Raw genomic sequence first — 144,179 nt, 5'->3', positions numbered from 1 at the left:
TTGACAATTATACCTATATGACCCCAGAAAGAGTTAACTAAGGGCAGCTACCATTTCCACACAAACTGTGCTCTATGAATCTCTTTTCTTTCAAACAGTTTGGCATAGTCTGACTGTTTCAATATGGGGGAGTCATGACATGATCCAGGAAGTTTATTAAAACGTTTGCAATGTTTTGTTTAGCAGGGTATAATTCAAGCATTATAGCAGCCTACACACAGAAGTTCTCTAAAACATTGAAGTGCACTGGACATTAGGGAAAAAAGCTTCAAGAATGTATTTTTAAAAAACAAACAGAAATCCAAACAAAACAAACAAATCTATGAGAAATCACACCATTCCTTCGGATGTGGTTGTAAAGTCACAGCAATTGATCACCATATTTCAAAATATAGCCTGAATGTTATTCCTCATTTAAGAGAGATGCTGTGAGTCGGTAGAATGCTTCAGCAACAAGACCAGTCTTAGTCAGCAAAAATTCTTCTAGATTACTTGGGAAGGTTAAAAAATGCTGTTTACAACAGGAGATCATCACAGTTCAACATAACTAGAAAATAAACAGACTCCCCAGCTTCAGCCCTGGCCTTTGACCCCTGGGCATAGAGAGCCTGGCCTTCCCCAAGGTTTACACTCTCTTCCATCTCCAGGGGAGAGAATGAAGATGTCTCTGCTCACCACAGAATACTCCTGCACCCTGGCAGAGATGGAAGTATTCTATGCAGAGCGCTGACCTTACTAAGTGATACCAGTACTTGCCAGGGATGAAGAAGCCACACTCTTATTGTGGAAAACTATTGTCTTTTAACAAGCGCTCCATGGTCAATCACCTTGACAGCAAGTTATAATACCTCATGTTGGAGATTTATAGTAGATGGCATGTGTCACAGAATAAGCTCTATGTTTTGTGCTACTTTATTACAAAGCTTATTTAGAAACTACATAACACAATGTGAGCCAAAAGAACTGTGGTTCAAATCAGAACAAAGAGTACATATTTTTGTATATAGTGGCATGGTTACGCTGTTCTAGGATGCACACAAAACAAGAAGTGCCAAATATGAATGACCTATCATTTTTACCACTGGAGACCTGGTTGAAATTCCCACTAGGGGATACATTTATAGATCTCATTTAAGCATATTGTAATCCTGCCATTAGAAAGCTATCAAATGCAATTTGATGCACAGCATGATACTTGAATGGTGGCCTGAAATTAACAGACTGAATTACCCTCTCCAGGCAGCTAAAGTTATTTATAAATTGGAATTCAGATAAGTAGAAGTGCTTTACTGAACTCACTACTATTATAACCTCAGCCTTCCATTCTGTAGGTCAGACTGTTATTAGAACACTCATAACAATGAGCCATTTAAAGTGGGAATGCAACTGAAAGTAAGGAACTATACAGTATACTTATGAGAGACAGTACTTCTGGCATTTGGAAAGTATCTTGTAAAAATTTTAATTAAAAGCAACATCTTGGCACCTGTGAAGTTTAACACAATTAAATACTTTAAACTCAGCTTTCTATTCTGTTTGCCAATTAAGCAAACTTGTTAGTGAAATCACTGGTAAGAATGCTGGTTGACTCAGTGACAAAATAAGAACATGCTAAATAATGTGATTAAAGTTGTTAAAAGCCAAAATAAACACTTATAATTATCTCAAGAAAAACTGTGCAATGCAAGTGAGAGCTCTATAAAGCGAAACTCTGCATCCATAATTTCAGACTTTCCTGCACAATAGATCATAGTTAAAGATCTGTTAACAGACCTCTGACTGCTGAGCTGGGCAGCTTGTGGTTTTCTTCGAAACCTATTGGCATAATGTAGATTTATGTGAGAGGTGCAAATTGGAAGTTGTCTGCTATTGGAGCCATTGGCAGAACAGAAATCATACTGTAGGGTTAGCAGCATGAAGTACATTGCTTTGAAATTACACAGCGGGGTTTCTGCTTGTTGGTCTAGTTGCCTTTAAGACCATGCTCTTATATTGTCTGGCCATGATTAAAATCAAAGTGTAGGCTTCTATGCTGGATGCCAGTAAACCGAGGTGAAAAACAGAAACAATCTGGATTCTTAATTATTTTAAAATTCAACAGACAAAATGTAAAGATGAAAGCATTTCTTACTAAACTGTCCTACTTATTTTAAATAAAATGATTTCCTATAATGGTGCATATCATGAGATGGTATGCAATATCTCTTCCCCATATAAGTCAATCTAGATACCACACAGTGAATTTACTTAAAAATTAAATGAAGATGACTGATAGCCATTTAGTATTCCATCAATGCAAGCTATCCATTCTGGAAAGTTGTCTCTGGATTGCCATAGTATGGATATAGACTGTTGATGTCAGAATGGCCTTTGGAAGCGTAAGGTGCTAAATTGGTTGGGGTGAAAAAGAACAAAGGACTATTAAATTAGGGCGTAAGTCTGTACCACTGGTTTGTACATTCTAATCTGTACTAGCATGTTGTGCCCTAATTGGACCATGTGCAGACCTTGTTGTCGTGCACTAAAAGTTCCTTAGTGCACATTTATATATTACTGTTTGAAACAGGACTACACTAATGTGCAGTAGCGAACTTTTAGTGCACACCACCAAGGTTCACATGGGGCAGTAAGTACACAACACACTGGTGTGGATTAAAATTTGGAGCCCACTAGTGGGGACTAACACACCCTGTAGACTAACACTTAGAAAATAAAGGAGATGGGCTACAGGGCTGTTGTCAGCACACTGTTCTACTATTCCCATAGCAAAAGAAGGTTTTAAAGTGGTGTATGGTGTGCCGGCCTTCTGTATGTAGGGATGCCAAATAATGTAATACAGTGGTCCCCAACCTTTTGGGGCTGCCGGGTGCCCAGGGGCAGGGTTGCTCACATGCCGGGCACCTGGGGGTGGGGCCGCCCATGTGCCCGGGGGTGAGGCCACCCATACGCTGTGTTCCCGGAGCTGGCGCCACCCATGGGCTGCACTCCCAGGGCTGGCACTGCAACTGTGCTGCATGCCCAGGGGTAGGGCCGCCCATACTCTGCACGCCTGGGGCCGGAACATCCCATGTCCCGCATGCCTGGGGGCGGGGCCACCACCGCCCATGCGCTGCGTACCTGGAGCCGGTGCCTGTGCCACGTGCCCAGGAGCCGGCAGCGCCCATGCGCCGCACGCCCGGTGGCAGGGCTGCCCATGTGCTGCGCGCCACCCCTATGCTGCGCGCCTGGGTTGGCGCCACCCATACGCTGGAAGCCCGGGGCCGGCACAGGCTTTGCGCCGTTCACCCAGGGGCAGGGCCTCCCATGTGCTGCGCACCCGGCGCCGCATGCCCGGGGCCGGCACAGACCTTGTGCCGTCTTACCGCCGTGTGCCTGGGGCTGGCACCGCCAATGCGCCCAGGGGCTGGCACCACCCATGCGTTGCGCGTCTGGGGGCAGGGCCAGCCCCGATCACTCAGCGGGTGCATAGAAATTGCCCGGCGAGCACCATGGCGCCCATGGGCATCGCATTGGGAACCACTGATGTAATGTTTAAAAACTGGACACTCCTGCAGGAGAGCCAGAACCTCCCTTACCCCACGTCTGCCCTACCTCTTCCCCTTATGCCCCTCCACTCTTTGCTCCTCTTCCCTACTAACCCCATTGCTAGTTAATTTTGCCCTCGCCTCTCTTGCCCTGTGCCTGGGTTGGAAGAAACTTGCCTGCAGAGCCACATCTAGGAGCTCTGACTCAGGTAGGAGGCAGCCCTGGCTGGGTAAGGGCTTGTGCAGGTGATGAGGTGGCACCTTCCCTCTTCCTCTGCCTGTAAGTCCTGGACTTTGGGTTTCCGCTCTGATTTTGTACAGGATGTCCCGGTTAAAAACTGGGCACTTGGCCATTCTGTCTACCTGGGGTAAATATCACTGTCAGAGAACTATGGTCTCTTTCATGGCTTTATTGTCAGCTTGATCCAAAGCACTTGCTTTGGTGACTTAGTAGGCTATATTCTGAAATTCCTCCTCATCAGTGCTTGAAGGTTTAAGTGGTGCATAGGGTTTGTAAGTAGGGTAGGAGACAAAACTACAAAGATATCTGGGAATCCAGGCATATCCTCTGCCAGGGGAGAGGGGATATTTTTACAAGACATGCATTTTGGTACAACCAGGTTCATTTCAAAGAAAAAACATTTGCTAATCAGAAAAAAAGTTCATGAAACTCAGGAATGATATGAATTCCAGAGGAAGACAAATCATCCCAATCTTCCCTGACATTTCATGGAGAAATTATAATGAGTAACTCATGTAAGATCCCAAGAAGCTCTGGAGAACATTACTACTTTTCATCGGTACATAGTACTAACAATCCGCCTAAAATGCTGTTCTCAACATGCACTGAGATCTGTATAACACCCATATGATCTGAAATTTTCTTGGTTGCTACAAAAATCTAGTCAGATTCTAGAGGCAATCGACTATTAACTTGGTTCAGTGTAGTTTTGTTTACATTTCGTCTCATAATTTGAGTTATTGCTAAATAATATGAGACACTGATGAAAAATATTTATTCAGTTGAATTTACCCTTGCAGAGAACCTCTCTCCACACACAAAGAAAAACAATTAGAATACAAAATATTCAATCTGTTTAATTTTAGGCCTGTTTCATGTTCCGCTATTGCCATTCAGAAATCCAGAACATAAACAAATTCCACATAATGCAACAGAGCAGACTTTAGAATTACAGGTAAGCACAGTTATAATTATGTAAATTAATCTTGCCAGCAGCTAGCCTTCTATTTTCTTTTATGGAGAAAGGCAAAGAGTTCAGTCTCTGTGAGCTTTCCAGATTGGCACTAGAAGGATTACAAAAGACAAAAATTATTTTATTTTATTTTTTCAAAAATTTCCAGCATTGCTACAACTGGTACAACTCCATCAGTGGTAACCTTAGGAAACTCTAGTGCACTTGCCGCTACAGGATTTTAATTGCTATATGGTCTCAATCATCTTCCATGATTGCTATAATTGAAGGAGCTACACCAGCGATAACAAAAGTGAGAAACAATAGGCTGGTGGGGATGGAAAGAGATTTCAATCTTCCAACACAAAGAGGATAAGTGGAAAGAAATGATCTGCTAATAAGAAAGGAAAAGGAAAAACATATATAGGATCATTCATCTTAGGCTGCACTAAAGCTATCTTAAATACTGAAGCTAAAATTCATTTTGCTCTCCTGTCCATCTCCTTCTTCAAGTCACTTGCTGGCTCCTCTCCCCTCAAAGAAAGAAGACTCCTTCTTCACCTGCCCCACACTATCCATCTTTAAAACATATTTTTCTCCTATTCTTCCAATGCTAGTGGTTTAGGACTGTCTAGAGAGTTTTGTTATATCCATATTATAACTGCAATGTAGGCCCTGATTCTATAATAAGGGAACCATTTGGGCAGATCCTTATATCCCACTTCTTTGTGCAGGCATGGGGATTTTGAGTCAGATGTTTTAAATGGTAAGCACTTGGACGCAAACACTATGTCTAATTTTTGTATATAAAGTTCTATTAAGGAAAGGTATATTTGTAAGTAATAGAGGCAAGATTTTGTAAAAAAAAGAACAACAAACTCCAGGATCTTAAATTCATATTTCGGTTCCTATACAAGCATAATTTGATTTTCAGAAGTACCAAGCTCTCATTTAAGTCCAAATTCTCCACTATCTAGTCTCTGACAGTATAGCCAGAACCATATACTTCAGAGGAAGGTGCAAAAAATGTCCAGAGTTGAAATTTATGGAATAACCCACCCAAATAAAATGTTTTTCTTATCCATCAATAGTTGGTTCATGTCTTGAATCACAAGAACTTACATCCCCTTTAAAACTTTACCTTCTCGGGCAATAATTGTTGATGTTCTCTAGTAGTGATTGACAATTATTTTTTAAATAGGGAGAAATGGTAAGTTATCAGAGGATGGGGTCAGGGAAAGGGAGGAAATGCAACATTGATATGTACAAAAGGGGAAGAAAGGACAATTCCTGGCAATTAGCTTCAAAAAAAGAGAAAAATAATGGAACAGCTATTAAGTTTTGTTGTATCCATATTGTAACCGCAACATAAGCCCTCATTCTGTAGAGGGAACCTTTCACTGTAAAAAAACAACATTTTTTTTACATCTTTTACATAAGGCTGGGACCCAGAACTTGGGAGTTTTGATCTCTTCTCTATTGCTATCTTAGCAAGTGGCCTTAGCTGAGTCACTTAAGCCTAGTCTACACTAAAAAATTAGGTCAACTCAGCTATATCACTTAGGAGTGTAGTTAAGCAGATTTCATCCCTGGTGCAGAAAGTGCTAGATTGCTGGAGGAATTATTCCTTTTAGGAAGGTGGATTATCTAAGATGTCAGGATAGGGAGTGAAGATAGCCATGCCACTGTAGCATTTAACATGTAGATAAGCCCTCAAGTTCTCTGTCTCATTGTTACAATCTGTAAAACAGAGATAATAGGCATATTTCAGTAGGTGTCTTACAAGGATAAACTAATGTTTTTCTAATTTAAATCATTATTTAAAATGGAAATTAGAAAATACTATACCTAGAGCCATGAGCAATAGACAATAATGGGGTTTAAAAGACTTATGGCAGATAAACTATAGAATAGAAAAATTGATGGATGTGGACCTTTTTACACAGTATTTCAGCTTATGTAAATTATTTAGCACAATATAGCCTAAAACTATATAATATAGCTTAAAACTAATTCAACTTTTTTTATACAAGTACAGACAGCCTGAAAAAATAGGCAAAAAATTGCAAAATATCTCTTTTTCCAAAATACTGCAGGGATCAGTGTTAGACCTGCTTTTAATTAACATCTTTGTTAGTGGTTTAGAAGAAAGAGTAAAGGTCACATTAAATAAATTTGTGGATGATGTTGTATTGCAAGATCTTGCCAACTCCAGGGAGGATGGAGCAAAAATACAAAGGAATTAGAGTTTAAATATATGGACAGGAAATTAAAAAAAAAAAAAGATTAAACCTGGAAAAATGCAGCTAACGTGTTTGGGAAAAAAATACCAAAAATACTGGGAGAGGGCCTTAAGAAAGCAGTCATGCAGCAAAATTTGCAGGGATGTTGCCATACGGCAAGTTTTATATGTAACTGCAGCGTGACACGGCAACAGAGCATTTGTTATATATGTGGGTTGCATACATATAGCCATAACATCAGGATTTTTTCTCTGATCCTCCACCATTAAAATCAATGGGAGCTTTGCCATTAACTTCAGAGACATAGGGTCAAGCCTACATGGTACTGGAAATATTGCAAGATCCAAGTGTTAATAATTATGAGTAAGGTGCCCTAAAACCATGAGATTGTCTTAACATTCATGAACTTTTAAAAATAGCTTCAGAGGGTAGCCAAGTAAGTCTGTACAGGATAAACTTAAAAAACAACAAATAGTCTGGTATCACCTTAGGGTACGTCTACACTAGCCCCCTACTTCGAACTAGGGAGGCTAATGAGGGTGATCAAAGTTGCTAATGAAGCGCGGGATTTAAATATCCCGTGCTTGATTAGCATAATACTGGCCGGTCGCCATTTTGGAAACTGACTAGCCTGAAGTAACTGCCCACGTCTATATGCAGCAGAGAAGCGGGATTCTGAGATAAACCCCTTAGTTCGAATTAACTGTTAAACCTCACTCCATAGGAGTTGGGGGAGACAAAAAGAGGCAGTGGGTATATAAATATCAAAGGGAAAACCAAGCTGATATGTAATAGGCAAAACTGATAGGTGCTTATAGACTATCAGTTTTACCTATTACATATCAGCTTGGTTTTCCCTTTGATATTTATATACCCACTGCCTCCTTTTGTCTCCCCCTCTCATTTTTTCCTCTCCCACCTTCCTCCTTTCTCACCTATTTATTTTGATTATGGACATACAACACTCTGGTCATCTGAAGAAGTGGGCTGTGCCCACAAAACCTCATGATACCTTCTACATGTTTTGTTAGTCTTTAAAGTGCTACCAGACTATTCGTTGTTTTTTAAAATAGTGTTAGTCTACTGGCTTTTAAGCCTTTAGGGTTTGCATTTTCAAGCTTTCCTCTGGAACTATGGGAGCTAGGAACTTACTCTTTCAACAAATGAAAATAGAGAGCCTCACATAATCACATGATTCCTATAGCTAAGAAGTGTGGACCAAATACTAGGAGAATCATGATAAAACCATAAGAGCTGGCAACTTATAGATGGGAACCCAGGTGAGGCTGGACTAATTATATGACAGTCATTACTGGGAGCGCTAATAAAAAGGTGTTGCTATAACTGAGGGAATTCAGAAGACAACAAAAATTAAGATGAATGGTGGATTCATTGAGAAAAAATAACTGCGTGTGGAAAGTACACTCTTACAATTGTGGAAACTGTGTAAGCAAGCCCTTATATCAGTGGTTGCTAACCAGTAGATCAGGATCTACCGGTAGATCTTGGAGCCTCCGACAGGTGATCCTGACTAGTTTTGCCAAGAAGCTTTCAAGCGTTGGCACTTCAGTTGTCCCTCCACCCACTGTCATACTGCTCCTGTCCTTTGCCTTGGAGCTGACCTTCTGGGAATCTTCTGCTTGCTGTGCAGTGTGTGAGAGACAAAAGAGGGCTGGCGCTTATGTCAGGGTGTCCCTCCCCCCTCACGTGTGAACACTATCTCCACACAGAGAGAGGGGGATGGAGGGAGCTTGGCAATGCATATCTGTCAGTCTCACACACTGTGTGTCTATGTCATTCTCACAAACACACACTATTCTTCACACTCATCTCCCAACCCAACACATACGTGAGGGGTTGTTGTTACTACTTTTGCTGCTTGCAAAGTGGGCTATATTTGGTTTTTGACTGGTCTGTGCATTTCATAATTTTCATTTCTCTTTTATGCTTATGTTTAATTCTTTGAGTAGTGAGTTCTAAAATGCCTAACCTGTCATGCCTAGAGTAATTATCCCTATGTAATTGCTGCTCCTGGAAGTGAGTGGCATGTCCCCGCAGACCCTGAGAAAGGCAGAGCGGGGGGGGGGGGGGTCTCCACATGCTGTCCTTGCCTACAGGCACCACTCCTGCTGCACCCATTTATCGATAACAGGGAACCGTGGCCAACAGAAGCTCTGGGCTCAGTGCCTGTAGATAAGGGGCAGCACATGGTGCCATGGAGCCATTACTGTACATGCCAGCTGCTTTCAGGAGTAGCGCAGGACCAGATAGGAGAAAACCTGCCTTAACACCACTGTTCCACCACCCAGAAGCCATCTCAGTTAAACAGTGCCTAGCCAGAACCTGCTTCCTGAACCTCTGTCCCAGCCCTGAACCTCCTCCTACACCCAAGCTCTTGCCCCAAACGTAAGTCCCCCTGCACCCAAACTCCTTCCCAGAGCTTGCACCCTGAAACCCTCCTGGACTCCAATCCCCTGCCTTGGGCTAAGCCCAGAGCCCCTCCATCACTCCTTGGCCCAAGACCAGAGCCTGCACCCCAGTCCTCCACCCAAGCCTGGTGAAAGTGAGTGAGGAGGGAGAAGGAGAGGAGATGGAGTGAGCAGAGTGAGGCTTCGGGGAAGGTGTTGGAGCAGGGGTGGGAACTCAAAGAAGCCGCTGGAAAGAAGCAGGGCAAGGGTATTCGGGTTTGAGGTAGATCTTACATTACTCTTAAATTGAAAAAGTGATTGTGATTAAAAAGGTTGGAGATCACTTCCTTATATACTATTATACAGAGTGGCAATGTGCATTAAAAAGGCATGACTTCTAAAACACACCGATTTATTACACACTAATTGGCTTGAGTTCTGCCATGGACAAGTTTTGCAGTGTGTAAAATGTGTGCCATAGGATTTTGTACACTAGAGGGGTGCTATTGCTGGGAGATTTTAATGCATGCCAGCAAGGTACACGTAGGCCAGTTTTCATGCACCTCATTGGTGCACATTAGGAATCAGACCCCTCTAGTACACAATTGAGTGTAAATCTGAGACAGAATTAACTAGCAAGCTTCGAATGCTGGGAAAGATATGCTAATAGCAGATATGCTATTTGAAGGACATTCACAGAAGGCAGATTTATTTTGTGTGCCCAAGGAAATGTAAGCTGCACTTGTCTACCATGCTACTACTTATCACACCAGTTAGAATTTATAAAGCACATCTGGTTTTCAAAGATTCTGCAAACAATAATTGATTCATCCATATAATATTCCTCACATGTTGGTTTTTAAGTATCATTAATTAATTCCATTTTACAGAGAGGAAAACTGAGGTAGATACACAGTGGTATGGCGATAAAGGAGGGATTAGAATTTTGAGCTTTCTAACTTCCAGTCCTGAGATAATGTCTCTTGATGCTCTAATTAAGTATGAGTTTTGAGCATAATGTTTTGAAAATTTCATAGAATCATAGAGCTGGAAGGCTGGAATCAGGATGTCATCAAGTCCAGCCCCCTACCCAAGCAGGACCAATCCCAACTAGGACTCTCTTTCTCTAAAAGGCAAGGCTTGAAAATGTGCCCTTTTCTTTGTTTGCAAATAGTCTAAAATCCATGTTGCTGCCTCCCTAAACAACCAAAGCCACCAATCAAATATAAAAATATCTATGCATGCCCAGCTCTGTCTAGCTCGTTAGATATTTGAAAGTCCCTACACAAATAAAACACATTAAATGTTGTGTTTAAATAAAACAGTGCCTCTTGCTTCCGAGTGAAAGAGAAATGCTACAAAGATGTTACACAAAGCCATATATTTATAACAGGATGCAGAACCAATGGTGTAATTTGTATATATTAAGGATTAGCAAACAAACATAGATCTACTCAATAGCAATCAAAGTTTTAAAAGCTCTCGCTCCCCCTCAATTTGCTATAACATTAACTTTAACAGATATGAAAGAAGTACAAAGGACAGGGCTTAAGGCAAGTTATATATCAGACTTGAATCTTTAAATACTTAAACATAACACAGCGGATAACCTGTCCCATCTTTTAACTGTATTTAGAACTTTCTGGATAAAATCATTAGAAGAGATTGGCAACATTTTAATAGGAAAATCCTAGTTATCCTTTCCCTCTGCCCCTAAAAGGCTACTGTTGGACAACTTTAAGAAGATCTGGAGGCACTACAGAATGCTATACAAGTAATAACTGCCTTCCCAGTTCTAGTCTTATTATTGTTGTATCTTTATTTAAGTGATGCAGTAGATATATGTTTATGTATAAAATATTTATATGTACTTGAGTTATTAATAATCACAGATTATATTTAATTAATAATTAAATTATGTTTAGAGGAATGTATAATATCTATCCTACAGCGAACAGTATCTTATTATAGAATTAATATGATAAAACAGTATTTTCATAAAATATAATTAATAAAATAGTCACAGAATTTGACCAATACATATTAACTAAAAGAGTTGCATACATTTGAATGATTATATATTTTTTAGACATCAGTTTTCTTTATTAACTATGTTACTGTGTTTTGTAAAGGACAAAAATTGTTTCAATAGCTGCGTGAGCACTAAAGTAAAAAACAAAAGGTAGAGCCTAGTTTGTGTTTAAAAATTAGGATCTGTAGCAATAATATTCAGATTTCTGTAATTCAGGAGCCAAATTAGTGATCAATATTAGCCAAAAGAGCCACAGATAATGCTAGTGGCACAAATTCATTGTTTCATTTACTACTGTACCATAGATTCGTATTTAAACAATATCATAGGGGAAATATACTATTCTCACAGCAAAATGACTGACCAAGTATTATTATGTTAACTACAATTGGTTAATAACATAGAAAAAGAAACCTGACTGGTTAATAACACAGATTGGCTAATAGTTAAATCACAGTGTTTTAATATAATGTGTTGCAAACAGCCCCAGGAGACACATTAAAGAATCTCTTATGACTTAAAAAACAACAGATAGTCTAGTAGTACCTTAAAGACTAACAAAACATGTAGATGGCACCATGAGCTTTCGTGGGCAAAACCCACTTCATTCTGTTGTTTTTTAAGTTTTTCCTGTTACAGACTAACTCAGCTAGCTCTCTGCCACTTATGACTTGTGAGTCTCAGGCTACGTCTAGACTGCTTTATTCTGCTGAAAGAAGATATGCAAATTCAGAGCTAATTTGCATATCTTCTTCTGATTGTGTTATCAGAAGAGGTTTTGTCGAAAAAGAAAGTCTTTCTAAAAAATGAGGTGTGCAGGATTCTTTCGAAAAAGAATTTTAAAAAAACAAACCACCATGTCTAAACTGCTTTTTTTTTTTTCAAAAAACCTCTTCTGATAATGTGATCGGAAGAAGATATGCAAATTAGCTCCAAATTTGCATATCTTCTTTCGGCAGAAGAAAGCAGTCTAGACATAGCCTCAGTCCAAGTATTACTGATCTATAGTTTTTTTTTTTTTTTAAGAAAAACTCATTGTGTTTCAGAAAATTATTTCTGTTATAGGTCCAGTTGTATCTCTGCCTTTTTTGGCTTTAGCAGGATTTATAGAACAGGATGAAAATATTATGAATACATCATGAAATTGTGTATATAATATAATTCACAGACACAGATCATTTTGCTAAAATTCATAGTAAGTGAATCAATGACCTGAAGGAGGCCATATTTTCTTGCAAAAAGGAGAGTGCAAACCCAGAAGAATTGGAAGTTTTATAATAAAATGTCTAAAATATTTTGCTAACATGGAATGTGAGTTTAAGTTTTCTGATTTTTCCCCCCTCTTTATATAAAACCCATATTTAAGGAAGATTTGATTTTTAAAACATTTTTCCAATAACAAATTTTGTGTTGTGAAAACCATGAAAGGTTATTTGGAATTCTCTTATTCACCTCCCATCTGAATGCTCTCACTACTGGTCTATGTAATGCTCTTATGTGACCATCTCTCAGTCTTACCTGTTTATAGGACTTACATTGTGAATGAATACTTAAGAGTCATTGGGGCAGGGAGGGAAAAAGTGAAAATGACTCTATACCTTGCTGGTTATGGCACCCAGTTGGGAAATGGGAGACCAAAGGTCCAGCCCTCTGTTCCAATAGCTGTTTAAGTGTTTATTTAAAGTGGAACAGCTTCAGCAAGAAAGACTGAAAACTCTTAAATCAGAATATTTCATAGCTCAGGGGTTAAAATGGTCTTCTTTTGGGAGAGGCTTAATTACAATGTTTAAGTCCTTTCTCCAAATCAGGAAGTGGTGAGTATTTTAACCATAGGCCTAAAAGTTATAAGGTGGGAACCTGCCCTATAGCATATCCTGGAGTTTGAATGGGGCTATGAGCACATCTATCACATCAGGCCTCACAGGCAAGACAGGCAGAAAAAAAGTTCTGTCTTCACTCAATTTGTGGATTGCAGAGAGGAGTATGCAGGAGAAGAATACCTACCCTAAGGTAGAAATTTAGGTGCCTAGGAAACTTTTACAGTGGAAATCATGCTGAGAAAGTTAAATTCCTACCAGGATAGTGGCAAATTGAGTAGTAGTTTAGTGGCTCACCACGATGCCAAACTGTGGACTTTATATTCTAAATCTGGGAATTAAACATCCAAATCTCTCTTTTTTTCTATTGCCATTTCTTCCAGCATCTCAGTTTCACCTGGATGCAATCCAAACTCTGGAGAAAGGGAAGGCCCTTCCACTATTGCTGTAAGCACTAATTACTGTTAATGCTTAGGACTTCAGACCAAATTATTGAAAGGAAAGCCTCCCTTTGGGGTGCTAATTGTAACCACAAATGTTTGTTTTCACACAAACTATGCAGTTAAAGTGCAAGATTTGTTACTACTATGCGGATGCAAGTAGTGTGGCTTCCATCCTATTGCAAAATGTGCTCGGTTCTCTCTTCACGTGCCAACACCTCAGTGATTAACAGGACTCTCTAAAGAAGCTCATTAAGCTGGAATGCACTATATTTAATCTTCTCCATAGTTTCCTTGTGAACCTTTTTGGCATTTTAATCCCATGTGGCAAAAATTAAATACATTTCAACTATCTCAGATCTAGCTAAATGTTTTTGAGGACTTCACAGTGCATTGGGTAAGATGTGAAGTTCATTGACTTCCGTCAAAGTTAAGCCATTGTTAAGAACATAATGTTAATTATAATTACAATAATTGTGGGTCACAATTAAGAGCATTGTGGGAGTAAAGATATCTCGGTGAGAAGCTTTCTGGGACAGTACAATGTCTACACAGTACATTGCAAGTTTTGAGCCTTCAAAAACTTAACTTTTTAGCAATCATTTATGGCACCACTAATGTTTTAGCTGAAGTCATATAAAGCAATAAACTGTTTTTCATTGGAAAGTTCTCCTTTATTAAACCTTGCGCCCAAGCAAAGAGGGGTAGCAGCTTTTTGTAAAAGTTTTCTTTTGTGAAAGAGGTTTGAGAGATGGAAGGAGAAAGGCTTAGGAAAATCCCCTCGAGGTGAAAAGAGGGAAAAGACTTTTCTGCCCATGTTTTTACATGAAGGATGGTTCAGATTATTGGGGCCTTATTCAAATATAAACGACTCTTAAAGCCTTTTGGAGCTTGGCCATCATTTATTCAGATTTAAACCTCTCCAAATCACGTGAGTGTAAGCTGACTAGAAAGCCTTGTGTGAAAGGAAAACTGCCTGAATTGGAGAAAAATACATACTTAGGAGAAGGATAATACAGATGTTAAGATACTTGCCTGAAACTTAGGCAACCTAAAATGAATTTGCAGTTCCACCATAGGTTTTCTGTATGTCTTTGGGACTATCATCTAGGGCCAAATTTTTATAGGCAGTTAGGTACCTAATACCTTTTCTAATCTGGCTGTCTCAGCTCCCCATATGCAAACAGAGATAATTTTGGAGGACTTTCCTACCTTATAGGAGTGTTATCACAGTAACAACATTAAACACTGTGAGATGTTCAAATGCTACAGGGGGCATACAGGTACCTCAGATAGATAGTCTTTACAGAAGATTTAGAAGTAACACCAGATTTGGGCAGTTGTAGAAATTTTGTATGGCATCACCTTTATGCTTGCTATTGCAAGTAATTATAATCTTTAGCCCCTGCCCAGAGCTCTAATTGTCCTACAGCTGTTTGTATCGTTGATAATACTATTTTATGTAGACTGTTATCTGCCATCATCATATCACTCATTAGCTCTATGTTGACCTAGCTAATCAGCCTGCTGTTTTTTTGACTTTGCGACTTTTGCTGGCACATAATTTACACATTAAGATTTTTTTAAAGAAATCACTGCTAAAATTTGCAAATAATTTTATTCTCATCTCTAGCTGGGATTTATGCAGCTACAAATAAATAGTTGCGTTTTTATGGCTACTGCCATTGTAGAAATAGGGTAAAAATACACAGTTGGTCTGGTAAACTTCATGCTAATGTCTGTCCTCAGATTCAGACGTGTATAGCTCCCACTAAAATTAACGGGAGTGGTGTACTTGCATCAGAGGGCATAAATGGTCCCTAATTGCTTATTACTGGCCATTTGATATTAAGTCATATGCAGAGACAGTAGGAGAATAGACGCATTATATCAACATGATCAACTAGATAACATATCCTGTAGTTAACTCTGACAGTTAAAAAATGGTTGTAAGAGTGCAGCCCACAAAAGCAATTGTTAGTCAAAAATGTAATAATTGTATGTAGCTTGTTGATGATAAATTATTCAACTTCAAAAGTGGCTTATATCCTATGTTTTTATGGGCTATGAGCCAGAAATCAGGTAGCCAAAGCTAAAAGCTCCTATGAAAGCTCTAAATTGCTTTATCCTTTCAGATGACCATGAATTATTTGTTGCTTTGTTTTCATATATCTTCTTTTTGCTTGACTTTCTTTTTAGTTCTGGAATTAATGATATAACTATTAGTGTCAACACATAGCTAGTTAAAACTAACAGACACCTTATCTGTAAGACAGCACCGTGTTATAATTAACTAGAAAAGTTTTATGAGATGACTTCTGTAAAGGCTCATAGATCATTGGAGGAAAATGTCAGAAAAAGGCACACTTCTAAAATACACTGAAAACGTTCTGCACAAAATGTAGTGCACTTTAAAAGAAAAATCTAAAACAAAAGGACTGCTTGAGCTACTGTAAATGATCAATATAAACATAAGAAACACTAGGGGCAGCTCAGAACTCAGTATGGCACAAATTGTCATGAGCTGGTAATTAATCAGAGGGAGACTTTGAAAGATAATATGATGTGTACAAAATTCTCAAAGGTAATGCAATAAATGAAGATTGTACAATCCCTCCAATAACAGAGAAGAAAGACCAGTGCAGCACCCAGGAAGGAATATAAACCTGTATTATTCATTATCATTTAAGTTATCCAAAACAAAATACAACAGGACCCAAAGCAAAGAAATAATCGTGAAAAGTAATTTCTCTTAGCTTGGGGAGACCTGGGTGTCAGAATTCCAGCCAACTGGTTTGTAGGATTGGGTATTTTTCCAGCTTTTCCAGAGGATAGCTTTCAAGTTTTTAGTTCTTAAAATATCTCCTTAATAGAAAAGTCAAGTCTGCTTTTTCCTGTAGTCTACTCGCCGGGGAAGGGGGATTGGGAAGGTAGGTGGGAGATCAGGGCAGAGGAGGTTGACCTGATTTACTGCAGAATATGATCAATCTGCAGATTTATTTATTTTTTAAGAGCCGGGCTCTGACTTCACTAGGGCTGTGTCCAGACTCCATGCCTCCGTCGACGGAGGCATGTAGATTAGCCAGATCGGAAGAGGGAAATGAAGCCGCGATTAAAATAATCGCGGCTTCATTTAAATTTAAATGGCTGCCCCGATCTGCCGATCAGCTGTTTGTCGGCAGATCGGGAGAGTCTGGACGCGATGCCCCGACAAAGAAGCCTTTCTTCATCGACACAGGTAAACCTGGTTTCATGAGGCTTACCTGTGTCGATGAAGAAAGGCTTCTTTGTCGGGGCATCGCGTCCAGACTCTCCCGATCTGCCGACAAACAGCTGATCGGCAGATCGGGGCAGCCATTTAAATTTAAATGAAGCCGCGATTATTTTAATCGCGGCTTCATTTCCCTCTTCCGATCTGGCTAATCTACATGCCTCCGTCGACGGAGGCATGGAGTCTGGACACAGCCTAGGGGATACCATCAGAAAGTGATCTGTGACTTTTGAGCAATTGCTCTGACATTAAAATCACCTTCTCTTCCTCCGGTATATTCAGCCATATTGTTCAACTCTCACATGGCATTTTCTTCATCATTTGTTTTTAATATTTTGCTTTTTTATTTGAATGTCCATGTTTCTCAGATTTCTGACTTTGTCCCATTCCAAGGAATGGAAATTTTCTGTGAATCCAGTGGCCTCATCTTTGCCTGCTCCTCAGCTCATCACTGAAGTCCCATCCCTTTATGCTGGGCTAGCCATGCTGGGGATAAAGTCTACCCTGCATCCCCAGTCTGCAGCTGCTTCTCCCCCTCTGTATCAGAGACATAGTGGATCTGAGTGACTGGCACGTGTGGTATCCTGTCTTCCTCTTGATGAATTTCTGGTATTCCTTTCTTTTAAAACTGACTGGTTGTCAGCAATGGGTGGCAAGAAGCCTGCATATGTGCCTGTAATTTCCTGATCTTTGGTCTGCCACGCAGTGGCTTGATCCTGAGCCATATCTTCACAGGAGATTTAGTGCTGAACTGGAAATCGTGATTTACCAGGTCATGAGAGCTCTCTAGCCATACTGGTGGCTATAAACACTGGTGAGGCAGTCTATACAAGGCAACTAGGTGTCAATGGGGGAGTCCTCTTTAGAATCATGTTTCTTAAAATAATGTATATATATTTTTAGAAAAAAATCCAAAGATTATTTCATTGTTTATAAATGGTTAGGTCTTGGCCTTGCAAACCTTTATGCGTGTGAACAGTTCCACTGAGGTTAAGGGGATTGGTCATTTGAATCAGTTAAGGTCATGTAGCTTGTAGAAAATATGACATTTCCTATTAAATTCTGTAAGATTTTCCCACAAGGGAAATTCAGTCACCCCAGTAGAGCCTTACTCCCTTGAAGCCAAAGGTAGCATGGCATCAATATTAGTGGGAGCAATTCTGAGCTTTTCATGTGGGTCTCCTCTGGAAAGGAAACCATAGGGCAGGGCTACTCAACACATGGCCCATAGGCTGCATGTGGCAGTTTGAGTTTACAGAGGGCTGTCAACACACGGCCCATGGGTGGGATCCTTTGAATATGGCTTCCACTGGGAAAATGCTCCACAACAGCGAGGCGTCTCCCAGGTAGGGTGAGCACTGAAAGATGCAAGCAGATAGGCTGGCTAGAATAGTCCGGGTACAGTGTGTCGGCATTTCTAGCCCCCAGGGAGGTACTGGCAATGCTGGGGCATTGTGAGAAGTGCTTTGTATTTATGCCGCCTATCAGTGTGAAATAAGCTATTTGCATATATATTTGCATGTATATGCAACCACACTTAAGTTGCGGCCCTCAGCATGTGCTGTGAGTATCACTGTGTCCTCCCAGGGCTTTAAAAGTTGAGTAACACTGCCAAAGGGCCTAACTCTGAAGTTCTCAGTTCTCAGCAAATTGCATAGCTTATTTTGAGATAATTTCAAAATAAAGTGCTGTTCCAAAATGTCCCTTAGCCCTTGTGGAATGAGGTTTACAGGGTGGTTGTAATAGTGAGCCTGTTATATTTCATAATAATGGGCATGGTCAAAAGATGCGGAATAGCTATTTCAGGATACTGAAATAGTGCCGCAGAGTAGACGTAAGCTAAGAAACAACTGCCACTAGAGTTAAAGGGCAAATTCTCCGATGTTACTCTTTTGATTTCCATTTACACCAACAGAAAATTTGGCCCAAAATAAAAAGATTACAAAATTCTCTCTCTCTCTCTCTCTATATATATATATTTGCAAAATGTGCTTAGCAGAATTAGTATTAGCAGAGCTTAGTATTTCAACATGGGATCATCTTAACGATAAAAAGGAGCATGGCTTACACAAATCAGAGGATAGCAAGGATACTGAGTGGCCATTTTATTGTTTTTAAAGAGAAGCAGATGGTTACCTTAGCCCATTTATTTGATTTTGAGCTTATACAACATAAAAGAATAGGGAATTGCAATTAAGGTTCAAGCTGACTTTTAAAAGTGTTACACAAATCTAATGAATCCTTTGTATAAATTACTTCCAGATGCTGACCTGCATGAAATAGTATGGGATATTATAACCTAATATTTAACCAGCACCTGTAACACGTAAGATACGTCAGAACTGTAGTTAAAACATTTCCATTTACATTTTTCTAACATAATATTGGGGGGCGGGGACAGGAGTGGAAAGAGATAAGATAAGATAAGATAAGATAAGATAAGATGCATATCTTGCCCAATTACTCCATTAAGTAATTTCCCAAAGTTAATAGGAGCATTTACATGCTGAGTACATAGTCAAATATAAACACATTTGTTTTTTTTCTATTAAATGCTAATCTTAAAGCCACATTTTCTGTCCTGAATGTTGCAATTTTCTTTGTTTCATTTTCCAGTTAATTTTGCTCGATATATTGTGGCAGCATTTCAAAGCACAAATGTCATTGTGTTGAATTAATTTTGCCTGTGTTCTATTGATTTTGAAAAAGATTATCTGCATGTAACAAAAAGAAAAAAAATCAGAACAATTTCTTCAGAGGTCAGGAATTAGTGGTTAACATCTCACTCTGTCAGAAATATAGGACATGCAATTACTTTATGTATAAAAGGCTAATACCTGATTTTGGAGCGCACGCCTGCAGTAAGGCACATTTTCCCCATAAGCCAACAGTACTAAGGATGCTAGAGAAAAAAAGGCTCATTATTTTCGAGGGGGCTTATTTCTCATTTTTCACTTCTGTTTGTAATCATTGTCATCTTTGTTTCTTATACTTCGGTAAAAAAAGGTGATTCTTATATTTATTAGAACTGGATTTCAATAAACATTATGCAATATAGTAGACCCAGGAATGATTTATTGATAATTTGTCACTTATATTTATGGAAGTGCAGACCCTGGAGCCCTAGAGCTGGTAAATCATATTATACAGCTACAATTTAGTTTTTATTCTTTGCTGCCAAAAGGGCACTATGTAAACTGTGTCCCCAACCCTCAGAGTCTGATAATGATGCACTTGCTAATACTAAAGAAGGTGGGGGAAGGCTGGGGAGAAGACAGCTAATTATAAGTTTGTTTTTGTTTGAATGGGTTTGTAGTTTAAAATGGAGTTTTCATAAACAATAGATTGATAAAATATAATTAGAAGCAGGAGTACAGTTTAACGAGGGGAAAGAATGTAAATGGATCAGTAGGCTGTGCAGAATTTTTAGCTGTTTATTTTTGTACAGCTGTATGACACTTTCACATAGCTCCCAGATGGAAGCAGCTGTTTGAACTTTATTTTTCCTAATAGCAAAGGCCTTAGTTCATTTTTATTCACTTGTTCCAGACTAGTTATGTTCAAGATGACACTTCACTAAGTAACAACCAGCAACCACATACGAGATTGTCAAGATGGGCATCCTGTGTTCATTTGCCACTTTGCCGCTCACTTATCTCATCTGGCAACCTCTCAAACAACAAGCTGTTCCACTCCTTGTAATACATTTATCTCCCATAGTGATGTCAGCAGAACTCAGCAAATCTAATATTCATGCTCAAAGAGATTTGTTGGTGCTCTTTGTTTATGAGAAAAGACTATATCAACCTTGCAGCTGTTTCCTCTTGATCAAGCTTTGTTTTTGTATGCTGCTCTTCTGATAGGACTTGGGAGATGTACAAAGCATATGCCCATCTGACTTTACCGTATTTTTGTTTTTCATAAAAAACAACTCATATCTATTTTTCCACAGGCATTGTACATAACCTACATTTTCCTCCCATTTGTCAAGAGATCCTATGCAAGAGAGAATATAAATCAAATAGAATACTTCCTTCTTTAACCAGTAATATCTGAGAAAGAAAAAAATGTGTCATCTTTCAAGAATAAATTGTACAGATGTAGAACATTTATCTTGTAGGACATATAGTTTAGCATTGTAGTTTAGATTATATGCAAGGATCTCCATCCTCTCCTGGGCCCTGAACCTGGGGTAAGTATGTACATAAGTGCGAAATGGTAAACTGTTACTATACCATTTGGATAGACACTCTGCACTGGTGTAAACAATTTAATAAGGTGCAAGGCACCATAGAATCTGACCCTGTATCTGCAATATTTATGCATTTTTAGCCTTTCATTTTATGACACATTCGAGTTTTTCAGCTATTTATAAAGGAGCTTCCACGGTATGTTATTTGTAATAAATCACTTAACGAAGCTGAGGGCACAATGTTCCATTTATTTATGACAAATCCTAGCGATAATTCTGAACACAGTCTTTCAGGCCATTAAGAGATATGCTGATTGTTTTTCCTATTTTGATCAGATTTATGCTATTGCTATATAAGTTTTTTGTTTTTGTACTCACATGCTCAAATATAAGCCTGCAATTTGTTTTCCCTATATGGAACAAGTTACAGGATTGGATTTTAACTAGGTGGCAAGTATGGCACTCATTACCTTCTCTTATCTCCCCCATTGACATTTCTAAAAGTCTGGTTCCAAATCTCTTTGATAACGGCATCTTTAAAAAATATTGGTTGTCATTCTGGCCCCATTAAAGTCAATGGGCTGACTTCAGTGGGCTCTTGTTTTCACCATGATTTCCAAAATTCCCATCAAATGTCAGTATTTAATTTAATTTAGAGTTTATGAAATCCCTAGAAAAGAATTCTTCTGTGCATCCCTAAAAAAGATATAGCATTAGAAACAGCAGTAAAAACCCACTCTCAAACTTCCCTATCAATGGGCCACCCACAATCCTGATCTGGATTGGAACCACCTCTAGGCCATGAGAGGGGCTGTTCAGTCTCCATTTCTATACAGTCGTTGGCTATTCTGCTGACAGGGGTGCCAATTAGTGCCAATTATGGTGGGGAGTTTTATGATCTGGACACCTGTTCAGCTGGGATTGAACTGAGACCACCAGGTCATTTCTCATGTATCTCAAACAGGCATCCAAGGGATAAATACAAGAAATGCTATGCCCATATCTTTATGAATAAAAGCAGTTAGCTGTGGGGTCTTATTGACTGCTCACATATGGCTGGATGACTGCTGTGTATTTGAGAAAATGTTTGTGAAAGATTCATAACATTTGAAATCTGAAGCTGAAGTGCAGTCTATTAGGCAAACAAACGAAGGAAAGCTGTGTGGTACTGTGGAGAAACATGAAAAGTATCCTTGACAAGGTTTTAGACCAAAACAAACAAACAAAACCCATAACCATTAGGAATCCTACTTGATATTTATAGACACGCTTTGGTCTGATTTTTTTAAACCTACCTTTGTCAAAACACTTCAAAGTTCTATTACCAAGAGACATTAAGGAAAATGTGTCTTTTTTCTTGTTTGATTGCTTTGTGTACATGACAGTATTTTGGGTAGAGTATTTTCTATATTTCCCTTTTAATCATTCTCTAAAGGCCTCTTTCATCCTTTTGGGTGGCTAAGGTTTTTTATACAGCAAAGAGGAGACAAAAAAAATTTAGGGCAGGTTTCTTCAGAAATGCTTTTCAATTATCTAAATCTAATCCCATTGAGTTCAATGCTTCTGAAATTACCAACTTTAAAAATAAATATAAGAAAATATGGCTATAAAAATTATTAAAACTGGCAGGAGAATTAAGAGATACAGGTTGGGCCTCCCCAGTCCAGAACCTAGGGACTTGAACCAGGGAGTTTGTCCTGAACCAGGGAGTTTTCTGGATCAGGGGAGGTCAGTGCTTCCCTTTTGGTTGCCTCGCTCCTGGGCTCCTATCCCTGGGGCTCCCTGCCCTGCTGCTGGCCCCACTAATGCTGGCCCAACACAGCTCCCCGCCTTGCTGCCTGCCTGCTGCCCCATGGGTCCAAGTGGGAACTGCGTGGCTGCTGCCAGTCTTGCTGCTGCAGGGTGTTCCCAGGGGTTCTCGGCTGGGTCCACCCAGTTACTGCTGGCCCTACTGCCTTCTGGTCACCCACCTCTGCCAGCCCCACTTCAGCTGCCCGGTCATCCCAGCTCTGCTGCCATGGGGGTTTCCCAGACAACCAGTTGTAACCAGAGGTTCCCCAGCTAGTGCTTGGACTCCCCCGACACATGGCTCCGCTGACGCTGGGGGTTCCTGTGGGGCTGAGGCTCCCCAGCCACTGCCTGGCCCCATTAATGCTGGGAGTTCTGGGCCAGAACGGGGGGTTCCCAGATGCTGCCTGGTCCTCCTGGGGCTTCCCAGCCCTGAGTTGCTCTAAGGCTCTTTGGTCTAGCGACATCCCTGGCCCTGCCAGACCACAGATGTTGCTGGACCAGAGAGTCCTGGATTTGGGAAATTCAACCTGTATTTGAAGTACCTGACATTAATTTTAAATCTCTTTTATTAATGGATAAAGTTACTGGTATCCCTTTAAACACCCCAACATGAATGCACCCCTAAAACCCAGATGCACTCATGTATTTTCCATCAGACAAAATATTATAATACAGTTTGAACCTTTCTAATTTGGCAACTTTGGGCTTTGGCCAGTTCTGAACTAGGGATATAAAAGAGCAATCAAGTCAACTACTTGCATTCCCCGCCCCCTTGCTGCCTCTATATCAGAGGCAGCAAGGGGATGGAGAAGCAGAAGCCGGTGCTGGGGGTGAACCAGCTTTTAAGTGTTGCAGCTCTGCCTTTTAAATATAGTAAGAGCCACCCATCTCTTATTACATTTAAAAGGCAGAGGTGCAGAGGTCTGTGAACCAGTCCTGGCTTGTGCTGGGTCCCAGACCTACTCCCGCTGCAGCTTACATGTAATAGGAGTCAGGCTGCCTGCATACCCGGCTCCTACTACATTTGAATTTCAGAGCCTCAGCGGCCCCTTATCAACCAATCATATACTCCAGGGGTGGACAACCTTTTCTAATCAAAGAGCCAAACTACATCAAAATTCAGAACAATGCTTAACAAAGAGCCAGTATAAAATGCCCATTTGCATGCCTGATAATATATAATATATAATGGACATAATGATTAATAATAGCATAAATGAAACATTGGACACAGAGACTTTATGTAATGGGAATTCTGGTGCTGCAGAAGACCCATATCTGGCTCCCAAAAGAGCCCTATTTGGCTCGCGAGCCATAGGTTGCTGATCCCTAGTATACTCAGCACAAACTCAGTCGAGTACATGATAAGTAATTTACTCAGCACTTAACATCCTTATTCCAAACAAGATAAATTTCTGGATGAGGAGAGGTCAATATTGTCTAGCAGCATAACCAAAACTTCCATTGCTTAATGGGCTGTTAGGTAAATTAGAGCCAAATAACATCAAAGAATATCGAGAGCTGGGACTAGTGGCTATCTTTATGGGACCACAGGAAACTTAAGCACACCAATGAAAAGTGGACATCTGGCTAACTAAAAACATTCTGGATTATGGATGTTCTGGACGGGGGAATTCTGGATTAGAGAGGTTCAACCTGGAATCCATTCTAAAAGTGTCAACATTGGGATTATATGTATTTTTTAAATGACAAAGGCAAGTTAGAGGTATTTTCCACTTATAGTAGGAAAACTAATTGTCCATGCTTTTCTCCCAGATAGTTTATCCAACACCCTTTTATGCCAGACCAAAAAGTACCATATATACAAAATTGGATTTGATGTCTTATTTTGGAATCAGTTCTCTCTTGCATAAGAAAACATTGAAAGTTAATAGTGATAGAAATGTAGCCGTGTTAGTCTGGGGTAGCTGAAGCAAAATGCAGGACAATGTAGCACTTTAAAGACTAACAAGATGTTTTATTAGATGATGAGCTTTCGTGGGCCAGACCCACTTCCTCAGATCAAATAGTGGAAGAAAATAGTCACAACCATATATATCAAAGGATACAATTAAAAAAAAATGAACACATATGAAAAGGACAAATCACATTTCAGAACAGGAGGGAGATGCGGGGGGGGGGGGGAGGAAGGAAAGAGTATCCTCTTTGTTGTTGTTCTGTTATTCCTCATAGAGCATCTCTACTTCTTTTTCTGCCCTAGCTGCCCATGTTCTTCATGCGTGTCTTTTCCCCTGTTCCGTGTCTCTTTCAGTCACTAATGTTATGTCATGCTGGTCCCTATTCTGTTATCTTTATAAAAGATTTTCTGAATTATTTAGCATGTCTGTCTTGCCATCTGTCTAGTCTACTTCCAATTCTTATGCCCTTTCCATCCATTTCTTTCTCATTTTCCACTCACTTTCATCCTGTACTCTGAACCTACTCTATGAATGTCTATCCTGTGCCTACCCCAACCTGCTCCAATCTATCCTCTGCCAATATTCATCTTGTTTATTCCAATGTATTCTCCCATCCTAAATAAATTCAGTTCCCCGGTGTCCTCTTTTCAACCCCTGTCCTTACTACACATGAGGACCATGTAGATCTAACCCAGGATTTGGAAACCTTGTTTGGGTCTGGGGCTGCAGACCCACAGAAAAATCATTGAGAAGAAAAAAAAAACCCACCTCACTGATGTGGTAGCCCCCAACTGAGAAGGAGAAAGACACTTCCCACATTTCCTCATACAGCAGAGCCTAGGGGGAAGGGCTGGGGCTAATAGATTTGGTTCACACTGCAGTGAGTGGGACAGGGCTGCCAGGAAGTGGGCTTTAGGGCATGGGGTCTGGGCGGGAGGAAGGTGCAGAAGTGGGTTGGGGATGAGTCTGGGAGAGCGGCATGGTGCAGGAATGGATGGGGGTGGGCTGAGCAGGAGGTAAAGTGTATGAGCAGAATGGGTGTGAGAGATTTGGACAGGGGGTGCAGGAACAGAGTGGGGATTCAGGGTGGCAGGGTCTAGATGGGAGGTAGGGTGCAGGAGTGAAATGGAGGTGGGGAGTCTGGACTGAAGGAGATTCAGGAACAAAGTGGGAGTACGGGAACAGAGGTGCAGGAGACAGGAGAAGGTCTGGGCAGGAGTGGGTGCAGGAGGAGGCTGTGGGTGGGAGGGATGGGTGGAAGTTAGGGTGCAAGAATGGGCTGGGTGGTGCCAGAGCAGGGGGGGGAGTGTGGGGTCTGTGCGGTGGAGGGGCATTCACCTGGCACAGTTGTCTAGGGATATACTTCACTCTGGGTCCCCCACTACTCCCAGGCATTGCTCCTTGCTGCTCGTATTGACCATGATTATGGCCAGAGTGGCTGGGCAAAAACTTCCAGGCAGTGCTTTGTTATGCTGCCATTTTTCAGGCCAAAAAGTGAGGGGAGAGGAGGACTGTGGGGGGAGTGGTGGGAGGGCACAGGGCTGGAAAGCCAGCACTGGCTCCTGGATATTGGGAGGGGAACCCCAAGACTCAGGGGCCAGACTAGGCAAGCTGGGGACCAGATGTGACCCCAGGGCCTTAGGTTCCCCACCTCTGAAGCACAAGCTTGTGTGGGGCAAACTGATTCTACATATTTAATAAGATTTATATTTATGTATATTTTTAATTCAGCTTTTGTGTGCATTTGGATAATACTGTAGCTAGAAATAGGCTGGTTTCACATTTATGTCAACTAAAATGATGTAAACATGATGACAGAACACTAATGAATCAGCTATTAATATATTGTGTTGAAGCAGGCTGTGGGCCTTATGAAATGTTCTGGTGGGTAAAACATGAAATGTGGGTGTAGGCTGGTGCTGACCTTGCTCCTCAGTACAGCACAGTCCTCTTCATGCCACAAGGTGACTGCTGAAATGTAAAAAACTGGTAAGGAGGTATCTGAAAATATTGCTTCTGGTTAAGACAGCAGCTAATGCACATTTTCATAGTGAGGAATGGTATTATATGAAGCCATAGTTAGAGCATCAGATTAGCCCTGAGCTCTGGGCTGTACTCAGTCAGTGAAGATGACCCATTTTTAATGGGTGGAGTCTTGCCAACACTGTGATCTTGGACTCAACTTCTGCTTACCTCTGTTTCCTCATGTGTAAAATTTCTGGTAACTTGCATGGAGTGCTGGGCTGGGACAATGCAAAATTTGCCCTTTGAAATGAATGAAAGGCATTACAGAAATCAAATGTATTATTAGAAATAGATGGTATCCAGTTGCATCTGGAGAGACCCCCTCTTCACTTTTCATGGTGCCATTTTTTCACTGATACTTACACAAACTCAAGTTGCTAGATTATCTGGGATTCTAGTTAAAGTATTATATGAAACTTGTAATTGCTAGATTGCTTTCCCTTCTTACTCATGCATGAAGAGTTGTGAGATGAAACACAGGAAACATTAAGTCTTTAGGAATCACTTTTGTTCTCAGTTACATGCTTGCAACATGAGGTTGGTTGCAGGAATGAGGGGAAAATTTGCCCCATAACATTTCAGATTAAGTAGCATGAACAGCAAAATGCATCTTTTTCAGTGGTTTTCAGCCAGGGTATATATACTCCTGAGTATGCACTGGTCTTTTATGAGGTACATAAACTCATCTAGATATTTGTCTAGTTTTAAAACTGCTTACATAACAAACCACTAACAAATTCAGCACAGACTAAAATTTCATACAAACAATTATTTCTTCATCTTGCTCTATGTGCTGTATACTGAAATAGAAGTATAATATTTATATTCTAATATTTATTTTATGATTATATAGTAAAAAGAAGAAAATAAGAAATATTTCAGTAGTAATATACTGTGACATTTGTTTTTTTATGTCTGATTTTGTAAGCCAGTAGTTTTAAAGTGAGGTGACATTCTAGGTATGCAAGACAAATCAAGACTCCCGAAAGGGGTATAATAGTCTAAAAAGGTTGAGAACTACAGATGTAACCATCTTGCATACTCTGATGCAGAAATGTTGAAAGACTATGGGGTTGCTTTCTTGCATTAATTTAATACTATTGAAGTCAAAGACTCATACATAAGTCTAGAAAAGATCATTATGATAATCTAGTCTATCCACCAGCATAATAGAATCTAAAGAAATTAGCCCAAAATTTTCTGCATTGACCCTATAATTTCTGTTTGGCCAACAGCATATCTTTCAGGAAGATTTCCAGTCCTGACTTAAAGATATCCGACAATGAAGAATTCATCATGGCCAAACAGAAGTTAGGGTATGTCTACACTACCACCCTAGTTCGAACTAGGGTGGTTAATGTAGTCATTCGAAGTTGCAAATGAAGCCCAGGATTTAAATATCCCGGGCTTCATTTGCAACTTGCCGGGCGCTGCCATTTTTAAATCCCCGTTAGTGTGGACTCCGTGCCCACGGCTACACGTGGCACAGGAGTAGGTAGTTCGAATTAGGCTAATTAGCTGCGCACTAACGGGGATTTAAAAATGGCGGCACCCGGCAAGATGCAAATGAAGCCCGGGATATTTAAATCCCGGGCTTCATTTGCAACTTCGAATGACTACATTAACCACCCTAGATCGAACTAGGGTGGTAGTGTAGACATACCCTTATAGGTTCAATTGAGTTACTCTTAGTTTGTCCATAAGGTAAGCTTCAGTTTAGGTAGGTTTAGTCATAAAATGAGAAAGTCTAAGAAATATGTAGGTTTACAGCAAGCCAGAAAGTCTGATAGCCATGTTAATATGTAACTTTTGCTTTTGTGGGCAAAACCCATTTCTTGCTCACCTGAGGAAGTTTTTTCCCCCCATGAAAGCTTGTGATATGTTTGTTAGTCTAAGGTGCTACAGGACTATTTGTTTTTTAACATGCCAGAAAGAGTCCTAAAAAAGGCTTGTTATTGCCTTTCTAAACATCTCACTAGAATCTTAGGCTTTGTGAACTTGAGCAAATACAGACAGATAATGAGCATCAGCAGTAAGGCAGACAGCTGGATATGCCTTTGATACATGAAAAATAAAGGAGAAAATGGGGAAAGGATGCTAGAAAATACTCTGGAAAATTAGCCTCCTTCTAAATCAGAAGTCAAGTAGGTCTGAATTTTTTAATATATGAAAACACTTACATATTAGGTTTTATTTATGTAAATTCATTTGTACATAGAAGAACTTCAGTCTAACACAACCATAGTCACCTGTTAGTAATTTTAAATGCTTCTATACTAAGCTAAACAAAAACAAACCTCCATCATGCAACCATTTTAGAAAGTCATAATGGTCTCAAAACCTCACCAGAAATTAAGATTTTCACTATGTTTTCTTCCAAAGAGCCTGTATATCTGCCACTTGGCCTCAAGGCCATTTAGAACCCTGAAGTAAGCTGATATTTACCACCTCATAAAAATGCTTGTGTACACCTGAGTAGAGGGAAAAAAGTGACATTTTCTGGGGGTTTATAGGGTGGATCAGATTACTTTTAAGAAAAGTAAGAGAAAGATCTTCATTTCTGCGTCTTGGGTTGTGGGGGGGGGGGGGAGAAGAAGAGTGACTGAAAAATCTTTTCTTTTTTTTTAAATTGGGGGGATGGCTGCAGAAAGCTGCTTTTAAAAAAGCTTTGAGCAATATAAAACAACCTTACTGACTTGTAAAATTCTCTCTTGAAAATAAAAGTATGTGCTTTGACTTATTTTCAATCAAAGGCTCTCTAGTGCATTCTTGAGAAAAGTAATAGCCACTCTATATTTGCCTTTATGCCAGTTTGGTGTTCTTTCAACTGCCATGTACTAAGAAATGTCTCAGAGATCTCGGAACACCTCGTGTAGCATGAATGCTCTCAATGTCAGATCAAGAGTTTGCGTGTTGCATACTGTCTTTGCTCCACTGTCTGTTTTCCTCAAATGAATTATGATTTTAAGCTTAAACACAAAATTAGCACCAAATATTTAAAATATTTTATAGCAGTAGAGTTTTTCCACTGTGTCAGTTTGTTTTCCATTCCCTCCATGACATCTCACAACTCTAAGTGCTCAATGACAGCCTGTAGAGGTTTTGCCATAATCCACCTTTATCCATTAACAGACACTCAATCACTAAAGTGCTTACTAGACTAAACATATTTATCCAACCAAATCACACTTTACAATGCAAAACTGCCAATCAGACCCCAGCTATTAACGAGGAACTGCTTTAAGGGGATTTTGGTGTTTGTGCTGTGAAGAGCATGCTTACCTCCAACAAACCACTAAACCAAATTAACATAGCTGTATCCTCATAAAAGAAACCAGATATCCTGTTGTGAAAATAGAAAGCTTGGTAAGACAGGCCTCCTTTGATGGCTAACAGCGTGGCAGACGAAGGCTTCAGACTACAAATCTGGTTACCACAGGCTCATTACAAAACTCTAGCATTAAGCTTTTGCTAACTTTAAAAGCAAAATAAAAATGTATCATTTGGGTAACTCAGTAAGTCGTCAACTTACTAAGTTACTATAATAATTGCAATAAGTGCTGTAATTGTTGAATAAGGCTCCTTAATTCTAATTGCTCCTTTGTCCAAGATCATGTTGTAAAAACTCTTGCATTAGCCAAAATAAAATCCAAGAGACACAAATGTGGTAGTAATAATAATTCTTTTTATTAGCCTGGCAAAGAGGAAGAGAACAAAGCTTTAAAATGACTTCAAAGTTCTGACCAGGGGAAAAAAATTTCTAGAATCGGAGAAACACGCATACTCTCTGCCCTTTTATTAGTCTCATACAAACTAAGTGCCATCACCACAACTTAGAGCTTGACAGCATTTCTTTCCCAGGCAGCAGGAAAAGTTACACCATCCATGTTGCAGAGCTAATTTAAGTTCTCTGTCAAAAACTACATAAAACAGTCCTGTATATTCTCACTAAGAAACCTTAATAGTTTTAGACTTATTGGTATTATGCCTCCTTTAAATACCAATATTTTAAAGTTGGGTTTGACATTTGCTGGGACTTGGTCTATTTCCTCCCCCCCCCCGCCCCACAACTTAACTATGGTGAAAAATAAAGTTTAACTGTGAGTAACTGTGAAATTAAGAAGTAGACTTTATCAATTAAAAATTCCTTTCTCTTTCCACTCTATTCCAAAATATTTCTGGCTTTGTGATTAAAATATGTATTTCAACCCTTTATTATTTATCAAAAATAATGAGCACTTTTCTTTTTTACTAGCTTTTATAAACACTTCTGGGGAAAATTTTATGAGCAGCTAGAACAAGTTTTACTTTTTGGAACGCAAACTTCATGTTGGAATCATTTATAAAAATGAGTAAACCACAACATGCACAGATTTTCCAAAGATTCCTACAGCAGGCTTTGTAAGTTAGAATTGAAACATACAAAGTACAAATTAAGTTGTCATGTAACAGAAAATAACATAGCATAGTGTACTAAAGTTAGACAGTATACTCCGGAATAGTGACATTGGATGCATACTACTATATCGTTAGTCTACATGTGTTTTGAAAAGTTACATTTTGCTAAAGATATTAAATTTAAAATAAAATTCACCCAAATGCAACTAGGGCTTTCTGCTGAAGAAAACTGATACAATGTTAAAATGTAAATATATACACTATTTTCCCGAGAATTATATGTACACAAAGCAATGGTAGAATCTTTGAAGAAAAAAAACCCAACCAAATACAAGGTAAAATATTAAAAAGAACCAAAAGAACAAATGTTTTATAAATCTAGACTCAGTGTTGTTGATGTAATATATAATGTATTGTGGCATACCTGTAAATACACACTTGCGTTTTATATTTTGTATACATTGTTTTGTATATATTTAGTGAAAATATTCCATGAAAAATTCTAAATCAAACTGCTAAAATGTCTGTTGCCTAGAACACTATTTTCTAATTAACTTAACTTAGAAGGCCACACCCATGTACATGTTGCCAGTTTTGTTCTGTATCTTAGCTTTTGAACGCTTCATTGTTCTGTACAGCATGGATTGCGGAAGGCTTATTTTTAAAATTAGCATTTTCTTTTTAAAGATAACACATTTAGTGAAACACAACAACTTCTCTATCAGCAGAAAGTGGGGAGAAAATAGCAATATTTGGAATTTAATATTTAAATGAAAGCTACAAAAACATAAAATCATAGAATACTGGAACTGGAAGAGACCTTGAGAGGTCATCAAACACCTTCTCTCTCAGCAGGGGACTAGCACCATCTAGATAATTCCTGACAAACGTCTGTCTAACCTGCAATATCTCCAATGATAGAAATTCCACAATCTTGCTAGGCAATTTATTCCAGCACTTAACCACCCTGACAGTTAGAAAGTTTTTCCTAATGTCAACCTAAACCTCCATTGCTGCAATTTAAGACCATTGCTTCTTGTTCTATTATCAGAAGTTAAGGATAATAATTTTCTCCTTCCTTGTAACACTCTTTTAGGAACTTGAAAGATATGATCATGTCCCCTTATCTCAGTCTTCTCTTTGCATTTAGTTTGGAACTCAAATTTTTACCATCTTCACTCACAGATCATGTTTTTTATGTCTTTAATTATTTTTGTTGTTCTTCTTTGGATCATCTCCAATTTCTCCACATCTTTCCTGAAATGTGGTGCCCAGAACTGGACATAACACTCCAGTTGAAGCCTAATCAGCTCAGAATAGAAAGCCTTTTCTTCTAATCATCCAACTAGAGGTTTATGGTTAGCCACTCGAGATTTCAATCAAGTACAGGTAAACTGTACATAAACCAAAGACCCAAACCACCACCACATACACACAAAAGGCCAGAATCTCTGTTGAGTTATTTAAGGCAATTTTATTCAAGTCACTGGGTTTGTGTAGGAGTAACATGAGAATTTGTCACACAGTTCCCACTCCACGTATCATCCCCCCCAGTTTTATTTACAAGCACAGCACTACACTTAATCACAGCTGAGTTCTGAAAAGTATCAAACTTTCCTCTTATTTTCCACTTGCTTCTTTAAATAGATGTTAATTATTTCTCACCATAACACATCCATCCAAATCCCCTTTATTTTTAATCATATGGCAGCATCAGTTGGTTTGTTTTTTAGAAACAATATATGATTTACTCTTCAGATATATTCCACCAAAGACACCTTTTTCCCCACATGCCTAGGTTAGGTTATGACTACACTGCTTACTTTACAGTGGCACAGCAATGCAGTTCTAACTTTGCCACTGTAAGGTACCAAGAATAGTTGCTCTTTGCTGCTGGAAAAGATTTCTTCTGCTGGCAAAAAAACACCTCGAATCAGGGGCAGTAAAGCTCTTTTCCCACTGATGCTTTTTGTCATTAAAACTTTTGTCAATCAGGGATATGTTTTTTTCACACCCCGGACCAACAAAAGTTTTAACAAGTTGAAAGGGGATACATGCTGGCAAATAAGGAATTTGTTAGTTATCTGGAAGCATCTTAGACTGACCTTCAAGAGAACCCATCTACCAGCTATAAAATATCATTGAGATTACATAACTTTAAATTCATCCTTCAGGGATCTGGCTAATTTACCACAAATTAAGTTACTCTAATGAGAATGAAACAGCTCTTTTCCCACTTAAATTCTTTACAGTGATAAATTGCTAAACGCAGGTGTTTTTAGTCATCTATTTGAAAAGAGGCTCTAGAAGGCAATGTCTATTATTGAGATGTAATGCCTGTCCTACCATAAGCAAATATTTTACACGGGTATTAAAAAAAACTTCAAACTTTCTTTTTTGTGTGGCAAAATTGGAAGAAAATGTAAAAAACAAAAAAACCCAAACATCTAGGGATAAAATTAATGGTGCTCCTATTCCATCTCAATTTTCTATTTATCTAAAGGATGCTTACAGACTTCCGCCAGCAGATTAAAAAATACTGCTTACTTTCAATTCAATCAGCTGGATGTTTTAGCTTTACAAAGAGAGTGGACAGACAACAAACTCTTTTTTCTAGCTACGTTTTTATAGAAAATCAGTTAAAGGAGCAATTCAACTGGGGTGTGTCTACACAGCAGCATTATTTCAGAATAACAGCCATTATTCTGAAACAACAATGTGAGCGTCCTCACAGCAATTCTGTTATTTCAAAATAATGGAAGGCTTATATTTGGACTTCCGTAAACCTCATTCCATGAGGAATAATGCCTATTCCAAAATAGCATTTTGGAATAGCAGTAATGTGGATGCTTCACTGCTGCTATTTCAAAATAGCTCCTCCCCAGGGCCATTCAAAGTAATTAATCCCCACTGCCTTCTAGGGGCTATAAATCGAGGTAGCGCATCTACATTAGAGAAGCCTGCTTTGGACTAAATTTGAACCTACAAATACATTACTTAAAATGATCTCATTTTAATTTAGTAATTATATTTACTAAAATGGTATGGATTGCATTTTTCCTCATATAGGAAAGCGTGAAAAGCTTTGGACTCAAATTTCGAAAGTATTCTGGGTTGTACCTGGCATTGTTGAATTAGACCATCCATTAGACTCAAGGTGGGTGAAAAACAGTTTGTCTCTCTCATCAACAGAAGTTGGTCCAAAAAAAGATATTACCTCACTCATCTCAACCATTTTGGCTAGAAATGATAAAATAGACCAAGTCGTATAAGATATTTCCTGTACTCCTTATTGACTGGGCATAGTCCATTTGATCAGGAGGATCAACAGAAGTCACATCATTTGGTTTCTTACCGGGGCTATGTTTTAATCTAGGTCCTGATCCAGCCAAAAGGGGCTCTTCCCCTCAAAATTAAAAAAAAGAGTTATTGTAATCTGTGTCTGACTCTAGTAAGCAGTAATATAGTTTAGCAATTTGTAGGTCCATTAGTTTGTAGAAACCTATTCTTTAAATTTGTATCAAATACGTAACTTGACTTTGCATGAGAAGAATTTCAGAATCCTTCCTCTCCAATGACCTTTTGCCCCAATAATTTTGAACAGCAGATTTCTTCAAAAAAAAATCTACTTATTCATAACAAAAGATTAATGTTATGAGAACCCTGCAAAAACACCCATTTATAGCACTGTCCCCTAAATGTGGTCCTTACATGCTTCAATGGACCATAATAGTGCACATCTTTGTTGCAGTGATTGTATATAATGTACAGCTTGGTATACCCTGTACACGCTTGTACCTATGTTATTGCACTCCTTCCAAAATCTTTTCTATTCTCCATAGTCTCCTTCTTCATTTACTTCACACTCCTCTTCTCCATATTTATTTTAGAAAGTTACAGTTTTTGTTTTTATATCTTCTCTCTCCTGTCTTCAAAAGATGTCTGTGCCTTCACAAAGTCAAAAGCCTCAGTTCCTGGCTCTGTGAAATCATAATTCCTGAAATTTGTGAACCGGTTCAAGCAATGCAAACCTGAATCTTTCAGAACTCCTGCAGATACATGTGACCTGGTTCTTCCATCTTCCTCTCAGTTTATCTGGGCATGCAAAATTTTATCTGGTTGATTGTTTCAAAATCCTCTACTGAAAGGTCAAAACATGGGAAAAAATCTGGCATGCTGCGTGTAACAACCAACCACACCACATTCTCCCAGTTTCCTCCTACTACGTGCAGTATTTGTCTGACACTGATTACACATATCAATGAACAGATAAACATATTTATTTTGGAGGAGATGTTTATTTATATATATATAAATTGTATATTTCTTACTGAAACATCATGGGTAATGAATCAAAGACTAAGAGGAATAGGATTATCTTTTAAATAAATTAGCAATAATCTTTTTTTTTTAAATGTCACGGGTAACAATTGGCTTCTTTTTTGCATACAGAGCTCTGATACAAACCCATTTATGAATGCAGGGTGAGTCATTATTTCCCTGATTAAGAGAAACGAGGATTACTTTTTCATACATTTATTGTGCTCTTCATCTGTTATGCATTTAATCTGGAGCCCAATTCCAGTACTATATAGGATCTATGGTTGCACAGAAATGAAAATTCAATACAATTTATTTTATACAACACTTCAGGGGGAATAGGGGGAGGGAAAGGGAGAATAAGTCAGGCTACCAAGGAAAGTTAGGGTTTACGATGGGATTCAAAGAAAATAATGTTTTACTAGACCAGAAATGGGAATTTTCAGATAATGATGCAGTGTAAATAAATTGGATCCCCAAATGGGAAAGGTCATAGAGGAGTAATATAGAAGTGGCCAAGAGTAAAGAAACTGACTTAGCTGGCGGGATGTGGGACTGAGTTCTCTGCTTCACTTCTGGGTGCAGACATCCTAAATTCTGTCTGTTTTCACATTTTACTTTTGGTAAATATCATTGCTCCTATTTGACAGACCAGGAAATTGAAATGCATACAGAGGACATGATACAAAGTAAAGTGCTTTCACAAATCTCTGATCCCCCATTCTAGCAGCTAGTGAAACAGCAAATTAGGAACCTCATTCCTGTCTCCTGCATATTACATTCCTTCGTTACCTAACTGTAACACTGCCTCAGAAAATGATCTACAGAAAAAATGTAACATAATACATGATTAAACAGGAGTGGAATTAGCAGGTATGACACTAGATTTGTTAAAAGACAAGCAAGATCTTCTCTTTCCTTATTATTACACTCCCCACCTGGTTAACAGTGTAACAAAAATTGGCCCAAATACTAGGAAAACTAAATTCTATGAAGAAAACTCAAATTCACTAGTATGGTTGGACAATACTAAGGGAGGATGTGGTAACTGTGTACAAGTATTTGAAGGGGGTAAATACCAAGTAGAAGAGGAATTACTTTAATTTCCCCACAAGGTTATAGCTAGAATTAGTGAGATAACATTAAAAGGAATATTTAGGTGGAATGGCAAAAGTGAAGATAATAGAATAGACTACCACAGGAAGTAGATGCTCTTGAACCATAGGCAAAAGGGAAAAAAAACATAATCAAAGTTAAGAATGCTTACCAGCTAGAAGTGAGGGATATACAGCAAACAGTTACAACCTGACCACACTGGATTACAGCTGCTTGGCTCTGCCCAATGGAAAGGGCCATCCTCCAGAAAGGCCAGGAAATTATGGGACAAGCAGATCTAATAGCGGATCTGAGCAAAGAATTAACCAAAAAAAGTTTATTTTGACAAAATATACCTATTTTGAAAATTTCAGACTCTCTCTGTTATCTAGCCATTTGGAAAAAAAAAAAGAGACGAGATCATGCTGTGTATCCCCTTGATAAGGATAGTGTGCTCTGATTTAGTGAACTTACTAAATGTAGAGAGACAACTTTTCACTTCAGATGGAAAATTCACAAGTGTAAAATTTCCAGTATAACCATCACCCCAAATTGTTTACCTGCTTTGATTTTCAGTCTAAGATCTTGTGAAAAAAATGGGAGTGTTCAAAATGCAAAGTCATGGCAAATGAACCAGTGAAAAAATTCAGTTTTTTATTAATACTTTTTTCTACTTATCTCTGGTCTACGTAATACTATTCCTCCACCCATTTCTAATTTGATTTCAAGATTGCTTGACCACAATGCTCACTTTAAAATATGAGACAAAGTCTCATGAATAATTTACATCTTAAGTACACCAAAATTTTGTTTACACAGTTTGTGGAAGCAATGCCTTTCCTCTGGGCTTTTTTTTGTTTTTTTGAAAGACTCATAGAATTCATGTACACAGATTAATGCATGCATAGCGAGGCAACTGGCCACACAATCAGCAAAAAAAGTAACAGTAAAACACTCAACATGAAGCAAAGAACGGATATAAAATGTGGGACATTTTCTAAGAAAGAAGAAGTGAAAACTGCCTCATTACAGTTTTAAATTGTTCCAAACTAACCACTTTTATTTGGCATATAATCTGTACAACTACTAAAGTTGGCAGCCTTATGAGTGTCACATTATTTAAGTACAGCATTTTCTTGTCAAATTCTCTACCATATTAGGCACAGGTTTCAGCTATTCATTGAATACAGGCATTTTGATAACTTCTTATTCCGTTATTATTTTCCATTTCAGGTAAATAAAATACAAAAAAAATCATTTCCATTTGACTTTGAATTTCTCACTGCCTCTAACAAGTCTCTCTTGAACCAAATACAACTTCAAAGACAGAATATAGTAATGTTTAGGAACTTATAGTTTGCACTTCCAGTGTCCTCTCTTATGCACTTAATTTTCCTTCTACAGTGTACAGTGAGGTGTTGTAGTGCAGCAGAATTATCACATTTCTGTTCATATTTTTCATGGGAAAAGAATTTCCTGACCAGTTAGATTTGTTTTTAAAAGAACTGTGTTGTGCAAAGATGTGCAGCAGAAAAAAACCCCTCTAGACAATGTGAAAGTAAATCTAGAACATGTCTCTTCTGTGCATTAACACAAATAAGTTCTGAAGTATAACTGCCTTTAGTTTCATTAGCTGACATGTTTAGTAGTATTTTGACGGGAACATCATGCAGTTAAATACAGTACTCATAGGACTGTGGGACCTTTCATTCAGTCTTAACATTATTTTTAGTCTTCCAAATACTTAATGGTTTTATAAAGTCCACATAGGTCCAAACCCTCTACCTAGGGCTTGATCCAAAATCCACTAAAGTCAATGGGAGTCTTTCTATAGACTTCAAGGAGCTTCAGATTTAGATTTAGTGTGCAGCTTGACATATCAACTGTACGTCATCATAGAGCTGGGGCAAACTCCCTACTCTTTCCCACGATGTTCACAACTTTCCTGAATGAAAGGATGAAGAAAAAACGTGTACAGAGTCACCTCAGTACAGAAAACCCAACTTATGCATCCCTTTCCTTAGCACAGAAACAAAAATTTTAAATGGTTAAGACTCATCCATGGCCACGGACAAGATCTGGTCCCTATTTTGTAAAGAAACAATTAAACAATTAATTCCTTTTATTTTTTTTCAGTGTTTAAACTCAACTATTCAACCACATTTCTTTAAAAGTTCTGAGACAGTTAAACAACTGCAACTGCTTGTTGCACTAGCCCAATTAAAACCAGGTCCAATTATTGCAAACCTTAAATAAATCCAAAACACATTTAGAGTTGGAGAACGTGTACTATCAATGGGTACTGCAAAAATTATAGCTAAATGTTTTTGATTATATTAGCTTAGTATTCTTTGCTGAAAGTCACTCACTGGATAAGTCTACATACGGTATTTCCTTTTAGGAAGTTAACAGATTCTGTTTCTAATACAAATCGGAAGGTTTCCAGCCTGTGCTTTAATACAGGCAGTCCCTGAGTTTCGCGGATCCGACTTATGTCGGATCCGCAGTTACGAATGGGGCCCGTCTCCCTGGTCTCCAGCAGACCAGGGAGAGGAAGCAAAGCGGCGGAGCATGCGGGCAGCGGACAGCCCAGATGCGTCTGGGCTGTCCACTGCCCGCGTGTTCCGCGGCTTTGCTCCCCGTCCCCCTGGTCTGCAGACCAAGGAGACGGGGAGCAAAGCAGAGCAAAGCCGCGGAGCCCGAGGGCAGCAGGACAGCCATGGCGCGTCTGGGCTGTCCCGCTGCCCCCGTGTTCCGCGGCTTTGCTCTGGACGCCTGTGGTACAGCAGCTGGGGCGCTGCTGGTTGGTCCCGTAGCGCCGCTCTGGGCGCTACTGGACCAACCCAGCAGCACCCCAGCTGCTCTGCCCCAGGCGTCCTGATTCAGCCACTGCTGGTCAGTTTCAGCAGCGGCTGAATCAGGACGTCTGGGGCAGAGCAGCTTGGGTGCTGCTGGGTTGGTTCAGTAGCGCCGAGGAGTGGCGGCGCTACTGGACCAACCCAGCAGCACCCCAGCTGCTCTGCCCCAGGCGTCCCCAAGTCAGCCGCTATTGAAACTGACCAGCAGCTGACTACAGGAAGCCCCTATCCCGGGCTTCCTGGAATCATCCGCTGATCAGTTTCAGCAGCGGCTGAATCTGGACGTCAGTTCCGACTTACATACAGATTCAACTTAAGAACAAACCTACAGTCCCTATCTTGTATGTAACCCGGGGACTGCCTGTACTGTGACTCTTGCCATCAGACCAAGAGTCTTGAGTGCATATCCTTGTGATGTCTGTTGTGCCACATTTTGTCAGAGTCATTTTTATAGCATTGGCATAACAGTTCATATCCAGGCCCTCAGTCACAAGTTGTTCTCTGCATGTGGACCCCTGCACCTGCACAATTACCTAGAGGGTCAAGTGGTCCCTTACATATACAAACATCATGCAATAGACAGGATCAGAATCACATATTGGTACTTTGCAATTCAGAGTTAACTGACCTCAAGGAAGTGGGAATTTGAGACAGACAGGTTGGAACCACGGGTGCGATATACAAAGGTTCTTAGGTATCTAAGTCCGGTTTGATGATCTACAAAACTTCTCCTCACTTGCTGCCTAACCTCGTAGGCACCTAAACTCACTCAGCACCTAATTTTTTGTCTCTGGTTATGTGCACTGCAGCCTCACTCCAAACACCTGGATGCCTTTCTTCCACTTGAGCATGCACACTAATCACAGATGTCTCATGATATGTGTCCAAACACCATTCTTCAGTCTATGCCCTTGAATGATTCACAAACCAGGAACAATAGGCATTCGGAGATCCAATCCATCAGGCCTGCTCTGTGGCCACCCAACATCTCGGGTCTTTCACACAAGTTCACACAAAACAGCTGGGGAGAAAGATGGCCTACCTTATAAACTTTAGGTCAAGATACAAGGGTCCTACCTTATCTTGGGTGGTGGGGGAGAGAATAGATTTGAAGAGTGAACTGTGTTACTTCTCAGTGAACCCTGTGACTATAAAATCATTCTAACTTTTTCTCTAGGCCAATTAATAGTTAATTATTTATTTAAGTAAAAAGGAACAGCTTCAATGAGAAAGATTTCAGTAACCTATATCAGAATATTCCATACTATGGCACTCTCCTAAGAGCTGTCTGAGCCTGGGCGGGCGGGGGGAAGGGGCGCGAAGAGGAACTTGAACTGTAGGTGGGGAGGTTGAGGACCCTACCCACTTGGATGAAGTTTATAAGGGATGTCCTTTTTCTTTCCCTACCTGCAGTTATTTTGTTTCGGCCCTCACATGCAGCCAAAACACCTATCTTCCCTCAGACTGTGGAGTGTCAGCAGAGTTGGATGAATCTCTTCAGAACAGATTTAGACACCTATCTCCTTGAGAAGAAAGGGGTTTAGCATACACCCCTCTGGTCAGCATCTCCCATTGACAAGTTTAGGTGGCTCCTTACCAAGACTATGTCTACACTGGTGGCTTCTTGCGCAAGAAAACCTCCACACTGCCATGTGTGAGCTATGCTTTTGTACAAGGGCGCCCATGGCAGCATGGATGCTCTCTTGCGCAAGAAAGCTCTGATGGCCATTTTAGCCATAGGGCTTTCTTGTGCAAGAAATCCCTGCTGAGCGTCTACACTGCCCTCTTGCGCAAGATCTCCTGCGCAAGAGGGCTTACACCTGTTAAAGAAGAGCGTAGCTCTTCTGCAAGGAGCCGCCTCTTACCACGCTGTACTGTAAATTTCCTTGCTCAAGAGCGGGCGGGCAGCATAGACACTATGCGGATTCTTGCGCAAGAACAGCCGTACTTGCACAATAACCCGCCAGTGTAGACATAGCCCTAGTGTGCTGGCATTTTAAATTGCTTTGTAAGGCACCAATACCCCCACCCCTTTCATTAGCCTAAGTCAGGATTTGAGGATTGCAATAGCATTCCTCTGATTTTGTAGCTGCCTAAAAGTTTGATACCACAACCTATGTTACTAGTGCATTCTCTAAGGCTGGAATTGTCAATATATTCCCATTCTAGAGCTAAGCCGTTCCAAACCTTGAAAGATCCTTCCATGCTCTAATTCCTCTCAGCCCAGTTAAAAAGGGAGTCCTTTGGGTGTTTAGCTTACTTCGTGGAGACAGCTGTTGAGTTCTTTTAACTATCCATGAACAAATTATCTCCCACTCCCACATTCAAATATAGGCAGTTTCCTTGCTTCATCTAAATCACATATGCTGAGTCTTTCCTAGGGAAGAAAAGGTGTATTTTTAACCAATAGAGAGAGATGGTAGGGTAGGTAATATCTTTTATTGTACCAATTTCTGCTGGCAAGGGAGACAGGCTTTCAAGCTTGCATAAAGCTCTTTGGTCTGGTAGCACTTTACAGACTAACAAAACATGTAGATGGTATCATGAGCTTTCGTGGGCACAGCCCACTTCTTCAGATGACCGGAGTTTTGTGTTTAGGATGTGCAAACCCAAAAGTAAATAGGAGAGAAAGGGGGAGGGAGGAATAAGAGGAAGTGGGAGACAAGGAGCAGAGGGTATAGAAAATTCAGGAGGTAGAGGAAATCAGTAAGTATATGAAGATTGAGTAGTTAAAACGAAGCAGATAAGAATCAAACTCAGTTGATAATATCCTTTCTGAGATAGGAATCTACACAAAGAGCTGTTTGCACCTTCATAGACTATTAGATCTACCTAATTTTCTATACCCTCTGATTCCCCCCCTCCCCCTTCTCTTCTATTTATTTTGGGTCTGTATATCCTAAACTCAAAATTCCGGTCACCTGAAGAAGTGGGCTGTGCTCACGAAAGCTCATGATACCATCCACATGTTTTGTTAGTCTATAAAATGCTACCAGACCATTTGTTGTTTTTTTCTTTACAGATTAACTTGGCTACCCCCTGAAGCTTACAAAGCTCTTTGTATTGGAAGATGACCAAACTTCAAAATACTCCATGAAACAGAATTAATTTTTCCACCCAGCTCTTCAATTATGTTTACAACACATTCTAAAATTATAGCCACAGTGGCTGAAAATGTTTTCTGTTTTCTGTATCCAATCCAATTGATGTCTAGCACCACACCCGGCCAAATGGAACAGTTCTCAGGGAGCACTAGAAAACAGGGTATTTCTTTTATGTTATTTATTATCTATCTTGGCTCTTCTTCAACAGCTTCATCATGTTCACCAGGATTGTATTTCCCTTCAGTGTTTTTCACCATCCAAAGGGACCATTAAACATTTATGCCTGCACTCAACAGGAGAAATTAAAGATATTGTACGTGACCCTGAAGTTGATTTCTAAAGTCATAGATTACTGAGGAAGTCATGAAATTTTGGCAGGTTTTACTTCTGAAGGGAGCTGTGACATTATCAAAAACATGCACTCATGCTCATATATAGCCACCTCAACCAACTGCCTGAAACAAATCTCTCTGTATATAGAATATAGTTGGCATTTGTCAAATAAATTGTACAATTATTTATAGCACAACATTAATTTTCATGGAATTTTACTAATTTACAGATCCCTGCCCCAAAGAAGTTATGGCCTATAAGCATAACTTTACCCTGACTCAGATTGGACAAGACTCTCAAAAGTGACCAGTGATGGGGGAGGGAGTAAACAGAAATCTGAGAGAGGCCTAATTTCCAGCAGTATTTAGTACTTTCTAAATATTAGGCCGCTTTCAGATGTCACAAGTTGTCACTCCAAAATTAAGGCACCCAAAAATCACTAGTCCCTTCTTGGGCCACTGAGTAGTACCTTAGGGTACGTCTACACTACAACTTTAATTCGAACTAACTTAGTTTCAATGAGTTAATTCGAACTAAGCTAATTAGAACGAACGCATCCAGACTAAAAAACTAGTTCAAGTTAGCGTTTTGCTAATTCGAACTAGCATGTCCACATAAAGTGGACCCTGAACCGGGCTTAAGGATGGCCGGAAGCAGTGCCGGCAGGGCATCAGAGGAGGACTTAGAGCGTGGAGATGCTGTCTCAGGCTAGCCGAGGGCTGTGCTTAAAGGGTCCCGAACCCCACCCCGGACAGACAGTTCTCAGAGGTGTCCCGCTTGCAAAGCAGTCCTGGCTTGGATTGCCCGGAGTACCCACACTGGGCACATCACAGCACTCGGCCATCAGCCCGGCTGCACTTGCCGCAGGCTGCCATCTGGGGAGAGGGGGAAATTGGGGGGCTGCAGGAGAGCTTCCACCCCCAGAAGCCCGCAGAGCCACCCCAGTCCTCCCCATCGGGGGCGCGTACCCCATTCCTCCCTCACCTCCTTCCACTTACCCTTCCCTAGCCCCCCTTCCTGATATACAAAATAAAGGACAATTGTGTTCAAAAATGGAATCTGTCTTTCTTGAACAAAACTGGGGGAGACTGGGAAAAGGAGGTGGGAGAGGGGAAGAGAGGCTGGGAGAGGGGAGGGCAACTAAAATGATCAGGGGTTGGGAACAGGTCCCATATGAAGAGAGGCTAAAGAGACTGGGACTTTTCAGCTTAGAAAAGAGGAGATGGAGTGGGGACAGGATAGAGGTCTCTAAAAGCAGGAGTTGGGTGGAGAGGATGCATACAGAAATGTTCTTCATTAGTTCCCATAAAGAAGGACTAGAGGACATCAAAGGAAAGGAATGGGTAGCAGGCTTCAAACTAGCAACAGAAAGTTGTTCTTCACAAAGCAAAGAGTCAACCTGTGGAACTCCTTGCTGCAGGAGGCTGTGAAGGCTAGAACTAGAACAGAGTTTAAAGGGAAGTGAGATCAAGTCATGGAGGTTGGGTCCATGGAGTGGTATTAGCCAGGGGGTAGGAGTGGTGTCCCTGCCCAAGGTTTGTGGAAGGCTGGAGAGGGATGGCACGAGACAAATGGCTTGGTCACTGTCTTCGGTCCCTAGGGTTGGCTGCTGTCGGCAGACAGGCTACTGGGCTAGATGGACCTTTGGTCTGACCCAGGACGGCCATTGTAAGCTCAGGGCTCAGGGTCGGGGGTCTCAGTGGACCACCTTGATTTTCATGCCAACCTGCTCCTGGGTGGCCAGGCTGGCAGCTCTCCTGCCCTAGCCGGCCACTTTCCTGTGCCTAGTGCGGAGGTCGTGGACAAAGTCCACGATGTCCGCACTAGCCCAGGCGGGTGCCCACCTCTTGCGGTCCCAGGCAAGCTCCTGGGAGCCGCCAGCCTGGTCCCGGGAAGAGAGCGAGGGCTGGGGGGCATCAGGTGGGTGGCTTGATCCGTGCCAGGTGCAGGGTCTGCTGGCTGGGTGCTGGCAGGCTTGCACCTGGCACGGGCACCATAGCCAGCCTGTGGCCCTTTAAGGGGGCCGGGGCCGGGAGGGGGGCAGACAAGTTTCCCTGGTGTTGGCCAGAGTGGCCACCAGGGAAACCTGGGGAGGGCTAGCCTCCCACTAGTTCGAATTAAGGGGCTACACACCTCTTAATTCGAACTAGTAAGTTCGAACTAGGCTTAATCCTCGTAAAATGAGGTTTTCCTAGTTCGAACTAAGCGCTCCGCTAGTTCGAATTAAGTTTGAACAGCGGAGCGCTAGTGTAGCGCCTATCAAAGTTAATTCGAACTAACGTCCGTTAGTTCGAATTAACCTTGTAGTGTAGACATACCCTTATTTCACTAATGGTCCCATTGAAGTCAGATCAATATAAGCCCCTTTTCATCAGTAAAGGAATAGGGGAATATGCATATTTCATAAATGAGAGTCCCAGGAAAATTCTGTACAAATTTTCTTCCTTGATGCACTACTAATAGGTCTCAGTTAATTATCTGATTTTTATAGCCCAGTTCCTAAAAAAATGTGTCACCTGTCATAGTCAATGCTAAGCTCCAGACTACAATTTTTTCCCCTCACCTATTGAAGTGTAGTTGCTCTTTTATGTAAAGTATCTGAAAATAAAAATGGTCTTACGTAATGTCAAACAAGCATTTACACATGTAAATCAAGTAATTGAAAATTCAGTTTCCCATTTAGCAAATTGAGTAATCTGTTTGCGTAAGTGCACCCAAGCATTTTGCTGCATCTTAGTGTGAATTATCACACTACCTAAACACATCAATATATGTTACTGTGTAATTTTAGAAGTGTGCATCTGTCTGTCACTCCATATGTGAGTCTGTTTAAGAACTGCACCTAAATGGTAAGAGCCAGGACCACCAAATTTGATATGCAGCTTTCTCTTATCATAACTTAAAACAAGGTTAGGGTTTGGTTGTGCCAGGATATCAGGATATGCAATTAATTTGATTGTTTGTCATAAAATGGAAAGGCAGGGATCTGGTAGAAGGGAGTTATATTGTAGAATGATCACAGGGGGGTGGCAAGGGGCCAAGGATGGAGACCAGCATAACTGTAATCCCATTGGATCAGCAGAGGGTAGGGGTGGAGAAAGGAAGGGCTATCTACTATATATTTCAGAGAGTTTGTCGGTTTGTGTATCTGTTTATCTGTGCCCTCCCCTGACTATGCCTGCTTCATCTGCAATGTCTATGGACAGATGCTTCTCATCTGGCCCCAAGCTGCTGCAATGAGAGGGGGCTGTGGGAGTCCTCTCTCTCCAGGGTAGCCTGCATACTGGACTCCTCATCTGCAGAGCAATGATTTAAGTGAAGAAAAACAAAATTTATTTAAAGACTCAAGCAACGTCGTGTAAATCTAGTCTATCCATAAAACTCTTTGCTGTGCATTTAGGTCAGATTATTAAGCAAAAGCATTTTGCTTTGTGCAGCATGGGACAATCTGATATCCACTATGCTTTGTTTAATTTAATCCTGTTTTTTCAGTCCTATTGTTTTTCAGAAACATTCTAAATGGGGAGGAAAATTGTTAGTCCTATTGAATTTCCAGTAGGTCAGGGCAGCCTCACTTACAGAATGGAGGTCCATATTCCACAAGCTTCGAAGGCCACTGAAATCGAAGAATGAAAGACATTGGCTGCAGTGCAACAGCAACTAACATGTCTGCATATGACATGTGCCATGTCTGAGCAGGCAATGTTATCAATATACTAGAAAACACAATGGCCATTATGAAAACACTTTGACTGCGTCTAGACTGGCATGATTTTGTGCAAATACTTTTAACGGAAAAGTTTTTCCGTTAAAAGTATTTGCACAAGAGAGTGTCTATACAGGCAGTCCCCGGGTTACGTACAAGATAGGGACTGTAGGTTTGTTCTTAAGTTGAATCTGTATGTAAGTCGGAACTGGCGTCCAGATTCAGCCGCTGCTGAAACTGATCAGTTTCAACAGCGGCTGAATCTGGACGCCAGTTCTGACTTACATACAGATTCAACTTAGGAACCCCAGGCATCCCCAAGTCAGCTGCTGCTGAAACTGATCAGCGGCTGATTCCAGGAAGCCTGGGGCAGGGGCTTCCTGTAGTCAACCGCTGGTCAGTTTCAGCAGCGGCTGACGTGGGGACGCCTGGGGCAGAGCAGCTGGGGTGCTGCTGGGTTGGTCCAGTAGCGCAGCCGCTCCTCGGCGCTACTGGACCAACCCAGCAGCACCCAAGCTGCTCTGCCCCAGGCGTCCCCATGTCAGCCGCTGCTGAAACTGACCAGCAGTGGCTGAATCAGGACACCTGGGGCAGAGCAGCTGGGGTGCTGCCGGGTTGGTCCAGTAGCACCCAGGGCGGTGCTACGGGACCAGCCGGCAGCACCCCAGCTGCTGTACCACAGGCGTCCGGAGCAAAGCCGCGGAGCACGGGGGCAGCGGGACAGCCCAGACGCTGTCCTGCTGCCCTCGGGCTCCGCGGCTTTGCTCTGCTTTGCTCCCCGCAAAACCGCGGAACACGCGTCTGGGCTGTCCGCTCCCCGCGTGGCTTCCTCTCCCTGGTCTGCTAGAGACCAGGGAGACGGGCCCCATTCGTAACTGATAAGTTGGATCCGCGTAACTCAGGGACTGCCTGTACTGGCATGTGCCTTTGTGCAAAAGATTTGCTTTTGAGCAAAAGCATCCATGCCACTGTAGACGCTATCTTGCTCAAGAAAGCTCCAATGGCCATTTTAGCCATTGGGCTTTCTTGAACAAGTAATTAACATTGCTGTCTACACTGGTCCTCTTGCACAAGAATACTTGCGCAAGAGGGCTTATCCCTGAGCGGGAGCGTCAGAGTATTTACGCAAGAACCACTGATTTTGTACATTACAAATTCAGTGTTGTTCCGCAAATACTCGCGGCCAGTGTAGACAGGCAGCAAGATTTTGCACAAAAGTACCTGCTTTTGCACAAAATCATGCCAGTCTAGACACAGCCTTTGTTTTTAACTCCAAATCAACTCACACAAATGAACATTCTTTCCCCTTAAATAAACAATATTTAGTTGTAATTATCTATGGATTATGGATATGGATTATTAAGCTCTTTCACTGTAGAGAGAAAGACTCCTGCTTATTTATCCTATCGGCACACTTCCCTTTCACATATAGCCACCATTTCTGTGGGTATGAAGAGATAGCTCTTTTACTTAGCAGTATATTTTCATCAAAAGATGTTGGCCCAGTTTTACAGCCTCTTCCATCAGTGATGCAAAAAGGAAAATTTGGTCTTGATGTGACACAGGTGAATTCTTAATTGGCATCAAGCCTGTGGAACCAGCCCCTCTCCTGACCTCCCTATCTAGGGAGTAGGACAGGGGAATGGACACAATGAATGGAAAGAGGATGGGGTAGAAAGGAGATCCCCTATAGCAATCATAAATGGGATTTGATCCTCTAGAGACCATATCCTGCTATCATAAATTAAAGCACCCTATTTATGGCAGGTTTGGGGCACTTTGATAATTGGAGAGTCACAGAAGACTCACACACTTACCTCCCCCCCCCCATTGTGATGAGCAAGAGAGACTCTTGCTTTATGTACTGAAGAAGCAAAACAGCTAAGCACTTTAGCCTTGTTTGTATTAATGGAAGTCCTACAATTAACTTCACTGAGTTTGGATCAGGACTCTAGGATCAGGAGAAAACAAGGCAATAGCTTCTGTGTAAGGGTACGTCTACACTAGCCCCCTAGTTTGAACTAGGGAGGCTAATGAGGGTGACCAAAACTGCTAATGAAGCGTAGGATTTAAATATGCCATGCTTGATTAGCATATTCCTGGCTGGTCGCCATTTTGGAAACTGACTAGCCCGAAGTAACTGCCCGCGTCTACACGTGGCAGAGAAGCGCAATTCCGAGATAAACCCCTTAGTTTAAATTAACAGTTAAACCTCATGGAATGAAGCAGTTATTTAAATCCCGTGCTTCATTAGCAATTTCAGTCACCCTCAGTAGCCTCCTTAGTTTGAACTAGGGGGCTAGTGTAGACATACCCTTAGTGTTAAGATGTTCCCATGTCCTGTGAGGTGAATTATTTTATAATAACGATACAGATGATTAAATTTCAGCAGTCTCTGGCTCACAGAATTTACATCTGTATATCAGATGCAATTTGAACCCTTCCAGCTATTCAGCAGACTCTCCATCCCATAGTGTTAATTTCTCTCACATCAGCCCTCTATAGAACCCTACAAATCAGTGGATATCTGCAGTTCATTTTTGTGGATACAGATGCAGATGTGGATACAAATTTTGTATCCATGAAAAGCTCTATCAATTTACCCAAGAAAAGAAGCCCGGATTCAGCTCTTGTCTGGATTGAAGATTGAAATTTTCAAGAGCTTGATTGTTACAAATACATATTACTTAACATGAATTCTTGGACCATGCATGGAAAAAATATTCTGAACAATGCATAAGGTTGATACAGTGACTCAACTGCTGCTAAAATACATTTTATGAGCCACATTTCAGTAACAGATAATATTCCCCAAATTCTTAGCATTTATACTTTAAACAGGAAGGTTTCTAGTAATAAAATAAGACGGCTCCTAATATTAATGTTTATTAAGGTAGTGCTAAAGGCCAAATGAAAATGGTGCCCCATTATGTTAGGCATTCTACAAACACTAAATAAGAGACAGACTGGATCTTCGAAGGGGTCTAAAGTAAAAATTCATGGAGCTAATTTCTCTAAAAAGCTTGGAATATCTTGTTGTTCCTTTAGTCATTTTCAACATTCTTATAAATATTTGTATAAACTCTATTTACTAGTTTATTGAATGTGGCTTTTGTCTTCTTCATTGTATTTTAATTAAGTATCTAGCCTTTTTATCCTGAGATTTTGTCATGGCTTCTGTTGATGGAGTTTATTTTTCAATCTGCTTTTTCAAGATTGCTCTCTCTGAAGATACTGTCTGACATTTTGGCCGGTACTTTCAATTTTTTTTTATAATGCCCGGAAAAGATATTGAGTAATCTGATGTCTTATTGGCTTTAATTATTGTAAATTGCAAACAAACCGACAGATCTGTGGTCTTCTGACAATGTTTTACGACTAAAAAAAAGTCAAGACACAAGCTCTTTTGTTGCCCATCAATTTAAACCTACTTCTGTGGTCATGAGGCAAGTGTTCTTCAGCAGATGAATCTTTTGCCCCATTGAATTAATTTTGGGGTGCATTTCTGAGGATTATAGCTACATTGGGTCTGCTTGCAAACTAACTCTTTCTTCCTTCATAAAGAACCACAAAAACACTTTACTTGAAACTTGTATCTTTTACAGAAATCAGGAAAGCCAAGCAAAATTGTGGATTCATTTACTCTTAAGAAGGTAAATACTGAAAGTATATTGCTAAACTCTTGCTTAAATCATTCACTCCTCTACTACAAAAAATAAATAAATAAAAAGCTGTAGTTTTCCACAGACTTGTCTCATTACAGAAACATCACAGTACTACAATAAACTATTTGTATTTTATGATAAGACAAGGACTTTTCCCTGAAAGTTTGTTCTTGGGGGTGGGTGGGTGGAAATCTTGTGTTAGTGATAACTCACTGAGAGCCTTTCTATTGTTTTCCTTCATCTGCACCCAGCTGCAGAGAACTATTTAGATTTATTGTGGAACTTAATTAACTTTCAACTTCTTTGAAATCAGAAACTTGTGCTCATGTTCATATCAGTTTCACCAGCAAAACATAGGAAACTAGAACTTTTCCTGCTTTTAGCCTATGAACTGCATTTTACAAGCCAATCAACATTTGACATAGAGAAGAGAGACAGAATTACTGTGATTATTTTCAAAACCGCTAATCCACGTGCAGAGTGTAAGATAGGTTTGTGATCTATATCAATATTGCTCTCATCAGAGAAGAAACAAGGAGCAAAATCCTCATGTACCATTTGTCTCATATGCTGTAAAATACATCCCTTCCCACCTAACATCTGTTAACAGAGTTTTAAGAGAATAAAAATTTCCATTTGTAGGCAGGAAAGTGGAAATCTACTTTTGTAGGCAGTCTTCTTAATATGGATTTGATTAGTTCTCTGAAATTCACACATACTGGACAAAATCTCTAACTTTGTGACAGTTATCTCAGTAATTCTTATAATTTCTACTGTTGTGAAGACTCAATTAAAAAAAATGTGTCTCAGAGAGATATGTGCCTTCTCATTTAACCATGAAGCAGAACAATTAAATGTAGATGATATGTGCTATTATTTACTTTTCTCCTATTAATACTGTATGCACTAGACATGTTTTCCTAGCCTGATAAATTGGGAGAAAAGTCTAATTTGTTATTTTAAAAGAGACCGCAAAGCTGCTTGAACAGGCTTACCTCTGACTTCTTTCCAATTAAAATAGAATAGAAATAGTTTGAAAGTCCTTAATATTTTAAACACCAGCAGTAAAGACACCATTAAAAATAATTTAATCTGGCTGTAACTTTAGCTTTTAAAGCTGTCTGTTTTTAATTTTTCCTCATATACCACTGGTAAAGGAGGAAGCTTTCTCTACAGGGATAGATGAAATGACATAAAAAGGAAAAAGAGCTTTCAAAAGACTCCTATTCCAGCGCCTCTCACTCCTTCCATCTCATCTGCCATACCCACTTTAACCCAGTTTCTCACAAGGTTATTTGTCTTTTCACACTCCTGCTTCTATGCTCCAAGTTCTTCCTCCAGACACTGGTCTTAAACCACTGTGTTTTTTGGGTTTTTAAAATAAAACAAACAAGCCACACCACAATGTAACTCTTTTTAAGATGCATCCTTTACTCTCCTAACTGACCATATGAACTTGCTGTTGTTGTATAGTCCCTTTTGCCCCTCTACCCTTACCTTTGGATCAGAGACCATTTGTTTTGTTTTGTTAATACAAAGCCTAGCACAATGGGTCACTGGTCCATACCTGGCAGTTCTAGGTGCTTTAGCAAATTATAATTCATAATATTTGCCATCTTCTCTCATTCTTGCCAGACCTTAGGATTGGATCCTCCAGTCTGAATAACACTGGCAGATATCTGCACCTATATAGAGTCAATGGAGCTCTTCTGAGCTGGAACTCCATCTTTATTTCATGAAGCACCATGAAACAAGGAGGCATCTCCCCAGAATATGCTGGAGCACTTTCACTGCTGTCAAAGGCCATACCAAGACTATGACATTGTAGGCACCACTTGTGTCTCTAGGATCTTGAAGCTAGCAACAGAAAACAGAGCTGGCTTTGTTCTTTGATTTAAAACTTTCAAAATTTGGACTCCATATTGCTCCTGAAAAAAAAAGCAGCACTTGCAGCACATATTTCTAGGTCCGTGCCAAAGGCTCAGACAAGGCAGAAACCACCATGGACTCCCACAAAGTGCAGCCCTCCAATCATTCATGCTCTCCTCATTCTTATATGCTCTTTCCTACCAGCGTGCTCTTATAAGATATCAATTGGTCCTACTCTGCCACAAGACTCAGGTACTGCTCCATTCCACTAGTCTATAGACATACTGGGATTGCAAAAGGAGAAACAGTTTTGCCCATTTCTGACATAATGAGAGGTACGTGGCAATGCAAAGGATGGAAGAAAGAGGTTTTAACCATGACACCTGTCCACAGTAAAATAGGCTTCACTTCAACAAATCACAATATTTACACATTATAGCTCAATAAATAATAGGTGTTCCTATTTATTGCTTATTATTGTATTAATAGGAAGGAAGCCCAAGTTGCTTTGTTACACAGAGAACATCACTTAAAATGTCAAGCCACAGTATTTTGCATGTACCTGTTTTTTGATAAGTACAGACATTTGGTGTTTATTATAGCTATTTGTTAGCTATTATGGGCGAAGTCTTCCACTGGCTGTGTGTGCGTAGCTCATACTGGTATTGAAAGGAGCCAGACACATCTGAGGATGGAATTTCATCCTTTGTTTATAAATACACTGTAGCTGTTGGCCTTAGCCATTAAAGCATGACAATTTTGCCAAATTGGAGTGGGAAATAAACTAGCAGACAAAAATGCTAAAACATGGTTTTTATTAGATTTAAAGATGCATTATCAATTCCATTAACAATTGGTCCTGGTTTTGCAGTGGCTGAACTTCGTTTTGTTGTTGTTGTTCTGGTTGAGTTTTCTTTATTTGGAGCCAAGTCCTCATTCTTGTTCACAACAGGGATGTTGGCAGTGAGTAATTGTTTTCTTATTATTTTGCTGCTTAGCTAACAAGATCATTACATAGCAGTGCTTTGCTGAAGGACACAATTCCAATATAACCTTTTTGAATGGCAGCAAGCATGAACAATAGAAGTTTACATAGATTCAGCCAATTTTTTTAATCCTCTATAGACTTCAGAAGCAGGAGTTTGAGTAAGGGAGAAAGAGATCCCCCTGCTTAATTAACAAGATTCAAGTACTAATCTTGGGGGCTGTGTCTATACTGGGCCACTTATTCCGGAAAATCAGCCGCTTTTCCGGAATAAGCTGCGAGCTGTCTACACTGGCCCTTGAATTTCCGGAAAAGCAACGACGCTTTACTGTACAAAATCAGCCGCTATTCCGGAAAAACTATTCTGCTCACGCTCGGGCATAAGTCCTTATTCCGGAACACTGATCTGGAAAAGGGCCAGTGTAGACAGCCCAGTAGTCTTTTCCGGAAAAAAGCCCCGATCGCGAAAATGGCGATCGGGACTCTTTTCCGGAAAAGCGCGTCTACATTGGCCACAGACACTTTTCCGGAAAAAGGGCTTTTCCGGAAAAGCAGCCTGCCAATGTAGATGCTCCTTCTCCGGAAAAACTAAAAATGGAATAGTATTCCGTTTTAAGCAGTTCCGGAAATTCATGCCAGTGTAGACACAGCCGGGGTGAGTGAGTTTACTTGACTGTTTTTGTGGTTTTCTTTCAGGTTATCTCAGTTATTGGATTAGTTGGGATTGTGTGTCTGGGACTATTTTAGCATTGGTTTCTTTGATCACCCTTGATCAGCCTCAATCAGCCATGTGATTACCCTCCCTTTGTGTGTGATTAATGAGGGGGTAGGGCTGACTTAAGAGAGAAGGCCTTAAAATCCAAAGCTAAGGGACCAGCAGACAGAAAACCGGGGAGTTTTAATATAGCTAATATGGTTCGGAAGGGTCACATTGCCTGTGCTAATGCTACTCCTGTCTCCTCCACTTGTGCGTGAATCCACACAGACAACTTAACCATGGATGCTTCTACCCAGATCTTGGTGTCATTTTGTTGAGACTGTAGCCTGCATTTCTCACTCATAGGGCACCAGGTTAGGGTGGAGGGACCGTCCAATGTGAGAAATGGGTGCTAGAGGAATCTCTCAGAGAGCAGGTGTGAGAGCTACAGTAGGAGGTAGGCTGAGGAGTATCTGTGTCCAAAGAGTATTCATGTGGAGACATCCAAGGCTAAGGAAGCTATACAGACTCAGCACTGCTCTCACACCACTGGGGGAGAAGGGAAGACACTGGCAGCTGATTACTTCTGGCAGCAGGCAGCGCTCTCCTGTTCCTAACCCACACACCATGGTAATGAAAATTCTTCATGCTGCCCTAGCAATGAGAGAAGAGGAATCACCCACTAAGATAGAGGAAGAGAAGCCATCTTTGAGAGAAGGAGAGGTTAGGAGGTCTGCAGCCACCTCTACCAAGAGGAAACATATGGTAGGGGTCATTGAAGTTTCTCTACTGAGGAGGACAGAGACACCCATATGTCACTCTGACATGGCATCCCAGGAGGTATAGTACCTGCCAGGGACCCATATCTGAGACATTCTAGAGGGATTGCCAAGCATAATCTGGCCTCTAACTATTATCCTATGCTACTCATCCTTGTGGGCATTAATGCTTCGGTAAGGTATGACCCTCAGCAGATCAAATGTGACTACAGGGATTTGGAAGTAAGAGTGAAGAAGTTTGGAGCACAGGTGGTATTCTCTTTGAACCTTCTAGTCAAGAGTAGGGGCCCAGGCAGAGACAGATGCATGCTGGAGTTGAATGCTTGGCTGTTAAGATGGTGTCACCAGGAGGACTTTGGCTTCCTTGACCATAGGATGATATTCCAGGAAGAAGGACTGCTAAGCAGAGATGGGGGTCCACTTATCAAAGAAGGGGAAGAACATATATGGATACAGACTGGCTAACCTAGTGAGGAGGACTTTAAATGGAGGCAGATGACCAAAGCCCACAGGTATGTAAAAAGCATAGAGACCTGGGAGAAGGGTCAGATATTGGGGGGGGGGGGGGGGGGGGCGGGGGAGGGCATGGGCTATAAAAGCAGAGGTAAAGGAAAGACCAAATAGAACTAGGTGGAAAGGAATCAAATTAGAATCTTAGATGTCTGCATACTAATATGAAAAGTACAGGGAATAAGGAGGAATAAACATACCTATAACATAGTTGGCATCACAGAGATTTGCTGGGATAATACACATGCCTGGAACATTGCTATAGAGGAGTACAGCTTGCTCAGGAATGACAAACAGGGAAAAATGGAGGAGGTATTGCCTTATATGTTAAAAATGTATACATGTGTACTGAGGTTGAAATGGAAATAGGACACAGATTTGCTGAGAACCTCTGGGTAAAGATAAAAAGGGTAAAAAAGCAAGGGTGCTGTAATAATAGGGGTTTACTACAGATCACCTAGCCAGGAATAAGAGGTGGAGGAGGCTTTTCTAAACAACTAACAATCATCCAAAGGATATAGGGTTATTAGATTATCCAACAAGCTCTTGGAATATATTTGAGGTGGTAGAATCTCCATCCCTAGAGGTTTTTAAGTCTCGGCTTGACAAAGACATTGCTGGGATGATTTAGTTGGGATTGATCCTGTTTTGGACAGGGGGCTGGACTCGATGACCTCCTGAGGTCTTGTCCAGCCCTAGGATTCTATGAATATTGCATCAGGAAAGAAAGTAAAATGTAATTCATATTTACATAAATTTAGTCTAAATCAGGTGGATTGCTTTCTTCACTTGCAGGTTTCCAAAATGTGACAGACTTTTGGCTCTGTAGTAATTGCACATAATTATTTCTCAGTACCATCCGTTCCAATCATGATTCTGGCAAGCTGCAGTCTTGTATCCATTGGGAAGAGGATGACTGCCATGGTAGGGTCATGTCTAACATGCAGAGGACCGTATGCATTTACATGGGGGCTACGTCTACACTGGCATGATTTTCCAAAAATGTTTTTAATGGAAAAGTTTTCCGTTAAAAGTATTTTCGGAAAAGCACGTCTAGATTGGCAGGATGCTTTTCCGCAAAAAACAGGGACAGAGCTGACAAAACACACCGGATGTCCTCAGAACATATGACAACATGCTTGATAAGAGCATTGCAGTTTATTGGTACAATCCACAAAGCAATTTGTGTGTCTAAACTCCAGAATGAGACTAGTAAGTCACCATATGTGGTCCCACTGAATTCCATAGAACTCTCATTAGGTAACTACAGGGCTAGGTGGCAACCAAAATTTACTCAGTGTAAACATTTTTCTGTACAAGTTCCCTACCTGCCTAAAGTTTAGACTCTGGGACATGTACATTTCTGCCTCCCTCTAGGCACTTCTGCTGCAGCCCCAGAACCAGGAAGATAGCTGCCTGAGTCTCATGCTGGACCTGATCAAGTAGGCATGCTCCAAAGCTGGCTATAGCATCATGTCTCATTCAAATTCTACCCAGAGGAGAAGTGATCCACTTTATAACCTTTAGCTTAGCAGGTAAAGCGCACGCTCAGGATGTGAGGCTTAGGGTCAATTCCCCCTCACTGCCAGAGGGGAGAGCATACGAGTATCCTGCTGGGCATACACAACCAACAAAAATCTAGTTTAAGGATCCAGAAAGACTTAGCAACCAGAAGGTCTCTTAGCAACAAAACCCCATAACTAATGTGAAGCAGCTGTGGTAATTTTAACAAATGGTTCAAACTGTTGAAAAGCCATTAGGAAGCTGATATATAGGGAATAAAAAGGTCCATTCAACTTTAAAAAGATTTCCCAATATGGACTGCTTTGTTATTTTATAACCAAATCTTAGGCACACTAAGTTTACATGCCACTGAATGCTATTTATGACCATGTGGCTAGATTTTCTGTGGAGTAGCCAGAATTCCACAACATATCTGAAATTCCTTCTGCAAAGAAATCACCACAGCCCATGGCAAAGTATACACATTTCTACAGTGAACTATGCAATTGCAAAACTTCACTGAAGCTAATGCCACTTACAATCTGATTTACTATGTGCAATTGCTACAAGACCCTAAATAAATTATAATCCACTTCTTTAATCCTAAAATTTACAGACCCTGTTGTAAATAATGCAAGCCATTTGTGTTTCAAGGCTTTTCACATGCTGGATTATCAAACATTTGCTACTGGTTCCCTAATTGCTGATTTCACTAATTTTGAAACTGGAGATTCCTAATTATCTGCAGAATGACATGAAAGTCTCTAGTCTAGCACAACCTTAGAAAATAGTGACCAGGAGAGTTGATGAGATGCTCCATGAACACCACCAGTTTGGCTGCTTTGACTGCATGTGACTAATGGTGATTGATGGCTTAGAAGTGACTATTGTTACTAATTGATATTAATTTACAGCTCCAAAAACAGCCTCAGAATCCTGGAATACAGATATTGGCCCCAGTTCAGCAAAGAACATAAGCACGTGTATAGCATTAAAACCTCATGGCTTCAATGTGGCTTAAGTGCTTTGCTGAATCAAGGCCATAATAAATATAATTTTATCAACTAAGGCTCTTGATTGGACAGGCAAAATTGTTCATTATGAAACTGGTATTCTGTTCCATAGTAGGGAAAGATACTGACTAGTTCCCTTCAGAATACTGTAATGTGAGCCATTGAGGGCCTAATTCAACCCTATCTGAGAATTTCCCATTGGCTTCAGATGACCTTGGATCATCCCTAAGTACAGGAAAGGTATTCTTTAGAATCATCTATGGAACTATGATGATTTTTTTTGTCAGTGCCTGTGAACACTATTACAATGCTTTAAAGTTAGGGCTGATGTGATTAAGACTCAAAGCTACTCAAGAGATTGCTGGCAACCTCTATTTATCAAGTAAAATCTGTTTGATAGACAGTTGAGAAGAGCTGCTGAAGGGGTAATCTCTGGAAATGCTGGCTCATAGGAGAGTAAGGCAAGACATCTGTTATAGCATAAATGATCACAATTACTATGCAAGTAAAGATCTAATCTTCTTTCAAGAAAATAAAGCTGTGAGCTTGGCAAATTCAGTTACAGAGTAATAACATGACTGAAGGTTGACCAAAGTAGGAAAGCGATGTAAACGTAGCTCTCAACCCTGACAGAAAAGGAACTCCTCAGGCATGGCATACAAAAACTAAAATGACCAAACATTAGGGTCCATTCTTGAACAAACTGGCCCATGAAATCTCAGTATATTGGTTTTTAGTAGTTGCAAATCAATTATGAAGTTCTTTTAATACTTTTTTTCAATATGGACATTCCCTTCTGTATTTTTACATTCAAATTTTTGATTAGCTTTATTAAAATGAGGTTGGAATATTTAATGCAAAATAAAGAATAAACTACAGAAGTAAGAAGACCATAGAAGATTTGAAAACGTTGTGTTCTAATCTCTTCCTATCTGGAGTGACTCATACTCTGTTTCCTCTATATAGCTTAGATAATTCATTTTTTCATGTTCTTTAATGTATCTGTATCACTGGACACATGTGGTCAGATTTGTTGGCTTGTTTGGAAATCATGTGAAAATCAGTGGTTTTGACTCAAAGCCAGTTAGTCATTTTGGCTGAGTTTTACTTTGCAGTACTGGGTTAATTGAGACCCCCAAAATAAATTGAATACATAAAACAAAAAGCCCCAATGAATCTCTGCAGGGGAGCCGGCAGCCAGCTGGGGCCCCTGGGCAAGGTAGGGGCTAGTACTGTGTTCTTAGGAGATGTGTGACTTCATATGGAAGGGGTGGGGCTGGGTTAGTCATCCCTCCAGGCTGCCCAGAGTGCAGTGAGCCCCCGACAAGAACTCAGAGTCACATAGAGCATGCTGTGTGGTGCTCTGGTAGCGATTTAAAGGGCCCATGGCTTTGGCTGCTGCTGCTGCTGCAACAGTATCAGTGATGGTGGCCAGGAGCCCTAGGTCCTTTTGAAACACTGGGCCCTGGAGCAACTGTCCTCCCCACTCCCCTTGTTGGTAGTCCTGAATGTCTGCAAAACAAAATCTTCAACATTCAGACATCTTGAATTTCACAACACTCCAGGTCCCATATCCATCACCACCTTTCTTCAGAAGTAAATTAGATAGCTCTTCAACTCCTATTATTTCAATAAATGTAATCAATAATGGATCAGTTAAAAGAAAACAACCACCTTTTGTTCACAATCAAAGTACCTACCATCTACAAAGTCCAATATCTGCTATTGGTTATATGTGTGCAAATCAGTGGAATTATTCTAAATCTATGCCATAATAGCTGAGAACACAATTTTCTTTGAAAACATAGAGCTAATTTACGTAGTAAATGAAATAAGTAGGGGGTGATGGCAAGATAAAGAAAAACAGAGGCATTATCCTCTTTCAGCTAGTTTTTTCATAGTAGCCTTGCTAGCTTAATTTTTAGGGTAAAAGGGGAAGAGACCCAGGATCCACTCCTTCTACTCCAATCCTTTCTTTATTTATCCAAGGTGGAACAGCTTCAATAGGAGAGACTGAGGAAGCCTCCCTTTTCCTCACATCTATCATCACAATAGCTCACAGCTAAGTAGCTAGAGCATGCAATGAGGAGTGGGAGAATCCCTATTCAAAACTTTTCTTTTCTTTGGCAGAGAGGAGCAAATTGAACCTGGGTCTTGTAGGTGAGCGTGCTAAGCCCTAGGCTAAAATGGGCACTGGTACCACCTTCCAGACAGATTTTGAATACAACACAATCCAGTAGGTGGCCTCTGTGCACACCAACCAGCCTGGGCCCTGCACGTGACTTGGACAGCTAAAAGCTTATCATCCCCAGTTTGAGAATGACTCTTAGATTTAGGCAGGAGGGAAGTATCCAGACTCTAATGCAGTAGCAATGCACACATTCAGAGGCAGAATCTTTGAAAGCTATGGAACTTTTATCCTGATCATATAGTCACGGAATGAGTTTAAATGCTTGTTGAGTTTGGCAGGAGTTTTATTGACTGCTGTGGAGCCAAAACGGAGACGTAGGCACCCACACTCAAGAATTAGGCACCTAACTATCTTTGTGGGTCTGAGTCTATGGTTGGAAGTTATTCAGCAACACACGGGGGCTGTGTCTAGACTGGCCAGTTTTTCCGCAAAATCAGCCGCTTTTCCGGAAAAACTTGCCAGCTGTCTACACAGGCCACTTGAATTTCCGCAAAAGCACTGACTTCCTACTGTAAGAAATCAGTGCTTTTTGCGGAAATACTATGCTGCTCCCGTTTGGGCAAAAGTCCCTTTTGCACAAAACCTTTGCACAAAAGGGCCAGTATAGACAGCTGAAATTTGTTTTGCACAAAAAAGCCCCGATCGCAAAAATGGCGATCAGAGCTTTTTTGTGCAAAAGCGCGTCTAGATTGGCCACTGACGCTCTTTTCCAAAAATTCTTTTAACGGAAAACTTTTCCATTAAAAGCATTTCCAGAAAAATCATGCCAGTCTAGACGTAGCCTACAGGTCTCAAGTCAGTAATTTGCAAGCTCCTTGAAGTCCATCTCTGTTGTACACAATACATCAGAGGAACTAGAACTAAAAGTTATATCCCAGCACAGACCTGACATCACTAGAGGAAGAAAATTGTTACAGTTTGCTGCTAATTAGCCAATTCGCATTTGTAGTGGTACAATTTTAGGCTAATAAGAGAATGAGATGCCTCTTTTGGTGTTCCTGGGCAAGTGATGCCATGTTTAGGACTTGTGTTTCTAGCACTATCATGCTTTGAAAACATATCCACAACTGTCCCAGGGAAAACCCATGTCTACAATCAATGAATTATTTTTGCTGCAGTAGTCCCTAGTGGCTCCAGTCATGTACCAGGACTATCATTTTTTTTATGAATACGAACATCACAGGACTTCACCATATCATACTCCTGACTGTGGAAAGGGACATTGATCTTCCTAGTGAAGCTTCATGGAGCTCCACAATATGCTTATCCTATGCTGATCTAGCATTTGACATGAATCATTTGTTTTGGATCTCACATCTATTTTTTGCCACTATGCATCCAAGTTTCCTCTCTGTATAAATCCTCAGAGAATCTGAAGAGGATTTAAAATAATCTTCAAGTAATTTTTGGTGCATCCTCTCAACTACTACATTTATTCCTCCATTCAGATCTTGCAGCTGAAGAGGCTTACAAAAATAAATACAGCTTTAGCCCAGTCCTACAAACTGCACCACAACAATATGCTTTAATTAATTTAGCCAATTGACTTTCAAGTCTAGTTTAATATGCTATTGCCATGTCTTCCTTTGTAGACAGAAAAAATATGAGACCTATAAGTCAAATGGGAGAGAGGATAAGAACTCCAGACTGACAATTTGATTAATATGAATTAAGACAAACCTAGTTTAGTACTTCATTAGTTCGTGTCAGCAATGGATAAAAAAAAGCCAGCATCAACAAAGATGACCCTGAAATACTTGAACTTTTAAAATTCTCACTGGTGTTTTCTTATACACAATTGTGCAGCTCTTAGCTTGCCAAGGCCTAAATATTGCAAGCTATGTGAGACAAAGACTGAACATGAAGGACAGGAAAAGCAATAGAGAAGGAAGGCTATTTGTGATGACAGGTATATCTCTTTCACATAAATAGCATTCTAAAACTCCATTGTTACTGTTTTGCATTTTGTAATGCAAATTTACAGCAACATAGGTAAGAGAAAACCAAATGTGTATGCTAGAAAGAGACATTTCAGCCTTAAAGTAAGAACCAAATGAGGCCCATTGGAGAACTATGGAAATGCAACTGAAGAATTAAAAGGAGAGACTTGGTACATGAACTGAAACCTGAAGCTGTTCTAAAGAGAAAATTGTCACCAGCTGCTGATTAAATCAAGGGAGCAAGAGCGGTCTTGCTCTCTTCAATTGTACCACAAGGAAGAGACATGGAAGAAGGTGGAATCACTCAAGTCTCATTGTCTTAGCTGAGTTTTATTCAGCTGTCTCATCCAAATATGAATGTTGTCTAGACAGCAGGATAGCTGAGACAGTTCCCAGTGAGTCACACGAAAGGAAAAGAGAACTGCAGGTTATCAGTATAATATTACTTCAGTAACCTCATGGGATAGATTCGAATCCTATGGCACCCTGGGGGGGGGGGGGGGGGGGGTGAAACCTTACAGTTGAAGACAAGTAAGTACTCACCATCACTTGCTAAATCATTTCTTCTACTTCGTCCCCAACTGTGCTTACATATTCATCACCAACACCTGAAGGACAGTGATAAAGCTCAAACAGCAGTGCCCGTCTTGGAAATGGTGTCATATAAGCAAACTCCTGGATGTATGCAGATTTGTTAGCTTCAGCAGGATACCTCAAGGGTCTGCCCACACACAGCCAATTGAAGGACCATGTTCAGCAATTACAGGGTTTTTTTTATTATTATTAAATGATCCATTGCTGGAAGTAGACTATCAATCACTTTAACCAGGCCTGTTCCAATGCCATGAGAGAGTCTAAAGTCTGAATATATAATTTATACTTAGTAGTTTGGGAGTTCAGATTAATATATTTATAGCCCCAGACTATGTTTATTCTGACATTGATTTGGGGTGTGTTAAAATGTTGAAAATAAACTGAATGCAAGAGCTGTGCAGTTGAAATAAGGGATTCAATCCCACCAGCCTTACATAGGCATAACTCCTGGCTTTCAGTAGAACTAGACCTGTCCCAAAAGATTTCAATAGAAGTGAAATATTGTTAGGAAACACATACATTTTCCAAAATGTCAGGAAGTTTCCCCCTGAATAGCTTAGTAGTTAGGATTCTCACCTGGGATGTGGAAGACCTGAGTTCAAGGTGCTGTACCAGATGAGCAACCTCCTATACAAATACCCTAATCAGACTATAAAACTAATCTCTTTCTGACCCCAGGGACTACTTACATAGTTATCAAAGTGCAATAACTCTAATTGGGAAGATTGAGAGTAAAAACAGTTGTAGCCCAGTAGTTAATATATTTGCCTTAGATGTGAAAGGACCAGGTTTAAGTACTTGCTCTGAGTCATGCGAAGTAGGGATTTGTCACTGGGCTGCCTATCTTCTGGGTGAGTGCTTTGACTGCTGGTTATTCAGGGGGTGGGTCTCTTGGTTGTGCAAAATTTCAAGATGTCTTATTTCCATTCTGTAGGGTAACAAAACCAATTTTGAAACTGACAAGGTATTTTTGCAATACAGAAATGTGTTTTTTTGCCCTAAAAAGGATTAGATCCCATATTGGAGAATTCTTAAATGTTCAGGTCTACAATGCTATTACTGACTCCTAGAGAGGGTGTATTCAGCAGAAAATCTGAGAAGCTGAATTTGTAGAGTTTGCTGCAGCCTCTTCCTCTTTGTGGAAATGTATTTTCTGTGTGAGATGTTTTTATTTTCAACCAAACTTTTCCTTAATGATAAAGCCTTTGACTCTGCTTTACTAACCATTTAAAGTAAATACCCTTCATATCTGGAGTGACATTCGAGGTTTACAGTTATAAGGGAATTGTTGTATTTATTTGGTATAACAAAATTAAAATGAAGGCTTTTCTTTAAGGAACCAACTTCACAACATATACAGAAATATAAAGGGATAGCCTTGGGCATGTATGATGCAGTGGTAAAAATTAATAGCTAAGTGGTATGTTATACTTTTGTCTAGAAAGGCTCATTTAACTTTATAGCATGGGTTTGCATCTGTTTTCTTTCTTCCAATGATATTTTACAAAGGTTTAGGCTACAGTTTTCAAAGTGATTTCTATATATTGCAAAAGACTTAAAAATGTGTAAAGAGTCTTTGTGGAAAGAAAATAATCAGTTCTGGGTGTTCTACAGTAAGTGTCCTGTATGCCATGGGGAGATCCTTTATCATAGAGGGTGGTCCAGTATTAATGTACAAAAAAGGATAGTGTACAAAAATTAAATTATTATTTGACCTCACATCATTATATGCCACATAATTAATTAAAGCTCACTATAACAATGTAGCCTTAATGTGCCGTCTGTTGCTTGCATGACTCACTCGTCTTTCACAGAGAATAAGTGATTTGTATTAGACAAGAGTTGTTAAGGATGTTTTTGCGGCTAGCAATTGCTGTCATTGCTATGTTAAATCACAGGCCCAAGCCTGGGATAGAAAGAGACAGGCTTATCATGAGCCAGGAAAACAGCAGCTCAGAACTGATAGCTCTGACTTAAGGCCTTGTTTAAAACATTATGACTCAGTGCAAGCGGCCAAGGATCCTTAGCCTTCCTCAGTTCAATCCAAACCAGCCACTAAGACCCCTAATGTTCAGGTTGCGTGCCTCACTCTGATTATTTTTGGGAAGTTGATCACAGCTAGTTTCTTTCCTTATGCATTCATCTTAATTTAGTGGATAAAGGGACTTCTCAGTCAAAGCTCTACACATTGGGCTGGATAATGGGCATTTCAGCAAAGCCTTGCAACTGTGAGGATTCATGGTCTGAGACTTTTTTTTTTTAAGTTGTAAGTGCACACATCATAATAACCACACAGTATTACAGACACACACAACTCTTCCACCTCCCCCAATTCATTTTGTAAATGAATGAGAATTCATGAGGAAGTGAAACTGTACAGAGGTTTTCTCACTGTCATTTTTCAGGTAATTTCAAATGAGCATCAGTAAAACCATTATTTCACAATATGTATTTTGCACATGTTTTGGTATACAGAAATCTAACTGTAGAAATAATATCAAAAGATTTTGTGCGGGTTCTGCTTTCCATATTTCTACATTCTTACCCACAAGCTGCTTTGGCATTGTGATTTCAATTTGACAAGGCTTATAAGAGGGACTATTAAAATTAATTAAAACATCTCTAACAAGACCCCAAGTGGTTTACATTTATATTAAAAAGTCAGTATTTTAAAGTCCAATATCTTGGGACATTCATGGGCAAAAAGTCTAGAAAAAAAATGTAGAAATGTACCGTTTTCTATGCCATAAAACTAATTTTCTACTACTGAACCATCATGTGATATCTGACTTTTAAAAATGCCATTCTTCTAGGATGGACTAGGGTATGCCTGGGCCTCAGGACAGCGTAATTTTTGTAGGGGAAAAGTGGGGGCAGGGAAGTAGAATTCCACTTTTGGAAGAAGAAAAAGGCAAATTTTGTAAAGTTACTCAGGGTGCTAGAATATTACAAGCTCAATCAAAATACAGGTTGGTACGCACCGATGTATGATCAATATAGTACAAATTAGATCCTCCTTTGTCTGGCACTATCAGGATCGGACCAGTCCTGAACAAGAGAGTTTTCTGGACCAGGGGAGATCTGCCACCAGCCCATGCTGCCCGCAGCTTGCCCCAGCAGGCACCCTGCCTCACCCTCCCCAAACTGGCTGGGCTGCTTGGCCAGCTGCTGCCAGCTCCCTGAGTGGCACATGCTCCGACTCCTGCTGTGGGGTTTTGGCCTAGCCTCCTGCTCCAGTGGCTGCTGAGTGGACTCTGGCCCTGCATTTCTGGAGGCTGCCAAGGAACTCCAGCCTAATGCCCACATGGGCTGCCTGGGGGCTCTGGCCCAGCCCCATGCTGCTGAAGGCTACCATAGGGCTCTAGCTCTATCATGAGCTTTCGTGGGCACAGCCCACTAGTTCATCTGAAGAAGTGGGTTGTGCCCATGAAAGCTCATGATACCATCTATATGTTTTGTTAGTCTATAAAGTGCTACCAGACCATTTGTTGTTTGTTTATCCTGTACAGACTAACTCAGCTACCTCCTGAAACCTGTATATAATTTTGCTATTTAGCACATACCCATTTATCACATGCAATGGTGATAGCTATAAATATAGAATGCTTGTATGTATGTGCAAGAGCACGTGTATTTGAACACACAAACTACTTTAATAGGACTTGAAAAAGCTTGCTGAATTATGGATTCAGCAGTTAGGGAATACCAAAAGCAAGATTCTTCATGCAACCTTAACTTTTCCCCTTAAGTTAATGTATTACAGTACAGTCCTTACACATAATAGGGGTATACTGTATAATTTTTACTGTGTGGGGAGGGGGAGAGGAGGAAGCCACTCTGACCAAGACTTGCCTCTTAACACTTATCTATTGTTGCCAACTTTCTAACTGAACACCCGTCTCCCTCCCTTCTCTGAGGACCTGCCCCACTTACTCCACCCTCACCTATGTTACTTACTCTCCCTCACCTTTACTTGCTTGTTTTCACTGAGAGGGGTCTCTTTTTGACCAGGTGTTCAGCTGATAAGTGGACAGCTATAGAGAATTTTCATGAAAAGATGCCAGGATACCTAACTCCTTTCAACAAGCCAGTGTACTTTTGCAACCTATACTCAGCAATATCTGAACCATCACAAGTGTCTTGGGACCTGCCAGCCTAATTATCACAGATTATTGCAACTTGGGAGCACTCCTGATGAATCCCAGGTCTCACTACCTTTATAATTAAAATCCTTTCTGCTATTAATGAGTCATGGACAAATACTTTTCCGTACTTTTTTTATTGAAAGAAGCTTTTCAGAGAAAGTACTGTAAGATAATATTAATTTAGAAAATACATTGTCTTATAAAATAAATACTACACATTTGGGAAGTTTATTGTTAGACCTGGTTAAAAAAAATTGTTTGCAAAAAAATCACATATGAAAGGTATTTTAATCCAAAAATAAAAGATTTTTTTTTCAAATTATTCAAATTTTCTTGAATCTTTTGATTGAATAATTCATTTGAACTTTTTTGCCTTTTTGCTGTACCCTTCCCTCAACTCTTTTGTTTTTTCTCCTTTGTTCTATGCTGGAAAAGGGGTAAAAGAGAAGAGTAAAAAAAGGGGTTGAAAAAGAGGAGGGGAAGACTTAAACCCCTTAAAATTTGCATTTTTTTCTTTTGTCAAAAATATAATTTTTAAAGAAAGTCATTGTTTTATAATGACTCATTTTTTCCCAAAAAAATTGTCTATTTCTAGTAGTTTAGGTTCCAATCCCATCAGCTCTGGCTCAATATCTCCCATTACTTGTAAACCAGCTTCTTATCTTGTCTACACCATCCCATTCATGTTTCCAATATGAATCACCATAGCTGAGCTCATCTCAGATACTTACTGAGTGGAGAACCACTTAGTCATCTTCCACAAATAAACCACAGAGTTGACCTGCTTCCAATCCATCCTCATACCATAGGCCAGAAATCAGAATTTTACTTCATATTTGCAAAAGAAAACACCAACATAACATTGTCGTAGGGAAGAGAACACAATCTATCTTGCTCACCTTCTCTTTATATGGATCTGGAAGCTGTACCAGACCTCATCTTGTTCAACCTCCAAAAATAGTTGAGACGACTACCTTCCATATACACCTGCTCTAAACATCAGAATGTGGGACTTTACTTGTGTCCTCTTTCCAATGAAGCAGGAAAGCGCACAGACTGCATATCTGAGAATATGTATCTACCATTTCTTCCCTGCCAATTCCCCTATTTTGAGATTAGTCACTGTGCTACAATATATAGGAACAGGTGACCCCTCCAGATCTGAGTCTGATACGCATCCTGCCACACAGTTTTGTGTGTGTGTGTGACAGGGCACCTGCCCTGCACTGGCCCTTTAAGACCAGGACTCAGGCCTGGAGCCAGGGCTGGAAACAGAGAAGCCAGCTGAAGCTGCTTGGGCTAGGGAGAGCCCAGCTGGCAACTATCTAGGGCAGCATAATTGGCTTGTAGAAGCCAGCAGAAGCTGTTAGGCTAATGAGAGCCCAGCTGCCAGATATTCAGAGAAGCCCGGGTGGCTTAGGGAGCCCAGCTGCTGGCTATAAAAGGAGGATCACAGTTTGCTTAGGGGAGCCAGTGGAGGGCTGACTGCAGAGGAAGCAGGAGCTCCTTGGAGGGAGACAAGCTGGGGAGAACTAGCAAAGACTGGAAATAGGCTAGCCAAGACTCCCCTTGACTAGGGGCTGGAGACAAAGACTCTGATTTGTGGGCTGATCAGGAGGCCGACTAGGTAAGCAGAGCCATTGTGACAAATGCCAATGATGAGCAACCCATACAGACTGTAACTTGCCCTGAGAGGGGCTATATGAGGACAGTCAGGGGGCACTGAGGCACAGTGGGGGGCTTGCACCCCTGACAGTGTGATTTACATAACCTTGTCACATTCTATGTGAGCTGATTTCAATGTGACTCCACATGAGCCTCTCTGTATGGCTCTTACTATATGATCAAACTCTAAACAAACAATTGGTGAGAAAGGGATACAGCACACAGATTTCACCCACATGCATGCATTGCAGCATTTAATGGTTGTGACGGACTGAGCCAAGTCTGGGCACCGCTGAGGGCATCTGCTCAGGGCGAATTGCTCAGACTCGGGGTTCCTTACAGCTCCAGATTGGAGACCTTCCCAAATAGGCCGCAAACCAGTCTCACTGAGCGCTTCTGCTGCCTGCCTGGCCAGCCAGAAACCTCATGAGCAAAACCCCTCTGATACCCCAGCAATATCTGTGCCCCAAATAGCCCTGGGCCTAACACACAGGCGAGGGGTTTTAGAACCCAAATGGGTTCTTCCAGTTCCAAGAAACTAGCCACAGGTCCCAATGAATTTACACTATGGATCTTACCCACAAACCATGCTGAGCCAATCCTTTAGAATCTAAAGGTTTATTAATAAATGAAAGAAAAGCATGAGAGTAAGGTTGTTAACGTATCATACAGTACATGAATCGAATCTCCCAGTTCTCAATCCAGGCTTGTAGCAGAGGCGTTATACCTGCTGGCTTAAAAGTTTATGGGGTATATCCTATGTCAGGATGGGTCCACAGTTCTTTCTGGCTTGTGGTTCCTTGCAAGCTGCCTCTAGGATCAAGGGCTTAGGCTGAAGACCAACTCAAGGATGCTGCATGGCATTTTGAAATCCCTTCCTCTCTCTCTTCCAAGCTGGAGAGTCACGTGGTCTGCCGACCTATCTTTGTGTCCCAAGTCAGCAACAATTATCCTGGCTGACCCAGACATCTAGACATTCCTCAAGTGTGGACTGGCACCTAGAGCCTCATTGTCCCCTTGCTAACTAGCGTAGCCATCGGCTGAGCATTCTTTGCCCATTGCTCTTCCTCAGAGTACATGTTTATAACTTCACATACAGATGATACACAATTACAGGAATAGCATATATAGAATCAGTAGAAGATAAGCTTTTGTTTGACACCTCACATGGCCCTCTTTGTACCACTTTTGGGGCAACCCCCCCATGGGTGCAGCAGTGATCTGGCTCCTCCACTCAAAATCCAGTAACGTGACAATGGTAAAAAGGAGGGCAACAGGGGGATAGGATACATCATTTCTTGTTTCAGTCCTGGGACTCTGTGTGCGGTTGCCTACATGCTTGCAGTTCTTGGATGGGATAGATCCATCCAAAATTGGGTCTGTTGGGTACTAGCTACTGAAGCAGCTTGGGTGAGTTCTATTGTGGACAAGCAGCTGGATAGGATAAACCCACAGTCACTCTCTCTGAGTGGAACCAATGGGAAATCAAAGAGATATTAAGATTAAATAAATAGTTTTTCTTCAGAGATTTTGTGTCGCTCTCTTCTTCTAAGTGATTTACTCCATATAATATAGAGCTCTATATCAAAGTCCTGAGAAGACCAAACTCAGTTTGTGCTACGGGAGAGAGGTGAGCTAAGTTTCAGGAAAAGGAAAAGGACCATCATAAGCTAACATTAGCATGGGGTTTCCCAAAGCTTGTTGCACCTACCGAGTGTAGTGTTAGTTAGCACATATTAGTTATGTAGGCATTTAAAATTTATGTTTGGAGTTTTAAACTTATTCCTGGGTCTGAGTGGGGTAAGGCTCTGGTTTTCAACAAGAGATTCATTAGGAGGTTTCAATGGAAAGATAGAAAATATTAGCCAACTTGTTACAAAATCATTCTGTTTCCAAACTATCCCAAACTTAAAACAACCATGAATGGAAGGTGTGGAGACACTTTTTGGAAGATCTAGAGCCCAAGCCAGAATATCTACATTGCAATTAAAAACCCTATGTGCCCAAGTCAGTTGGCATGGACCTGTCCTGAAGTTTTTAATTTCAGGTAAACTCTATCCTCCTTGCACAAGGGAGGAACGTCACATCACTTATGCCTACACTATAAGTAGAACAATAAATGTGATTGTACAAACAATGCACTTTTAAAGTCTTGGCCAGGATATTATAGCAATAAAGCCAAATTCTAGCCTCAACTCCTTCTGTGTGTCCCTCAGACATGTTGCTATATTCAGTTATAAATTGGTTACATGGAATTTAATGCCCTGAATTACCAGTTGGGGCTGAGAATTGTTTTCTCTCAAATCCCTATATGTTCAAGTTCTTTTCCTTAAAGCAGAGCTTTATTTGACCTTTGCTCTTTATCTCAGGATTTGGTTCAGTAAATTTATCTGGCAAATAATTTGCATACATCTCATGCTGCTTATTAACAGAAAATATGTGGCTATTTTCTGATTTAAAACTTGGTAAAAATCTCCCAAACTAATTCTGAATCATACTTTTGAAAGTGTAGCAATAAGGACAGCTCAAGGAGTTTAGACCATTTTTACTGGTTGATTAGTGCAAAGAAATGTGCATTTGGGCAAACAATTTGTAAACCAGCTGCAAGCAAGAATCTTTTGAAATAAGTGGATGATGTGTTACACTCTATGCATATAAATTTATGCTGGAAATTCCTGCTCCATCTTATTTTTTATTAACTTAGCTGTCACAGCAGTGTGAGTTTTCAAGCAATTTTCAAAGGTCGTCATGACGACAAGGAAGAAGAATACTCAGTTATGGATACTCCTAAAATAAATGCAAGTTTAATATTTCAACTGGGTTGTGGTGCAGAAATTATGAAAGATTATTCCTGCGCTAGCTGCCCCAACAATCCTAGAACTCTGAATTTTGTTGAGTGGTCAGCATCAGGGATTTCTACCCAGTGGATTTCACAGATGGTACCTGGCAGCTAGTGTGATCAACAGATGCTAACTAAAACTGCTCCTGGCCCACAGTTGTCCCTAGAGATGTGAGTTGCTATGCACAGTCCTGGTGGTGCTTCAATATATATAATAGAGTTGATATGTTCTACCATTCCCAAGAAATCAGCTCTATACCATATGCAGTAAATCACCAACCACAGGTAACCAGGAAATGTTTAAAAGGATGGCCGCAGCCCTTGGTACTTCCAAAATTTAAGCAAAGTGCTGGCTTCAGGCTGGTAGACAGGGAGGGTTCTGCCTAATGCACTGAAGAGTCAGCTGGCCTGGCTGAGTCAGCAATGTACGTTGCTTAGCAGATGAACTGAGATGAAAATCTGAAAGAAATCATTTGAGGCGCTAGACTCTTACAGCACACAGATGCCACCACATTATAGTGCCCAACAGTCACTGGCAAGCACAGGTCAGGAGGCTCCATGCTGAAGATGCTTAGATTAGCTCAAACTGCTCAGTTAGTTAGAAAAGCAATTTTCAGTAAAATAAGAGTTTCTTTAATTTTAAAAATATTTTTTAATTATGTGGCAGGTTTATTTGAAGAGGAGAAGCTCTGAGCATTTTTCTAGGGCAGAGCATAGCCTAACCATTGGTTAAGGGAGCGGAAGTGACTAAGGGAGAAGGAAAGAAAGGCCTTTCGTTAGCTATATGCAAATCAGCCAACATGGAGACCCCATTATATTGAGGAATAATAGATTTGGTAATCAAGGAATCTGATACAATGCTTATCACATTTTACAGCGAGGGACACATTTTATTAGTAAACAGCCAAAAAGTCTGTTTGGAACTTATTTTGATACCCTATTGTTTATCCATTCTCTGCCTCAGCCAAGTAAGATGGTACTTTCTTTGAATGGCACACAATGGCCTTGTCAAACATCTGCGTAAAACTACTGATGAGGGCCCAGGAATGTGGTGAACCTCATTCAGAGCATGCCAATTCTAGTATGTCTACAGAAATTAATCAAATAACAGAAATTCAACCATTTAAAATGATTGTGCCAGTATTCAAAACAAAGAATCTTTTTTTAAAAAAATCCTTCTTTTACAAGCCTGCTCCTCCCTCCTTCTTCCTGGCAGCAGTACTTTTGCTTCTGAGAACAGATAGTCTACAATTTATTAACATAATCTGCATGGAGAGAATTCCTAATACCACAAATAAGTTAAACTGTAGTGCTTCTAGAACATTGATGAACAGCAGTTGAATGAAAGGAAGAAAAGAATGTTCCATGGGAAATAGTATTAGCGGGTGTATGGCCATTAATCAAAACCAACAACATTGTACAGTATGCGGGATTGTCTATGAAACTGGCAAGTGTATCTTAGTAAAAATATAGAGCTCTAAAAAACAACAAATGAAACAGAGGTGGTCTGTTCCCTTTCAGGGAAGTGAGTCCTGAACTCAGATGTCTAAGGCATGGCCTTTTAAGAATAGATATTCCATAGGAGGAATAGCAGTCAAGCTGTAGTCCAGGAGATTTAGTGAGATGACCATAATACCAAGCAGATAAAAGGTAGTTGAACTCAGTGAGGTGAAGCTTAGGGTTGTCTATGCAGCACTCTAAATTCGAAATAACTTGTTTTGAAATTTGGCACGTCTACACAGTGCCAAATTTTGAAATAACACACTATTTTGAGCCATCCCTTAACCCTTGTGTAACAAGGTATACTGGGATGGCGAAATAGTGCACCTGTTGTTTTAAAAATATTTTAAAATACTGTGTGGCTTGTGTAGATGTGGGGTAGCTATTTTGGGATACCTCCGGAATCCTGAAATAACCATGCAGTGTAGATGTACCCTTAGAGTCTGGAGAGCGGTTTCTTGATGACAGTGAGCTAGTGAGGATCACAGACTAAAGAAGGAAGGTTGTGGAATCTTGTCCAATACGGAAGAATTGTGAACTCTGTGTTAGGGCAAGAAAAGGACCTGAGGGCGAAGACACAGCAGAGAAGACAGGTTGGTACATAGGGAGAGGTTTTGAGAAGGGAAGAGTGAGTTTGGGTCTGATCAATAGGATTGGTAGACCAACTGGTTTTGATTCTCAAGTCTAGTGGAAGACGTAGTGCCCTTCACTATTAAATGGCAGGAAGAAGGACTAACCAAAACCCACAAAGACTGGAGGTTAATCCTAGAAAGAACACTGAAGAGTGTTGTGGGCTTGGCATAAATTTGTGATGGAAGATTGGTGTCTGTCTTTTGGTTTATGCTGGAAGGGGTGGGCTTTTGTTATTTCACAAGAGAGCTAAATCACCTTGTAGCTAGGCTGACAGAATTCATGGAAAATCCAGGAGATAAACTTACGCTGGATGACTTGAGAGCTGACATCTCTTGAGCGTGCACATGTACATGGACTGCTACAATTAACAATATGAGGAACTGCACCTAGAAATGCATTTTGAAACAGTTTTGTGTTTCAGGTATTAAACTATGGTTTGGCACTTGAACTGTTATAAATATTTGAAACACATTCATAGAGTAACAAAATCAGCATTGGTTTACATCTAGTACCTTTCAGTTAAATCAATGTGTGGTGATGATGGGTGTAATTCACTGCAGAATGTTTCAATGTACTTAGATGGACAATTAAATCACATGGTAAAAAAGTCATGCATAGATAACATATTTTGAGTTTAATAGCGTAGTCTTGAGTTTGGCAGCCCGATCACAAAACTCTTCGTATAGTATATACATGTCAGCCTATAATTATGATGCTGAAGATAACTCTTGACTCTTTTAAAAAAATTGCTTGGTACTCCTCTGTGACTTTAATTCTTAGTATAATCTTGGCATTTTCTAGATCCAGTTTGGATGTGGCTTAAATGACAGAAGTCTTGATGTTAATTCAACTAAGACATTACGTCTTGTTATAATTTAGACTTAAAGTTGAAATTGTACATAAAGGAGCAGGTGAAACTGTAACTGCATTTTCAAATGCTTTCTGGGTCCTAGTCCTGCTCCCCATTAAGTCTGGGTTCTGCATAGAAATATTCCTTTGTAATTTATTCTGAACTGACATTTATTACTTCAGAGAGATATCAGGGTGTACATGTTTGCCTTGTGCAATGGTTATGTATATTATTCCCCAAACTGTAGGGATGACAGAACCTAAAATGGAGCCAAACTAAAATTCTCATGAAGTGGACACATTTAATTAAGTTTCACAGCAGAATGCTCTTCTGTTGACCCCAGACATTGGGTAAAATGTTCCAGGAATAAAACTCCTACAGAAAAATGTATTTGCATAAATCTGAGTAGAGAGAACAAACATACCACTCATCTTTTGCATAGTTTCTGTGCTGTTGCTACTGTCAATAGCTTTCCTTTTAGGGACTGGATCTAATGAGCAAAGGAAATTCCCACTTACATTACTCACAAGTGCTGTTTCCTATGAGTGCTGATGTTGGTTTATAACAACCATTATACTCTAATCAGAAATACTTCTGCTGTCTCAGCATACATCTACTAAACCCAAACCATGCTAAGTTCATTTTTGTCACCTTCATTAATGAAGTCCCACCCCCAAATTTGTCCACTTGTAAATTATTTTAAGTAGAAACTTAGATTACTCAAATTGTTTTAAAATTTCCTCCTTCTAGAGCCAGTTTTGCAGAATAACATCTTAACACAGTTAATGTCTTGTAATCTATTATAGCAACTTGTCCTCTGATCTTAATATCCCCAATTGAGAGAGCATTCATGCTGAATGCGAATGAACATTCTAAAAACTGAGATGGGTGGCAAGATGACAAAGTGGAAGAGAGGCCCACAAAGGGAAGTTGGGACTGTGGAGAATTGTAGCACTGTTTCAAGTGGATCTGATATTAGGGATGTCTTGCTCATATACAGGGTCAGATTGGCAGCTATTGTTAATTGATGTAGGTTCTTTGCCTTCAATAAAACTGTGCTGCTGTACATCGGCAAAGGTCAATTGCTTTCAAGATCCAGAATTTCCATTTCTGTAGTGACAGAATTCCCACTAAGTATTTTACTTTTTTTTTAATTCACCAGATTTTGTGAACTAGCTGTTGTTTTCCAACAGATAACAGGGTTCCAGATAGTTAATTGCATCCCAGTCTTGGTTTGGAGCCCTCACTAATTGCCGCAATAATATGGAAGAAGACTGTGCAATGTTGAAACCAGTTGCTGTTCCCTCATCAGTAAAGTCTTGCAAATCCATGGATATCTGCTTCATATCCATGCATGTCTGCATCCATGGCTCATTTTTGCAGATACAGATGTAAGTTCAAAATTTTGCAGCTGCACAGGGTTCTACCCTTCAAGTCTGGAGACATTGAGTGGAAGTGATCATACACAAGAAACTGCAGCTGACAGAGAAGAACAAGAGGTTAAGCCAGACGGTGCCTCCTTTGAGTGTATTACACCTTCAGCATAACTAAGTGGTCTTCCCAAGTGAAGGTGATCTCAGCCCATTTTAAAAAAAAAAACATGGTTAGGGACCAGTCAGGAGCTCCCATTATACCAAAAGGGATTGACAAGGGAATGGGATGAAGGAGATGCCACTGCTATTAGTGAGGAAAGCAGTAATTACTGTCTGTGTGGAAAACTTGTGGTCAGAGGCATAGTGAGGGGGGGCAGTTGCCCCTGGGTGCCATGCTACGGGGGTGCCAGGCTGGGGTGGGACTGGAGTGCACAGGCCCATAGGGGTGAACCAGGAGCTAGTGGGCCACGTGCTGGCTTTCTGTACAAACTGCAGTCAAGCTGAGGCAGCCAGGCCAGGCATCAGGAGCAGCCACTTTAAAGGTAGGATTACCTTACCCATCCTGCACCTCCGGTGCCTGGCTCTGCGGGAGGGGATTTGGTTGCGGGGGAAGCTGGGGGTGCCTGGCTCTGGGAGAGGGGTGGTTGCATGGGGATGGGGGTACCTGGCTCTGGGGGAGGATGTGTGCATTGGGAGGGGGGTGTCTGGCTCTGGATGAGGGATGGGTGCATTGGGATGGGGGGTTGGGGATGTCTGGCTCTCGGGGGAGGGGTAGAGCATTGGAGGTACTTATCATTTTTTTTAAAAAAGGTACTTTATAAAAAAAGGAAAAACTTAAAAAACAGTAGTCTAGTAGCACTTTAAAGACTAACTCACTTCTGCCCATGAAAGCTCATGATACCATCTAAATATTTTGTTAGTCTTTAAAGTGCCACTGGACTATTTTGTTGTGTTAAGTTTTTTCTGATACAGACTAACTTGGCTACCCCTCTGAAGCTTATAAAAAAAAGGTGGAGAAACACTGCTCTATACCATTCCTTTTGGCCTCCCTGTTTCCTTTCTCCTTTGGCGCGTTGGGCAGGCAGGAGTTTTGGTAAAAATATATCAGAGCGGGCTCTGTGTGCACATCTATCTCAGTTGGTGCTGGATAATCAGAGCCTCAAAGGAGTTGGCATTACTGAGGTGATAGATTCCCCCCATGTTTTGTTGCAGATTTTCCAAAGAAAATGCTGTTTTCTATAGGTCACTCACATCTCCCAGTCCTAGCAGAGACTTGGGATTAACATGGCTTTTTCAACTAAAAGTCTTAGATGTATTTGGACGTTGTGATTGTGAACACCTGGTGAGGCTGTTTGCCAAAGGCAAGGCTGGCCTTGAATCTTGACAGCTATGGCTTCAGTTGAATGGCTTGTGTGAAATCTGGAAGAGCAGCTGAGAGAGACCTCTCTCCTTTACTTAATGATAGAATCTCACGGTAGCCTGAAGGAAAAAGTTCTCATGGCAGACAGAAAGCCACGCTTGAAGTGAAACCTCAGCCTTAGGCTACTTATTGCTTCAAGTGCCTTCAACAATTCTCGCGTTGTGTGTTTTATTTAAAAGTTTTTCTGAGTGTTATTTTTAACAGTAAATTAGTCTTGTACGTTCATAACTATGATGTAGTTTATCGCTGTGCATTAGTGTGAAAAATAACTAGGTTAACTAGGTAAGTAACTAGAAAGTCACGAAGTGTTACAGATTGCTTACAATAAACTTGATACGCTCAAAATCTTTTTACCTTTTATTCATTAAAGCAACGAGTTACTCATATATATATATATAGATAGATAGATAGTAGCCCAATGTCTGAGAGTCTGTAACGCTGAAATGTTGGCTGTTCCCTTTGGGTGGCGCTGTTGCCTGAGTAATGTTCTTCGCCTCCCATCTTGGCACTCGGCTGACTTCTGCGCTGCTCAGCTGGGCCACCGCAGGGAGCAAGCAGCGCAAGTGGCCGTTTGGGTGCAGCAGTCCCCATGCAGCACCCCCATGCTGCATGAAGAGCACGGGGCCCAAATGGCCGCTTGCGCTGCTTGTTCCCCCACAGCAGCCTGCCTGAGCAGCACAGAAGTTGACCAAGTGCAATGGCGGGAGGTGAAGGGGGGCGGGGCAGTGACGTACACAGCCAGGGGGCAGGGCCTGGCTGTGTATGTCACCACCCCTCCCCCATTCACATCCCCCTTTGCCTCCTGCCATGGCGCTCGGCTGACTTCTGCGCCATCCAGCCAGGCCACCGCAGGGGAGCCCAAAGAGCCGCTTGCTCTACTTGCTCCCCTGCAAAAGCCTGGCTGAGTGGCGCAGAAGTCAGCCGAGCACCACGGCAGGAGGCGAAGGGGGACAGGAAGGAGGCCAAGGGGAAGGGCCTGGATGAGCGTGCATCCCTGACAGAGGAGAGCGGAGAGAGAGAGAGTGAGAGGCAGGAGGGGGAGAAGAGAAAGAGAGATGGAGAGATAAGCAGAAGGCGGAGAAAAGCTGAGAGAGAGGGGGGGAGGCAGTAGGAGGAGGAGGGAGAGAGAGAGAAAGAGACATGGAGCGAGAGACTGGAGGCTCAGGAGAAAAGACTGTCATGGAGGAGAGACCTGAAAATCCCGTTTTATGACGGGCTAATTGGCTAGTTTGCTATAACGGTGGTTTTAAATGCTTGATTGAAATATAGTGATGAAATTCATATTTAGCTTGTATAACATTTCTCGTGTTTTATAGAACTTACATATTTTAAGCATTTGACATTTTTTTAATGTAAAAGACATGAACCTAATGAGAATGGGAAATGAACAAATTAAATAAAAAAAATTATTTAACAGACTGTAAACACGAAAGCTATCATTTATATTTGTCTGTAGTTAGTAAAATAAGTAATTCATTAAATGATAAATATCCTAAGAGGTGGATTATTTACAGTGGTGTAGCAAGGGGGTAGCTGGGGGAGGTGCCAATTTAGTTCCTCTCCATTCCCCCTGTCATCCCTTGGCTTGTGTGCTCCTTCTCTGCCTGCCACCGCTGGCTGGAGCCTCTTGCCTCTCACCCCAAGCCCGACCCTACTCCATCTCTGTTGGCAGGTTAGTGCATGCGGGGGCCTGGCCCCAAACTGGAGGGGGTGGGAGAAGATGTGGTAAAAGCTCCATCCCCCACCTCCACCCCCCCCCCCCGTCCTCCTAGGATCAGGCTCAGCCATGCACAAGGTTCAGGATCTTGCTGCATGGTGGAGGAGGTGAAGGCACATAACACCCTCACTACACCTCTGCTTGTGATGGCTCAGTCTAAGCTGAGGCAGACTTCCTTTCCCACCAACAGGAACAGTGGTGTGTGGACAAATGGGTCCATTTGTGTGATTTGCAAATAGGGAGTTTAGAGAGGGAGTTCTCCAGGTAAGGGAGAAGTGAGTACAGGACTCTTGAGGGGAAGTAGCTGTCTGTAGTGTGTGTTGTGTGTTTGGGGCTTTCTTGCTGTGTGCTGAGTTCATGTTTGTGAGTGTGGTGTGTGGGTTTTTTCCTTTCCTCCCCCCCCCCCCCCCCCGGCCCCCATGGAGTGTGTGCTGTGACTAGTAGCTGGAAACTGTTGGCTTCTAATTAAAGTTTGAAAACTAGAAGCCTTTGCTGATTGGCTGAGCCTTGGTAGGGGGAGGGACTATCAGGCAATCCAGGACTTTATAAAGGAGTGAGTCAGCAACCAGGGAGCTTGTGAACAGGTGATTGCAAACAAGGAGTGGAGAGAGGGAAGGGGGCGAGGTACTCTTGTCTTTCCTTTAAACCCTTTTTTAGGACAGCAGGTATGGATGGTGATAGTTCTGCTGTTGTTACCTGCACTGCATATGCCATGTTTGTCTTCCTCCTGGAAGAAAAAAGGGATTTTATCTGCACAAAGTGCAAGCTGGTCACCATTTTGGAGGAAAAAATTAGAGGACTGGAGGCCCAAGTGTCGACCCTACGCTCAATCAGAGGATGAAGACTTCCTCGATAGGAGGCAGCATTTAATCCTGCTAGCAAGGCAAGCAGAAGAGCCAGAGAGGGCAGTACAGGATGAGGAAGAGAACTGGCAGCATGTAAGTTCTAGGTCCAGGTTGTATATTAGGAAAAACTATTTCACTAGGAGGGTGGTGAAGCACTGGAATGGGTTACCCAGGGAAGTAGTGGAGTCTCCATCCCTAGAGGTGTTTCAGTCTCGGCTTGACAAAGCTCTGGCTGGGTTGATTTAATTAGGATTGGTCCTGCCTGGGGCAGGGGACTGGACTTGATGGCCTTCTAAGGTCTCTTTCAGCTCTATGGTTCTATGATTTCACAGTAGGCCATCCACCAAACAGGAATGAAAATAAAATGGAAGTGTGCAGAGAACACTTGGCCCACTCCCTAGCAGTCAAGATTGTCGCCTAGGTTGATGCTCTCCTCCATCATGCCTCCTTGTTTTAAAAAGGGACATTCTCTTACAGGTAAAATTAAATTAAATAGCCTGTTTTATTAATATCTGCTTCAAGTTGTTTTGAATTAAGTTTCACAGTATTCATGCCATTTGAAGAGGCTATATATTAGTGTGCCTGTGTGATGTATTTGGGTGCATATTAGCAGAGGTCAAAACTTTTCTGTATAAGATGACAGAAAATTACTTTTGATTAAACAAATCTTGCTAGAATGTTCTTTTCTGTAGAAATTTTTACTTTCATCAGAAAACCAAATGCTTGAAAATGAGAATATTTCAATTGGGCTATCCTGCCATGGTTCCTCATGTCCCCATTCTGTTGATAGGCTGAGCTCCCCAGACGGACTGCACCACCCATAATACACTATGATCAGGGCTCCCATTATGCAGTTGGGAACAGGAGGGAACAGCATTGTGCATAATAGGAGATAAATCCATACAGAGATCTCTGTTTATGTAGGAGAAAAGAATTGAGGCACATGAACTACAGTATCCATGAGATACCACAGCAGTGCTTCCAAACTGAAATATTTTGGGCCACATTGCTACATATTTGTTTTCAATTTTTTACCAAAGTCAAACTTTTTAATGGGAAGTATTGGTGTTCTTTTTCTGTCTGTTTTTTGCATAAAAAAGCCTGTTTTCTGACCAGCTTATGTGCATATAAACTCAACATTCAATACTAATTTGATATTTTCCAAGGCTACTCTTCAAATCCAATTAAGGATCTGGCAGATCTCTAAGCAATAACTACCAAAGGCTAAATACTCATTTTAACATGCAGGACCCTATTATGTCATTTTGTATTTATTAATGATTGTCTACCAGAGTCCAGCACCTTGCACTTCCTGAATTCAAGTTTGGGAGTGGTAAAAGTCAAGTGTAACTAGAGAGAAATACCCACTGAAGAGAATACATACCTCTTAAAGAGTGTGGCAAATGTTATTTCTGCATGAACTTTTCCAGGCTCCCATTAAAGCATTTATGCTCCTTCACTCTCCTGTAGACACACTACCTCAGGTGCTGGCTCTGATACAGTGCTTCTCTATCTACCCACACTACTTGAGTTGCTGATGTTACCATTTTCTATCCAACAGTGCAAAATCGGAGTCCAATTTTAATTGGAGATCTACCAGTGACTTATATAAGAACTGCATAGCTATACCTCAGGGAATTAGTGGACATGTAGACTATTTTTTTAATTGTTAAATTCTTTTTGTGCTGTCTGGGACAATGAAACCGAATCATAATGTTGATTCAGAAAGATAGGCAGTAAAACTTAAGGTTTTATAGGGACATTATTTGTTTAAGTGATAGTTGTACTGCCCCCAGACATATGATAAAAGTTTCCAGTGTTCTTGGTTAAACTGTGTCAGGCAGATGCATGTTCATCAATCAAACTCCCTAACAGACAAAACTGGGGTAGGGGGAGTAAACAACTCTAAAAAGAGGTGAAACTTTGTGACAGGCTGCCTTAACAGACCAATCTTGTTGCTAAACATAGAAGCAATTTTAAGGCCTCTCCTGAGGCAGAAGAGACAATTATTGCCTAAACAAATAAACTAGTGTTTTACCCCGGGCATACGCTAAAGTTAGCCTGGGACTCGAGATGTGAATTGCATTAACTCTGCACTGAGACTTGAATAGCAAAGTGGCACACTGTACATCACCCCCTTTGCTTTCATTGAACTCTGTCTAGATGAATGTCTTTTTAGTTGATGGATTAGCTAACTTGGAATAGAATAGTGAAACTACGTGTGCTTTGGTTTTAGCACCAATTCATCTGTCAGCAAACATGTTATTGTTGCTCCATCCCTACCTGATACAAACCTCAGATCCTGAATTTCAAGCCATGTGAATAATGAACTTTCAAAGTTCTTAACTGAATACAGTTCCTGAAATTCAAGTTTGTCTGGAGTCTCACCTTTACATCTATCTGGCTGGCTGAGTAGGACCTTGGCTGGTAAAATTCCAGGCCCACAAAGGTTCTCGAGGTCACTTAAGCTCCGTAGTGGGACTGTGGGCAGAGGGGCCTCAGTACACTCTTTGTACACAAAAGGGAATATCTAATACCTGCCCTGTATAGTTTAGTATGAAGCGGGCAGGCTAGGAGAAGAGACGACAGAATCCACCTTTGCATGCATCCAATGTTTTCAACACCTCATAGCAGACATATGGAGGAGCTGTGACCACTCTTTAGCCCCTTTCACTCCTCATGGATTTCATTGCATAATCATGATTATTCAGAAGAGATTAAGGTACCTAAGTCCCTTTAGAAATCAATGGGACTTAAGCCATTTAGATGTATAGGTGCCTCTGAAAAGTTTACCCTCTATACTTTGGGATGGAGTGAGGTTAAATTTCAATTGACATCTTCAAAACTTATCTGATTAATATTTTCTGTAAGGATTAGTGAATGAACAGAACTCCAACAAACAGCGCTGCTGGAAGAAGTATAAATTAGTATCAAATCACAATAGCACTTATGTCGCCATGATTTTCATTCAGTGTAATGCTAGATGGATGGGGATGCTGCCTTCCTGTCTTCTGACTTTTTCATCAATATCTGATGATGAATCACAAGAATGCTACATCAGCATTTGATTCACGATGCTGTGACATAACACTGTGTTTCTGAGGCGGCATCACAGTAGCATAAGCTGGTGGCCTTCTACAACTCCATTTGAGGCTGTCTAGCTGTTAAAAGTCAGATTAGAAAGTGGTTTTGATTGGATTGGGAGTCACTTCACAAGTTGATTTTCACTGTATTTTGGTGTCTACTTTCTGAACTACGTGAAAGCATAGAGGCATATAGCAATTTAAGTATTTCTTTGCTGTTCCAGGTGTCAAAGCAATTTTGAATATATAATATCTCAGTTTCTGGATTTGATGTTCCATTCCACTGCCATGTGTGGTGCTTTACACCTGTGCCATAATGGTATAACGTCCTACCAGCATATGGGGACTAGTCATGCAAAGGGCATAGCAGCAGATGATCAGGTTCACAGATTCTTTCAGAATTGTAGGGAGGTTCCTTCTGGTCATGGAATTTTGTCAGTCTTTAACTTTCTGTTATTTTTATCACAAGTCCTAATACGATCTTGATCTTTCAGTATCTCTTTTATTCTTCCTTTGGAAAATTTATGTCTGTTTCTGGACTCAGTCTCACATCCTCCTTAGTTAATTTAATTTTTTAGCTATATCTACAGTGCCTCTCCTTCCATTGTGTAGAGCTCCTCCTGTCTCCTTCACTGGCCTCTTGTTCCTTTATGTAATTGTAATGTTTGGTATAATTTATCTTAACCCCTTATGAAGGTGAGCAGAGAAATTAAATTTACACTTTATTTTCTACTGTCAGTTCTATTGTGTGATTTCTCTCTCTTTCTCCCCCCCCCCCCCCCCCCTACCCCCCCCCAGCCCCCCCCCTCCCCCCAGCCCCTACCCTCCGGGACTCTGACAATTTATACCTCCCTCAAATGCCTCTTGCTTGCTTTCCTGTATAGCAAACATTCTCTCTTGGTTTTGGAAGAATGTAACATATTATCATGACACAATTAATACAAGGTTATATTATTCATAGGAATAAGCATCCACTCAATACACATTGTTACAGAATGCATTCAGTAACCCTACTTAAGTACAATACCCAAATGCTGCAATTTCCATAATTTCCATTTGCTCTACTCATAAGGAAACAGAGTCCTGCATAACTGGTCACAATGCATTTGAAGTTGGCAAACACACAGTGCTCCACAGAACAGCAAACAACAAAACTTTAGTTAAAAACCTTAGGCCTTAAGAAATTATGCTAGATTATGGAAAAACTCAGTGTTTTCATAGACAATTATTTTGTGCATCTTTCTTCTTGATGAGGAGAAAAATACTAATTTGGCATCCAAAACATAAGTGTGAAAATTCTGCAATGTAGTTTGATTATATGTGTAGAAAAACAAATCACTTCACTGATCCACTGTGTACTGCAAGAACACGATTTTACTAATTTATACATACAGATTTTCTAATATACATTATTTAACCAATAAACTTCAAAGTTTCTTAAGTTTAGGTCCAGTTTGCTTGGGTACAGTCAGGAGATTTCTAAAAGGCTTATTTTCACCTTTGCTAAAGAAGTCAGACTAGAAAGTGGTTTTGGCTGGATTGGAGTTACTTCACAAATTGGTTTTCATACTGTATTTCAGTGTCTACTTTCTGGTGTACATGAAAGCATAGAGGCATATAGCAATTTAAAAGAAAAATAATTTACAAGACATGTATCTTCACAGGAGGAGGAAGACATCGGAGAACAGTTCAAATCAAGCCTAATTTTATTCTTAAAATTTGTCTATCCTTGGCATTATTTACTTCATTGTGATTTAGAGTGGTTTTATGGAACTGTATGGATAAATGGTAAGACTATAACCCTGTGCCAAAACTTTTATGTTATTTGTCTGACATGCAGGACCGTCTTCATTTGTATATGGACAGTGATTTGTATTGTATCTTCCTGGTTCTGTGTAGGACCATTACAACATTGTAAAGTTTTTATTACTGAAAAGGATACAGCTAAAGAAGGCAGTAGGTGATTATGAATTTAGCAGTTAGCCTTGATACGAGTTACAAGTGGGGCTGACTTTTCCAATTAACTGCTCAATTGACCTGGTTTGAGGAAGGTTAAAGTCCCACCTAATACATGATCATTAAAGCTTTTCATGTAGCTATGCAGACAAGGCAGTCTGAGAAAACCTCGAGACAATATCATCTGTGGTGCCAGACTGATAGAACATTTAGCAAGCGTTTGTCAGTTAGAGGAGGGATACTGGACAATAGAATATAAATCAAACAAAATACTTCATTTTAAAATTACTTGAAGGGATTATGTTACTTAACTTTTCTAAAAATGGTGTCAGATAACACAATTAAGAGAGAACTCTGACAATGATTTAGTAGAAAAACTGCTTCATTACCTCAAGGCATATTAATGTCTCTTTAATAAATGTAATTAAGGAAGCATGGGTCAGAATTTGGACTATGCAAAGTGCTTATTTTGCTATGATTTAATCCTGTATCATTTCTCTTGCAGACATACTCGAGTAATCCTATAATGGCCACTAATAGGGACTACTGTAAATGATACACTGTTACAGAAATGTACTTCTCTACAGTTGCAACATGTACACCTTTTTCTTACCTACTAAACTTCTTTGCTGGGAAACCTCTCAAAATAAACTACAAGGAACTCTAGTACAATAGTCTCAGTTGAAATTGATCAGGTTGCTGATCAGGTTCTTTCTAGATCTACTGGTGCTTGTTGCTTGATGAACAGTTCATCCACAAGGGTATGTCTACACTACAGAGTTTTGTCAGAAAAATGGCTGTTGTGTTCTTTCGCAAATACATCGAATTGTGTTTTCACAAGTAAATCAAAAGAACAGAGGGGTTTTTCTAGTATTGGTAATCCTCATTCTACGAGGAAGAACGCCTTTTTGCAAGAAAGCTTTTTCGCAAAAAGGCATGTGTGGATGGGGAAGAGGGAGTTTTTTCGAAAGAAGAGGCAAGAGGAAAAAACACAGGTGCCCTGGTGGCCATTCTGTCCATAGCAATCATTGCTTACATGCAAGATAGCATCCAGACTGCCCGAATGCCATCTTTCGAAAAAGTGCATCGCTTTTTTGATGCGCTTTTGAAGTGTGGATGCTTTATTTCGCAAGAAGTTTTTTTTGGAAGATCTCTTCTGAAAGAAGCTTCTTGCACAAGAAGCCTATAGTCTAGACATAGCCCAAGTCTTTCATTATGATACTCCATGAACAATAAGCAAAGAATGAATGACTGTTATTTCCTTAGGGAACAGAGAACCTTTTTGGTAGCCTTGTGGGCTGTTTAATACAGAACTCAGGACCCAATTGAAATCTGGGTGCTTTTATGCTTTTGAGTTTTATTCTGTCTGAAAACTTCAGCTCCGATACTAGCAGACTTGTACAAAGTTCTCATTGGCTTTTCACACAGGGATGGTTCTCTTCCTCAGGACTCCACCCATTCATTACATTGTGATGTATTCAGAAAGTCTGAATTCATCAGAGTTCAGAAACTCTCCTCTCTTAATCACTACTAGACAAGGCAGTCTTCTGTAAATTTGCATTTTCATGAGGTGCCATTTAGCTGTGTCTCGACCTAGCATTTTCCCTAAAATGGCCTTTTACTTCCCTGTGTTCATATAGGTCTTCTCTGTCAGAATTAGTGGTCTGGGTGGGGGAGAGGGGAAATAGGGAGTTGGTTGAGATAATACCTCTGCTCTTATTGCCAGCCATATCTCAGCCACTCTGAAGAAGGTGCATAATGAATGAGGTTCCACAACCCCTAATATGTTATTGAGTGGCTAAGAAATTCTAGTGGGGTCCTAGCAACTGCAGTTCCATTTTTAGGGAATATGAGGTTTCTCTGTTCCATTCTGATTATGGAGGAACCCCAGGGCTCTGCTCTAGGGATTATGAGGTCTGTGAATCACTTCACTACAGAGCTGATGGAAACACTCCTGCTGTCCAAGACCCTTCAATTAACTAGGGGAGTTGGAACTAGATACTTTCAGTAATACGGGTATGCCAAGCTAATGCTGATGAAATGCAATGTATGTATTTTAATGTTTGAGTGGCATTTATTAGAATACATTGCAGAACTGAAATCGATGTGTACAGTAAAGATTGTCCAACATTTCCCATTCATAAGAGCCTGTTTTCAGTTGCTTATAACTGTTGAAGTTTAATTGTTCAAGGTTGAAATTTCTTATGCCAGGTGTTTTCCTCAGGCTGATTTTTGTTTGTTTTTTATGTTTCAGTTGCAGCAAAAATGCTTTCGCAGTCTGAGAACAAAGTTAGGGGAAATATATTGTTATGCCCATATTGAAAAATTCTTACAACAGTTTTAGTGAGCAAATCTAGCATCTCCATGCTTTGGAGGTGGGACTTGAAAGCATGGGCCATCAGCGTCGATAGTCAGGAATTTGTTTTGTTTTTCTTGTAGAAAAAATTTCCAGATTGACCAAGTTGCAAGCCTTTGCAAAACATTTCTTTGTGTGTGCTCATTAAAGACTTAGTATGGCTTCTGAATTCTGCATCTATACTTCATCTATACTAAGGAGTCTCCAGCCTAAGATTGCAGGGGATGCACAGGGCTTTCTCTATTGAAGGTGCTCTTGGATGCTGTGGTGCCATGGGAATGGAGACCAGCATGATTATTTTTCCAGGACTCAGTAGTGCTTTTGCTGGTGCCTAGGCTGTATGGAGGAGGAAGAAACTACTGACTTCAGTGTAGAGAGGATAAGAACCAGAATGAGGATGCACGAATGTATAGGTAGAAGATTGGTCCAAGGAGCCTGGGGGGTGGAAGAGATTGGCCTGGGAATGGCTGAACTGGGTGATGGGTTGGGATGAGAAGTCAGAGAGGAGGGAGGAGACTGGGATGAGAAATCAAGATGGAATTTGGACAAAAGAGTCTGACTTCTAGAGTTTACTTCTTTCTGGTGTCTGGAATGGAACCCAAAATTCCTGTGTCTCACTGTTTCCCTGTTATCAGCAAAAAATCCACTTTTGCACAAAAAGGAGCCATGTACACAGCGCTTTTTTTGCGCAAAAACCTCTTGCACAAAAGGGATCCGAGGAGGAAATGCAAATGAGTGTTACATATGCAAATCAGTGCTCCATTTGCATTTCCTCGTGAGGAAGAGGATCGTAGTATAGACATAGCCTTATAAAGGCTGGTACAAATAAAAGATGTCAATTACACTGTTAGCTCAAATGTAGAGGAATGTGCTATGAAATCTCAATATCTCAACCCAGCTGATATCCCAAATACCATATAGTGTAGATGGATTTTTTTTCTCGTTTTGCTTTTTTAAATCTTGGTAATGATCTCCCAAAAATACATTAAAAGAACATTAAGGTTGCCAAGTCAACCTTATTTTTGCATTTTTCTCATGCTTCTTAGCAACATAAATTCAGCCCCTTTTTTCTTATCATTTGATATAGCCTTTAATTCAGGAACATATACTATTTCCCCCCCCTGCAGGGCCCTTGCCTCATTCAGTGTACAGGATGGACCTGTTCCAGGGATGAATCAGAGGTGTAGTTAATCAAGATTTTCTCTGTAGGATTCCTGCTTTATTTGTTGCAGAAGTTGGAAGGTGTGTAGTGAATGAAGCAGGAGAGTGAAAGAAGAGTGTGGATGGTCTCATGGGTACTGGTAGTTGAATGCTACCCTGGAGAACTAGATTCTATCCTTGCCTCTAATTTTCCCAGCATCAGATAGGAACTATGCAATAATTAGTTAACAAGTGTCCAATTAGTGTCACTGGGAGTTAAGTGTGTGTATTAAGATTAGAATACATATCTAATCCTAAAGACAATATTCTTTACAAAGGGCTTAATCCTGTTAAGGCACTGGGAACTCATGTGCTTATTTAGACACACTCATATATGTCATGCCTATTACACAGAAAACACAAGGGTAAATACTACAGTGGGGCAGTATTGCCTAGTGGGTACAACACTGGATTGGGACTAGAGAGCTGAGTTCTGTTCCCAGCTCTATTCTCATTCCTGTTGGTTGATCTTAGGCAAGTCACTTCATTTTCGCATACCTCAATTTCCCCATCTGTAAAATAGGAATAATGAATGTTCGCCTTCTCCATAAAATACTTCCAGATGTAGTGATGGCAAAGCATAATTATTAAAAGACAATTATTATGGTTGCAGTATCAAATACTAAAAAATTAGGAAATGCGAGAATTAAAGTTGTTCATGCAAACCTAATCCAGTTCCGTGTTTATGCATTTTGATAATTACAACAATCACACTTGTGTGTGTTTTTGGTTGGTTGGTTGGCGGTGGTTTTGTTTTTTGCCACAGAACTCCTGCCTTTTTCAGTTACAAGATGGTTAGTGCTTAATGAATGAGAAGCTAATCAATATTGGCTGTGTCTAGACTAGCAAATTTTTCCACAAAAGCAGGTGCTTTTGCGGAAAAACTTGCCTGCTGTCTACACTGGCTGCTTGAATTTCTGCAAGAGCACTGACGATCTCATGTAAAAAAAATCAGTGCTTCTTGCGGAAATACTATGCTGCTCCCGTTCGGGCAAAAGTCCTTTTGCGCAAAAGCTTTTGCGCAAAAAGGCCAGTGTAGACAGCTCAGATTTGTTTTGCGCAAAAAAGCTCCAATCGCAAAAATGGTGATCGGGGCTTTTTTGCACAAAAGCGCGTCTAGATTGGCATGGACGCTTTTCCGCAAAAAGTGCTTTTGCGGAAAAGCGTCCGTGCCAATCTAGACACTTTTCCGTTAAAAGCATTTGAGGAAAATCATGCCAGTCTAGATGTAGCTTATTTTGTTTTATCCTCATTGTTCAGTAAATAGGACCATGCTTTGTTTATTGTACACTACTCAAATTGCCCTGAAGAAAAAATTATTAATTTTCTTAGGGCCTTTAATATGGTGCTTGTCATTATAGCATCTGACTGCTTACAACATTAATTTATTTTCACAACACCTCAGTGAAGTGAGATGCTATTTTCTGCATTTGAAAGATAGGGAATTGAGGCACAGACAGCATAGGGTCAAATGCATTCACTACTTTTAATTGCCCAGTATGAGACACCCAGGCCCTGATTTCTCAGATTACTTAGCATTAAAGTTGGTAAGAAAAAATAGTGGTTTCAAAGAGCTAATATATAACTTAATTGAAAAGACTGATTTTTTTAGTCATATTAGAGAATATAAGATTATCATAAGATGAATAGTTCTGTTACAAGATTCCTTATGTACATAGTAGTATTCACTAGTAGGTTTGTTTGCTTTACCGATATCCAGCAGCAGCAAGTGGGCGCTTCAACAAGTTTATAGTGATTATCTTTTTCTTTACTTCCTGAGCGGGGGAGAAACGTTGTAACAAGTTACACCCGTCGTCTTTCTCTGGTAATATCAGGTCAGAAAAATCCACACATGGTTTTTCTTAGCATACTAACCTGCCGGTGCTGATGCAGCCTCAGACTTGGACTGTATAAGCGATCACATTGTGTTTTCATGAGTTCATCATAGTCTACTTTAATACCCATAGCACATAATCCACCCAAGTATGAGGCAACCCTGATGACTCAGAACCTTATAAAGGTTAGTGATGACATAAGTCCCAGCCTTGGAAATGTTGTTGCACTTAACAGCAGCATATGTCTTTATATTGCCACACTGTACTATGACATGTATTGCTTTATCAGAATTGCCTTTCACCTTGTCTTTACTGTATGTGTTTACAATGCCTCCCCCTCATCAATTGAAGGAGACACCAGAGCTTAGAAGGCTCATGCACAGGTTTTATAGGTTGTCAGAACAAAATGATTTTTTATTGAGGAAGGGTCAAACGACTTGTGCTTTTTGTTGTCTCACACTAAACAGTATAAGCACCATGTTAGAAAAGCTCTGGACTCCCACTAGAAGGCAATGGCTATGAGCAGTGATTTAAGGCTACATTATCCTGTTTCTAATTCCTTCTCTTTCTTCCTGCGGAAATGTAATTGCAAGAGGCTGGGAGAAGGGATTGGAGCATTGGCTTCTATGTCAGCCTTGAAGAAAGTCATAAAGTCTTTTTTATGAGTTTCTCGCTAGCCTCGTTCTACTTTTCCAAATTAGAGTAGACAATATGACAATCTTAGCTAGCTCTGATCTTACATCTTAATTTGGTAACTCAACAGTACTATCAGTGCTCAATTTAAGCTGTGCTGAGGGAACATTTTTGAATTTAGATGATTCCCTATTGAGCTGCAGTAAAAAAAAAGTCTTGTATGCAATAGTATGCACATCATTTTAAGGAGCTAGAAGAAAAAAGTTGGTCAGTTTTTACAACTTATTAAAGACCATGTCTTCACTAATGAAGGCTATGACAGATTGAGAATTTAAAAAACCTAATATTATGTTCAATGACCCAAATAGAAAATCTGAATATATTGACATTTTCTATATAAAATGTAGCAGATTCAAGAGTTTAAAAACAGTTGTTCTTGTAAAGTTCTGACATTTGTTAGTGATATTTTTCATTCTATAAAAGGCTGCAAAGTAACTGCATAGACTTGCTCAAATCATTTCAGTGTATTCTAGTTCTTTATTCACTGACAATGATATATCTGGTAAAAATCAGCCCTATTTTAAATTGTCCATTGTCCTGGCCTCACTTAATAAAGTGCTTGAAGCTGCAGCATTCCACCTCTGCCATGAATATACCTTGGTCATGACCTGGGAGGACCACCCACTCCTCAGGGGAAGAGGGTAATTCTGTTTCCATGCTAACTTGATTTTAGACCTCCTTTGAAGAAAAAGGACTTGTATCTGCCAGCCTATCCCAGTCTGTGATCTGTTGCTTCTATAATGTGGATTTCAGTCTTTTGAAACCATTTGTAGCTTAGTATGGATGTCAGGGTGTTAGTCTTACATGCTTCCATTTCAACTTGAAGAAAACTCATGTCTCCTGCTACTTCCACATGAAAATACCTCAAAGGGAAAAAATGTGTTGACTTCAGCCAAAATGATTCTTTGGTTAATGAGATCTGATGGTCATTTTGAAGAGGAAGAAAAAAAGTAATATTCTATGGCATACATATAAATATAGTGGTTAAAGATTTAAATTTTATTCTTCGCCACAAACACTTGTAACTAGGGATCAGAAATGCTTTAACCCAACAAAGAGAAAGTAAATTTATTGAAGTGATTTTTGCAAATCAGTTAATTGAGACACAAACAAAGCATCAAATGAAGGAAATAATGTAGTAATTGGAACCCTAATCCCTTATTGGCCTACATTATGGGTTTGCTATCTTTTAGCAGCATTAAATCATTACTTGAGAACATTGCCAAAAAAACTCTTCATTTCCTTTTAGTGACTTCTTACTGCCCTCAGCTGAAGTTTAATAGAAAAGGAAGGACATGATGTAGTTTTAATGACAGGAAACCGATGGCTTCCAAATGAATAAATTCCATCACTGGCTGCCACAAAGTGTGCTAATTATTTCCTTTGATAAATTAAAAGCTGTAAAAGTCCAGAGTATATAGCATGGGGCTTACAGTTATCGTCTGCCTGTCTGCATTATTGAAAGTTCATATAAACCTCATTATTTTAATTTAATAAACATTATAATTATTTTGACACTAGTAGGCTGTATAGAAAGCTTATGTGGAAGATATGCTTGTCTGACAGGTTAAATATTCCACAAAAATGAAATAACTGAGAGAGCTCATGTTTATATGATGATTTTGATTTAGTTTATGGATTAATCTGTCTTTTTTTAAAAGAAAACGGTGACTACTCATACACTGTAAATGGATGAATAAAAGTGGATAGTAGCTTCTTGTTATCAAAGTCAGTGTGATGGACGGCATGGTCATCTTTAGTTTAGAGAGGCTGAGTGACTGGGAGGGAGTAATGGAAATGCTGTACAGAGGGAAATGATTTTATTTCATTTTTCTATATTCTAAAAGCTTGGTCAAGTCTCGTTTTTATAATAAAAATGTACATTCTGCCTTGCAGAGAAACAGACTTCCAATTCAGGTTCAGAAAAACACAATATATTCTCTAAAGACCACCCCCAGTGAGGCCCTGAGTATCTAACTGTGATTGCAGTTAATAGGAATTGAGGGGGAACTAAACATCTGACACCATCAGGTCTTACACTGGAACTTGAAAGGGCTGATAAATGTGATGTCATCCCAGGTTTGTAGGCCATAAGCTCATCCTCAATATTTTTAAAGAAAGATTTTTTAAAAAAAATAGTAATAGAGAGGTAGCCGTATTAGTCTGATCTTACAAAAACAAAAGGAAAAACTATAAACAAAAGGAAAACCATCTTGTTAGTCTTTAAAGTGCTACATAGTTTTTCCTTTGTTTTTAAAAGAAGGCAGCTCCCTTACTTTTACTAGATGGATTAGAGATACAAGCTAACTCATGTACAAGCCCCCCTCCCCCACACATACATACACACACTAAAATCTTGTGCATTGACTTGATCTAATGCATCTGATTCCTACTGCAAACTGGCTGCACAAGTTCAAATTACTTTTTTTGTTTTTTAAAAAAATAGAGTAATTTAGCTACTCTGACTAATTCTTTAGTGAGTTCACATGAACTAACCAGAATAGCATTCAGAGAGGAGATGGCATGATAGGCATGGCAATCGGTTGGCACAGTCAATCCAGGAAGACATAGGTGTGGGATCTAGAGGTAGAGGGGGTGCTGCAACCATGAGTGCCTGGCTCATGCATCCTGTGCTCTGAAACCACCCTGTGCCCAGGAATCTGCTGCAGAGAGGGAGCCTCAAGCCAGTGGGAGCTGATCTGTCGTAGGCTCTGCATCCCCAGTCAGACAGTCGTAGTCTCAGCACGTAAGTTTTCCAAGAAAAAGTTCACTGGGCGCCTGTGAACATGAATGCTGCAGCCGCCTCCTAGGCATCTGGTCACCTAAATCCCAGAGCAATTCACAAATGGGAAGATAGGTGTTTGGATGCCTATATCCTGTGTGAGACTCAATCAGGTAGGCTGGTGCAAAGCCCTGCATGTGAGTTCACATAAAGCAGCCAGTTGTAGGATGGGAGGAAGCTAACCTTCCCCTATAACATTTATCATAGGTGCTAGGGTACTCTGCCAGGATGTGGGAGAGGCTGGTTCAAGCCACCCCACTCCGCCTGATGAGAAGGGACTTGAATAGACGTTGGCTACCTCTCGGGTGAGTGCTTTAGACACTAGGTAATGTGATATTCTGGTATAGTGTGATCACTCTTGTTCCACAGTCTTTAACCCAATAATGGACTAATCAATATTAGTTAGGCCAGAGAAAGAGTTAGAAATGGCGCTCTAGCCTGATGAGGAGGGCACTCATTTGAGAGGTCACAGATTTCTGTTCTAATCCCTTCTCATCAGGCAGAAGAGGGTCTTGAGCTGGGGAGTCTCTCTCATCCTGGGCAAGTGCCCTCACTACTAGGCTAACGATTATAATGGAGGTGTTCCTCCTCCCACCCACTGTCTCTGAGCATACCTAATAGAGTTGGCCCTGTGTGTCACTTAGGTGGCCAAGTAGCTGTTTTCCCCCTACTCTGTGAATTACAAGCCAAGCGAGGTACCTCCCTGCATCCTGGATTTAGGCACGGAACTGCAAGAGGGGTAGGCTAAGCACATGTTCCTATCATTGGTATCTCCCATCTACTAGCTTAAGAAGCTCCCTGCCTAACAACAGTTTGGCGGACCTCATTCTGATCTCTCCATTCATTGTATAAAAAGTGTAGGTACCTATCTCAGGCTTTGTGGATTGCTGTGTTGTCCCAGTGATTTTTCTAAGCACCAGAAAGTTAGATGTTGTGATGCTCAGTTTCATAATGCCAAAGTGCCTTTTGTGGATCCAAGCCACAGTGGCTTTCATCTGTGTGTCTCCTAGAACTTTACAAAAGTAGGTATGCATAATACTGCATTACAAATAGGAAAACAGATTTTGAGTTATGCAGGGTGTCAACAAAACACCAAAATGCATGTAGGTGGGAACATGGAAAGTATTTGTAAATTAGTGGGCTCATGAAAGCAACTTCCAATTGCTAGACAATATCAAGAATACACGGTTGCATGCGAGCATATCTTTTGGGAAAGCGCAGTTTCCTTAGAAGACACTAACTACCAGGTGAGATCACTGACCATTAAGTTGCAAACCTGGAATTTGAACAGATAGCAGATGGACTAATTAGAGGTGAAATTATTTGTGAAATAGCTGATGGGATCAAAACAAACAAAATTACAGCAAATCACGAATGAATAAATGTGCTAACGACAATTTGCTAATAATTAAGAGTATGTCTACACTACAAAGTTAATTCGAACTAACAGCTGTTAGTTTGAATTAACTTTCATAGGCGCTACACATACAAACCGCTAGTTCAAACTTAATTCGAACTAGCGGAGCGCTTAATTCGAACTAGGTAAACCTCATTCTACAAGGACTAACGCCTAGTTCGAATTAAGTAGTTCGAACTAAGGGCTGTGTAGCCACTTAAGTCGACCTAGTTGGAGGCTAGCCCTTCCCAGCTTGCCCTGGTGGCCACTCTGGGCACAACCAGGGAAACTCTTCTGCCCCCCCTCCCGGTCACGGTCTGGCTACGTTGCTTGTGCCAGTTGCACCCAGCCAGCAGACCCTGCACCTGGCACAGGATAAGCCTGCCACCCAGCCCTCCCCCTCTTCCCAAGACCAGGCTGGCGGCTTCCAGGAACCTGCCTGGGGCCGCAAGAAGCGGGCGCCTGCCTGGTCTAGTGCGGAGATTGTGGACCTCATTGAGGTTTGGGGGGAAGCCTCCAGTGTCCATGATCTCCGGACTAGCCACAGGAACGCGGCCATCTACAGCTGCATGGTTGACAGCCTGGCCACCAGAAGACACATGCGGAACCGTGAGCAGGTCCGCTGCAAGGTCAAGGACCTTCGGCAGTCCTACTCCAGGGCTTCCCAGCCAGGGGCCGACCCGGAGGCCTGCCCCCACTTTGAGGCCCTGGACCACATCCTGGGGGCTCATGCCGTCCATGCCCCCTGGGTGGTGATCGACTCCGGGGAAGAGGGACCCGTCCTGGACACAGAGGAGGAGGATGCCAAGAGCCAGGAGCCTGCAGGAAGCCTGCCTAAGACCCAGGACCCCCGAGGCACCCCAAAGAGCACATCGGCTGTGTTGTCCGAGGCCGGGGAGGGCTCCACATGTGAGTGCCATCATGCTCCCCTTACGTGTATGGGGAGCGTGGGGGGAGCAGGAGCCCAGGGACTGTGCACCTGGGCCTTGCCCAGCATGGAGCAGCAGCTGGGTGTCATGCAGGGGCCCTGGCCTGTTCCCCACATGCTGACCTTGCCTTGCAGAGGGGGGCTGGGTATCGCCCACAGTGTCCCCAGGGAGAACTGACCACTGCTCTTGTTTCATCACGGCCGCATCACCTGGGACCGCAGGGCGCACCACCCCTCCTGCAACAGCCACCCGCACTCAGGCCAGCAGGTGCACCATGAACCTGGAGGACTACCCGCGGCAGCACCTGCGGCTACTGGAGCACCAGATCCGCATCCACGAGTACTGAGTCTGGGAGGACCTGTGGCTGCGGCAGCAGAGCTTGGAGGTGCTGGAGGACCAGAGCTGTGCCCTCAGACATCACCTCCAGACCCTGGTGGACAGGTGACTGCCGCTTCCTGCTCCAGCCCCTGAAGCCGCTCCAGCTCTTGCTCCTCCTCTCACCCCTGCTCCCCCTCCCACTTCCTCCGCACCCCTCCGTCCCTCCTGCCCCACCCTTAACACCCACTCCCCCCGAAGCCCCCACACCCGCAGTGCTGCGAGATGGGAAAGCCAGCAGGACCCCCAATCCTGAGCTTTCCCTTCCCTTCCTCCCCTTCCAGCTCCCTCCTCCCAGGTTTCCCCCTCCCCTCTTCCACCCCAGTTATGTAAAATAAAAAGAGATTTTTGTTGGCAAAACAGGTATCTTTATTTGACATTACGAAGGGGGGTTAGGGAGAGGAAGGGTGGAAGAAGGCCACAGTGGGGCATGCAGGGAGAGTTCAGTCCTCCTCTTCCACCTGGAAGCTCTCGCGCAGGGCTTCCCGGATCCGGATGGCCCCCCGGTGGGCCTCCTGGATGGCGGCAGTGTGGGGCTGAACATACTGGCCAGGTATGCAGTCAACCTCAGCCATTCAGGCTGGCAGGAAAGCCTCCCCTTCCCACTTGCACAAATTGTGCAGCACACAACATGATGCCACCACGGGAGGGGTATTGTGTTTGGTGAGGTCGAGGCGGGTGAGGAGGCACCTAAATCGTGCTTTCAAGTGTACGAAGGCCCTCTCCACTATGATGCGGGCCCTGGTGAACCTGGCATTAAAGGCCTGGTGGGAAGGGTTGAGATGCCCTGTGTACGGGTATGTCTACACTACAGCGCTAATTCGAATTAACCTAGTTCGAATTAGTTAATTTGAACTAAGCTAATTCAAACTAATGCATCCAGACTAAAAAACTAGTTCGAATTAGCGTTTTGCTAATTTGAACTAGCATATCCACACAGAGTGGACCCTGAACCGGGGTTAAGAATGGCCGGAAACAGTGCCGGCAGGGCATCAGATGAGGACTTAGAGCGCGGAGATGCTGTCTCAGGCTAGCCGAGGGCTGTGCTTAAAGGGACCCAACCCCCACCCCGGACAGACAGTTCTCAGGGATGCCCTGCTTGCAAAGCAGTCCTGGCTTGGAGTGCCTGGAGCACCCACACTGGGCACATCACAGCACTCGGCCATCAGCCCGGCTGCACTTGCCGCAGGCTGCCATCTGGGGAGAGGGGGCAATTGGGGGGCTGCAGGAGAGCTTCCACCCCCAGAAGCCCACAGAGCCACCCCAGTACTCCCCATCGGGAGCTCATACCCCATTCCTCCCTCACCTCCTTCCACTTACCCCTCCCTAGCCCTCCTTCCTGATGTACAAAATAAAGGACAATTGTGTTCAAAAATAGAATCTCTTCATTGAACAAAAGTGGGGGAGACTGGGAAAAAGAGGTGGGAGAGGGGAAGAGAGGGTGGGAGAGGGGAGGGCAACTACAATGATGAGGGGTTTGGAACAGGTCCCATATGAAGAGAGGCTAAAGAGACTGGGACTTTTCGGCTTAGAAAAGAGGAGATGGTGGGGGGATATGATAGAGGTCTATAAAAGCATGAGTGGGGTGGAGAGGGTGCATACAGAAAAGTTCTTCATTAGTTCCCATAATAGAAGGACTAGAGGACACCAAAGGAAAGGAATGGCTTCAAACTAATAACAGAAAGTTGATCTTCACAAAGCAAAGAGTCAACTTGTAGAACGCCTTGCTGCAGGAGGCTGTGAAGGCTAGAACTAGAACAGAGTTTAAAGAGAAGTGAGATCAATTCATGGAGGTTGGGTCCATGGAGTGCTATTAGCCAGGGGGTAGGAGTGGTGTCCCTGCCCAAAGTTTGTGGAAGGCTGGAGAGGGATGGCACGAGACAAATGGCTTGGTCACTGTCTTCAGTCCATTCCCTCCAGGGTCCCTAGGGTTGGCCGCTGTCGGCAGACAAGCTACTGGGATAGATGGATCTTTGGTCTGACCCAGGATGGCCATTCTAAGCTCAGGGCTCAGGGTTGGGGGTCTCAGTGGACCACCTTGATTTTCATGCAAACCTGCTCCTGGGTGGCCAGGCTGGCAGCTCTCCTGCCCTAGACGGCCGCTTTCCTGTGCCTAGTGCGGAGGTCGTGGACGAGGTCCACGATGTCTGCACTGGACCAGGCAGGTGCCCACCTCTTGCAGTCCCGGGCAAGCTCCCGGGAGCCGCCAGCCTGGTCCCGGGAAGAGGAGGAGGGCTGGGGGGCATCGGGTGGCTGGCTCAAGCTATGCCAGGTGCAGGGTCTGCTGGCTGGGTGCTGGCAGGCTTGCACCTGGCATGGGCATCGTAGCCAGCCCATGCCCCTTTAAGGAGTCCAGGGCCGGAAGGGGGGCAGACGAGTTTCCCTGGCGTTGGCCAGAGTGGCCACCAGGGAAAGCTGGGGAGGGCTAGCCTCCCACTAGTTTGAATTAAGGGGCTACACACCCCTTAATTCGAACTAGTAAGTTCGAACTAGGCTTAGTCCTTGTGGAATGAGGTTTACCTAGTTCGAACTAAGCGCTCCGCTAGTTCGAATTAAGTTTGAACTAGCGGAGCGCTAGTGTAGCGCCTATCAAAGTTAATTCTAACTAACGTCCTTTAGTTTGAATTAACTTTGTACTGTAGACATACCCTACGGCTTCATCAGCCAGGGCTGTAGGAGGTAGGCTGCATCCCTGACCAGGCACACGGGCATGTCCACATCCCCGACCCTGATGTGGCGGTCAGGGAAGAAGGTCCCGGCATGCAGCCTCTGGCAAACGGAGGAGTTCCAGAACACCCGTGCGTCGTGTGCCTTGCCGGACCAGCCCAGATTAATGTCCGTGACCTGGCCCCAGTGGTCACACACGGCCTGCAGGAGGACGGAGAAGTACCCCTTGCGGTTGATATACTGGGAGGCCTGGTGTTCCAGGGCACAGATGGGGATGTGAGTCCCGTTGATGGCCCCTCCGCAGTTGGGGAAGCCGAGGGCACCGATCCCCTGGATGACGGCGTCCAGGTCGGCGAGGCGGACCACCCAGAAGAGCAGCACGTGGTTGATCATCTTGACCACCTGTAGAGGGACACAGCAAACCGCAAATCACTGGGGCGCCCGGGTGGGTGGGAGTGTTCGTTCCTTCGCACTGCCCCGTGCCCCACTCCCAGAAGCAACCCCTGCGGGCAGCATGTAGTATGGCTGGGACAGACCGAACCCTCCTGTGCGGGGCACTTCCATCTCTTCTCCCCCCCCCCCCGATTTTCCCATCCCCTCCTTGCAGCCCCCCTCCCCGCCCAGACCAGTGGCCGGTGGGTGCCATACCTGCATGAGCACTGCTCCGACAGTGGATCTCCCTACGCCGAACTGGTACCCGACGGATCGGTAGCTGTCTGGCATGGAGAGCTTCCACAGGGCGATGGTCACATTCTTCTGGAGGGGGATGGCGGGCCTCATGCGAGTGTCCCGTTGCCACAGAGCAGGGGCAAGCCGCTCGCAGAGCTCCAGGATGGTGGTGTTCTTCATCTGGGTCCACTGTCTGTCTCCTCAGTGCTCCAGGATGATGCGGTCCCACCAGTCGCTGCTGGTGTCCAGACGCCAGATGCGGCGGGGCACGCTGGCATCCGAGTGCTGCTGCCACTCCACAACCCCCGGAGAGGCAGGGGGCTGACATGCACCAGGTGCTGCAAGGCAGCCTCCACCCATTACTGGTAGGTTTGCAGCAGCAAGTCCAAAAACTGGTGCAGCATGCCCAGGGTGAGCTCTGGCTCCATGTTGCCAACTGCAGCGGCATCCCCAATGGGAAGCACCAACACAGGCAGGCAGAGAGAAAAACGCTTTGCTGTCCCTCTGTGAGGTAGGCAAGCAAGCGGAAAAGCTGAGAACCGGCTGTCCAGCGGTGTCCCTTTAAGCACGAGCCTCAGATAGACAGCAGCCACACAAAGCAACTACTGAACTGATGCCCAGCTGGAACCGGTTTCAGCTGCCCTTAAATGCGACCCAGCGTCCAATCAGTGTGGACACGCTAGTTCGAATTAGCAAAATGCTAATTAGAATTAGTTTTTAAGTCTAGATGCACTCATTCGAATTAGCTTAGTTTGAATTAACTAATTTGAATTAGTGCTATAGTGTAGACATACCCTAAGAGGCTTCTTGCCAATTTATTTTGTAGTTATAAACGAAAGGAAAGTTGGGAAGCACCCACATTTTTGGTTCTTGTTAGTCATTTTTATTATTTTAGTTTTAAATACATGCTTATGACATCTGGAAAAAAGATGAAATATGTTTGATATTACTTAGACAATCCTGTTACCATATTTTATTTTTTGTGTTGCTCCCATTCCTCCCTTCTGTACTACCAGGTACAGCTATGTGAAAATAGGATTTTTGCTTTTCCAGGGCTTAGTTAATCTGTACTACTTATTCCTTATTTACATCATAACAGTTCTTAGTTTGTGCTATTACAGTGCTTCCCACAGTAGCTAATTTTATTGTAATGAATAGAGGGCTACAATTACAAAAGTAGAATAGGCATTAGGAGCCTCTTGTACCTGTGGCCCTCACAATAAAGAAGAACTGCAAAAGTAAAAACTTGTGATTAAAAGCAGATTGCTTCTATAAAAGTTTTCCTATGAAAGATCAGAGGGACATTAAGGAGAGAAAAACCTGTCCTGCTGACACTATTTGCTTTAAGATGTATTTATCTCCTCTTGACAAATTTCTGATAGTGGCTTGTATCTTCATTGCCTACTGCATTTTATTTTTAATCTAATATAACAGTTTATATTATTATTACTTTGAGTGGTGCCAATATGACCGGTGGTGTACAGTTGGCAGAGGAAGCCATTGTCCATAAGTGACATATCATTCATATATAGAACGCCAAGACAAATCCAACCTCTTTCTCTGTATAGTGCAATGGGTCATCTCAAGCACAGGGACACCTCCCATTTGACTGGTGATATGCAGGAGATGGAAGGGGAATGGCAAATGTATCCCCCTTGTGAGTGGGTGAGGAAGGGTCTACTAGAGCGGCTTCAGCCATTTCATCACCTATTACTGTAGCCAAGAGCTAAGCTCAGGTTTTGCCCTACAGTGAACAGTGCTTAAGTTGGTTATATCAGAAGCAAAGGGCTGTGATTCTGTTTTGCTCTTTTAGGAGGCCAATGTGGCCTTTGTGCCATGAACTTGCTCCTTAGCCACTTGTGAGTTGTTTACAATCCCTAAATTACACCACCACAGCATTATAGGGCACAGAGCAGAAGTCAGAATCCTTACTGAGATATGAACTAGTTTAAACGTGTGATCAGATGTTTTGCTTTTACATAACTGCCCATAGCCCTAAGTCAAACTTCTTCCACACTCTAAATATGCCACCAGAATTCCCTGGAGGGAAATTGATTTGAGGCGAGGTGGAAGGTGCAAGGCTGACTTAGACATTAACTTTGTCCCACAGTGTTCAATTCATCGTTTATTCCTTTTTTGTGGTGACCTGTGGCTTTGGGGCAGAAAAGTTATCCCAGAGGGGCATCAAATTCTTCCTGCTTTATACTGATGTAGTGTGTTTCTTGAGTTTTTCTGATAGGTTCTTTGAGTATATACTAACTGGACTGCCTATTAAGGGAGGTTAACCCACCCTACAACTTGGTCTATATAAGATATATGGGGTGCGGGAAGCAAGGATTAATTTTAATTTACTCTGCATGCTTTATTGATGACTAGTAGAATACGATGTAGAGTTAGCATACTATTTTCTCATTTCCAGATGCCACAGCCAACAAGGAGGCCAATGTAAATCCACAGATGTAATTGCCAGTGCAAGAATGTCAGATGACTGCGTTGGCTGAAATAGGGGGAGTTCTTATCACAAAATGGCTATCTACTTTTATTTGGCTTTTGTTCATATTAAGAGAGTGAGCCACACAATAATATGTTATGATATAACATTTCTATATCCATTAGGTGGAAGAGCAGCAGACCTAAATATCAAATAGTTTCCTCAGAGCTCTAATTTGAAATCACATCAAAATCATTTGTTTACTAGCACTAATAGATAACTAGTGCACAGCCTTTACATTACTCTTTATTCCAGCCATGCTGTTCACATACTAAGCAAATATCATCTCAGGCTGGGAACAGATTATTTCATTTATTTGAGGAACAGCTGGCATTTGATGCCCCACTGCAATGTATATTGTCCAAACTGGACAGTCTCTATGGGAAAGAATTAATGGACACAAATCAGATATCCGAAAAGGCAATATACAAAAACCTGTTGGAGAAAACTTTAATCTACCTGGACACTCTTTAATGGATCTCCAAGTCACTGTATTGTTTCAGGCCAATTCCACAAGCCAAATATACAGGGAAGGATTGGAACTTAACTTCATTTACAAGTTTAATTCTTATGCAAATGGTATGAACAGGGACATTAACTCACACACTGCCTTCCACATACTAATGACTTAATCAACTAAACAATGGAGGTGCTAATTGTTACAAGAGGCTGATAAGAACTATTTGAACCTTCTACTCACTGTCTCTTTTTTTTTCTTCCCCTCCTTTTCTCTTTTTTCCCTCCCCCCTTCCCTTATTTATTCTTCGATCTGGACTTCTAATACTCCTGTCATCTGAAGAAGTGGGCTATGCCCACGAACATTCATAATGCAATCTACATGTTTTGTTAGTCTTTAAGGTGCTACTAGACTGTTGTTGTTTTTTTAAGTTTTTTTTATTTCTGGAAAACATTGATTCATTCCATTTACTACAATAGCTGATTCACAGCTCTTCCCAACTGTTAAATCATATTAGACTAAGATTTAGAAGGCCTGTGTTTGGATCTGGCTCTGATATAGACTTCTTTAAGGTGAACATCTTTTGAAAAGGCAAAAGTCCCACCCTTTTCTATGTCTCCACCCTCTGCTTCTTCTGTCCCCTCCTCACGCTTTAGGTCCCATCCTATAGCTGGGCTGAAAACTTGAGCTGTGCCTTGTATGAGCTGCCCAGGAAGCCCAGGAAGCCCCGACCTTCCCTGGGTGAGAGTTAGGGGACAGTGAGCAGCCTATAGTCACATCCCTTCGTGGAGGATCCAGTGCTTCCCACAGGGGCCCAGACTCCTTGAGCGTCCCTTAGTACTGCCTACCTCAAGCATCTGAACTGGGAGAGGAGGGAGCTAAAGGAGAAGAGGAGGAAAAGGAAGTGGACCCTTTTGGTAAAGATGGGGTAAGATTCATCTCAGACCCTCCACCACTTGGGAGAAACTGGGCCTGCCCCTGAGCCTTGGGTAAGCAAGAGTGGCACATCAGGGACCCTGGGTCAAATGCTGTCCCAGAGTAATTCAACCCAGGACTGGGACTTGAACTCTGCATTTTGGGAATGTCCTGTCCAATTTTGGATGTGTGGTCACTCTGGTAATTCTTGACAATTACATGCTAGCTACCCTTTAATCTATCACAGCTCTCATTTCCCCATCTGTAACACTGAGTCAAATACCCCATTTCCCAGGTATTCTGAGAGGATAAATCCACTAATGATTGTGAGGCGCTTGGATTCTAAGGTGGTAGAATCAGGCACATGAGACCCAAAGTTAAGTCTCCACATGGAATTCAATATCTTCAGAAGGACACAGTGATAGGATATCTATTTTTTCAGGATTTTCTACTGGCCGGTCAGTAAACCGATAATTTCATATTTTTATTATAATAATAATAATCAAAATCATGCTAATGTGAGTTTTTTCCACAAGAATATATTTTAGGTGTGTTATTTTATGATATAGACTGTTCTTGTCTAGTCTCTTATTTTTTAATGCTTGCTTGAGCAATACATGAACCGTACATCCCAGAATTAGACTTAGTTAACTTTGCATGAATTTCTGCAGTTTATCAGTCATTTGTAAAGACTGAGAATCAGGAGAAATCACTGGGCTCTTGTGAGGTAGTACACTTGCTGTACTAAAACTGTACATGGAATGATTCTGACTGGATAGCAATATTGAATATCAGATGCTATTTGCACATAGTGCTGCATCAAAAAAGCATGATGTTGACACACACTGCATTCAGAAAATGCTCAAAAACTACTGACTAGATTACCCACTTTTCTGAAAGCTGTATAGCTGTCATTAGTAACCCCCCCTCACCAACATGTCACAGTTGCATACGCATAATTTTAGTTCTCTCTAGTAACTTTATATTTTTGTATGCGTTTTTCAGCCAGCCAGCCACCACTTCTCGTGGCTCCCCTTAGCTGCAAATGATGAACTGGAGCCAATGGGAGCTGTGAGGCACCGTGGTTGCACAGCTGGCAAATAAATACACGGGAGCAGCCAGTTCGCAGGTTTCTCAGAGTGGTATTGAGAACCTCTTTGAGAAACACTGATCTAACCGAATCCTTTCTTGCTGCAGATTCAGTCCATTACTACTTATCCTACCTTCAGTGAATATGGAAAACAATTGATCATACTCCTCTTTATAACAGCCTCTATACTTGAAGAAGATGGTTAGCAGATCTCTCCTCAGTTGTGTGGGGTGGGTTTGTTTGTTTGTTTGTTTTTAACTCAAGACAAACCCTATTATCCTCTAGGAGCTTACAAATTGATTGTTTAATAATTTTAGAACAGGTATCATGCAGGGCCACTGACAGGTAACTTTTCAGGATGTATGACAGTTATAAAATGACAACTGACCACATTTCCTCAGTGTATTCCCCTAACAAGTAAGCATTCTTTGTATTTGGGTAATACACATCCCTTGTGATCACTCGTATTTTTCATGTTTCCAAGTTCAGGCACTCAAAGTGACCATCAAGTTCACCTAGTCTAAAAGGTGGTCATGAATGAAAGAAAGTAAGGTGGCAAAGTACCGGAAGCCTACTCTGTAAAAGCAAAAACAGGTATTAGCGGCACTGGTCTCTCCTCACCTTATCTGTTCATCCCTTGGATTGGAGCAGGCCAAGAGGGTTCTATCTCTTTTTACTACTTTTAACTCAGTCAGGGTATGTCTACACTAGCCCCCTAGTTCAAACTATTTAAATCCCGGACTTCATTTGCAACTTTGAATGCCTACATTAACCTCCCTAGTTCAAACTAGGGGGCTAGTGTAGACATACCCTCAGGGAGGAAGACTTGCACCCTCAAATTCTGAATATCTAACGATGGATCTATAGTAGACTTGGGGGCTGCTGCCTTTCATGTCTCTGTCTCTTCCTTTCTGCCCTTTTTATATAGCTAATAATACTTACTGACCTTTATGTTAGTGTTTAGTTTCCTTTTTACCCTTCTATTAATCTTATTGTGTGATTCAATCAAGATGTTGTGCACTCTTTGACTTCCTACTTTTTCACTCAGTAGACTACGACCACACTCATCAGAGGTCATTGCTTTAAGTGCAATAGTTACTAATGCTTCTTGTACTCCTAATTTATGTACTTTTCCCCACAACACTACTTAAAGAATAGTGTAAGATTTGTAAGCTTGTATTGAATGAGTATTGCAAATATTTTCCATAATTACTCATCCAGATTTTAGAAGACATTTATTTTGACCCTATTTGTCACCCCTTGTATTCATTTTCTTTTAACATTATTCATTAACACTCATCCATCCAGGGTTAGGATAAATGTCACATGATTTATCTACCCAGTTGCAAACAACAATATTGGAATTGCAAATGGAAATGAAATTAACACAAGATTTGTTAATAATTTCAAACAGGACGTGTATATGTGAGGAGTTCACAATCATTCATATACATCAATATACACCTGGATGATAGTTATTTTACAACTATTTGTTCAGCTATGGTAAAATTTTATATTCACATATGAATCCTTACTACCTGAAAACACACTCAATTACACAACACCAAACATACACAAGTTGTGGAATTTAAATCAGACCCACATAGACAAAGCATCTAGTTGATACACCAGACTTCTCTTGTTAATGAAAAAAAATCTAATCAAGATAAATGCAACATCAGAGTGACACAAATTAAGTTGGAGTGTCACTCCAGATTTCCAATCTTAACTGTGAAATATTATTTCAGACCCTCTTAAGTTCAAAGTGGAGGCTGTAAAACTTTTCCTGTAGCTTTTGTGTTAAATCTCAAGGCTTATTTAAATCACTGTAGACCAATGTTGAATATTTTTCATCAGGACAATGGAAATGACAAGAAACTTGTTTTCTAGAGATAAAATATATAGGTTATGAGAAACAATGTGTACAAAACATTAGCCTAAAATTTGTACAACTATGAACTTTCTTAAATTAGAGCATTTAGTCAACATTTGGGTTAATTCTATGCATTTGATCTTAGAATACTTATATGAAATAGATTCTTCTTGACTATGTAGGTTGATATAACTTAATAACTTCTTTATTGCTGGAAGTTGGATACTGTTAAACTCCAAAAGGAATAAGAGATGGCATTTAATGGAGCAGAAAAGAGAAAGTATATTGGATGACATTTAGTTTGACTTCATTTGGCCACAAGACCTTGAAATTCTTCAGCTGGACATACTGAGTACAAATTTACTTTGTTCTTTCTTTCTTCTTAATTGAATTATTTTCAAGGACATTTAAGAGTTTCCAATTCAGTCTTTCTTTTTAAAAGTCCACTCTGTGTTTGGAATGATAAAATCTGATCAGTTGTTTCTTTCTCTATAGCCACTTAAAAATAAATCCTTCAGGCGAACATTTCTTTAGCTTACTTTTTCATTATTTCCAGAGGCAAAAGCTGGCAAGGCAATTTATAATTCAATTTTTGCTAAATCCACAACACCTAATATATATGTCAGGCATTTCAACGGCAGGGTACTTTGGGGATAGGTGATAAATTGTACTGATTATAAGTGCAAGCTGTTCTTCCAAAACATCATATCAAAAAGAAGGCAAGTATTATTAGGAGAATGTAATGTATCTTTAGAATGTCCAGAAACATAAGAGATAATCACTTTATGTGAATATGTTCTCCCCTGAGTTTTAAGCTAAATATTAAGGTCTTACCATGTTTCTGATAGTACTTATCTGGAGGGGGAGGGCAGGGAAGACCCTACAAAGCCAACCGAGGTTGGTAGTCTTTCAGCAGCCACCTAATTCTTAGGCCTGTAATAATTCATTTCTGCCAAAAAAGGGCTTACTATGAAACCTGAAACATGATTGTAATTTTCTGGCTATGTTGGTTTATGTGAAAAGTATAAATATTATTTTATAATATAATCTTTCCTGATCTTTTAAGCATCCTTTCAGTGTTTCCATATATTTTCCTCTGAGATACACATAACTTAGTGTTTTATCAATAATGCTGAGCAAAGACAAAAAGCCCGCTAGCTTCAGTTTGACTGTAAAGCCAATATGAAATGCAGAAATAAAGATAATATAGGTTAAAAATACAGCCATAGGGTGATATACTCGGAATACGCATATCAACAACAGTAGGTAAAGTAATAATTAAGGAACATATAACTGGATGGTTAAGATTAGCTAATTTGATACAGGCTTTTTTACCTCTAGACAATAGTCACTAGCAACAAAATTAAATTTAAACTGTATTTCAGTATTCTCATCTGCCTGCTTGCTGATTTTATCCTGTTCTTTCACATTTATTGGTCACTAGATTTTGCCCATTTGTAATACCAGTTATAAGTGCTGTCCTGCCAGCAGTGCTTGAGGATGGACAGTGTCAATGTCCTTTGCTTCAGACCTAGTAACATACCTCAGATAGCAGCGAATAATCCTGTGGCACCTTATAGACTAACCGAAGTGTTGGAGCATAAGCTTTGCATGCATCTGACGAAGTGGATCTTTGCCCATGAAAGCTTATGCTCCAACACTTCGGATAGTCTATAAGGTGTCACAGGACTCCTCGCCACTTTTGCAGATTCAGACTAACGATACCTCAGATACATTCCCAAATATTTTTGCATCTCAACCTAAGACAGAAGCTCATTTTAATTTGTCTCTGTCCTTGCTTTCTTTGATTCCTTTGAAGAATCACCCTTGTGAATTCCCCCAGAACACCCTAAGATCACTAATTTGATTTTTTTTTAATTATTAGAAAAGTCTGAGAGAATCAAATTAAAGTAGATAGCTGATACTAAATTTGGCCTAGGTAAGCCAAATCCCAAATGACCAGAGAAAAGCCACAGAATAAAATCTAAGTGAGTTTGTGCTAGTTCCATCTGGCTTCTTGTTTTTTGCCTCATTGCATTTTTAAGCTTCTGACATTAATATACAAACTTCCATATGTTACATACTTCTCAGAGGTACCTACTAATTAGTCCTTTACCTGCTATAATGTGTCAGGTACAGGCTGAACCTGTCTACTCTGGGATTTCCTAGTCTGCCATGCATGGGACCGGACTGTAGAACCCTGGGAGCAGCTGCCGCTGCGTGCAGGTCCAGTGTCAGGGACCCCCGAACAGCTACCGCCCCACATGAGGGATCAAGGGCAGGAGGCAGAGCCCCGGGCACAGAGCCAGGAAGGTGAGATGGAGGAAGTCAGGCCTCCAGGTTCTCCTAGGGTAACAGCCAGTAGGAGAGCCCTAGAAGAGCCCAGATGCCTTACCTCCCCTTGTCCATAAACTCCCTTGTTTGGGACCACACTAGTCCCAAGGGTGCTGGGCCAGGGAAGTTCAACCTGTATTTAAATGTCCATGTTAGAGCTGGTCAATAAATGTTCATGGAAAATATTTTGATAAAGTAAATTTTATTTATGGCTTCATGAGAGAGAAATTTGTCAGAATTTTCATTTTCATCTAAATTTTTGGCAGTTTTCATTAGGAAACTCCCAGCATCTCCAACCTTTTAATTAACTGGAAAAAATTATAGTGTTTGTATTTTCACAACCTCTCCCCTCCAAAAAATCTGCAATATGTGACATTTTAAAATGCAAAATCAAGCATTTTTCTGAATAGCACTCCTCATTGATTTCATTGATAGTTACTATGAGATGTTAGCATCAGTCCATTTTCTATTAAATTTTATTCATACTACAAAGGCTCATCTTAAATTGGCACCTGTAAGAAAGGATTGACTGAATAAAGATGGTAGAAGGGTTATTTATTTATTTTCAGAATCCTTTAGAAAAGAAGCACTTTAATGGGCAGGTTAGGGAAACTATTATTTTTGCTAACTTCTACATTTATCCACAAATCAGAGAAAATTTTTAGGCACATTTTATAGAACCTAAAGTCACTTATGAACAAAGCAAAAATGTCCCCTTCTGAGGCAAAACAACTTCAGATTTACCCACTTGTCTGAAAGACTGATGAGATAAAGTAATGATCTACTTTGACAGAAAAAGGAGAACCAATCTATCCAGAACACCCAGTAGCTCATCTGGCAGTGAACTACAGGTCAAAATGTCAACCTTCCAGTTCTGCCTCCTGCAGCATTTAAAAATCTATTTTTAAAATCTCTCACATTTACTTATAGTATTATGGGTGTTTCTGACAGACAGAGGAAAAGAGAAAATAGGCAAAGGGTGTAGGTCTGAGTAAGAGGCGAGAGAGGCCTAGAAACAGGGAAAATAAAACCAAGAAAGTAAAGAGAAAGGAAGAATACACATGATGAGATTAGTTTGAATATAATGTAGCAAATGTCATGAAAGTATAGAAACATGGAGTCCAGATATATGTAGGAAGACTTGAGGAAATAATGAAGAAAGAATAACAAAAAAGAAAATAAAAAGCTTGCCATTGTTTCCTGAGAGAGATTCATATAACTAGAGTTTCATATAACTAGAGATAGCTGTAAAGCTTTTTTGGGTTGGTGACCACTGACCGACAGAAAAAAATAGTGGCAGGGCCATACACAAGCGAGAAGCAAACAAATCTTCACTAACATGGCCCTGGGGTGACGCCCAAGCCTCAGGGGCTGGATCCAGGCAAGCTGGGGCTATAACTAATCCCCAGGCCTTAGGTTCCCCTTGTGTAAAGACTTGTAACAAGCTTCTTTTTTTCTTTTTCTTTTTCTTTTTCTTTTCTTTGAGGGGAAATATGATTTTCATGTGGCTTCTCTTGAGCTACAGATGATAACCTATTTCAAGGTCAGTCACTTGTGTCAGATATCTGGCTATACACACTATATGCATATGTACTTATTGTAGACTTAGATTTGCTGCCATTGAAGTCACAGTTAAAATTCCATTAACCTGACTTCCTTGGTTGCAGGTTTAGGAAAAAGGTGAGCTTCTTCAATGTTACAACAATGAGAGCAACTAACTGGTTTTCTCTAGGTGTGAAGTGCCCATCACTGTGGTATCTATCTGGACAGAACCAAAATTACAGAAAACTACAAATAGCATGATCAACCATCTTCTCCTCTCTAGCTTTACTTTTTTTTTAACTTGCAATTTTCATGGAAGTTTGCTGGGGGGAAAAGGGAAAGCTAGAGTACAGAAATGGGCCTTAAAATGTTGTCAGAAAGTCATTCACCTTTATTCGTGTTCTCTTTTTTCACACAAGCTTAACGTAAACTCCCAACACTGTAGCTAGTATGTCCCTACTGTGACAATATATCAAGGCCAGGTTTACACTGGACCTGGAAGGTTGGCTTAAGGTACGCAACTCCAACTATGCAAAATGTGTAACTGTAGACAGCTTACCTTAAGTTGAGCCATAGTGGTGTCCATGCTGCAGGAGGTTGATGGGAGCAAACACTCCAATTGGCTTCTCTTACTCTTCGCAAAAGGAGGAGTACCGGACACTGGTAGGAGCAGCCCTTGGCATTCAATTTATGGGTCTATACTAGTTGCTGGAAATGCTGGAAGGTCAACCTCCAGAGCATTGTTCTTGTGGTAAGTATAGATGTACCCTAAAAACCCAGCACAGTCCATTGATTTCTCTGTAAAGTCAGCCCAGCCATGTTAAATTCAGGGTGTGTGGGTGGTTGGGGTTTTTTTTTTAAAGAACCTTTCAGTAAGTTTGAATGTCCAAATTTCTAGAACACAAAAACTTATTATATTGTACATGATATTTCAATGCATCATGCTATAGGGATCTGAAGGATACGTTTGCAAGAGCAAAAATGTACAGTTGTTTCCTTTTTTTAAAGATTGGACTAAACCCAAAGACTGGACTAAACTTTTATTTTAATTAATGCAAAGGCTTTTGCAATATCTATCTTCTGCTATTTCTCCTTTCAAAACCTAATCTCATTCAGAAAATAGATACGCTTCCTTCTGAATGTGGAATGACAAGTTGTTTTTTGTAAGATGCTTTTAAATCTGTAATGTTACATAATAAGGAGAGCTAATTTAAATTTGATAAATGTGAACAAAATAGAGATTTCTGTTAGGCTCGTGGAACTGGGGAGAAAGAAAAAGCAGAGCTGCAGTTGTCTATATAATGCTGAAAGAATTTTAGTGAAGTTAAAATAATTTAAAATTATTCTAAAATAGATTCTGGCTTGTTCTCTCTGGCTTGTTCTCTCTAGCTGACACTTTGATGTGTTTAGATCTTTACAGACACTATGTAAGAACTGAATCAAAGCCAAATACACCCCCTCTGTTTTCAATTGCAGAAACAGTGATATCTGAACAGTAAATGGACCTGTTCTTCCAAGAAGGAAATTTGTAAAGATAACATGAACAGAGACTGTCATTAAAAGTTAAATGGCTACTTATAGATGGTGTAGGTGAGAGTTATCAGAAGGGAAATATGGAGCAATAGATTATGCAACCTGCTTTAAAGAAATTGCTGTTTTCTTGTCTTGTGGGCAGCACCTTGCACTCTGAGATAAAACACAGAACAAGGCCTGATTCAGGGCCTGGGGGTGAGGAGGACATCAACACATAGAATTCATAGCAGTGGTGAGGAATCTGCACCCCAAGGGCTGTTTGCAGCCCATCGGAGTTCTATGTGTGGTCCACGAGACTTTTTGTTTGTTGTTGTCCATGTGCAGAGTTGCCAGATTCTGCTGCTTTCCATTCACATAGTTTTCCCCACCACTATTACTAACGTGACACACAGTAAAAGTGCGTGCTGGTTGCATATAACATTGACTGTGGGAGCCACACGCTCCCTCTGCATCCAATCAAAGTTCTGCTACAGTTCAATTGGCATTCCCAACAAATTCTAAGGATGCAAGCACAATTAGCAAAGCCACCTTACCCCAAGAGACCATCTTGGTTATGACTATCTTGTGGTCCACTGAAATGAAGGAGGGCCACTCATGTGGCCCACTAAGTTGCCCATTGCTGATTCATAGTAACAAAGTAGGTTGTATTTGTTTTACTGTCTGGACTACAAAATTACCTTAAACTTGAATAGGCAAAGAGAACCATTGTAAAATACCTGCCTTTAAGAGCTGATTGCTAGAATCCTAAAACTATATTCCTGGACATAAAGTCTTTAAGATTTTCAACTTTTACAGAAATATTGCAGCTTAATTTCTTAAACTAGACCATTTGCTTAGGGCCGGGCAACTCACAAAGGTGAAGATTGCTTCTGCCCCAAAGAGCTTACAATCTAAGCGCTAGAATCTGTAGTAATAGTTCAGCTGAGAATAGGCTACGAAGGTGATGTAAAGCACTAGAAAATCCAGAGGAGTGTATAATTGCAACATTTGTTTTTGATTACGAATTCCTTATAGGCATTGTGGCACAAATGAATTCTAAGGAAGGACTGGAATGAGGAAAATCATTGGGGGAGAGGACACAATTTTCCAGATCATACAAATAGGAAAATGAAGTCAACCAAGGTGATACTTCATTATCCGAGCTGCTTAGTACTTCCCAAAGGATAAACACAAGGTAAGATGTTATCAATAGAGTCCTAGCAATGGAGTTTCATAGGGTGGGATCCAACAAGATGGTTTACGGCTCAGTGATTGTAACTATTTATTTACTTAGACTCAGTGGTGCCCATTCTGGAGTTTGTATAAATGCTTACAACTGTACTTAATAGATCCCAAAAGCCATTTACAACTGATATTTTCAGTTTTCTTTTGTGTTGAATCATTTTATGAAGGAGAGAACTTATTAGACTTTTACGATATAGGCCTCTCTTTTTTGTATCTTAGGATGTGACTTTTCTTCTGAGGTAAGCAGGTATCTATTCATTTGCCTACCCACAGCAGTCTTTGTCAGTGCCATGAACTGCATTTCAGTCAGCATAAAAATAGCTTTTTGAGATATAACGATAGTTGATGAACATTGTGACCTTCTAACACATTCTTCAAATATTCCATTATGCTATGCACATTTATTTTTAAATAAAGTGCTCTCTGATTGATTTGTAAGTCAATGGACAGTGGGGGCGGGGTGTCAGTCTAGAAAAGGTTGTTATCTACAAAGAATTGACTTGCAAGTCTGTGAAATATATTGGAACTGGCAAGGAACCAGAGAAGAAACTAGGTTTACTGCAACAAAATAAGGTTTTCTAAATACTCAGTTGTCACAACATATTTCTCTGCTGCATCCATGAACAAAGCATTTAACAGGAAAAGCAATGCAAGAACACAGGTTTGGCAAAAGTGTCATGGCTATGGAAGGATACACAGCTGCTATTCACAGAAAAATAAATGTCATGTTTTGAAACAAACACATTACACCGAGCTGCAGAAACAAATAAAATTAAGATAGTATATTGGTTGAGCATGGACCAAGATAATGTGTACCCCATGACTGAACCAAGCTGAGAATAAATGTAGTATTCTAACTGACATGTTGTGCAAGTGTTAAAAAAGTCACTCATTTTACACTGCAAACATGCAGTGTATTATACTCTCATGATGGGGAGTGCAAATGTACTGATAAGGCAAGGAAGGCTATGTTTGAGGTTAGCTGAATGCCTAACGTGTGTCTAAGTGGGAGGAAACTCTGGTGAGACAAGAAACGAGAAAAATAATTTATTTGGTGTCTGGCATGATGACGATGAATTTCTTTTAAAATTGTTTCTGTGTTTTGTGTAGGTTCTGGAGGGAGGGTTGTCTGCCTTTACTGCTGCTACAAAGAAGTACATTTTTTTTTGCTCGGATTAAATTATGATTAGTTCTGTGACTATTAATCAACATAAGGCATTTGCAAGCCATTCCCAGACGGAATTTCAAAATCTATAGAATGCAGTTTATCTGTCATTGTAAGACCTTGCCAAGTTCCATGATTCAATGACAGTTAAGTCATATACTGTAGCTGACACTTTCTCACTGCCCTGAATCTGTTACACTGTATAAACAGGAACTATTATAAATTAATATAATTCTTTAAGAAGCAGTATTCTGAAAGTAGCACTGTATGAGTATTTAGCACAACAAAGTTGTTAGCTATTGTTTATCATACTCAACATGAGCAAGGTATTCTTTTTGAACAAAATGAGTCAAGATACCTGCCCTAAGAAGTTCACATACTAAATGGCAGCATATTCATAAGGATTGCATTAGATTGGAGAAAAAAGCAATTAGATGTATTAGTGATATGGTTAGCCTGTAACTCCCAGGCCTCAATCCTGCACACATTCATAGACATGCTGAAGCATGAGAGTAGATAATGGGCCTGTTGATATGTTTGAAATTAAGCATGTGTACAAGTACTCGCAGGTTGTAGATGGAGGAGTTGTAATAATGAGTCAGACAGTGCATCTCAAGTCATGTTTGGTACCTGTTGATGCTTATGAGGATGAGATTTGGTACTTACACAAAAAAGTGCAAGTATGTGGTAAGACAGCATGAACTGCCATAATGAGTCAGATGAATGAGTCTGTGACAGTGGACAGTACCAACATTTCAGTAGGAGAATAGAGAACAGGACAACTTGGAGACAATTATGTCTTCCCCTCGGGCTTCTAGCGGTCACAGGTTTATGGGCTCCTCAAAGTATTGTGTTTGTGTCCTTGACCTTCTTGGCTAATAACCATCAATAGACATGGACAGTGGGTGAAGAAGCTTTCCCATGGGGAGGCAAGCTTGCCAACCCGTGGCTCCACCCATGGTTTGCCCTGAGCCCAGACTAGGGATATTACATTTAGATTAATTGGCCAATTGAATAGTCAATGCAATTTGCATCCACTATTCGATTAGTCAATAAGGGCGCCTCTGCCTTTGAACTGTAGCAACAACTCCAGGGCTGTTGCTACACTTCAAAGGTGAAAGCGCTGCAGGGAGCACGAGCTGCTCCCCATGGCGTTTCAAAGTGGCATTGCCACATGGAGCCCAGGAGTCCCCAGCTGACCCCAGGCTCCATGTGGTGCTGCCACTTTGAAACCCATGGGGAGCCCGGCATTAGGCTGCACGCAGCATTTCAAAGTGAGTGCCACATGGAGCCCAGGGTCTGGCCATGGGCTCCTCGTGGCACTGCCGCTTTGAAGCATCCCTTCCTCTCCTCCCCTCTTCTAATAGAGACAGCAAGGTGTGTGTGTGTGTGTGTGTGTGTGTGTGTGTGTGTGTGTGTGTGTGTGAAATGCTGACTACCTGATAAGCATTTGCTTATCAGATAGTGACTAGTTATTCACATCCCTAGTCTAGACCCCACTCTGTCCAGGTCCTGTTCCCTCTTCACTTTTTCTCTTCTGTTTCCTTCCCTTTCTGCTCACCTCCTTGCAGACAAATCGCTGAACCCAAATGTAGCAAAGGACGTTTAGGGGAAAAAAAGCCCAAACGCATGCAGAAGGTACCTAATGAAAGGATTCAGTTTGGGAATAAAAAGTGTTAGTTCACAGATTTCTTGATATACCTTGAAGTTTGTCAGAGATTTATTTGCAAAAAACTTGTTTTAAGGACAAATCAGCTGTCCAGCTGAATACATTAAATATTATGGAATGCGTGATGCAGCTCTTCTCTGTTTTACATTTTTTAATCACGATTTCTACGATGATTTCATATTTTAAATGTAACCTAAAGCCTTCATAACGTAATCATTGTAGATTACTAAACATTTAACTCAAAGACATTATTTTAAATTAGTTAGAGCGGTTTAGTGTGTTCATAACAAAGTGTATTATTTTTAGGAAAAGGAAACACTAATTTATTTTTTGTGATATACATAAGAATAGACATGTTTATGAAACTTTACCATATGTTTATGTTAAAAAGAATGTTTCCAAGGATTTTAACCATAACACAGGATTTTATATCTTCCTAAGGTACTGATTTGGATGGAGGGTTCTCTTAAAACTAGTTAATCAAATGGTCAGAAGTTAAGAAAAGGAAATTCATTGTTCAGCTATCTGAAAGAAAAGGGGTATTGTCCCTTTAAGGGCTCTCTTCAAGGGTGGGGGAGGGAAAGGAGAGAAGAGAGAGAGAGAAGATACTGCAGGGATGAACAGAAAGGCCAGGAAGACTTTGCAAGCAAAATCTTTGTACTTTTTAAAGCAATTTTTAAACTAAGATCCTGTAGCCCTGTTACAGAAATGTACAACTGTTTTTGTCAGTAAATTCAGAAACTGATAATCTATATACCTCTGGGTTGACACATGCCTGTTAAATGGCTTCATTACCATTTAATGACTCTTTCACAGGTTCAATGTTATGCTAATATGTCTGGCAAAGCTGGAAGGCATTTCACTTTTAAGTTACTAAGTCCTGTTTCAAGGAAGACTCACCAAGGTATCACAGCCTGCTGTGAGAGCCTGCAAGAACCCTCAGATAGGGATAGGAAGAGGAGAGAGACTGGGCACTCTACACTATGGGATAAGGCAGAATTAAGATGTGCAACTTCAGCTAAGTTAATTGCATAGCTGAAGTCGAAGTACCTTAACTCTACTTTTGGTGCTGTCTACACTGCAGGAAGTTGAAGGGAGAACACTCTCCCTTTGACTTCCCTTACTTCTAGTGAAAGCAGGGCTACTGGCATTGACCGGATTGCCCCTCTCCGTTCGAATTAGTGTAACTTCATAAGACCCACTAATTCAAACTCTGGAACCCGCCAGCTTCAATCTTCTCTGTAGTGTAGACATACCCTTAGACTCCGATGAGGCAATGCCTTCCCTTGCCTCTTAAGCCTGCTATCCATGTGAATGGACTTGTCCTCCATGAAATGATCACAATTATGTTTTGGAATACAGTTATACTTCTAGCCATCACAATATCCCAATTCAATGAATTCACAGGTTCATTATATGATGTGTGAAAAAGTATTTTGTTCGTATTAAACCTGCTGCCTGCTAATTTCACCTTTCCTGTTATCCCATGACTGTTTAGTTTCTTAAGACTTTTAGGGTACATCTACACAGCAGGACTTAAGTCAAATTAAGTGATGAAACTTCAGCTACCTCAGTTAAATAGCTTAACTCTGCTTTAGGCGCTATCTACACAACACGAAGGACACTCTTCCTTCAACTTTCCTTACTCCTTGTGAAATGAGAGTTATCATGAGTCTAAGTAAGAAGTCCTCCAGCTCGACATTATTTTGAAGAAAGACTTGTAGTGTAGACTTGTACTATGTTGTTTCGGAATAACGGCAGTTCATAGTTATTTTAAAACAATGCTGCTGTGTAGATGTACTCTTATTGAGGGAGTCTTTTGAAAGGCTTTTGAAAGTCCATGTAAACTATATTAACTAGGCCACCCTCATCCTCAAAGAATTCTAATAGACTGGAGAGGCACATGACTTCTCTTTACCAAAAGGGCATTGAGTCTCCCTCAATAATTCCTGCTTATCTATATGTCTGATAATTCTAATTTTTACTATAGTTTCCACCATTTGCCCATGTTGAGGTTAGGCTTGGTGGCCTGTAATTACCAAGATCCCTTTTGGAGCCTGTTATATTAACTACTTTCCAGTTATCTGGTACAGAAGTTTATTTCAGAAATAGGTTGCACACATTAGTTAGTAGTCTGTGGATTCATTTGAGAGTCCCTTCTGATATCTTTGGTGAAACCATCTGATCCTGGTGACTTTTATTAGTGTTCAGTTTCTCGATTTATTTCAAAACCTCCTCTCACCTTAGTCTGAGAGACTTCCTAAGATTTGTTCTGTCAAAAGAATACCTCTGCTGTAGGTTGCTGTACAGACTCTGCAGTGAAGACCAATGTAAAAACATTCATTTAACTTCTCTGCAATGGTTTGTCTTCCCTGAGTATTCTTTTAATATTTTTGTAATCTTTTGGTCCCCCCACTGCCTACTTTAGCAGGCTTCTTACTACTAATATACTTATTAAAACAATTGTTTGTACATCTTTAACATGTTGATTCTCAAATGCTTCTTTTGTGTTCCTTATTAGACTTAGCCTGCTGAAGTTTTTATTCCTTCCTATTATCCTCACTAGGCTTTGACTTCCAAATTGTAAAGGATGCATTGTTGTCTCTAATGGCTTCAAAACTCAGCTGTTAAGCCATGGTGACATTCTTTTTGTCATCTTTTTATTTTCTCTGATTTGGGGTAAACAGACTGACCCTCTCCTACAGTGTTTTTAAATAGACTCCATGCTACTTATAGGCATTTAACCCTTGTGAATCAGATCTTTTCCTTGCCATCTAACAAAAAACCTATTTTTTTGTGGAGGGATTTTTTTTTATTATCTCCCCTACAAGGCTATTAAATTTATGCCTTTATGGGCACTATTATTGAGCAGTTGTACTTTTGTTTCCTCTTGGATCAGATCCTGTGCTCCACTTAGAACTAAATAACTAATTGCCTCCTCCTTTGTTGGTTCCAGAACTAGGTGCTGCAAGATGGAATGATTTATGGTGTTTAGAGAATTTACCAATGTACCATGCTCAAGGTGACATTTACTCAGTCAATATGAGGATAGTTGAAATCACCCCTTCTTATTGCACTTTCTGCTCTCTAACCTTTCTAGCCTCCCTTAGCTTTTCACAGTCACTGTAACCATCCTAGTTAGGTGATATATTTCTATTGCTGCTGACTTCATTCAAGCAACACATTTGTATCCATACTGATTCTATGGTACACTCCCTCCCCTCCTCCCCCCAATAGAATGGGCAGACCTATTCCTGGATAGTTTGTACGCTGGCATTACTGTGTGCCATTGATTATAATCATTCTACCAAGTAGCCATGAGATCTATTATATCCATATTCTCATTTAATGCCAGGCACTCTAGATCACCTGTTTTAGTATTTAGACTTAGCATTTGAACATATGAACGTATACACTTTGTTAATATTCAGCTGCTTGCCTTCATGTATAATATTTAAATGGGACTCTGATTTAACAGTTCCTTACTTGCTCCTGTTTTGCTTCACACATTTCTTTCCTATCTGCTTTCCTCAAACATAAAGTTACTTGTTGAATAAATTCATCCCCGAGGGCAGTTTCTGCCTGAATCATGTACTCATCCTTACCTGTTGGTTTTCCCCCAGCCTTAATTTTAAAAAATCCTCTACCACCGTTTATTTTACATGCCAGCATTCTTTCTATATGGGCCACTACTTCCCCAAAAGGTTCCCCAGTTCCTTATAAACCTAAAATCCTGCCCCTACATTAGTGTCTCATCCATTCCCCAGGGATGGGGAACCTTTTTTGGATCGAGGGCCACTGACCCACAGAAAAATCAGTTGGGGGCTGCACACAATGGAGAAGCAAAAAACAATCCCTCCTCCCCAAAAGGCTCCCTCACTGATGTGATCCACAACTAAGAAACACTCCCCATGTACCTCCCACCCCAGGGAGCCCAGCCCAGATTGTGTGGGGCAGCTGCGGGGGGGAAAGGGGGCGAGCCTGGAGCACCAGCACAGGCTCCCCAATGCTGGGGAGGGGCCCTGAGCCTTTTGGTTCAGATCCAGGCAAGCTGGGGGACCACATCTGGCTCCTGAGCCCGAGATTCCCCACCATTTGATTTAGACCTTGCAGTTCTGCTTGTCTTGCTGACCTGCCACAGAGAAGGAATCATTTCAGAGAATGTTGAGGTCCTGGTCCTAATCTCTTTTCACCCAAAATTCAGTCTCCATGTTCAGGGCAGTATTATGACTTTCGTGGGCCCTAGGCACTTTTGCCTTCGTGGGCCCCTTCCTCCATAAAAAAAAAATATTAAAAATTATTTTTGATATAACTTTAAATACTTCAACTTTTTATTTTTTTCTGTTTTAGGCAAAATTTAATAGATTTTCATGGGCCCTAAAAGTTTTATTTTTTCCCCCGATGTGAGAAAAAAATTAAAACATTTTCTTCGACCCTAAAAGTTCATTTTTTTTTCTTCTGATTTTAAAAGAACTTAAAACATTTTCGTGGGCCCCTAAACATATCGTCTGCCCTAGGCACTGTGCCCAATGGATAAGTCGGCCCTGTCCATGTTTCTAAATTTCCTGTGTCATTGGTACTACATGTACTACCTGCTCTTCCCCAGTACTACCTATAAGACTGCCTAGATATCTGCTGCATTTGCACCCAGCAGGCAATTCACCATGCGGGTTTCCCAATCATCACAAACCCAACTATCTATATTTTTAATAATGAAATTTCACATTACTATTGCCTGTCTCTTCCCAATCACTTTGGTTCCTGTCAGCATATATTCAGTGTGAAAGAATATTGCAACATCATCTAGAAGGAGAGCCCCACTCTGGGATAATTTCCACGTGCTCCCGATTGATTCTCTGTTGCCCTGAAACTTGCTTTTTCCATAACCACTCAGGGACTGTCAAATTGCATGGGATCACTCCACTACGTCTCTTCTATGTACCTCTCTGTCTTTGCCCCTCCACTTCAGCCACTCTGGCTCCCAAAGCCTGCACTCTGTCTCTGAGGTCATCAGTTCATGCACTGCATGCACATGTACACCAGCAGCCCATGAGGTTTTATATTTGTACTGTTCTGTATGTGGTGGAGGTTATTATAATGGCTTTTGTACAGTGTTTTGAGTTACAGAAAAGTGTTACACAATCACTGTAAAACTCCCCACTTACCAGTGAGCAGGGTTTGTACTATCCAGTATTTGAAGTACTCGTGAATAGAGCTGGTCAAAAAAAATGCATGTTTTTCCTCATTCATGTTTTTCAGGGGTGGGTGAATGCTATTTTGTTAAACTTGTTTTTAAGTTATTTTTTTTCTATTTAGCTCTTCTTGTTCGAAGTAATATCAGGTGCCTTTATACTGGTGCATTATTGTATTATTTATCATTGTATTTTGCAATTAATTTGTTAGTTGTTTTCTTAATAATTCAACTGGATAGCAGAAGTGCATTAATGTTATCTTGGCAAGTCACTATGTTGCTCAGCAGCTTTTATTATGAGTGTAGGATTCTTTCTTCTGTGTACAGATTCTTTCTTCTTTTGAACTGCCACAGAATTGAGCTGTCCTGTGATTTGAACAGCAGGAACTTGTTCCTGCATTTTGAATGATCAAAAGCAGCAGCCTACTGTAGTGTTGGTAAAGGATGAGTCACTGCCTATGTTCTATAGATCCACAGCCCAGTCTTGCATACAATCACTAATTCATAAGTCACAGCAAAGATTATACTGTGATTCTTGATGGTCAATTGAGACAAAATAGGAACAGAAAATTTCATCAACCCTTCACTTTCGACCCTGAAAACAGCATCTTTTAAATGTGAAAGAAATAAAACACTTTTTATTTTGCAAAGGAGCGAAGAGGTGGCTTCTCCTTGAGAAATCTTGGCCCAATCTTAGTCTCAGTTTTTATAGATACTCTCCTCATTTCTCAGAGACATTGATTTCCTGGAAAAAGATATCTCTGGCTTATCTGTAGTCTCCATCTTCTAACTTATCAAAATCTCTTCTTAAATGCCTGTTTTGTCCCTCAGGCCCCTGTGCATTTGTGGCTGAAGTCTGCAAGGTGCTGGGCACTAGAGGGAGGTATGCCATGTTCTCCACTTTCATTGACTTTAAGGGGCGTTGAGGTTGCTTAGAGTCTGTTGGGATCACTCAGTATCTTGCAGGACTGGTCCATAAAAAGAATTCCCAAATCCCATCAGAATATGTTAAAAACAGAGGAGTTACCCTTGATACAGTCTTGTCATTTGACTATTGTTACTCAAGTCTCCATTATAATCCTCTTAGCCTATAATCATGACAATTTCTTTCTTGGTTGATTTAGACACAGTTAATTACCGATGTTTGGCTGGAAGGCAGGATTATTTTAATGTCTCCAGAAAGTAAAATGTCTGGCAGTTAACATTGTTTTCCAAATTTTAGCAGCATATATGATATTTCTTTTATAGTGATATTCTTACTTTGGTTTCCTAGTAATAAAATCCTGAGTGACTATACATTCTACTGTGTTGGGGGTGCTGCTTAACCTGGATCCAGAATCCAATAGTCATCAAATAATTTGGTTAACATATATTTAATCTCACACAGTTCAGTCATATACCCTATATACTGTCCCATTCCTAACTGTATGTTTCCCAAGACAGGGTACAACAATTGAATTCACAAGAGTAGGAGTTGCACAGAGCCCCAGTAAAGGCATAGGTGTCTGTAAAATTGGAAGCCAAGGCCCTGATTATACAAATGCACATTTAACTTTAACCATGCCATTGATTGCCAGTGGAATACTACTAACATTAGTAAGCCCACTCACATATTTGACTTTAAACCTATGAATCAGTGTTTAGAGGGTCCGAGTTCTCAAATCTGTAAGTCTCTTACTTCTGCAATTAATGCCACTTGTTTCACCTCTTAAATCTCAATTTTTAAATCCTTATTTTGCTAATATTACAGTATTCTGAGTGCTTGATCTGTGAAGGTGATCTTGCTAATCTGTATTAAGTGGGGCTAACTGAATAGTTGCTGATTGTTAATGTAATTGAAAAATCATTTTTAAAAGGTATCTTAAAAATGTCGCTGTTATTTTCACAGTGATACAGGTAGGCTGATATTAGGCTGATCATTTATTCATCCAATCTTTATATTGTATTTGAAAGGTATTTTGAAATTTGTTTGAATTTTACAATATTTAGAACATTATTTAACATGTATATAAATAAATATTCACCCAGATGTTGGTATATTAGTGTATTTTATTGTAGTTGTAAAATTCTAATTGCAACTAGAAAAACATTAGTTTCATATTCAACAATGCAAAAAACTGGTGCAAATTAAAAATGGAACCAATTTTGCAAAATGTCTATTTTACAAATGGTGAAACTTCAATATTTGATGTAAAAAGAACGAACCTGTATTACCTATAAAATGGCAATGTCTCCCACATTTTCTGCTGATGAATTGCATCAGGACTCGCCATACAAACGTTTGCTTACTACTCCACCTCCATTTATCCTCCCAGTGAATGCCAATATCTGTGGATGTTAAGTATCAAAGTGTGATTGGTTAATGTGTCATGTACCTTCATGTAACTTTTTACAAGCAGAATGACTATTTTATATATTATACATTCAGTGTGCTGTGAAGAAAAAAATAGTCAACAAGATGAGTGTACTTGCTCCTAGTGTGTATCATAAAGTTCCTGAGTGCACTGGTAGCATATGTTAAATGCAGGGAAGAATAAAATGGCTTTGGGAGAAGATAACTGGCATAATATTCTGACTGACAACCATGTCAGCTGCTGGTGACTTGTTTTGTAAATTAAAAATCCATGATCTGTTTTGCACTTAGGTGTTTAAGCCATAGATGGAGCTTTTCTTTCTCCATGACCCTTTCATCCTTTTATTGACATTTATCCCTCTTTTTATGCAATTATCCCAGAAAGAAAGCTTCTGGCAAGGCACGTCAGCTGTTGTCTGCCAAAAAACAGACACACAAATCTTGTCACATAGCTTTTATTTTTGTGGTCAGGAACCCTCAGGCCCAGTATTTAAGCAACTTAGACTTGTGTGGAACTTTACTGTCTCCTGCACACTCTGAAATAAGATTACATGATAGAGAAGATCAATTTACTCAGGACATTTAAGCTCTGAATATTGAGCTTTTTGTCCAATCACAGCTCCTCTCTAGCTGTGTAACAGAAAAGCCAGTCGCAGAAACCTTGATAAATTAGATATTACCACATCTACTTGTGTATATTTAAGCTTATCAAACTGAATTGTAGCATTGTTTCTGTACTATTATGTAGACAAGGGCTCCATTTAATAAATGCAGTGCCATTTAATAGTAATTAATCACCCAGCTAAAATGTCATATTAAGGTCAAAGAGACCAGAAGACAAAAAGAGGAGAACATTAAATTCAGCTGACAAACATAGGAAAGGAGAATGTAGAGCCAAAAATGTTCTGAGACATTGGCATTAGTGAAACATACAATCCAAACTTCATCTTAACTTTCAGTTCAGTTGAGAAATAATCACATTCGCTTGGTTCAAAACAAGGTCATTTTTGTAACTTTTAAAATGAGATTTCCTCTGTGCATTGCAGCCTCAGCTCATAGCAAGCTTCAGTTTGCTGGTGGATTTTACAGATGTTGTTCTGTCTGCATTCACTGTCTTATTCCTTTTTTCCTTTTGTTTTTTGAAGCTATCCTTCATTTGGTAGAATTTTCTTTAACATACCCCAAAAGCAGGAAAATTTCCAGACATGCAGATAATTTGGGATGGAACTCAATGAATATAGACTAGACATTTTTTTTTAACTAGGTAGCTGGAACTCAAGCATGGAGGTATTTTTGCAGTTTAAAAATAAAGCTGCTATTAACTTTTGTAATAGGAAAATTTCAAGTTCTGGCAAAGTGCATAATGATGGAGCACTTGTATACAACTACTGTTGCTCCTATGCCTAAGGGCCATATCTGAAGCTTAGTAAAATCATTGGAAAGTCTCTAGTCATAACTGATTATATAGCATTGAACTTTTATTTTCATGTAAAAAGTAGCTTTACTGTTCTGTAGCAAATAGTTGCTGTTGGTGAGATGATTAAAGTAAGGAGGAATTAATATATATTCATTCACATTGCACTTCTACAAATAGAAACTCTTTTCTATGAACTCTGAAATAGAACACTGGCAATCTTCAAAAAATGTATTGAGCTTTTTGTGACCTCTTTCATATCTATGTGCAATGATACTTTAAAGGTAAATGTTCATTGATAATGATGCCCATTGTATATAGCGTAAGAAACCCCGTCAGATATGAATGTATCTATCTGTAAATTTATACATGGCCCAATTTTTATTTTCTTACAGTGTCCTTATCTAAGTATGTTATCTTTTGCTTGTTTTATAAAATGAGTGACACTAACAAAATAATCCTTTGAATCATTCTTGACTAGATTTACTGATCTCTATGTTCAAAAAGAGAAGTTTATGAAGTACAAGGAAGCTCAAAGCTACTGATTTCACCACATACTACATAGGTTTCAGAATCCAGTCAAACTCAGTGCTTCTAAATATATTCATCCTATAAAGAATCTATCATTTCTCCTTCTTGTTCCAGAGTTCTCAGTTTCACATCCAATAATTGTTTTAGTATTGTGCAAAACATAATTCTTCAAAAATTACTCTACATTTGGCAAGGCCTATCCCTATAACTTCTGCGTCAGTGTAAAGAATTTTGGCCTCTTTAAAGGTTAAATATTATCCTTCTAAATTGTGTAAACTTGACTACATCAGGAAATGTCTATCCTCCCAAATAACCTTTCTTCTTGTGGTGAATTTAATATGTAGGAGTGTTTTTTGAGTAATGGGGAAAATAACTTGTAAATTTAGTCAAAGAAAAACATCAAAATACATTAGATAACTTATTTGGCATCCATTACCTAGAGACCGGTATGTGCTAAAAGTTACCATTATGGTGACAACTAAAGATGAAGATAGAATTCAAGTTTCCATGCATATGATAGAACCTGAATTCTAAATTTTGGGGCCCATTATATGTAAAAAGTTCAATATTAGGGTATGTCTACACTGCATTCCTCTTTCAAGAGAGGAATGCAAATGCGGAGGAGCAAAACTGCAAATGAAGCACGGATTTGAATTTCCTGTGCTTCATTTGCATAATCGTGTCCCAGCGCTATTTCAAAATACCCTATTTCGAAAAAAAAAAACTGTGTAGATGCGGTTATTTCGAAAGAAAACCCTTCTTTCAAAATTACCTTTAAACCTCATTTTATAAGGAGTGAGGATTATTTCGAAAGAAGGGTTTTCTTTCAAAATAACCATGTCTACACAGTGTTTCTTTTTTTGAAATAGGGTATTTTGAAATAGCTCCCGGACGCAATTATGCAAATGAAGTGCGGGAAATTCAAATCTGCGCTTCATTTGCAATTTCGCTCAGTTGTATTTGCATTCATCTCTCGAAAGAGGAATGCAGTATAGACATACCCTTGGTATATTGCTCATAGGGAATTTGAGAGTAGATTGTGAAGATTAACTCAAAAGCTCATTAATGCCATTCTTTCAGGGATGTAGGATTCAAAATACAAGATGCAGATCAATAAATATCTACTTTTTCAACAGGATTCCTGCCCTATTTGGTGAATAAGTTATTCAACATTTGTCTCTACCCTTTACTTTTGTGGTAGAGGCAGGGTTAGTATAGAGTAATCCAGGGCAGCATTCAACTTCATTGGCCACAAGACCACTTCTTCTCCTTCACGTCAGGGTTTGCAACAAATGAGTCCAGGTTCTGACAGATAAGAGTCTCTTTCACTGTACAACCCATCCTCACAGCCTTACTAAAGCAGGTGAAAAAGAAATAGTTTGGAGTCATGCTGTTAAAGTCTTATCACACCAAAAGGAAGCCAAGTTATAATTTCATAGGCAGCCTTAGTTATGGCCCTTCTTAGCTATTTCATTGCTTGACTTTGAACCTTAGTCTTCTTTTAACACAGTTTTCGCAATGTAACTTTCTGGGTACATATATATTACAAAGCTAACTGGAACCCTCCAGTCTTCTATCGTGTGAACCCATAATAGTTGCAGACTTGAATCAATTACAAGGTTTGTTCTTCCATATCCATGGAACACACTTCTACCACTTTAGGTAATGAATTAACTGGTAGCAATAGTGGGCTGTTATCCTACTCATTCACCTCTATCACTAGTTGGCCATATAGCTAACGGATTTCACAGCTATTTCCTCGTGGAAGAGGTATGTAGACACTCAGGAATCCTGGGTTCATTTCCAGGTTCTGAAAGAGAATGAGCTTGTCCTGTTTGCCTCTGTCCCCATTGCTCCTGCTGCACCCTTCATCCTTTGCTCCTATTTGTCTTTGGCAGCTGTGCCTTCTTAGTCTCCTTCATCCTCTGCCCAAATACACTCCCTCCCTTTCTGCTCCTTTCCATTCTGCTTTCTGTACATACACCCTACCCCTCAATTTACCCTCCCCTTTCTGCCTCATTTCTCACTGAGGTTGTTTCCTCTTTCTTTGAACTGCCTGGCTACCAACAGGGAGAACACTGAGAGAACAGGAGAGATAGTCATCTTGCTCTCAAGGTGCTATGCCAAGCACAGTGGCTCCCAACTGTTGGGCAGTGCAAATCGTACTCAGCCCTATTCTAGAGCATATTCAGTGGAGACAGACTCTGAAGGATTTAGCTGCTAAATTCTAACCGTCTTTCACTCACCAAGTGAATTTTATGGGAGGCTTACAACGTGGCCAATCTGGGGTTACTTTTCATAGGGACAGCAAAAGGTGCATCGCTGGCAGTATGGAGCTAAATTTCCTCAAGTCCCAGTTCTAGTGTTGAGATTTGGCAAAGCTTCTCAGTGAAATTGTTACAAGATTTTTTTATCATGGACATAACCATGTCCTTTTAAGGTTCTTGCTTATAGTTTGGTATCCCCACAGTAATCTGGAAACTTGCAAATTTTACCTTATGGCAAGAAGCATCTTGGGAAATAAATTTTTGTTTTACTTTTTAAAAGATTGGGTGTGTTTAAGAGGACCTCTAGAAACCATTTAAAAAGAATTAAGCAAAAACTTGATTGTTTTTTTTCAATGTAGAGAGGTTTGGCTTATAATCTATGTTGCACAGTCTCATCTATAGATTTTGGATTTCCTTTTGAAACAATATGGCCTGTGAGAAGGAAAGGGGAAGTCCTCACTTTTTTTTTTTTGAATGGTTTCCTTGGGTTCTGGAGTGACTCATAGTGGAGTCTTGGCCAGAAGCACTGGGACTTTATAAACATGAAGAAATAGTGTGACCTGCAGCCTAGTGCTATTGGGTAAATATCATTTAGTAGCTACGTTCCGATTTTCATAGCCATTGTTTTGTGTATGGTTAAAGGCACACGGTCACATTTAAATTAAGACCCTAAGACCATTAGTTCTGTTTTTCAAATTGTGAAAAGATTTCTAAATAAAATGTGGTTAAGGATTTGCCCCTCCTTCATTTTTTTGAAATTGAAATGTTCTACTAGTGAAAACCTAAAAATGGGAAGTGAAATGGAGGCCTTGGCTGTATTTGGAAAATGCCTCACTTTTTCAGTGGCATAGCACTTGGCAATGGTTTGCACCAGTGCAGCTTTTTGTACCAGACAATTTACTGATGCTAGAAAACATGTTACAGTCCAAAAGTGCAAATAACATTATCTTCTCTAAAGGGTTCCACAAATGCATCTATGCCAGGGGCTGCCATTGCTAGCTGAAATTGGAGTAGTCACTTCTGTTCTCCCTAACCAATGTAGGTATTATTTTCATTGGCTTTCATTGTTCATCCTGAGCTTAATACAATAACTCAATAGATCAACAACTAATTTTGACTTTTAAAAATCCTAACACATTTAGTAGGCAATAGTAACATAGGTAAATAAAATTGTTTGCTTACAACATATGATTAAGTTTTTCTATACTCTTTACTTGGCTCTTCTGTGAGTTCTTTGCTTCTCACACATGAATCCCAGCTATTTCTGTGATAAGATTTATATGGGAATCAGAGTACAAACTGTACAGTCTGGCTTGTGAAGAAACACATGGCATGCTCATATTCTCACATAAACTCTTTCTTTATGAGCAGCTCTTTCACCTTCCCAATTCTACTACGAAAAAAAAATCTAAGCACTTGAGGAATAGTTTCCAGAGAGCCCAGCGTGTACTAGAATGGGTTGTTTCTTTATTTGTTTTCTTTTCAAGATATCAATGATACACCCTCTCAAGTGTACAGTTTAGTGAGATGGATCACACTTAGGTAACTGGCAGTTCAAGGAAGTCTTACCTCAGGTTGTTTACATGAACACGTTTTAGAACAGCCATTTAGCTTCCACCAAGTTCCATCCTGCTGACCAGCTGTAAGTGTAAAGGCCGCCAGTGAGCCTATAGGTCACTGATAAACTAAACCCCTATTTCGCAGTCAAGGAAGCTGGAATGATAAGGATGTTGATTTATGTTTTATCTGTCACTACATTTTCAGTAAAGCTGGGCAGCCAGCCTTAACGAAGTAAATTCTGTTATCACTTCTCCTTAGCTTAAGGGAAGCAGATTCCTTAGTTTCTCTCAGTAATTCAGTTTCATTAACTGTTAGACTAAACAAGACTTGCACTACTAAAGCTAGCAGCATGTTATGCCCATGAAAGCTCATGATACTCTCTATATTTTGGTTAGTCTGTAAGGTGCTACAGGACCATTTGTTGTTAGTGTTTTTTTTAAAGCTACAGACTAACACAGGTATCCCTCTGAAGCATTTAGTTCAGTCTGCAGTTAATACAATAGCAACATTTTGCTAAAAAGAGTTCATGTTATAATTTGGATTTTTCTAGATTTCAGTGAATAAAATATGCTATGTGCTTTGGGTCATATTCTGGAATAAGTAGAGACAACTTCATCTGTGTGACTGTTGTCATTGCTGGTACCAGTAGAGATTTTTAACTCTAAATTCTTATCTTTGACACTTGTTCTCATATTGTTTCAACAGCAGCTACAGAGGAAAATGAGTGCTCTTTTTTCTCCACCAATGTTTTTGGCAAACTTTTTTTAAACATAGAAGAATTTTACATGTAATGTTAGTAAGAATCAGTTTTTTAGTTTGGAAAATGAGTGCATGCCTTTGGCAAAACAGGAATGGCCCCCAGTAAAAGGGGAAAGGGTGAAACTTTCAACATTAAAACACCACTACAGTTTAAAAAGGATCTGACCACCAGAAACCAAGAAATTTTCAAAACAACATAATCAACCCTGTTTCATACATGAATTGTAAAACAATCAAATGCAGCTCTTCTAATTTTTCTGTGACCTAATCTCTTCCTGAATATTTTCAATGTTTCCCTTCCCAGACTTGTTCAAAAATAAAGAGCCTGTTCCTGTTTCTCCTCTCATTGAAGTCAATGGGAGTTTTGCCATTGATTTTAATAGATCCAGGAGCATGCCCAAAGCAGTATTTTATAGCTTGCTTTGTTTGTCTTAGGTTTTATTTTGAGTAATGTGTCTTTTTGTAAGATTGCTCTATTTTCATAGTAAAGCCACCATAATAGTAGTGTTTAAATGCTCCAGCCTCCTACATATACGCAAACTCAATTCTACACTTTTATGCTCTTAAAAAGGTTATAATTAAGAGACTGTAGCTAGCATTATGGTAGTTCATTATTTCAGTGCAGGTTATAGTCTCTTATATAATTGTATTTTCTTTTTTAGGGGCATAAAAAGTGTAGAATTGAGTTTGTTTACAGAATACTGTAGTTTCATATGTAATTCTTGATCTGTCCCTAGTTTTATCCTGAATTGATTCGGACACCTAGCATGACCGTGAATAGGAATTTTGTCCTTTACTGGTTATTGAGAGTTTACTGGCTAATAAAATGACCCTATGGTTAATTAAGGAAGCACAAGTCTATGTCTCTTCAGCAGGCTAATAGTACCCATCTTCATGTTCTCTCTCGTCTGATTTGGCAACTGTGACACCGGAATGAGTGGCTCAGTCCACATGGATTTAGAATTTGGATGGTACCAAGCTCTCTGAAGTTGAATCCAGAGGGGGAAAAAAAGTCTGCAGGTTGAGGGAAACAACATCCAATTTGTGAGATGATATCAATGCCCAGGACAGTATGTACCACTGATTTGTTACACAGTGGAGCAAAATGGTTGAGGGCGTTCCTAGGACTCCATATTTATGCCTTTTTTGTTTATTGCCCATTGCAGTGGAGTTCCCCAAAGACACTTCACAAGATAGTTAACTCCTGGCACGGACGCTGCAACTTTATTCAGTAAATAAACAAGAATGCAAATAAATGAGAAGTGCATTAATGCAATTTTACAGTAAAGGGAGGCTGTAGCTCTTTGTTCAGATCGGGAGCCTCCTTTTTTCATGATTGTCAGTCTCCAAAGTCCAAATGGATATCCAGTTGAATAAATAGGCAGGGCCACCCATACTGGGATTTGAGGCTTAGACCACAAGACACAAACTTTACCACTCTCCTCTGCAATTCCAGCTGTGACACCGAGTCAGGGTTCCTCCAAATCCTGCAGCCCCGTAGCAGCAAGAATAGACTCCGCCAGCCAGAGAATAGAGAGGGTTTATTGCTCCTCCAGGATACAGCACAGCATAGACGTGATATTACTACAGGAGTCTGGGCCAGGTTGCCTCAGATCCCTTGGTTTGGGGGGTGGGTCCATCACTCCCCTAGACCTCCAGCTCTCAGTTTACTCACTCACTCCTGTTCCCCAGCCAGCAACTGCCCATTCCCCCGAAGCCTCCTGTTGGTCTTCGCCTCTCTCCCTTTGTCTCTCCCACCCTGAGAATCTCCAGTTATCTCCTCAGGCTGAACTTAGGTGTCTGGGTTAATACACGTGTGGGTGAGTCAGTAGGAATCACACATCACAGCGCAGGGGGACCCCTGGTTACAGAGCAGAAAGCACCTCCACTACACCACACAGGCCAACACTGACCATGATTAACCATACCAACAGTAAATCCCACCATTGTGAGTCATATATACCTCTTCCTTTTGATGTAGCACAAACAGCCAATTAAACTCACATTTCTGCAAAAGCTATGTGCACTCCCTAAGTTGCAATATAACATCTTGGGTTATATTGTAAGGAACCAGCTTACTCATTATTGGGCTCCTTTCCTCCAGTTCCATCACTCATAACAATATCTTGCAGGGGGGATAAGGGGTTTGTTTACACAGAAATCCAAATCTAAACACAGCTGGACAGCTGAAAAGTATGCAATGATTAATCAACATGAAAACATACAATTGGCAATTAACTGTCAGTACAGTGCCCTCAGGAAAAGGGCCAACTTCTTATTCTAAGTCCAAGCCTCAAGTGAAGAAAGGGAGGGAAAACAGAAAGATGGAAGCCCGGTACTACACTGCATAGATTAGATCAGAGTGAATATTCATCGAGTATCATTCATTTGATTAATAGAATTTAACTTTTTCTACTAGTAAATAGGCCATGAGCAGCTATGATGTTGTCTAAAATATTAGCTGTTTTAAAAGTATTTGCCAAGTGCTTTCTATGATTATTTATTTGAGCTTGTTGAATTGTTAGTTTTTTTGATTGAAGGTCACATGGTATTACTTATAACCTGAGTAAAACTCTTAAACTTGGAATCAGATCTGCAATGTGAATACTCTATTTAAGAAAAAAATCAGTTAATGTTCTCTAATATATGTTTAACATTTGCCATTTCCACGGGCTTTCCGGCCATCATACTGGTTATTCATGGAAAGCAAACACAAAAGGGGTGCAAATGCTGCTGAAGTATTTTACCTGAGTCAATAGCCACGGCCAATGTTTGTGTATGTCTATGCTGCGGAGTTTTTCCAGAAAAATGTCCATTTTTCTGGAAAAACTACACTTACATCCACAGTGCAATTGCGTTCTTTTGACAGAGAGTTGAAAGAATGCAGGGGTTTTTCCAACAGCAGTAAACCTCTATCTACGAGGAAGAAGATTTTCTGAATGAGCTCTTTCAGAAAGACGTGTGTGGATGGGAAGAGAGGTTTTTTTTTCCCGAAAGAAGAGGCCTCCAGGAAAAAGTACAGGTGGACGCTCTCTTTCGGAAGAAGTTTTTCCAGAAGATCTCTTCCGGAAAAGCTTCTCCCGAAAGAAGGCTGCAGTCTAGACATAGTTTTAAGGCATTTGTCTAGTTTCTCTGTACATAAATTAAACAATTTATATTTAAAGGAAACCTGAAAGTTTGGTCTGTCTTCATCTTTTTCTGTACTGAGCAGTCTTTTAAATTTGTTCAGTTCTTTTACACATTCACAGCACCCACTTGTGTGCCCAAATACAATTTACCAGGGTCTATAGCTACTGTCGTGCCCCAGGACAGTTGCTAGTGAATCACATTTGTGGCTTCCTCTTAGCATATGATACTCCATAAAATTATATTCACTGTAAAAGTATTTTCACTTATTAACTCTGGTATGTGGTCATTAGGTAATTTTTTCTACCATTACAAGCACAAAATGGAAATCAAGACAGGCCCACCAAGGAAAATAACAGAAAACTATTGGTCATCACCTACCGCCCCCAGCTTTCTTGTGTGAATGATGCCATTCTCTGTGTGGATGATATTGCCATTCAGTATGTCGCATACGGTAAGAACTCCCAATGCCAAATCCTCCTAATCTTATTCACAAAAAATGTAGGCTGTGATCAGCTGCCAGTGGGAACAAACTGAGATGGGGGGGAGACTCTCAAAGGGAGGGGGGAAGCTTTGCAGCTGGACAAGGAGTTTTCAAACTTTGGTTCCAGCAGCAATCGCTTTCCAACTAATCTTAACTACTATAGTGCCACACTGGGATTTAGGGGAAGACTGGGAACCAGATCACTCAGAACTTCAAAGGTTGAGAGAACTGACCTTCAATTTTTTTAATGCTCACAACTAGCTTTACTTAGAAGATTTATGTGATGATTGTTCCTTTTCTTGGGACACACGGCTGTACTCTCATGCCAATAGCTGGGTTTCTTTTATGGCGCTGCTCTATTCCATGTGTGTGTGTGAGTGTGAGCAAGTGATGGTTTAAAATGTGGTGTTGTTTATATGCAGTATCAAAGAGTCAGAAAGCATGTATTTCACAACCAAGTTACTATATTTAAACACTACCTAACTTTCACACTATCACAACTGGAGCCTATTACTGATTGCAGCCTAAAGCTTCCTGCTCCATCTTCCAAAATATGAAAATCTTTGCAGGCACTTTCTTCCATAATAATAGCAGCTAGTCCAAACAAGAGCCACTAAATAGAGCACATTCTTCACACTCAGAAATTGTAGGACTGTTTCCACTGACACCCATGGGGACTTGAATCTCTCCAAAGTGGGAATTAAGTGGACAGAGCTGTCGCCTCACTACTCCTATGCACCAATTCTGGGCAGTGGTGTGGGGCGTATGTTGCATCTTTTCCAGCCACAGTGTATATATCAGTATATTTACTTGCAATACACTATTTAGCCACTACTGGAGATGACTGGATGACAATTCCTTGATAGTTTCCGTGAAACGGCTTTGTGATTTTTTTTTTATTGTAACAAGGTGGTTTATCTCATGGAAGTGAGACTCCAGGGTTAAGCCAACCTTGATTTCAGGATGGGCTCACCTGAGAAGAATCAGGCAATTTCTGTAGAAAAGAAGTCAGATTTAAGTGCTGGCAGGCCCAGCTGGGGAATGACTGGAGGGAGCAAGAAGGCTCGTGCACAATATGAAGGGGTCCATGTATCACAGTGGAGCTTCTCCTTGGGCTAGGTCTGAACCCCTATCTGACACCCACTTCTGATGGTTGCTTGTGGCATAGTCCTTCTCTCTGTCCATGAATTGGGGAGCTCCTTTGTGATTTGGCCTTCTGGGTAGTCACTATATAGTCTCCTATTTCCAAGGTAACCACATTCTAATGGACAGACTGTCCATATGGCATCTCAGGTGGTCTTTCTTGCATCTCCAAGTCCAGTGCCACTTTGCTGGAAAGGCCCATGCCCTATGCTGGGTTCCAGCCATGGAGACACTATAAAACCAGCAATCATGGTCTGCACAGTCCCTTTGCTGTTTCTCTGCAACTTGTTAAACTTTTGAATACCTTATTTGTTCTTGTATTTGTAGCCCGTTTAATGGTTTTAATGCATGATTTGCAAGCATGATTTATCCCTGTTCATATAAGATGATAAACTTGTATGCTAGGATGTAATATTATAAAAAACCTTCAAATTCAAAAGTTTCTAATTTGAGGAGGGTAGCGAACAATTAATTGACATGTGGAATATCTTTAACGTGTTACTTCAAACATTCTATTTTCCCTTTTGTCACTCACAACATAAACACTACCTTGAGCCAGGTGCCCCTTTCCTCCGCACCAATCCCAGTACTCCAGGCAGTTGCCTGCCCCTAAATCTGGCCCTGGCAAAGACCAAGCTTATAAAATGGTTCACACATTATAATTCTACCCCAATCCTACAATTAAATGTAAAACCATTTGTTTTTCAGGCACATCCCCAGTTTTTAATTAATCACCAATAATATGGTAAAAAAAGATTAGCTTCTGTGTAATGATAAAGCCAAGAATATTTTTGGCTGACTCTGGTCTTTGGAAGTAGCCAGAACTATCTAAAATATTCCAAATTCAGGGGAACAAGAACTTTTCCAAAGTAGGTTGGAAGATCTCAAAACCTTGTTTCCTTCATGATTTATAATATGTCTCATAAACAGTCCATCCATAGCTTCAGGAATAACTCTAAAATTTCATTTAAATCTGTAGACTACATATGTTTTATATTAGTTTCATTTTTTTGTTTTATAAGTTTTAGTTTTATAGTGTTTTCTGAAATAATTTTCCTGTTTTCTGAGCAAATGACATGCAACATCTAACCCAAGTTTAATCAGCCTCATAAAAACAAAAGTCAGACTTTTTTATGACCGATAGTCTAAAAATTAGATAATGATCTTGTTTGTTTTAGCAATTTCTATTTTGGTCTCTCAACAGTTTTCTTCCATTAGAAAAATACAATTTTTATATGTTGTTCTAGACTAGTGGTACAGGCAGTAATCACATCAGACATAAATATAATAATGCTCAATTTAATTAGCAATTCAGCTTAATTAAAATATGTAGAGTCTGCATGATGTAAGCATAAATCTAATGCCAAACCTATTGCATGCTTGTCTATTTATATATATAGAGAGAGAGAGAGAGACCCCTCCATTAAACTACACAATATATTTCATTCCCCTTGGATTAGCAATGGTACTTACTAAAGCGCATACAGAGCACTTTTACATATTCTTGTTGCAAAGTCTCCAAGAAGTATTTGTGGTAAAATTCTCCACCTCTACATGCATTGTGAATCTCTGTTCAGTCTATTTTCCCTATACAGGCAGTCCCCGGGTTACGTACAAGATAGGTACTGTAGGTTTGTTCTTAAGTTGAATCTGTAGGTTTGTTCTTAAGTTGCATCTGTAACTAAGTCGGAACTGGCGTCCAGATTCAGCCGCTGCTGAAACTGACCAGCAGCGGCTGAATCAGGCACGCCTGGGGCAGAGCAGCTGGGGTGCTGCCGGGTTGGTCTAGTAGCGCCCAGAGTGGCACTGTGTAGCCAGACACAAACTCCATCTTGGTTTTCCACAAACCCCATCTTGTTCCCCCCCACCCCCCCAGAGAGCAAGAGAAAGGCAGTCAGCCTTTGATGCCCTGGGAACGCAGGTGTGCTGCCTGAGCCTGATTCTACCATAAACAGAAACCAGACAGTAAATGGGCTAGCTGATGACCCGGGGCCTCCCGTCGCCCTGATGGCTAGTACCAGTAATTGACACGCCTGCATTGTCCCAGGAGAGGAATCTTCGCCCATCACATACCAGAGGTGCCCATTGTCTGCATTTTCCCAGGTGTGAATTATGCTTTGCACCCTTTGTGGGAAACTTGGCATTCAAAGCCATTTTTCCTAATTGGCCACTTGAGACCAGGAAGAAGCCTACATGACCCAAGGAATATAAAAAGAGGTTCAGTAGCCCACCCCATTTGAGCTCCAATCATCTATACCTGCTGGCAGGTATTGATTGTCTCCCAAGGTCTGTGGGACGCCCAACCTCACCCTACTTCTTCCCGAGGGATTGAGAGAAAGACGCTGGCCACGCCAAGTCTGGAACGCAGGGGTGAGAATATATACCTGCTATGTGTCTATTTGCATGCATTTAATAAGAGCTCAGAGAACCAAAAGGGTTTCATGGTACCTGTAAGTGACTTATTAGTATAATTTCTGTCCTGTCCTTTGTAGTGGCTGTGTTATCTGTAACACAGCAGTAGCATTTAACAACTAAGTTTACCCTGTAACAATAAAATAGTAACTGTTTAAGCTTTAATCTGACTCCTTCAGTTGCTGTAACAGAACCAAGCACAATTTAAAAGAACTTCAGCCGGTCATAAGGGACTCACTGCCCTGACCGTTGGCTGACACACTGCGGGACCAACCGGCAGCGCCCCAGCTGCTCTACCACAGGCGTCAGGAGAAAATCCTGAACTTTGGGGGGGTGGGGGGGCGTACTAGCTGCGCCCCCCCCAGCAGACCAGGGAGATGCGGGCAGGGGACCGAGACGCACTGCGGTCCCGCCGCCCGGGTCCTAAAATTAATGTGCTCCGCGGCTTTGCTCCACGTCTCCCCAGACCAGGGAGATGGGGAGCAAAGCTGGGGAGCACACGGGCAGCGGACAGCCCAGACGCGCCGCGGCTGTCCCGCTACCGGCGTCCTCAGAGGCTTTGCTCCCCGTCTCCCTGGTCTGCTGGTCTCCAGCAGACCAGGGAGATGCGGGCAGGGGACCGAGACGCACTGCGGTCCCGCCGCCCGGGTCCTCCGCGGCTTTGCTCCCCGTCTCCCTGGTCTGCTGGTCTCCAGCAGACGAGGGAGACCGGGAGCAAAGCCGCGGAGCACGCAGGCAGCAGAACAGCCGCGGCTTTAGCCAGATAGTCCTTGACCTCATGGAAGCAGCAGGGCCCTGCAGACTCAAATGCTGAACTAGGCCACAGATCTCTTCTTCTAAATTAAGTTCTTAACAAGCACTGATGGTGGGTCTTAATACCAATACTCTGATCTGCCTAGAGAAGGCACTTCCATTGACAATAAGAACTGTGCATACAGGCAGTCCCCGAGTTACGCGGATCCGACTTATGTCAGATCCGCAGTTACGAACGGGGTTTGTTGCCCCGTCTCCCTGGTGTGCTGGAGACCAGCAGACCAGGGAGACGGGGAGCAAAGCCTCTGAGGACGCCGGTAGCGGGACAGCCGTGGTGCGTCTGGGCTGTCCGCTGCCCGTGTGCTCCCCAGCTTTGCTCCCCATCTCCCTGGTCTGGGGAGACGTGGAGCAAAGCCGCGGAGCACGCGGGCAGTGGACAGCCCAGATGCGCCGCAGCTGTCCCGCTGCCGGTGTCCTCAGAGGCTTTGCTTCCTGTCTCCCTGGTGTGCTGGTCTCCAGCACACCAGGGAGACGGGGCAACTAACCCCGTTCATAACTGCGGATCTGACATAAGTCGGATCCGCGTAACTCGGGGACTGCCTGTATGCACAGTCCTTATTGTCAATGGAAGTGCCTTCTCTAGGCAGATCAGAGTATTGGTATTAAGACCCACCATCAGTGCTTGTTAAGAACTTAATTTAGAAGAAGAGATCTGTGGCCTAGTTCAGCATTTGAGTCTGCAGGGCCCTGCTGCTTCCATGAGGTCAAGGACTATCTGGCTAAAGGCAGAGATTGGTGGGAAAAGAGATGATTTCTGAGTATTCATCCTTTCTGAATTTTTATGTTAAATTACTTACTTTTCCAGGGTTCGCTTGCTGCTGGCAGAAATCCACAACCATAGTGGGGAATTCATGTGGTGACTAACAGTGCCGTGGAAGCCATGCTCTTAGTAAGCCAGGCAGTTTGGAGTCCAAATACATACCCCAAGACACACTTGTTAAGTAGACCAAGTTCCACCTTCAGTGAGCCACTGCCAAGTTGAGCAACCATCAAGCTGAACCATCATATGATTCTTCTAACTTTGTGGGAAACATTCTCTAGATTCAAAAACTATTTTGTTGTGGAGCTTTTACAAAACAAAAAGGTTTCCTTGGGCCTAAACAAGAACCCTCCTGGGTATGTAGTAGTCACTCACCAAACTACAAACATGAACCAGAATTTTCTCCATCAGCTCTATGTACTCCTATACAAACAACTCAACTTTTATGGGAAATTCCTTCTGTTCATATCTTCTCCTCAAGCTTCTATAGCCCTCATGCTAAGATAATCAATATTCCACTCTTCATGTACTGGGCTCAAAGTCCTTTCCCTAGATTGCAAAGGCACCATAAGAGTCTTTGACCATTGGCTGTAGGTAAGGGTTCACATCTCTCCTGGGAACTCTTTGGCCTGTGCAGCAGCATTTTCCCTCAGGACCTCGGACTCCTTTCCTGACCTCTTGATAAGAGGGGCCTATCAGTCACAATAATCCTTTAAAGTGTTCTGGGGGACTACCTGTTTCTTCCTGGTCTTTCACTGAGAGATTGGCTTGGCTTCTGTGCCAGGATGCCTTGCTCTGGACTTGTCATCAGCTAGTCCCTATAGACTTAAAATCCCAGAATGCACCTCCTTAAAGGCCCAAGACTAATAATAAGAAATGGGACCATGGCTATTGTGTAAACAAGGCATATTGGCTAGTTAAGAAATCTTGGAATTGAAATTAAAACCAAATAGTCCAAATGCCAAATAAAAATACAGCCACATTTTGTCAGAGGTATGAAACACATCTATTTTATTCTGTGGGCATTGTGTGTTGGAGTGCAGTGCTAGAAGGAGGAGGTAAGGATTTGTGTGTATTATCTTTCAGTGATGAGAGTCTGCATTCTTTCTTTCTGCATATTTCCAAGTATAGAAAATTAATTATGTTGGATCTTGCTAAATGCTGCCAGCAGCACTGAAAACTAATACTGTAGTTGTGGTAAAGCTTTAAATGAATGAATGATATGCAATTTAAGTCTGTAATCTTAAATTCTATTTAGCATGAGCTTTGTGGTTTGTTATAGATTTTTCTAAGATTTTATACATACATTTTGTATACATGTAAAATTTTTTTGACCATGGTAGAATATTCTTTCAGTGTTAGTTGTGGGCTGTTAGTTATGATGTTAAAATGCCCTTAAGCTCATTATCAATGTATAATATAGTAGTGAATAATTTTAAGCAAAAATCATATACAGTAAACTTCCGATAATCCGGCACCTTTAGGACCCAAGGGGTGCCGGATTATCAGATATGCCGGACTGTCAGAAGGGGGGCTATGTAGGGTCTGGAGTGGGGTGGGAGGGGATGCCACCCCAGACCCCTCATAGCCCTCCCTTACAATAGTCCGGCTCTGCCCCAGGCGTCCCTGATTCAGCTGCTGCTCGTCAGTTTCAGCAGCAGCTGAATCGGGGATGACTGCAGTAGAGCAGCTGGGGTGCTGCCAGGTTGGTCCCACAGTGCCAAGGGGCACCAACCCAGCAGCACTCCAGCTGCTCTTGGGGACGCCTGGGACAGAGCAGCTGGGGTACTGCCCGGTTGGTCCCATAGCACTGCCCCTCGGGGCTGCGGGACCAACCCAGCAGCACTCCAGCTGCTCTTGGGGACGCCTGGGACAGAGCAGCTGGGGTACTGCCCGGTTGGTCCCATAGCACTGCACCTCGGGGCTGCGGGACCAACCCGGCAGCACTCCAGCTGCTCTGCTCCCGGCTTCCCAGATTCAGCTGCTGGTCAGTTTCAGCAGCAGCTGAATGGGGGAAGCCTGTCCGGCTGCCCCAACACTTCCGGGTTCCTGATGGTGCCAGACCATCAGGAGTCCCGGAGCATTGGATGCCGGACTAATGGAGTTTTACTGTACATAGGATTATGCTTCTTTCTGTTAGCAGAATACCGATGTAAAGATCTTGATTTCTTATTTATTTCTTCAGAAATATTTATATATTTAAGTAAACTTTTGCTAGTGAATTGCTGTGACTGCTACTTCAATCTGTGTTGGTTAGATGTAGTTGGTTAAATGTAATTGATTTTATGTGATATGTGTGTTCCCTGATTGGGTAAAGTTAACACTTCTTAGAGCTCCCATTTGTTTAATACACATAGAAACATTTATCTTTTTTCCTTTCTCGACCAAGAGCTTTTTGGAAAAAAATAGGCCACTAGAAGATCTATTGATTGGATGCAGAACTGCTATGTTGTTTTCTGTCACTGCAGTCACACGAAGAAATTCTCGTGTGATCCTACTTGTGAAGGCAGGAGGCATATCCTTGTCTGTCTCATTCAGTTGTGCCAAGGCTCTGGTGATAGGTTTCGGGAATCTTGTTCCCAGTGTCTCATCCAAATTAAACATACTACATTCATTGCATTTTAATGCTCTGTATTTTTCGGCCATCATTGCAGATACTTCGAAGAAGGAGACTGCATAGGTGTGTGTGGTCCTACTTCTAAAATGTGCAGCCAGCTCACTGTATCACTGTTTGATGTGATTAATTGCCTCTGTGCCAGGGATTTGGTACTGAGATTTGGGGAAACATTTCTTCTTTAGAAAATATGGATAACTTGGTAAGGTGTTGTGTGGGCAAATCCCGTACAATTTTCCTCATGCTGCTCTTCTCTCTTCATGCACCTTTGTCTCATCTTGTAGCACCCGTCTCAGACACTTCGCCAAAGGATCAATGCCCACAGAACAGATATTAGACAGGATCACAAAGAAAAAACAGTTTCTTGCCATTTCAACCAGAAAGGACATTGGCTCAACGACTTGATTACCTGCATCCTGCTTCAAAGGCCTTTTAAGACTACACTTGAAAGAGAATCCTCTGAACTGTCATTCATGCTTAAATTCGACACTTTACACCTAAGTTTGAATAAAGACTCTAATTATCTTACCCATTACAAAGATAGCTTCCGCAATTATCACCTCTAATATAATTAGCTCACAGACATTTACCTCCCCCCTCCAGCCCCCCTTCTGTTCTGAAATTTGATTTGTCCTTTTCATGTGTGTTCATTTGTTTAATTGTATCCTTTGGTATATATGGTTGTGACACTTTTCTTCCATTATTTGATCTGAGGAAGTGGGTCTGGCCCACGAAAGCTCATCACCTAATAAACCATCTTGTTAGTCTTTAAAGTGCTATATAGTCCTGTTTTTTGTTTCTTGTAGCACCCCTCACTGTGCCAGATCATTGTCTCTGACGTAGACTGTCAAAAGTAGCTAATGATACAAGATAGTGTCATGTGGTGGATATGATAAGTGAGGCTACCAAATTCAGACTTACATGTGGTCCTTGTTGAATTTAAAACCTTGTTTCCACAAATTGAGTAACAATTATAGACATATCTCTACTATATCTTTGAGAAAGTTTGTATGTCTGTCCGTTTGTCTGTTTGTTCAAGAACTCCTGAACAGTAAGAATTAGGACCCAAATTTGGTATACAGCTTCCTTTTATCTTATCAGAACTTAAAGTAAGGTAAGGATTTGGTTGTGCCAGGACATGGGATGTGCCTAGAATGGGATTGCTTCTCATAAAACCATACAGAAAAGAAACCAAATCACTGGGTAATTTAAAGGGGCTGGTTAGGGACATTCCACTTGTCTGGAACTGCCACAGCCCTGAGTCTCCCGACTCCCAGCAGCTCCATGTAAATATGCTCATATAGTATATTTGTGCTGAAGTAAAAGTATTTTGGGTATTTTCTTAGAAATGACTTTGAGCACTAGACTTAATTTGAGGAATGATTTTGAACTTGTTGCTCTGCAAATATCCAAGGTGATAGTAGCAGGTAAGAACACAATCATTTGGGGTCTGATTTTTAGAGGAACTGTGCCTCCAATGTGCCCATTGACTTCAGTATCTATGAAAATAATTCCCACACTGCACTGCTTCTAGTTTGAAGAACTGCTAGTCAACTGCAACCCCAAATCAGGATGGGTATGTCTAGACTACATGGCTCCGTTGATGGAACCATGTAGATGAGTTTACTAGACATAGGAAAATGAAGCGGCGATTTAACAGGGCATACCGGAGCGGTTGACAAATGCTTCCCTTGTCGACTGCAGCGCATCCAGACTGCCCCGCTGTGCCGCCAAACAGCTGATCGGCACACACGGTGGCCATTTTGATGTAAATGAAGCGCCGATTATTTAAATCGCCGCTTCATTGACGGAGCCATGTAGTCTAGACATGCCAGATGAGTGCTACTGCTGTGGCTATTTAGAGGGAAGAAGGATTTGGGTTTTTTAAACTCTTAGGAGCAGGTGTTAGAGTAAATGGATAGGAGATTCTTAAAACTCTGGTTGGATAAGCTCAGGGAAAAGTTCTTCTCTCAGATCAGCATAGTCATACTCTGCTTTAGCCTTCTGCTCTCCTTTATGTATGTGAATGTCCCGTTGACATCAAGGGCAGCAAAGAGAGGGAATGACACACTTGCATACCTAGGAAAAAAGGCCACCATCTCATTCCTTCCCCTAGTGTGTATATCCAATATAAACCAAATTGTATGGTTGTAAATTTAAAATATTTCCTGTGATATTATTTTCAGAAGGATCAGAAATGCCAGAAAATATCACCATGCTGTGTAGGTGTGCTGCTTAAATTCTGATATGAAGTTAACCATGAGAGAAGTTTAATGATGCTTCCACAGTTTGCCCGGCTATGTATATTATGAAAAATATGAAAAATACTAAAAGTGCTAAAATCCTAGGGCAGGCATGTCCAAAGTCCGGCCCGCGGGCCAATTGCGGCCCGTGGTCGGATTTAATACGGCCCCCGCTTCTCCTGGCTCCCCAGTGCTTCTTTCAACTGGTGCGCGCAGCGCGCCACTTCGGGCCGCGCTGCCGCCACCGCCACGGTCCTAGACCCTGCCCTGTAGGGCACGTCCGCAGCCCCGCTCCCCTGCTTGGCTGCGGGTTCGCCCTGCCCCCGGGCCGCCGTGAGGCCAGCGTGCCCTGCGCTCTCCGACCCCGCGGGCCCTCCGCTTTGGGGCTGAGAGTGCGGGGACAGCCCCCGCTTCCTCCCCCTCTCCTGGCTCCCTGGTGGTCCTCTGAACTGGTGCGCACAGCGCGCCGCTTCCGGCCGCGCCGCCGCCGTCCATGGCGGCCGCTGCGGTCCTAAAGCCTGCCATGTAGGGCACGTCCGCAACCCCGCTCCCCCGCTTGGCTGCGGGTTCACCCTGCCCCCGTGCCGCCGTGAGGCCAGCGTGCCCTGCGCTCTCCTGTGCTGCAGTCCAGATCTCAGTTTCACCCTTCACATTAGTGTAGGCAAGTTTTTTTTTTTCAATTGAGATGAATACATTGTAAAATCTCAGTTAATGTCAGTTGGTCTAAATCAGTTATAAATATATTTGGACACAACATGTATAGTTGGTGTTATGTTCCTGTTCATATTTTTTTAACTTAAAAGTTGATAATATGTAATGTACTTTACAATGTTCCTGACATATATTTCAGCTTACTGGATTTTTTTTTCATCT

Source organism: Pelodiscus sinensis, chromosome 4 (genome assembly GCF_052426305.1).
Source record: "Pelodiscus sinensis isolate ZL-2025 chromosome 4, ASM5242630v1, whole genome shotgun sequence".
NCBI lineage: Eukaryota > Metazoa > Chordata > Testudines > Trionychidae > Pelodiscus > Pelodiscus sinensis.
This window is presented reverse-complemented; position numbering follows the sequence as displayed.